The sequence below is a fragment of the Sciurus vulgaris genome (genome assembly GCF_902686455.1).
Source record: "Sciurus vulgaris genome assembly, chromosome: 16".
Taxonomy (NCBI): domain Eukaryota; kingdom Metazoa; phylum Chordata; class Mammalia; order Rodentia; family Sciuridae; genus Sciurus; species Sciurus vulgaris.
Window position 1 is genome coordinate 53909032 of NC_136477.1, and position 141622 is coordinate 54050653.

Genomic DNA, 141622 nt, shown 5'->3' on the forward strand with positions numbered 1-141622 from the left:
GCATTGGCTTGGTCAAATGATGATAGATTTACATCTCTCTGATTCTCTTGGCCTTTCTTTCATGCAGCAAAAATGGCTGCTGTAGCTCCCGGTATCCTAGCCTCAATCAAGGCAGGAAAAAGAGAAGGGCAAGGGGAAGGAATCTGCTATGCCTCTTTTGATCAGAAAAGCATAAGCTTTCCCAGAAGCCCCTGCAGACTTCCATTTAAATGTTATTAGCCATACTTGGTCACAAGGGCACCCCAAGCTGCAAAGACGACTAGAACAGTGAGAATCTGGATTTATGCCCTTGTTGGTGGGAGGTGACTAGAGAGAAGGAGTTGGGACTGACCAGTGGAGAGTACAACAAGGGCATCTGCTGTGGCTCCCCTGAATGACATGGTACTTGAGGTTCCTTCTGCTTCTGGGGCTTCCTCTTCCAGAAGCACCTCTGGGGACCATGGGGTGGAACCTCAGGCATTCCCTTGGGTGATCCTATTCAATCTTTGCATGTTTGAATATCATGTAGACCCCTGAGGGTGACTTCTTGGGGGAACTGACGGTCTTATGCAGGAATCGACGCTTGAAATAACTTGATCACATTCTCGTCAAGACAGTCACATTCAGGGACATTTTTAGAGCTTGGCTTATGCACAGGCACGCACACAGGCAGCACAGCTATCCTTACGCCCCTCTGCCGGCCTCCCCCATAGAAGAAGGACAGCATCTTCAGTCACCTCAAGCCATCCAGTTAGGGTTAAGACCCGGATGAGGGGGGAAGGGAGGGGGACAGGAATGGGAAAGACAGTGGGATGAATGGGACGTCACTTTCCCATGTTCATATATGAAACACGACCCGTGAAACTCCACACCAGGTACAATCACAAGAATGGGAAGTTGTCCTCCACGTGTGTAGGATGTGTCAGAATGTGTTCTACTGTCCTAAACGTGTTCTACTGTAACTAAAAGAACAAATTAAAAAAAGGAAAAAAAAAAAAAAAAAAGACCAGGATGAACCCTTCCCTCCGTGGGTCCCACCTTGCTTCCAGCTCTCAGAGGGTGTCCCGAGGCAGCTTTGGGAGGAGGGAGAGGAGGTATTTTCTAACACAGCTCTGTCACTTTAAATGAAGGGCTTAGGAAGCCCGAGGCAGGGATTTTATTCTTTAGGGGGAAAGAAACAAGCCTGTGTTTAGTCTCTAAATCTTTAAAACTTCATAGGAACAAAAGGTTGAAATATTTGGGTCTCACGCAGGCAGTGAGAATGGGGGAATTCAGTGGAGCGGCTGCAGCTGGGGGGGGGTGGTCTCTTCACAGGACGGGCTGGACAGGGACGCTGGACAGGCCAGGCCGTACACGTGGCAGCAGGGTCTTCAAGCTACCATTTGTGCTTTGACAGGCCTGTTGGAAATCATGGCGTAGCTGCTTTCCACAAGGTCGTAGAGAAGGTGGGATTATGCTTTTTGGCGAGAACTGGGTAACGGTGTGGTCACACCAGTAAGGAACACAGTTGGCAGTTACATGCAACTCTGGCGAAAACAGCAGGCCTGTGACTAACATGACTGCTCTACCAGGCTTCCAGGGCCAGGAGTCCCAGCAGGTGGGGTGGATAAGGGACCGAGAGTCCTTGGGCTGCACAGGTGGCACTGGGAACCCCAGGGCAGAGGTCCATGGGAGCTGAATGACATTTCCAATCTGTGCACCCACCACCTCCCTGCACCTTCCAGCGTAGCTCAGGGTGGTCCTTAAACCAGCCGCCACAGCCTCACCTGGGAGCCTGTTATGTATGCAGAATCTCAGCTCCTGCCCCAGATCTACTGAATCGACTGCTTTTTATTTTTTGACGGGGGATTGAACCCAGAGGCACTTAACCACTGAGCCACATCCCCAGCCCTTTTTTGCATTTTATTTAGAGACAGGCTCTCACTAAGTTGCTGAGGCTGGCTTTGAACTCTCGGATCCTCCCGCCTCAGATTCCAGAGCCGCTGGGATGACAGGCGTGGGCCACCATGCTCAGCCCTGGAAACTGGTTTTTAAGGAGATCCCCAGTGATTAGTACGCACGGCAGTTTGTGAAGCGCTTTTCTAAACTGGGAGCAGGGACTGCTGCATCCCTGCTAGGGTTGGTCCTGAGGCCCAGGCAGGGTGGGCTGGGGAGGGGAGGAGAAGCACGGGCCTGGGCGGAGCTGGCAAACCCTAAGAGGCCGCCTCGGTTGGAACCCTTCCCTCACCACGCTGACCTCCTGGGGCTGTCCTGTCCAGCTCACCACGGGCTGGATCAGCCTTTCTCCGCCAGTGGCTTTTCAAACAGGTGTTCCCCAAGCTAAGCTCTGCTTAGCTGCTGCTCACCTGACCTCAGGTGAAACCGCAGGCAGAACTGTTCTACACCTAGGAGGAGCTGGGCTGCTCCCCGTGGGGCCTTCGGGTCTCCGGGTGAGAAGTCCTGGGTGGAGTGAAGGACCTGTTAGGACACAGGGGTCCTGTCCTTCCTTTCCAATTCGGCCAGGATGGTTTCTGGTGCGGGGCTCAGACACAGGGAGGGCTGCCTTGGAGGTTTCCTGGCCGTGGATTCCTCCTGGGGCAGGAGGCAAGGATGCTCAGAAGGAAAAGTGTGGGAGCTCAGGGCCCCTAGCTTCCCAGGTGAGCCAGGCCCCTGGGGGGATTCACTTCTATGGGAGCAGGTGTGACAGTCCCGAGTAGCCAGGTGCAGAGGGCTGGAGGAGCGATCTGGGCCAGGGGTGCAGGGCGGGCCCGGCCGCCATCTCTACAGCGCCCTCTAGTCACTGCCCAGGGTGGCAATTCTCCGCAGGTTTTCCCGGACTTTGATAAACTCAGGGGCATGCTCCTCTTCCTTTTCTGGCGGCTTCTCCAGCTGAAGGAAACAGAAGAGGTGGTATGAGGTAGGTAGGGTCAGGGACTCCTGTTCTCAACAGCCATGGGGTTTGTGCCAATGGTCCTCTCCACAGAAACAACCTGCGGATTGCTTTTGCCACCAGTCTGGTCATGTGGGGGGCAGCAAGAGATTTATTTCTCCTCGTTAAGGCAGATCAAATCACTTGCCTCTGGGCCTCCTCTAAATTGGTAATATCACCTGACTCAGAGGGCAGTTTTGATCCTCAGAACTTAGCTTGTAGTATACTGGGCTGACCAAGAGGTTCAGAAAGGGAAGCCATTTATCCAAAGTCACACAGCAAGGTGGCAGAGTGAAGGCTGGGGCCATTGCCAGATTTCTGGTCCAATGTCCTTTCTGCTGACCCTCCTCCCAGGCCCAGGAGACAGCCTTGGAGAAGGCTGGGGCTGGGACTGGGTGCCCCCTACCCACCTGGTTCAGCCTCTGCTGCCGTCTCAGCAGCTCCTGTTCAAAGGGACATTGTAGCCGCTTGGCCTCCAGCTCCTCCTTCTTCTTCTTGATGAGCTGGTTCCGGCGGCGATGCTCCAGGACACGCTGCAGCTCTGGTTTACTGTCCACACCGAGGCCCCTGGGATGGGGGAAGCCGTTAGGAGAACCCCTCTCCTTCCCACCTCCCCAGTCTCAGGGCTACACCTGGTGGTGACATCAATCCCACCATGATCTCCTGCAGTTCTCCTGGCACTGAATGAAGACACCAACACAAGTGGCCGCCCCGAAGGGCCCGAGTGAGGATCTGACCCCGGCCTGCCTGACCGCAGAGCCCAGGTTTGGCATTCTTTCTTATTTTCTTAGGACAAGTTTCTAAAGGTGGAATAGCTGGGTCAGGCTTCAAAGACGGCGGGCACATATTTCCATTTGCCTCTAGAAAGGTTGTCCAGTGTCTACTTCCATCGAAAGTGTCTGAGGGCATCTCTTTCTCCCCACCATCACCAGCCAATCCTTTTTTATTTGAGAATCTGAGACACACAACATAATATCTGGTTTCATTTGCTTCCTTGATTATTAGTTACATGGAACAGCTTTGGATAGATTTACCAGCCAGCATTTCTCCTTTTGTGAATTAACTGAGCCTATTTTTGTTCATCTTTTTCTTGTGGATTATGAGATGTGAAGATATTAGTATTTTTCTGTATATATATATATACTTTTCAATATAACATATTTATATTACAAATATTTTCCCTGGTTTGTTTTTATTTTATTTTTGATTGTGGTGATGTTTGTTGACATTTAAAAGGGATGATCATGGGCTGAGGTTTTAGCTTGGTGGTAGAGAACTTGTCTAGCATGTGTGAGGTACTGGGTTCAATTCTCAGCACTGCATATAAATAAATAAAAGTCCATCAACAACTAAAAAAAAAATAAAAAGGATGATCATTCTAAAAATCAATCATAGAAAAAAGTCTCATGTTTCAATAATATGCAAAAACAAAACCAGCCCAGTATACAAAAGATTATATTTGCTAGAGTGCAGGGTTCCCACAGCTGAAACCCAGAATGGTAATCACGAGCGGCTCCAATACCAGAGCTGGCCAGCAGAGGGAGCTATGAAGACACGCTTGCCTCCGTTCTGGGACTGGAGAGTCTGGAAGTGTTTCCCAGGCCTCAGAGGGGAGCCTCAGTCTCCCTCTCCCCCACATCACATCCTTCCATTGCTGATACCTCCCAACGTCCATAGAGACACTGCATCCTCTGGGCATCGCTGTGGAAGAGACACGGGTTCTCCCACCTCCTCGGAGGGGCCTTTCTGAGGCACTGATCAGACCATGAGACCCCCCCAGAAGGTACCGCACCTCACAGTGTCTGCCCCAGCGGCACTGAGCTACCTGTTTCCTATCAGTATGCACCTGCTGTTCTTTCTGCCATCGCCCACCTCCTTGACGTCTGTTCCCGCCTGGCTTGAGCGGAGGCATCACCTCTTCCACGAAGTTATCTTGGACCCTTCTAAGGTCCCTTCCCTAGGGTCCCAGACCCTCTGCCCCTGTGGAAGCCGCATTGCCTGGTTATGTGTCCATCCTCTTCTGCCAGGGCAGGAACTGAGTCCCCTTCCTTCTTGTACCTTAGATCTGGGCACAGCGCCTGGCACACAGTATGTGTTCAGCAAATATATCTGGAGTGCCGGCATGAAGCAGGTGGCTGAGAGGGAAAATGGGGCTTTTCTTTTTTTTTTTTTTTTGGTACAGGGGATTGAACCCAGGGGCACTTAACCTCTGTGCCACATCCCCAACCCTTTTTTTTTTTGTATTTTATTTTAGAGACAAGGTCTCACTGAGTTGCTTGGGGCCTCGCTAAGTTGCTGAGGCTGGCTTTGAACTTGTGATCTTCCTGCCTCAGCCTCCCAAGTTGCTGGGGTTATGGGCGTGCATCACCGAGCTTGGTTAGAATGGGGCTTTCTGAGGTTCTTTGCTTCTCAGGGACCCACAGGGCGTTTGGACCTTCACAGTTTCTTCTGGTGAGCAACCCTCAGCCCTCCTCAGCCTCCAGGAGCCCCAGGATGCCTGCTTTCCATGAGGGGTACCTCTCAAGGGCCAGCAGGCCTGGGGAGGTGCTTGCTTGCTGGGCGCAGGCAGCCAGGCTCCATCCCCACCTTCTATGGTTCATGAGCAGCTCGCGGTGCAGCTCCTGGTGACTCCGGGAGGCCTTCACAGGGTTCAGCAGCTTCTTGGGCTTGATGAGCTCCGGGTTCCACTCTCTGTACTCTGGCCGGGCCATTAGGCCCCCGATGTCTGCCCGCTCCCTCTGGATCTCTGAGTACATCGAGGCTGTAGAGATGGACGGAGGAATTGTCAGAGTTGGGTTCATGACCCCCCATCCCTGTGGGGCATAGCCCAAGGGGCAGGATTTTTTCTCAGGTGGGTCTTGTCCACTTACCGTGAAACCCTGACCAAGCTACCTGACTTTCTTTCCCTCCCTCCCTTCCTTCCTTCCTTCCTTCCTTCCTTCCTTCCTTCCTTCCTTCCTTCCTTCCTTTTTCTTTTTTCTCGAGATCAGGAATGGAACCCAGGGGCACTTAACCACTGAGTCACATCCCCAGTCTTTTTGTATATATTATTTAGAGACAGGGTCTCACTGAGTTGCTTAGGGCCTCACTAAGTTGCTGAGGCTGGCTTTGAACTCTAAATCCTCCTGCCTCAGTCTCTTGAGCTGCTGGGATTACAGGCCTGCACAGTCATAGGATTTCTCTTCTCGTGATGCCTACTTTTATTACCAAGTTCCACTGATCCTTTAACTGAACTGTTCTCAGCTATGCCCTTTCTTCCCCATGTCCTCAGCTCTCCTCATTGGCAAACCACATTCTAATAACTACTCTGACTTCCTGGCTATTCACCCTTCCCCTAGTCCCTCTGTGTCCCAGACCCTCCAGAGCTGCATGCTTCCTCAATCACGCCATATTTAAAAGAACTAACTGTATGTTGCCAAAGTGATAAGGCAGGAAATAGAAATAAACAGTACAACTTTAGAGAAGGAGATGTCAGAATGAACGTTTGAAAAAAACATACCTTCGTACCTAGCAAAGCATTGGAAGAGGGAATTCAGTCATGTGGCCAGATATGAAATGGGAACACAAAACCAAGAGTTCCTCCATAATAGAACGACCAGTGAGAAAGTTCATAATAATTAAGAAGTTGTGGATTCCATTAATGTTTGACCTCCTATAATCTTCTGGGTTCTGTGGCAGACACTGGACATGCAGAGGGGCACTGGGCAAGCAAGGTCCCCACTCTCACAGAGCCAGCACCATGAGGGAGACGGGGAACAGCACTCACATGCAAACCAATGAGAACTGTTATAGATGCTGAAACAGGCAGGCTCCATAGAGTTCAGTGAAGGCCTATCTCTAGCCAGGTGCAGGGGAGGGCCTCTCTGAGGAGGTGACATTTAAAATCTGACAGTTGAAATGGAAGGGGGAGGCTGTCTGGGGCCTGGTGAATAGTGTGTGTGACTCATGCACCTTGAACAAGCCGGGTCTGTTCAGGGAGCACAAAGACACTGTGTCTGGGGTGGGGTGAGCGCGGCAGAGAGTTTCGAGAGAGGGTGGACGGGTGGGTTTAAGTCTGGGAGAAATCGTGCATCTAATTCGATTTTTAAAAGGTCATTCTGGCTGCTCTGTGGAGAAAACTGTCAGCAGGTTTTGGGGATTTTTTTTTTTTTTTTTTCTTTATGACTTTGGTTTCCTTCATTTCCAGTGGGCAGTCTCTGTCCCTCTCTGTCCTCTGACTGGCCATAGGTCACCAGAAGTCAGGGTGGGGTGACTGCTGCAGGATCAGGTCTCAAGCTGGCAGGAAAGCTCAGTGTACAGGGTCACCCTTCAAAGAGGGGCCTTGTCAGGAGGATCGTGAGTTCAAAGCCAGCCTCAGCAACTTAGCGGGGCCCTAAGAAACTCAGTGAGACTCTGTCTCTAAATAAAATGTAAAAAAGGGCTGGGAATGTGGCTCAGTGGTTAAGCACCTCTGGGTTTGATCCTTAGTACCAAAAAAAGCAGGAACTTTGTTTGGTCTAGCCTGTTGTAGCTCCCTTGAGATTCCTAAGACATCTCAAACAAGTGGCCCTGCATTTTTATTTGACACTGGGTCCTGCAAATGATGTAGTCACTCCTACACCCAAGGTCCCATCGGTGGCCATCCCTGGCTCAAGGATCTGCTCCAGACCCTCTCCCCTCTTCAGATTAAATCACTGGTGTGGTAGGTAAGCAGGGGCCCCCAAGGATGTGGCTGGTTCTTTAGCCCAGAGCTGCAGCTGGGGAAATCTGCCTTTGCCTCTCAGATTGCCGAATCAGGCAAAGAAAATGGGGAGAGCTGTGTACACAGCAGTGTCAGGGGTGGGAAGGGGTATGCTAGGAACCCCTGGGTTTAAGAGCCGCAGAGCCAGCCTTCTCACCTTTTAATTTAATTAAATGAGACCTCTATGAAAAAGAGGCTTACACAGATCTGTCAGTAAAGAGGCCTCTCTCCCAGGGGTGCTTTACCACTGAGCCACATCTCTAGCCCTTTCTATATTTTATTTAGAAACAGGATCTCAATAAGTTGCTTAGGGCCTCACTATGTTGCTGAGACTGATTTTGAACTTGTGATCCTCCTGCCTCAGCCTCCAAACCTTGGGATTATAAGCAAACGCCACCACACCCGGCTAAAAGAGGCCTTCTGGAAAGAAGCCTTGGGGTCTTGTCGTGTACCACCTTGACTTACTGTAAGGGCAGACTTGGGACCAACACTGAGTCCTCATCGCTGTGCTATGTTTTTGCCACGCGCTGTACAAGGACAAAGCACAAGAAAGTGTAGACTGTCCTGGGAGTCAATTGGGCCTCTTGAGATCTGGGGTCATTCCCAAAGTTGCCGGGGTCTCTGGAGAGATTGGACACCAGGGGGTCAGTGGCATGATGGGACAAAGGGCTGAGGTCATCTCTAAAGAGCAAAAGGTGAAGGAGCCATTCAGACCCGGATTGGAATCTCAGCTCTGTCCGTTCTTAGTCTAGGGCAAGTTTACCTACCTACCCTCTGGATCTGCGGTCTGAAAACTATACCCTTTGGCCCAAAACCCACCATCGGGGAACACGGCCACATCCACTCAGCACTTACAGCCAATGGCTGCTTTCCTGCTACAACAGCAGAGTCAAGGTGGGACAGTTGCTCTGACTTTAATTGACTTGGGACCAACTTGGCCTTTGAGATTTTTGGGGGGGGGGGTGGCCGTAATGGGGATTGAATGCAGCGTCACTGAGCCACATCCCCAGCCCTATTTTGTATTTTATTTAGAGACGAGGTCTCACTGAGTTGCTTAGCACCTCACTTTTGCTGGGGCTGGCTTTGAACTTGTGATCCTCCTGCCTCAGTCTCCTGAGCCGCTGGTATGACAGGTGTGAGCCACCGAGCCGGGTGGCCTTTGAGATTTTTTTTTTAATCCCCAGGTGATTCCAATAGTCAGCCATCTTTGCAAATCATGAAGTTGAACAAAGAAACCAAAGCAACCAAGCTTCTCCGTGTTGGCCCGAGTCCTTGAGAGCAGGTCTGATGAGAGCACATTTCTGAGCAGTGGTGTGAAATGGTCTGCAGAGGTCTTCAACCTCTGGGGACCATCCTCTGTAGAATCGTGCTGGCTGTACATTGATGAACTCAAGGGCTGGGCAAGGGAGCCAGTAGGTGACAGCTTAACGGAGTGTCTTGCATGAGTATAAAATGGGCAAATAATTGTCACTTAATATGCAGAGTGTGCCGCTGACCTCGTCTTGGAAGAGGTGGGTCAGAGGAGAGACAGGAGCACCTGGCTTGCTTCTTTCCTGGTTCTGCTGATGTCCCAAGAGGTCCACGCAGCTCTTTGCTGAGGCTCTGCGGTACATCAGCCCTATACCAGGCAGGGCTCATCCAGGAACCCTAACTCCCAGGGAGAGCTCACCAGGCTGCTGGGGTGGGCACGTTAATGTTAGGGTGGCAGCTTTGAAGCCAGACACTGGTGCCCTCCTGGGCACCATTAAAGAGAGGGACAGAAGGGGGCTGTACTGATGGGATTCCAGGTCCTCGAGGCCCCAGGCTCCCTAAGGTCTTGCTGTCCCCTCTATCTGCCTCTCCTCTCCCCTGAGGTTCTGTTATGTCTCTGATGGCATCAGTTATAACAAATGACATATAGACCGGTAAATCAACATGGTTAAAGCAGAAGTTTCAGAAGAGACAGGTTTGAATCATGCTGGCAAACTTTCCTGGCTGAGTGACCTCAGGCAAATGGCTTGACCTCTCTGGGCCTCTATACAGGGGGGATAATGGCAATACCTACTCACAGGGCTGTTTGGAGGGTGAAATGATATAATGTGCATGTTGTGTGTAGCCCAGTGCTTTCCTGAAGGGGTCTTGTGATGGACATTTAGTTTGGTTCTTATAATCAGCCTGCATCCTAGGCGAGAAAAATCAAGGCTCAGTGAGGCAAATAAATGGTGGAGGCAGGATCTTTGGGCTCCAAACTCTGACTTCCAGGTGCAAAAGATTTTCCAGTTGAGAAAGCAGGTTTGGGTGTAGCCTAAGAAACCCCAATGCAGAAGTAATGTGAGCCCATTTTTTAGATGCTAAGGGGAGGACCGTTAGCCCACATGAAATGCAATTTTGGCTGAGGCACATCAGCTGGCCCTGGTAGCTTTTGGCTAAAGCCAGAACCCACAGGGAGGAAGGAGATGACCAGCTGGTGGCCTTCCCTCCTCGGGCTGCTGGCCAGTCTTCACTCCTCCCACCTCACACTCAGGACCTTCCTGGCTCAGCATTTAACAGGGTGGCAGGGCAGAAGAGAAGAGAGGTTTTTAAAATAACGGCTGGCAAGGGAAAAAGAAGCATTCAGTCTGAGTGACAAGCGTGGCCAAGGGATTTCCTGAGCCTTCTTGCTTCCCCCCCTTACCCCCCACAATGGACCAAGGGACCATTTTAATTTTGTCAGCCAGCAACTGAAGCCCAGTGTATCTGGAGGCACCTCCAGATTTCCTAGCAGCCTCCAGCTGACACCCAGAAGCCGTTCACCCCACTTCAGGATCTCTTGTCCATTTGGATGCAATGACTCAAGACAGACTCAAGACAGACTTCCCTTGGCCTCGGTCCATCGTAACTTCCTGATTTGTGAGGAGGTAGTCTGGTGGGCATTGGAATCCATTCTATAGCAGAGTCCTGGGCCAGACAGGGAGGGTTCTGAGTGAGAGTGGTGCACTGTGTTACCAGGCTGAGCAGGGAACAAGTACCGGCAGACCAGGTGTCCTGTCCTGCTGGCCCCGCAGTGGCCAGAGGCCAGCCACTCCACCTGGCAGGTACTTCCCACCTGCAGAGCTAAGAGAGTCACCCAAGATCTAAGCCACACAGAGACATGGGTGCTGACGCTGCTGCCAGGTCAGAAGCCACCCAGTTGGGTAGCAGTTTCAAAATGTGACATACATACAAAATCCTCTAGCACCTGACTTCTGGCCCAATCTCAGACTTGCCTTCTACTGCAACACGCTGAAGCCAAATTCACCAGAAAGGCAGGCTGGCACCATGTAAGTGACCTCTTGCCACGTGCCCTCCACCGGGCTTGGGCCCCTAGCAGCCAGATCTCATGAAATTCCCCTGACAGATGGAGGAGGGGGGATATCATGACTCCTTTGGAGACAAGACACTGGTGCTCAGAGAGGTCATCTGATTTCCCAGCTCACACAGCCAGTGAATGAAGGAACTAGAATCGGAGCCGAGCTGTCTGATGCCCCAAACTGGGTTCTCTCAATGGTGGCATCCAGCGCTCAAGCAAATCAACCCGCGTCCCCCGCCATCGCCATGCTCTGCTCTGCCCTGCCGGAGTTAGGTGAGGTTGTCCCGCGCGTTAATTCAGATTCCTCCGAGTATTCAGAAGCAAAAGGTCAACGGGAACACAGTGGCATCTGGGAGTCTATTTGTCTCCTATCCTTTCCCCAAAGAGGCTCTCCTGGCCCCCTGCCCCGACCCCACATCATTTCACCCGTGTGGGGACCCAGCCCAGGTACCTGAACTCCCAAAGCTCAGCCTCAGGGCCACCGCCGTCTCCACCTCCCCTTTCACCTCCTCCACGGACAGCACCCGCCGGACAGCAGGGCAAACAGAACAGAAGCCTCTTACTTCTGGCTCTCGGGGTCTCCCTCCGAGAAGGGAGGTCAGGAGTGGTGGCGCCGGGCTCCAGGCTCCGCCACGGGGACTGGGGAGGAGGGCCGCCTCCAAAGGGCGGTTCTTAAACCCCTGGGGATGGGAGGCGGCTGAAATGTGCCAACAAGTGAGGCAGCGCCGCATTCCTGTTTATTCTGCTATCAATAAAAAGGAACTGTCGCCGTAGCAACCCGTATTGCACTTGGTGCACGGCCACTTCCACCGCCACCCGTGTGGAACACCGTGTCCGAGCCACCCGCCGGAGAGGCACAAATAAAGGCCCATTTTGTGGGAGCGACGAGGAATAAGAAACATGCCAAGCTTTGTTCTGAAGAAGGCCGGAGGAATTTCCCCTGTTACCAGGGGGAGGGTCAGGCCCCAGTGGAGTCCAGCTCTTCGGATGGAAGGGGAAGCCAGGCTTCCTGCAGCCCTGATGGGTTTCTCAGGAGAAAAGGGCCCTTGGGGTGTCAGGGGCCAAGGGAGCGGAAAGGACACAGCACTGCGTCAGCGCTTGGTCACTCACCAAAATTTCATGCACATTCTTTACTTGAGACCCTGAACTTTTTCCAAACTTCACAGAGGAGCCAGTGGGAGAGTGTTGGGAAGGATAGATGATAGTGTCTGAGCCCAAGCAGGCTCCTGGGTCAGTCCTGGTAATCAGTGCCCCTGGGCCTTGGGGAGGGGGTGGTCCAAGTTTGTCAAAGTGGAGAATCACACAGGTGTTGGGAGATGACAGAGGAGTTGACAGGGGAGGCAGGCAGGCAGAGTTTGGCAAGTAGGGACTTCTGCAGAAAGAACTGGACTCTGTACCCTCTGAGGGCAGGGCCCCAGCCTGGAGCTCCGTGCCTGGTGGAATCTGAGCCGTGAGTATTGGCCCAAGGAGAACACGTGAGTGTGAAAATAAAGCACAACAGCCAGGCACGGTGGCGCACACCTGTCATCCCAGTAGCCCAGGAGGCTGAGGCAGGAGGATCATATGTTCAAAGCCAGCCTCAGCAACTTAGTGAGGCCCTAAGCAACTCAGTGAGACTCTGTCTCTAAATAAAACATAAAAAGGGCTGTGGATGTGGTTCAGTGGTTAAGCATCTGTGAGTTCAATCCCTAGTACCAGAAAAAAAAGCACTCTGCAGGGCCCAAGTTCAACCTGAGTGCTCACAGATAATGGAGGCCTTCTCCTCATTTCACAATTGGCTTTCACTTGAAAATCTGGAATTTTTCAAGCCTTTGGCACTGTCCTCGGTCCCCCAGTGAGGTAACTGGCATCCACCGGTTAAACTGGGCCTTCGCCCCAGCCTTATTTTCTCAATCTTGGTTGGCTGGAAGGCAATGAGGCACAGACACACATCAAAAAATTGAATAGAGGCATTTGAAATGCAGTTTTGTGTTCTCTCTGGCTTGTATTTTTTTGTTTATTTAACAAACACCAAACACTTTTTTTTTTTTTGGTGCCAGGGATTGAACCTAGGGGCACTTAACCACTGAGCCACATCCTCAGCCTGTTTTTGTGTTTTATTTAGAGACAGGGTCTCGCTGAGTTGCTTAGGGCTTACTAAGTTGCTGAGGCTGGCTTCGAACTTACAGTTCTGCCTCAGCCTCCTGAGCCCCTGGGATCACAGGTGTGCACCACTGCTCTGGGCTAACGAACACTCTTGAGTTCCTGTTGTATCCCTGTTACCGTTCCAAGTGCTGGGAATACAGTGTGAAGGAGACAGTCAGTATTCCTGTCCTCGGGGAACCCACATTCAAGGGGAGACATGGATAATAACCAGAGTCTCTCAAGAGGACTTCCACGGTGACGCATGCTCTGTTGAGAATAACACCAGGTGAGGGAACTGCGGAGGGTGGAGGCTGAGGGAGGCTGCATCACAAGGAGTGAACCACGTGACTGTCACATGGAGGAGCCTTCCAGGGTGTGGGGACAGCTCAAGGCAAAGCCCCAGAGTGGAGTGATAGGAGAAGGCCAGTGTGGCCGCAGTGTTGGTGCAGAGGGCATGGGAGGCTGGGTCAAGGCAGGGAGGCCAGGTCGAGGCAGGGAGGCCACGGCAGGTCATGCCCAGCCGACCATTCTGGGGCCACCGAAACTTAGAGGGTCCTAACTCCTCAGGCATAAAACAATATGTGGTCCTTTATTCTTTCTAAATTCAGCTTTTCTACAAATCCTTTGACTGACAGGCTCTCCTCACTTACCACCCTGCCCTGGTTTAACGTCACTAAATTCTCGTGGGACTTTCCCTGAGTTGTGCTGCTTTGCAAATCAGTGACTGGGGATTACAGTGGCTTTCCTGAATCAATCCCAGTACCTTGGACACTTGGGGAACTAAGAGGGGTCCTGGGCCAGGGGGGACTTCTGATAGCTTCCTGTCACCGCCCAGAGAAGACAGACTCCCATAACCCAGCTCTCTCTAGGGGAGGGCACTCTGAGAGTCCCCGTGCCAGCTATGACCTCTGTGTCCAGGATGCTCGTTCCCTTTACTGGAAGATCCTGACAGCAGCCCCCGAATAAGGGAGAACCAGGGAGATTTGAGCAGGAATCCCCCAGGGCCAGGCGCCATGTTTCCTAGGCAGATGGGGCTCCTGTCCTCCTTCCGCTAAAACTCTTCTCACCATCCAGCTTGGGTGCAAACACATCAGACCTCCCCACCAGACTGCCAGCTCCAGGGCAGGGGCCTCACCTTATCCGTCTTAGAATTCCTGGCCTAGTCCCAAGGTGCTCCATAATTTCTGTTGACCCGGGGACATTGATGTCTCTGAGCCTGCGGGACACCACCCTGCTGCGTGTCTGCAAGCCTGGGTAACAGTAGGGAGATGGCAGTCCATGACCACCATTCCCAAGCTGCTCCACCAATAAGAGATGTGGCAGCATCCCACGATAGGGCTGTCAATAAGATGTCTGTTTATTGACTTGAAAGAGATGTCCCCTACATTGGTAGGAGAAAATCAAACTGCCAAATCACACGTAGTATGATCCCCCGCAACCTTTTTTTTCAGTACCAGGGATTGAACTCTGGGGTGCTCAACCCCTAAGTCGCATCCCCAGTCTTTTTATTTTATTTTTTTAAATTTTATTTTGAGACAGGGCCTCACTAAATTGCTGAGGCTAGCTTTGAACTTGTGATCCCCCTGCCTCAGCCTCCAGAGCTACTGGGATCACAGGCATGCGCCACCACACCTGGTCCCCTTTTTTTATAAGACAAAAAATTACTATGTACAAAGAGAACAAATCTAGAGGCATCTGATACTAATCTGTTAGCCAAGGTCAGTTTTAGATTCATGTGTCTCAAATATCATCACTAGATGTCATTAAAGAGGTGTGTTAAAAATGGAATTACTGGGGCATGCTCTCAGGTCGCCGTATCAGAAGCTTTGAGGGGTGGCCTAGGAATGTGGGTTTTAACATACTCCCCTGGGCACTTGTTGGTGTCAAAGAATTTGAGAACAACTCTTCTGTGGCATAAAATCACAGACCCTTATTTATTACTATATTTCTGAAATGTTTAAGGCTGATCCCCCCACAAGGGTGTATTGCTTTTGTTATGAGAAAGGAGTTATAAAGATTGAAAAATATGAGAAAAAGCAAACTTTCTCCAACAACCTCTAGCTAGTTTCAGATCCCATCTGATTCAGTTAATGTCCTTTTTTTTTTTAACCAGAGATTGATCCCAGGGGTTCTTAACCACTGAGCCACACTCCCAGCCCTTTTTTTTTGTATTTTATTTAGAGACAGGGTCTCACTGAGTTGCTTAGGGCCTTGCTAAGTTGCTGAGGCTGGCTTTGAACATATCCTCCTGGGATTACTGTGATGGGCTGACAGATCTGGCTCCATGAGAATGTTCTGGGCCAGACTCTAAGGGAAATGACTCCATTTTGCTCTGAGACTCCATGTTAGGTAGGAAATAAGCTTCTCCCATGGGAACACCCCGCCTCTGTACCCATCATCAGTTACTTAGTGCGACATGTTTAACAACACAGAATGATAATTCCTATGTAAAGAAAAATTGCTCTCTTTTGATCCCTATTGCTCCTAAACAATGCACCATGTGAACAGTGATTGTGTGGATGTTAGCAAACATTCTTTAGTTTGTACCTAGGTAAGGGTCATTTTGACCCACTTCCCCCTCTCATGAGTCGATGATCTCATGATGTTAGTTTGTAATTTTGAATCATAGCAACAGACACTTATGATTGATGTGACTTTTGGTGTAAGAACCCCTACAACCCTGTGGTTGGGGCTGTTCTCCCAATAGCCATTTTTGGGGGCCTTGTGTGAGACAGTCAGCCGGCCGGCTTAACAAAGACTCTCAAATTTGGACTTCTCAGTGGTGATCGGTCTGTTCTTAAGTTGCGCCCCATAACAATTACAGGTGTGTGCCACCACATCCGGCCATTTATGTCCATTTACAATATGGGAAAATAGAGACTTTGGAGAGAATGAGTCCACTCCAGGAAATGACGGAATCCAAGCCCCGGGTGCTGCCTCTTGCCTCTCCTTGGCCTTCCCATTCTTCTAGAAGGAAAGTATGGGGAGCCTGGGATCAGAACTCTTGCTCAGCCCACCATAAGCTGGAGAACCTAGATGACGACCTCTCTTCTTGTCCCTTTAAAGTCTGATTTCTCAGGGACCAGATAGGCCAAAAAGAGGGGGGGACAGTGAAAAACAGAGATGTGGATGGACCTTTATTTTATTCGTTTATTTTTATGTGGTGCTGAGAATCGAACCCAGGGCCTCACACGTGCTAGGCAAGCGCTCTACCACTGAACCACAATCCCAGCCCCAGAGGTGGCAATTGTGAGGGGCAGCAGGGACATTTCCTGCATTTAGTGTGGGCTAGGGCTGCGTATTGCTGGAAAAATATTCCTTAAATGGCTTTTCTTTCCTTTCTGCCCTCTTTTCTCCTAACTGAGAGGTGCTGCGAGCAGCTTACAGGGACCCACCAGCCTTGGACGAGAAGTTTCCATAGCAACTCAAAATTTCCTGTATTCAATCTAAATGTCCAATGAAGTCTCTCAGAAGCCATCCACAAAACAGAGCCCCTTACCTCCCCCACCACCCCAAACATGCTCTGCAGAAAGGACATGGGGGAGAAGAAGTTGTACTGGCAGAAAAACTCGTCATGAGATCCATGGAGAGATTATAAACGGACCTGCAGTTGCCTGTACAACAAGTTTGAACTGGGAAGCATTTAACCCGGGGCAGGGATTTCAAGCGTGAACACAGGGAAGTGGGAGGGGGTTGGGAAGAGCCAAGAGCCCTTTTTCAGAAAGCTGGTTCTCAACCCAGCTGGGATTAGGCACAACTAATTTGATTTCTAAGGAGCAAAAGGACCCTGGAGTGTTCCCCACCCATGTATATTTTAATTTGCTTGTAGCCAGACAGAAACAGGATAGTGGATCTAGGGATAGGCAGAGGGATATGTGTTGGAGCGTGTGTGTGTGTAGAGAGGAACCTGGGCTGACCACAGCTTGTCAAACCAAGCAAACTTCCAGAACGCCTGACTGTGCTTACCAGATGTAGCAGATAAAACAGCAATACTCTAGTTAAATCTGAATTTTGGATAAGCAATGAATAATCTTTTAGTATAACTGTTATTCCATGCAATATTTGGAACATACTTACATGAAAATGTTATTCCAACTGGGCCTATACCCAAAGGACTTAAAAACAGCATACTACAGTGATACAGCCACATCAATGTTCATAGCAGCTTAATTCACAATAGCCAAGCTATGGAACCAACCTGGGTGTCCTTCAACAGAAGAATGGATAAAGAAACACACACACACACACACACACACACACACACACACACACGAATATTACTCAGTCATAAAAAAGAATAAAATTAGGGCATTTGCCAATAAATGGATGAAACTGGAGACTATCAGGCTAAGTGAAATAAGTCAATCCCAAAAAACCAAAGGCCAAATATTCTCTCTGATATGTGGATGCTAACACACAACAAGCGGGTAAGAGGGAAGAATAGAAGTCCATTGGATTAGACAAATGGGAATAAAGGGCAGGAAGGAGGAATGGGAATGGGAAAGAAAGTAGAATAAATGGGACGTCACTTCCTGTGTTCAAATATGAACACACGACAGTGAAACTCCACATCATGTACAACCACACGAATGGGAAGTTATACTCCATGTCTGTATGAGATGTCAAAATTCACTCTACTGTCAAGTATAACTAAAAAGAACAAATAAAAATTTTTTTAAGAAAAGCAACTAGGAAACATTAATGGCAAAAAAAAAAAAGTGCTATTCTAAGATTCAAATTTAATTGGGTGCTCTGTGTCTTATCTGACAGCTCCACCTGGCAGGGGTAGGGCTGGAGACTGTGCCTGTAACGGGCTTCAAAGGAGAGGCGTAGGTACCTGGGGAGGAACCTTTTGGTCCATGGTGCAGAGAGATGCCTTCTTCCCAGCAGGACCCTGGCCTGAGTTCCAGGTGGGATGTAGGTAGCACACCTCAGATGGACTTTTACTAAAAAGGACTGTGTAGCTTTCCAGGCATGACTTATACCACAGAGGTGACCCTTCCAGTTCAGTGTGACCCTTCAGTTCAGAGCATGGGTCTTGGTGTCAACCCAGATCCTGGCTCCATGGCTGGATGGTTAGGAGACCTTGTTTCTTCATCTCTGAACTGGGGCGGGTATTCTTTGAGGAACAACGCAGAGTATGGAAAGTCCTTTGTACCATGCCTGCCCAGGCTCAGGCAGTTATGTTGATAACCACATAAGAGCATTAGAGATTTTTGTTCAAGTGAAAAAAAAATAGGATTATAGACTAGAGTCCGAACAAGCTGAACAGTGTCCAACAAACATAGGGACAAACGATGATTAGCAAAGAATGGAAGGAGACATCCCCAAATGACACCTGGGACTGCTTGTGGGTAGTGGGATTATGGGTTAGATGTCTCCCTTCCCGATTTCCCCAGATGGAGATGGAAGCATGTGTTAAATTAATAATGAGAAGCTATTTTGAAATTATTTGGGATGAACATTTTTCTAAAAGTGCAATGTCATTTGATGCTTGAATTGAGGCCACTGTAATTGGAGATGGCCACCCTCTTGGGTATATGATTCTGTTCTCTCCTCCTTGGGGACTTCACAAAGGGAAGAGAGGGGCTCACCCCTCCACTAAATGGCCACGTTGGCCCCATACTTCCATGTAAGATACCCAGGGAAATGGTTCTAGAGGTGCCCAGCCCTAGCTGTGGATTTTTTTTTTTTTTTTTTTTTGATACTGGGACTTGAACTCAGGGGTGCTTAACCACTGAGCCACATCCCCAGCGTTTTTTAGTTCTGATTTAGAGACAAGGTCTCAATAAGTTACTTAGGGCCAATAATTTGCTGAGCCTGGCTTTGAACTCACAATCCTCCTGCCTCAACCTCCTGAGTCATTGGGATTACAGGTGTGGGCCACAGCCCTCGCTTTGAATCTCAGCTTTACCCCAATTAGCTATGAGACCTTGGACAAGTCATGTCCCCCTCTCAGCCCCCATTTCCTTGTATGTCCAATACAGCTTAACGTGACTTACCTCCCTACGCTGACAGACATGCCTGTTTTATTGATGTTTATATCCCTGTGCCTTGCATACGACCTAGTGCGAACAGAGGTTGCTAAATCTTAGTGGAATGAATAAATGAATGAACAGAGTTGGTGAGATAGTAGGTGTAAGGCATTGGGTAGAGATAGTGGCAATAACAAGTGACCATCATTGTTACTATTCTCTGAAGATGTGTGGGCTTTGGTGCAGATGAACCTAAGTAGAAAGTGTTGCAGTCAGTGGCACACGCCTGTAATCCCAGCCACTTGGGAGGCTGAGGCAGGAGGATTGCCAGTTCAAAGCCAGCCTCAGCAACTCAGTGAGGTCCTAAGCAACTCAGCGAGACCTTGTCTCTCAATAAAATATAAAAGGGCTGGCGATGTGGCTCAGTGGTTAAAGGTCCCTGGGTTCAGTTCCCAGTGTGAGACACAGAGTTTTCTACCCTTTCCTGCGCGTGGTAAGGTCCCTTTGTAGATTATGAGCAAGCCATTCAAGCTCTGGCCTCAGTCTCCTGATCTACTAAATGAAAATGACAACCAGCAGCGCCCTTGCAGGGTTGTGAAGATTGAATGCCACAGTGCACAGTTCCTTCAGTAAGTGTCCAGTAATGAGGTGCTCACTCCTTCAAGGACGTCCCTGACCGGGTCCTGGCTTGCAACTGTGTGGGTCAGCTAGGGGACACACCTGTGGCCCCCGAATGGACTCCAACTTGTTTGCTCTTCTAAATGGTTCGAAAGCTAAAAAGAGGCTGGTCCCTGGAGCTCAGTCCAGAGGAAGCCCAAGGTCTTCAGATTGGGACCCTCCACCTCCGCAACTTTGTAAAACGATAAGAACTGGGTGGGGACACTCAGGCAGCCGAGCTTTGTGTAGCCATCACCCGAGCCCAGATTTGAAATCAGATTCGTCTGATTACAGGGCTCCTCCCTTTCGGCCTGCCAGGCTCAGACAGTCAAGACCTTCCCCCAGGAAGGCGCCGCCAGGCCTCGAATCGTGGCCAGTTCTTGTTTTCGGACTTAAGAGAACCGTTGTTCCAAGGTTTCCAACCAGTACTGGGCGGGCGGCATGCCCCGCCCCCGGGGCAGGGCGGATCTTGGTAAGAAATGCAAGAAGTCCCAGAGCGCTGGGCGCAGGGGACCCAGGCTGGCTGATGCGCCACCTCCCGCCTTTGCCTCCAGGCTCCGCGGTCGGGCAAGACTACGTGTGAGGTGGGCTCTTTGCCCAACGCAGAGTGTAGCTGGCCGGTGAGCCCAGGTCCCCTGACACTTTGCAATCTCTTAACCCCAGTGGCGGGGACTCCATCCGGAAGCCAATTTCCATCTTCCCCAATGTTTCTCCAAGCCCAGTTTTGGAAGGAAACGCCCCCAGGTCTTACTGAGCCCCCATTCCCCAGCTTTTTTATATCCCTGTGTTTTTCTAAATTATTTTTACACTGAGCATGCATTGGTTTACTTCATTTTCCGAATTAAAACAACGACAACTACAACTCTTACTGTCCCAAGTAGAAAAATAATACGTGCTTCCCGCAAAGACAAACCACCTGTTATGCAATTCCCATCCTCTGCAAAATAAAACCACCGTGTGCTTCCTTCCAAATCGTTGCACGCGTACGTATAAAAAAAATCCGGTTCCTCACCGGCCTGGGACTTGCGCTCCTCCTCCGCCGCGTGCAATGGCCCACTGGCCATTAGAAGTCCTTCGCCCGAGCGCTCGGCTGCTGGCGTTACGCCCCGCTGCCGGCTGCTCCGGAGGTGCCCATTTTCCGCATCCCTGCCCCACATCTCCCACGCGGACTGACGCCTCAGTGCGCTGGCCCGGGTCTGTCGCAAGATCAGCCAGCAGCAGAACCTCGCAGGACTTTTGCAGTCAAGAAACTGAGAGTGAGTACGCGCGTGTGCGGGCACGTGCGTGTTCTCACGTATTGGAAAAAAAGCAACATATCTAAGGCTAGATCCCCAAAAGGATGAATGTAGGAAGAAAAGCGGAAAAGGGAAGGACAGACAGTAGTTGAACAGAATGACGGAAGGCAAGCGGCAGGGGCCGCAGAGCAAGGATCAAGGACAGAGGCGCTCAGCGGCGAGCTGCCCAGGGGCTGCGCGCCACATGCCTGTCGCTAGCTCCTAGAGCTTTGGAAAGTAGGGGCGGGGGGGGGCGAGGCGTCGTCCCCACTTACCGGACCTGAGAAGCACCGCCCGGTAGAGCCCGGTGGCCTCTGTGGGCCCTCGTGCCCATTCGCCCCGCTTCTGCGCCATGCCCCGCGCCTCCCGCTGCAGAGCCTGCACCGCCGCAGCGCAGCCTGGAGCGCGAGCGTCTCCGAGCCGGCAGCCCAAACCCCGCCGAGGATCTGGTTACGGCGGTGGCCCAAGGGGCAGGCGTGGAGACGCCGACGAGGAGGGAGGAGACAGGGACAAAAACAGGTATCCTTGCCCAGGAATCAGGTGGCTTACGTGTGAGCATCAGGAGTGAGGGCTCCCAGTCCCGGGGTTCCAGCGGCATCACTAGGAAAACATCACGTCCCGGCCTGCCACCTACTCTTTCCGCTCCTTTTTTTTTTTTTTTTTTTAAATTGATTTCTTTTGGTACTGGGGATTGAACCAGGGCGCTTACCACTGAGCCACATCCCCAGTCCGTTTTAATTTTGATTTAGAGATAGGGTCTCACTGAGTTGCTTAGGGCCTCGCTAGGTTGATGAGGCTGGCTTTGAAATCAAGATCCTCCTGCCTCAGCCTCCAGAGCCTCTGGGATTACAGGCATGTGCCACCGACCCCGGCTTCTTTTCCACTCTTCATGGCCGCTGGCCTCATTGAAAGCTATGTGCAGGGTGTGCGATTCTGAAACTGCCATACCTGGGCTTAGATCCCAGCCCTGCTAGTTAATACCTGTGCGGCCTCACCATTTAGTAACCTCCCCGCACAGAGCCTCAGTTTCTTCATCTGGAAAATGGGGTTAACCACATTACTTCTGTCCCAGGGTTGTAAGTTTCACTGGTACAATGTGGGTACATATAAAGGACTTAGAAGAGTGACTGGCTCAGAACCAACTGGCATTAAAAAAAAAAAAAAAAAAAAAAAATGCCCCAAAGCATCCCTGTGGCAGGAAGCACTGAGCATAGGGGACTTTTCTTGGGGGAAAAGGTTGTGGGTGAAGGCCTGTGGAGTTCCATAGACTGGTGTCTCTGGCTTTGTGGAGTCGTGTGTGTGTGTGTGTGTGTGTGTGTGTGTAGTCCTTTAACAGTCAGAGATGGAGGACTCATCAAGAGTCTGAGGGTGGGGAGGTGAGGTCAACCACTCTGCTCTGCGGTCTGTTATGTCATGAACTCTTCTCGACAGTCTTGACGGGTAGGCATTACCTCCAGCTTAGAGAGGAGGAAACAGAGAGGTGAGGTGGCTTGACCAGGCTTGCCCTTCCAAGAACCCTGAAGCTTGTGCCCCTGGAAGCTACAGCCCCCTATGGAGCTGTCCAGGGTGCTGATGGCCTCAGTTCAAAGCTGTGCCTGGGTGGGGTGGGGTGGGGGGAGCAAGAAATTGGGACCTGGCTTTTGGGGTCTCAGGCACACGGTTCCGGCTCCCTCTGCCTCTGTGCCCTCTCCAGCCTTGGTGCCTGCCAGCTGATCACCTGCTGACCAAGTCCTCTTTGGCTGGTCCTTGGTCACTGTCCAGGCCCAACTTCTTTAATGGAAAGGTCCGTGTATTTCTCTGCTCCTCAGACATCATCCAGGATCCCAAGGTGACACTTGACCATTGAAGTTCTCATGACTGGTGGCACTGGTCATTGACCAGCTGTCAGGGATGCCAGGCCTGTCTGGCATGTCCCATAGCCTATCATCAGGGGATGAAATTATATCCATTTTTCAGTTCATCTCATGTAATCCCTCCTTTAATGGCTCTTGGGTCCCCTTACAGAGATGAGGAGCACCAAGATCGCATCACTAGTCTGTAGTGGAGCTGGATTCGAATCTAGATGGTGACAGAACTGACTGCAAGGGGGAAACCAAGCCGGCTGTTGAGCCAAGTGGGATTGTACACAGCTGTGGCGAAGAGATGTGGGGCAGGAGGAAAGGGCGAGGCTGGTGCCCCGGGGCGGGGCGGGGGGCGGGGCGGGGGGCGGGGAAACCTAGGTGGGTCTGACTCACCTGAGCCGCTTCGTCTCTGCTTCTCATTTTCTCTGTGAAATCTGGCCTGCGGAGAGTATCCCTTCTGTGAATGGAAAGAAAGGCCGAGTGAGGACCCTCTGCTCCTGGGTGGGGGAGGGGCGATGAGGTGTTCAGAGAGTCTCTGAGTCTTTTGATCAGAAAGAGGACTGGCCAGAGTCAAAGTCCTCTCCAGTGAAGCAAATCACGACAACCTTTGGAGTGTGTGTATGTGTGTGTGCCCGTGCGCGTGTGCTCTTTTTTTTTTAAGACTTTAGTTTTTAGAATTATTTTACATTTAAAGAAAAAGTAAGGGATAGGAATGTAGCTCAGTGGTAGAATGCTTGTCTAGCATGCACGAGGCCCTGGGTTCAGTCCCAGAACTCCCCCTGCAACCTCACACACAAAGAAAAAAGGAAAAATTTAAAAAGTTAGTATAGAGAGTTCCTTATAATCCACACTCAATTTCCTTATTATTAACATCATAGATAGATAAAGATAGATAGATGTACATACATATACTGTGGTGCCTTTGTTAATGCACCAATATTGATGAACCAATATTCAATTAATGAACCCATATTGATACATTTTCACTAATTAAAGTTACTTCATACTTTATTCAGATTTCCTCAGTTTCTATTTTTTAATTTTTATTTATTTAGGTACTGGAGATTGAACCCCACGGGCACTCTGCTACTGATCTCCGTCCCCAGTTTTTTTTTTTTTTTTTTTTTTTTTTTTAATTTTGACACACAGTCTTACATAACTTGCTGAGACTGGGCCTTGAACTTGCCATCCTCCTGCCTTGGCCTCCCGAGACGTTAGGATTGCAGACGTGTGTTTCTGTGCCTGGCAAGATTTCCTTAGTTTTTAACCAATGTTTTTTTTCTGTTCCAGATTCTCATCCAGGCTACAGCATCACACTGAGTCGTTCTGTCCTTCAGGGCTTTCTATGGCTGTGACAGTTTTTCAGATTTCCTTTCTTTTTTATGACCTTCACAGTTTTGAAGGCTACTGAGACCCATGTGTTTTTATGGTGAGCTCACGCCCTGGAGAAAGTGGGTAGTTCTGGAATAAGCCAGGGCCAGAACCAAGGGAGGCCTCTGTCCAGTGACTACCCTGGCATTATCCCAGAGGACAGAAGGACCTAGGGTCTTGGAGCCCTGCCAATGAGGAGGACAGAAGGGGAAGATTATATGGGGCTGGCTAAGCCTCTTTTGTCTTTTTTAAGAAAAGGACAGGTAACCTTATCTGTTGAAGAAAATTCCAGAACATAGATAAAGGACCTACTTGGGAGGGTTTGAAGGAGATCCAAGCTCCTTCTCACATCTCCCTTTACAGACCTGGGAGGCAGGCCTAGAGGGCAATATTAGCATCACAAAGCCAGAATTTCATAAGGAGTAGCTCTCAGACCTGAGAAATGTCAAAGAAATGTCCCTTGTATGCTGGGCACCCTCCTTTGCATGAAAGACTTGTCGAAAATGAGACCAAGCTGGGGGCCTTGGGGCCTGCCTATAATCTCAGCGACTCAGGAGGCTGAGGCTGGAGGATCACAAGTGTGAGGCCAGCCTCAGCAACTTAGTGAAGCCCTAAGCAACTCAGTGAGACCCAGTCTCTAAATAAAAAGGTAAAAAGGGGCTGGGGATGTGGCTCAGAGACCAACCTGTGTCTGGTGAAACCTCAGTGCCTCCCTCATTCAGTGAGCAGGGTTTAGTGAGCAAGAAAACTCTCCACTTGCACAGAACCACTTGTGAACACCAGGCTGGTTTGAAAGCCACCTGGATCTTTGCTGACGTATTACTGGTAACTGATAGTCTTTTCCAAGGTCTATGCTGATAAAAACAGCTACTTCTCATTTGTTCACACCATTTAAGATTGGCAGGTATGAGCCTAGTTATAATTAATGAAAGTTCCTGCATACAATTTTCAGAGGAAAAACTATTGTATATTATGCAAAATACCCGAATATGGCTGACCACCAGTCAGTGATGGAAGCCAAAGGTATGTGCATTTTTCTGTCCTTCCCAAGGTCACCACTTCATGACCTGATTATTGAGAAAAATCTCTTGGGGTTGGTCACTGGTGACTTCAGCTGATCCCATCTCCAAGGCCTCCCCTTTTCCATCTGACCCCATGGTTTCCCCTCGAGACTGATGCTTTAGTTTGAAAATTGTCAAGGATACTAGGGATCAGATGCGCATCCCATAGTCTACCTACACACCTAGTAGCACTTAGGAACCTTGTTGTATATTTTTGTTCTAGGAATTGAACCCAGGGGTGCTTAACCACTGAGCCACATCCCAGCCCTATTTTGTATTTTATTTAGAGACAGGGTCTCACTGAGTTGCTTAGGGCTTTGCTAAGTTGCTGAGGCTGACTTTGAACTTGTGATCTTCCTGCCTCAGCCTCCAAGTGAACTGCTGAAATTACAGGCATGCACCATTGCTCCCAGCCTGTGTTTGTTCTTAAACATTTTAAAATTTGAGGTATAGCAAGCATTCATAAAGCACACTAATCTTTTTCTTTTTTTTCTTTCAGCACTTGGGATTGAACTGATAAGGTTTTGCTAAGTTGCTGAAGCTGGCCTCCAACTTTCAATCCTCCTGTCTCAGCCTCCACAATTGCTGCACCCAGACAGGCACACTAATCTTAAAGGCACAGCTCAATAAAGTTTTCTGCATGCATTCTACTCACATAACTACTTCCAAGACTTAAATGTAAAACAGTCCTGGCTCCTTATGTCCCTTCCCAGTCAATACACACATCCTCCCAGAGTAACTCCTCTGACCTCTGACATCATGAAGTCATTTCTCTTGTTCCACAACTTCATGTAAATGGAATCTACTCTTCTGGGTTGAGTTTTTCTCACTCAGCAGTATGTTTGAGACTCATTGATGTTGTTTTCTGTCTCAGTAATTCATTTCTTTTACCACTGAATCATTTTCTGGTTGATGGCTCTGTTACAGTTTGGTGATACCTTGTATGAATGGACATCTTGGTGCTTTGCAGTTTTGGGCTATTGCTAATAAAATTGCTAAAAACATCCTTCTATGACTGTGTGCAGTGGTGCACACCTATAATCCCAGCGACTCAGGAGGCTGAGGCAGGAGGATTGCAAGATCAAAACCAGCCTCTGCAACTTAGTGAGGCCGTAAGCAACTCAGCAAGACCCTGACTCTAAATAAGATATAAAAAAGGGCTGGGGATGTAGCTCAGTGGTAAAGCACCCTAATCCCTGGTACCCCCCCCAAATCCTTCTATGAATTTTTGGGGTGGGCATGGCTGCTCATTTCTGTTGGGCAGACACTTGGCAGTGGCATTGCTGGGTTGTAACGCAGGCGAGTGTTCAACTGTAGACGATTTGCCAACAACGGTTGTATTAATTTGTATGTTGCACTTTTTTTTTCTTTTGGCACATTGAGGTCACTTCCATGCTTAAGGCTTTAGATTGTGGAGGGGAGAGAGGAGGTATTAGTGAGACTGCATCTTAGAGAAACAGATGGGCCTAGACTTTGAACTTGGAAGAAATGAGGGTAGCACTTTGGGGTATTTGTCATTGAAACCTGGATCGCATCAGAGGGAGCTGTTTCCCCGGGTCTATTTGTTTACTACCTCCGGCCTCATTAGGATGGACAGACCACAGGAACAGGGACTGTGACTTTTCAGGGAGTGTCTTCAGTGGCTGGCCTAGTTCTTGGTAGCTAAGTGCATAGTGAATAAAAATTTACGTATAAATTGTAGCAAATGTTTATTGAGCACATACTCATGCCAGGTTCCGCAGTGAGACCCTCCTGGTGTGGTCTCATTTAAGCCTTGTCATGTTCGTTTGAGATTCTGCAAAAGTGAGGATCCTGTTTTACAGATAAGGAAGGAAGCTGAGGTCTCAGACAGGTTGGGGTACATGTTGGCCAGTGGCAAGGGGCAGCTCTGAGTGGACTCAAGGGGCCTGCATGCGTGCGTGCGTGCGTGCATGCGGTAAGAGCCATCATCCCATTTTATGGGGAGGAAACCCAGGTTCAGAGAGGTTAAGGAACACTTCTCTTTGGGATCAACTGCTATTTCTTTTTGCATGAGGAGGGCCAGAGAATTGAACCCAGGGGTGCTTAACCCCTGAGCCACATCCCCAGCCCTTTTTGTATTTTATTTAGAGACAGGGTCTCGCTGAGTTGCTTAGGGCCTCACTAAGTTGCTGAGGCTGGCTTTGAACTTGGATCCTCCCGCCTCAGCCTCCCGAGCCGCTGGGGTTTCAGGAGTGGACCACCACACCTGGCCCAAGCTATTTCTTAAAGGGCCAATATTTCAAATGCAGATCCCTGGCTGTTCCCCTCCCCTATTAACCTGCCATCCCCTGAAGCCACAGCAACTGGATGTCACTAGGCCCACCCCAAGCCTCTGCCTTAGCACCTTACTTTCACAAAGCCGCCCTGTCGTGTGAGATGTCACCTGCCACCTCTCTCCCCTCCATCTCCAGGGGTGGAGGGCATCACACCCAGCAATTCTTCCCTAGCCTGCTGGGCACTGTTGGGAAGCGTTCCTTTCCAGAGGTCTGCGTACATCACACTGGTGTTGAGTTCTCAGCTGGGACAGAAACCAAGACACTGTCTTCCATCAAAGGAAGCCTTCACGATTCTGGTCTCTAGGGTCTTCTCCCTGCTTCGTTCATTCAACCTTCAGGTCTTAGAGGCCCAGAAAACTGCCCTCCTGGAACCTGAGCCAAGGTGGCGGGTGAGGAGCCGCTAGCCTAGGCAGGAGGCCAAGGGCCTTTCTCTCCACACCTGGACTTGGTGAGCCAGCTGTTTCATTCCCCTTAAAATCTAGCAAAATATTTCACATAGGTGATATATAAATGCATTGCTGGTTTAAACAATTGGACCAATCCAGTTGCATACACAATTCTAAAAGTGACATGGCTGCTTACTGTCCAAGCTGAGTCCCAGTCTCACCCTGTTCCCAACATCATCCCTGTTTTTGAGGCTGCACTTGTGCTTTGATTTTTCTGCAGTTTGCTTTTTAAATGCTACAATACCTCCTGATAGAATTTCCCTACCAATATGCGGTGCTATATTGATCTGTTGATCTGTTGCAGTATGTACCCTACATTTTAAATTTTAAAAATCCCCTTTAGTTGGACATTGAGGTTATTTCTAATTTTTCACTATTACAAATAATTTGACTCCAAACATCCTTGTGCTTGCCTCTCTGCCCACAGGTACCAGTTTTTCTCTGGAGTGGATGCTGAAGGGCAAATGGCAGACCAAGAAGTCTGTTTTAAGTTATAGCAGATGTTGTCAGATTACCTTCCAGAATGGCATATTGACCTTTACACACCCAAGAGGGTCTGACATTACTGGATTTTTTTTACACCACTCACACTGGGTGCTATGAATTTGTTTGTTTACTGACAACTAATTGATGGTGTTAGAAGTCGGGGTAGTGGTTCCCCTGTGGGGGAGATCGTGGATGGGAAGAGACCAGGAGGAAGGCTTCAAGGATGTTCTTTTTTTTGATCTGAGTGGTGGTTACACAGGTATTTTCAGTTTCTCAAAATAAATTAAGTAGTGTGCTCAAAGAATGTTAGTCTTTGATAAAGTTCAAGCTCTCCTCTCCTCCACAATCCAACAGGTGACAGAACAGCATCCATGAGCACTTTGTTTTGGAGGCTGAGCCTTCTTTTGTCAGTACATTGGCCTTCTGGATTCCTTCTGGAATGTCTTACTTCTGGGTCTTGCCGAGTCCTTTGCCTGAGAGAGGAAAACCCTTCTGGAAAGGGGACTGGCCAGTTCCTGAGCATCGGCTCTGCTTTCTAATCCTTACAACAGCCTCGTCGGGTAGGTATCATTCACCCTGTTTTATAAACAAGGAAGCAGTGAGGCAACCTGCCCAAGTTCCCAAATGGTCCAACTGCAGAGTCCTACCGCCTCTCCACCCTTTAAGTGACAGCTGTTCACGTGACAGGCTTTGGGCAGGAGTCCAGTGAGGTGACTTCTCGTCTTCCCATATTGCAGATGGGAACACCGAGCCTCAGAAAGTTTAGACGACTTGCTCTGATCCCCCCGGTTAGTAAGTGGTGGAGCAGCGTTTGAAGGCGGGCTGTCAGCCTCTCCATCTGTGGCGAGGCTGTGCTGCTTGGCGGAAGTTCTGCAGCGATGGAGACGCGCTTTAGGCGGCAAGATAGTGTGGCCATTTAGCACTTAGAATGTGACTAGTGCTTCTGAGGGTCTGAAGTTTTAGTTTTATTTAATTTTAGTTGATTAAAGTGGGCTATATTGGGCAGCACAGCTCTGAGGAGTCAGGTCAGAGGAGAAAAGCTGCAGGCTCAGGTGGCAGAGCGGCCACCAGATGGGACGCCCTTCCGGCCACCATGACGGACCCGCACACTTCTTGTTTCAGGCACCGGAAACCATCCCTTGTGGAAGGACCCAGGCTTTTGTAATCAGATGCCGCCCTAATAAGCTTCTTCACCTAAGACAGTTTCCTGGTTGTTTAAACGGATATAAAGACTGAGCTGATTTGCCAGGCGCTGTGGCGCAGGCCTGCAATTCCAGCAGCCCAGGAGGCTGAGGCAGGAGGATCACTAAGTCAAAGCCAGCCTCAGCAACTGAGGTCCTAAGCAACTTAGCGAGGTCCTAAGCAACTCAGTGAGACCCTGTCTTTAAATAAAATATTGAAAAGGATTGGGGATGTAGCTCAGTGGTTGAGTGACCCTAGTTTCAATCCCTGTTACCAAAAAACAAACAACCAAAAAAGACCTCCATAAAACAGAGCTGGCTTTAAGATGAAATGAGAAACTGGGTGCAATGGAGCATGTCTGTAATCCCAGTGGCTTGGGAGGCTGAGGCAGGAGGATCACATGTTCAAAGCCAGCCTCAGCAACTTGAGAGGCCCTAAGTGACTCCGTGAGACCCTGTCTCTAAATAAAATATAAAAACCAGCTGGGGATGTGGCTCAGTGGTTAGGCACTCTGGGTTCAATCCCTGCTTCCAAAAAGACAAAAGACAAATGAGAAAGTATGTGTCGCCTGGGTTGTAATCAGCCTTCACTAAGCTACTTGATGCGCTGCTATGACCTCAGTTATTATTACTATTGACCAGAGGCTCTTGTGGTTTTGGGGCAGATGATACAATGGCCAATAGTTTAAATGGCGCAGATGCGTGTCCAGTGCAGCCTAAAGCGTCCCACGTTCTCCCAGCACAGGTCTCCTCCCAGGTGAAGCCCTGGACGTTCATTTATGTAACCATACCCAGGAATCATCTCCATGTCCGCACACATCGAGAACAATTCCCATCTTCCCTTTGGAAAAGTGCCAACAGGATCACATGGCTTTTATGGCACATCAAGGACAGGGTTCCACCCTCTCACGTTTGGATCCTCCATTCGTTTACTGTCCCACGCGGTGTTTGGTGGGTAGGTCATTCATAACCTATTTTGTGGGTTCTGCCTGATGGTCTGCTATCATTCATTCATTTCTTCATTCAGGTTTAGCTGTGACTCCAGACAGGTTCCAGAAAGGAGTTTTATGTTTCCTTGTGTTTTTTCTGGAGACTTGCTTTACCCTTCTGTGTTGGCCTCTTTTTTTTTTGCTTTTCTTTTTCTTTTTTTTTTTGGCACCAGGGATAGAACCCAGGGGCACTTAACCACTGAGCCACATCCTCAGCCCTTTTTTGTATTTTATTCAGAGACAGGGTCTCACTGAGTTGCTTAGGGCCTCACTAAGTTGCTGAGGCTGGCTTTGAACTTGAGATCCTCCTGCCTCAGCCTCCAGAGCCGCTGAGATTACAGGCATGTGCCACTGACTTCTTAAAGCACCGGGTCAAGAGTCAACCTTATAAGGACACAGGACGTGGTCACTGGGATTTTTTTACCCCCCACCCCACAAGGTTCTCTACTATTTTCTGCAACTTCTCTCTGGTCAATTCCTTGTAGATCTCAGCAGTTCATTTGTTAAGTTTGAAAACTCACAAGAAGCAGTTACTCTGCTGGGTGAGTCTAGGAATAGAAATTCCTTTCTGTTAAGGGGGTGCCCGATGCAGACTTTGGCACCAGACAAGCCCCTGGTCACCTCTGGCCCTGTGCCTGGGCCTAAATTGTTCCATTTCACTGAAGGACAGAGTTCCACCCATGCTTAGAGGCCATTGTACCTTTGTAGACATTGGAGACAGATTCCTGGAGACTGCCGGTGGGCTCTTGCCGCTCAGTGGGGCCTGCCACATGTTTTTCTCTGTGGGCAACTGTGCCCAACGATCCACCAGTGGAATCCCTTAGGAGCACTGGACTTTAAAGGAATGTTTTGGTAAGTTCTTCTGAAAAGATTCCTCAAGTCACGCTAATAATCACTCCCGGAATGTATTTGCTGGGTGGGTTGGAATTTTGGAGAAAACATTTTTTTTTTTTTCCTTTAAGCGGATCTGGTTTCTAAGTCTCTGTGGGGAGGCCTGTGGATGGGGCCAGGAGAGGGGCCTTGGGTGAAGGGCCCCTGGAGGTCAGGGACTGACTCCCCACGAATCCCAGCTCAGGCTGACTTCAGGGGCAGGTGGTGGAAACTTTGCCTTCTGGGGGTGCCTGTCCTGCAGGAAGCAGAGCTTCCAGAGTTCATGAAATCACCCTCCAGGGGAGCTACCGAGGGCTGGGGAGTGGGGAGAGAGGAGACATCCAGAAGGGCCTTTCCGGGCACAGGACAAAGGCAGCTCTCAGTGGCTGAAATCTAAAACAGCCTATGAATGTAAGAAAAGATGCTTGGCCTGCCCAGAAACCCAACCCAGCCCAGCCCAACCAAAACAGAGCGAAGCAAACTAACCAAAGCAAAGCAAAAATGAAGACACCACCAAAACCAAAACCCAAAGCCAACAACAACCACGAAAAAACAAAAAACAAAAATACCAAAAAAAAAAAAAAAAAACCCAAAAAAACCCCACCCCAATAAAACCCTCCCAAACACTCTAGAAACAATAGAATATTATCTTCTGCCTATCAGATCTACAAAAATAAAAACATGATGATCGCTGGTGTCAGAGAGGCTGTGGAGAAATCAACCCTGGGCTACTCTTGGAGGGAGTGTCAGCAGAATCGTCATCCTGCAGGGGAAAGGGGAATGTGCTCTGAAGCCATGGCACACACCTGGAATCCCAGTGGCTCAGGAGGCTGAGGCAGGAGGATCCAAGTTCAAAACCAGCCTCAGCCACTTAGCGAGGCCCTAAGCAACTCAGTGAGACCCTGTCTCTAAATAAAATATAAAAAAGGGCTGGGGATGTGGCTCAGTGGTTAAGTGCCCCTGAGTTCAATTCCTGGTATGTATAAATAAATAAATAAACAAACAAACAAAATAAACAGTCCTGTGAACTATGCCCTCCAATGTCCAAGCTATTCCAATCCTAGGAATTTGCTTCAAGAAATAGTTGAACGTACCCACAAGGATCTGTGGTCAAGGATGCGTATTACCTCGCATTCTTCATAATAATAAAACAACTGGCAATAAGGGAAGTGTCCAGAGGTTGGGGATTGGTTACATGCACCGTGTCATCTCTGTAGAACGTGAGCTGTTTGTGGCTGACACTGATGTTACAGGCCTGTGTTTCCTAACAGGGGAAATGTTGACTGCCTATATTTACAAATTTAGTGGGAAGCAAGGTGACAGAATTTGTTGTATACATTATGACATATACCATGTTATGCTGTGTATTTAGGGTTACTTACACATCTCTACACACAGATATATAACTATAGTACCACATGTATCAATTACATATATAAGCTGATGTGTGGAGATGTGTCTATTTTTGTGTATTATGTAAATTTATGTGGAAAATATTTGGAAGGATGTAATGTCCTTGGTGGTCACACTCAAGTAATCTCATTCATTCATTTTTATAGTTCTCTGTACTTCTTGAGTTTTTTCCTTTCTGCAATAAACGTATGGTTACTATCATCATCAGAAAAATAATCTGTTACTCTTGGTTTAGGGAAGCAAAGGAGGCTGGATAAGTCTGCTTCCACTGTGTCAGCCAGTCTAAATGCAATTATTCCCTCATTCCAAGACTGTCCCCAGCTCTTGTGCACATTAGAAGGCCCCTCTGATCTAAGGTCCATCTTCAGTTATGACAATAATATTGGGGAGAAGGGTGATAATGATGTCCATTTATTTAGCACCTACTATGTCCCCGGCATTGGCTGAGTACTTCCTGTGCATTCTTTTGTTAGATTCCTACCACGGCACAGTAGTTACTATTGTGTCTTTGGATTTCCCAGAAGGACGCTGGCATGGGGACTTCATGCACTGACTTATGAAGGAGAGAGCTCATGGGAAATCAGTAAAGGAGCAAGGGAGGGAACCAGATGGGGCAGGAGAAGTTAAACAGAGGTGTGAGGTTGTTCGAGTCCAGCCTCAGCCAGATCCCCTGGGGAGTCAGCGTGTTAGTGGCAGTACAGCATTGTTCTCCGCTGGTGCAAGGGGGCCGGCCATGCTGCCGTCATATTGGTTGGTTGTTGGGTATAGGGCATTGGGAAGAGGAGACTCCTGGAGATGACTCAGCCTCGCAAGTGTCTCTGGGTGAGGCATGTCCCGTCAGCCGTGGGCTCCTCTGAGAAGGGAGCAGCTGTGTGTAGTCAACACTCCTAGCAACCAGGCCATGGGTGTGCTGAGCTAGTATAAAGGGGACTTGGGTGGAGCACCCACTCATACGATTGGTATCCCCATTTTTTGAAAAAAATTTGTACCAGGGATTGAACTCAGGAGTGCTTAACCACTGAGCCACATCCCCAGCCCTTTGCTTAGGGCCGAGTTGCTTAGGGCCTCAATAATTTGCTAGGGCTGGCTTTGAACTTGCGATCCTCCTGCCTCAGCCTCCTCAGCTGTTGAGGTTACAGGTGTTGAGGCCACTGTGCCTGGCAGTATCCCCATTTCTAAAACTATGGCTCAGAGAGGCTGAGAAACGGATCTAGGGCTACCCAGCTAGTAAAAACTAGGTTTTGAGATGGGGTCTGAAGCCCATGCCATCAGCCCTGAAGCTAAGCTGCTTGCAATTCCACAGAAGGGAAGGAGGTTGTCCTGTGGGTGGAGACCCTCCTGCGTCCTCTGCCCGACCAGGCGCCCACGACAACCTGTTCGCTGCTTCTCAGCTGATCAGCAATTTCGACTTGGTCTTTTGAAGAAGGGAACTACAGATAGCCTTTGTATTTCTGCAGAGGTGCCTGAAGGTTTATTGTCAGCTGAGCTGGTCACTAGGAGACATTTTTCAAGAAAGACTCCTTTGGAAAATGAGCTCAGACTCTGTCCACAGTTGACAGACAATTACGTCCCAATGCCTGTTCCTCCCAAAGGAAGAGTAGGTCCAGCTGGGCGAGGTGGCACACGGCTGGGGAGGCTGAGGCAGGAGGATCGAGAGTTCAAAGTCAGCCTCAGCAAATGAGTGAGACCCTGTCTCTAAATAAAAATATAAAAAAAGGACTGAGGATGTGGCTCAGTGGTAGAGCGCCCCTGGGTTCAATCCACAGTACCAACCAACAAACAAATAAGTAGAGTAGGTTCCAACTGGTTCTTCTAGGTGCCAGTTCAGAGCATATCTTGGGCTGAAAACAATTTCTGTCCTCCAGACAGACTCAGAATCCTAGAAGGGGCCCTTTAAGACAATCTGCCTGCGTTTCCCCATCCTACAAATGGAGAGAAGGAGGCACAGAGAGTTCCGCCTGTCTGTGACAGCTTTATGACTTCTCTCTCTCTCGTCAATGCCCACGGCAGCCTCCCCTGGGGTTCTGCCCAGTCAATCAGCAGGACTCAGTATGTGAAGACTGGGGACATTTTCCCGGGTTATTCCCGTGTTCCAAAGCCTTTGGCGGCAGAGGTGGGGGCGATCGTTACTGTGCTTGAGTGGAGATGAGCCACTGGCATTTATTGGGCATCTACTATGTACCAAACACTGGGTGAGGAGCGGCAGGATCCTCATGCGCTAACTCTGACCGCCGGATCTTGTTGGATGAGTTTGTGTTGGCTTTTTTTCTTTTCTTGATGGAGGATCACATTTTTCCTTTTTTTTTTGGGGGGGGGGGTGCATACCTAGAAAATTTTGCATGTATCCTGCACGTCATGTGCGTGGTGTGTTGTGGAGGCTCTGGATTCTGTTATCTTCTTCAGAAGAGTGTTTGTCATTTTGTTTTAGCTGGCAGTACAGTTACTTTTGAAATTCCATGAAATCGGTTTTGCATTTTGTTAAGAGGATTCATGCAAAGCCTGCGTCACTTTCCAAGTCCCCTGCCTCAGCAGGCTCATCTCCAAACTTTCTCCTCTGAGGATTTTGAGGGGGGAGGTACTGGGAATTGAACCCAGGGGTACTCAACCAGTGAGCCACATCCCCAGCCCTTTTTTGTATTTTATTTAGAGACAGGGTCTCACTGAGTTACTTAGTGCCTTACTTTTGCTGAGACTGAGTTACTTAGTGCCTCACTTTTGCTGAGGCTGGCTTTGAACTCACGATCCTCCTGCCTCAGCCTCCAGAACCACTGGGATTATAGGTGTGCTCCGCTGTGCCTGGCTCCTCTGACAATCTTGAAGGGCTTGGTTTCGGGCTTAGCCAGGTCACAAGGGTTGGCCTTTCTGGAGTCTCTGCTTGATGCTGGGATGAAGGTCTCTCCAGTGTCTCTCAGCACCACTCGACATGTAATTTCGACCCCAGAACCGCTGTTCTCTGGCGGGTCTCGGATTGTAAGGACGTGTGAGCCATGGCCAACCTCCATGCAGACTTTCAGGACCCCCATCTTTGCAGCTTCCAGCACCTCGTCCCATAGATCCCTCTGCTTTAGTGGCTCCAAAGCCTGGCTGCTGCCTCCTGAGCTCAGAGGGACTCCAGGCTCTGTTACGGGCTCCGTCATCCTGCCATTGTTAAGGGGCTCCCTCAGAGATCACAGTGCATGTTGACCACTGTCTGCCCTCCATGGCCAGGGGACAGTTGTCCCTCATTAAAAAAAAAAAAATTGTTCTTTTTAGATATATGTGAGAGTAGAGTGCATTCTGACACATCACACAGACATGGAGTGTGACTTCCCATTCTTGTGGTTGGACATGGTGTGGAGTTTCACTGGTTGTGTGTTCATATGTGAGCATAGGAAAGTGACGTCCCCTTCACCCCACTGTCTTTCCCATTCCCGTCCCCCTCCCTTCTTTCCCCTTTGTCTAATCCAGTGAACTTCTCTTCTTCCCTCCCACCACCTTATTGTGTGTTAGCGTCCACATATCAGAGAGAACATTTGGCCTTTGGTTTTTAGGGATTGGCTTATTTCACTTGCCACAATAGTCTCCACTTCCATTCATTTTCTGGACTGGCAAATGCCATCATTTCATTCTTCTTCCTGGCAAAGTAATATTCCCTTGTGTATATGTACCACATTTTCTTTATCCATTCATCTGTTGAGGGGCACCTAGGTGGGTTTGTCTCTTCTTTTGCCCAGTGTCCTACTGTGTTGGTGGTAGCTCCCATCTGTTATCAGGTCCTCCCTCTTGGATAGAAATGGAAGTGCTGCTCACAGCAAGGTATCCTCTCTCTCCCTCCATATAAAACCTTGGAACGCTCGCAAGGACCGTGAGAGACAGGGCTTAGCGTCCTCATTTAACAAGGAGGCCAAGGCTTTGCAGGGATGCAGTAACCTGCCCAAATGGCGTAGCATTGGAGCCAAGAGCCAGGCTTGCTTGGTGCCACTTTGTGCCGCCTCTGCTGTTGGCTAACGTTGAAGTTAAATTTCGTTCACGCCATCATCCAAAGGAGCGGCGTTTTCTGAGCCAGTTTGGGTATTTTCCTACATCTCATCTCCAGGGCATCTTTTCTCCTGTTTCTGCCACTGAGCTGTCATCTGGGTGTTGCTCTGTTCACGGAGGACTCTGCAGCCCCCTTCTGTGGAGCCCCACGAGCCTCTTTGTGAGCACTTTTACTCCTTTACTCTCTTCCTCTATTACCCTCAATGGCTCCCTATGGCTCACCGTCACTTCAAGGTGAGAGCTGCTCCTTAGGGAATGTTGTGGCCCCAGCTCTGCCCCGGAGAGTCCCAGCAGGATGCGTGGACCCAGCGCCTCTGCGGGAATCTGTTGGACCCAGCCTGTTGGACCGGAAACTCTTGGCTTATCTAATACCTACTGAAGTCACATGGAACATACTGGAAAAGTTGGGACCACAGAATGAAGGTTAAACTTCTCTCTCTGCACGCCAGCCCTCCCCCAGTTTAATCTGCTCTTCCAGGTGCACGTCCCATGGCTTCTTGTCGACAAGCTCCCCCCACACCTATTTGTTCCTCCAGACTTCCTGCTCCTCTAGCTCTAAGAATCCAGAAGGAAATGATTCTATAGCTGCCACGAGTTTTCGTGAGGGGAGGGGGCTGACCCGATTCAACCAGAGGACAGAGGAACATGACAAAAAGAAGGACCGAGTCCTGAAACCTTCAGTTAAGACCCTGGATCCAGCCTTGCCTGAAGCCATTACTCCTAGACTTTCAGGTATAAGAGTTAATAAATTGTCCCCACCACCCCCAGCTCAGGGCTCCTGCAACTAAAAGAGCACATGACCAGTGCAGCTCTCTAACCTCCTGTTAAGTTTTCTGAGGTTAAGCATGAAATCCTGCACATTCCTGTCCTCCTCTGCTCTTTACACGGTGCAGAACCAAGGGCTGGGGTTCACATGTCTCTCTCTTTCTCTATTTTTGGTACTGGGGATTGAACTCAGGGGCACTTGACCACCGAGCCACATCCCCAGCCCTATTTTGTATTTTATTTAGAGACAGGATCTCACTGAGTTGCTTAGGGCCTCACTTTTGCTGAGGCTGACTTTGGTCTTGCAATCCTCCTGCCTTAGCCTCCCTAGTCCTTGAGTGACAGGCATGTGCCATCACGCCTGGCTCAAATGTCTCTGAAATGTCATGAGTCACTATCCTCTGCGTGTCACTTTCGTGGGTCCAGGATATGACTGGATGTTTGCAATCCTGCGGCTGCCAGCCTCCTCCTGGAGGGTCAGGGAGGATATGGGTGGGCACAGACAACGTGGGCGTGGTGGACAGGGCCTCAGGTACCTTCCTGATGTGCCCGCCTTGGGGAGGTCCCTCCTCCGAGTGCGGGTGGGACCCAGTCTAATGCTGGAGAATGGCAGAGGCGAAGCTGGGGGTTTCTTTTGGTTCTGCCAATGTGTGTTGCGTGTATGTACACCTACTGTGTGTCCGTGTCCTGCTGGCCTGCACTAGCGAGAGATTCTCCCTGCCGGCTCAGTGATAATAGCAGCGACCCTGAGGAAACCCACATAGCAGGGATCTGCGGGCGGCCTCTGATTGACAACCAGCAAATATGGGGAGGGGTCTCCTGTCCTATGCCCGCTGGCCTCGTGCCTCAGCCTCCTCGAGCGAGGAAGTGGGTTCTTTCTCAGTTGAGTCTCCATATGACAATGCCCACTGACCAGGTCCTTCCTGATGGTAGCCCATGAGGCTGCGGAGGACCCAGCTCCACCTGTGGAGACTCCTGTCCATGGACACTGGATTCGTGTGGCAACTAGTTATGCAGTGAGAGAAAACAGGAGCCGGGCGTGGTGACTCAGGCCTGTCATCCCGGCGTCTGGGGAGGCTGAGGCAGGAGGATCACAAGTTCAAAGCCAGCCTCAGCAAATTATTGAGGCCCTAAGCAACTCAGCGAGACCCTGTCTTTAAATAAAATATAAAAAGGGCTGGGGAGGTGGCTCAGTGGTTAAGTGCCCCTGGGTTGAATCCCCAGTACCAAAAACCAAACCAACCAACAAACAAAAACCCTCAAACACCCAAAACCAAAACCAAGAACCTGGAATGGTGGACTTTGGGACGGGATGAGAGACCTGGTTTGCTCTCTGTCACACCTACTGGCTGTGTGACTTTGCGTGGGTGAGGCAACCTCTCTGAGCCCCCATTTTCTCATCTGCAAAGTGAGTGCTGACCTGGGAGACCCTGAGGTAATGAACACGAGGCCTGACCTGGAGAGGGTGCTCAAGACAGAGTGGAGTTCAGAGTCTTCGTGGTTTTTAATTTTCTTCATCCCCAAAATAATTTCGCTTAAAGTGATTCAGGGGAGGATGAGTCACGCACGGGAGCCCCAGCCTCCTGGGCCAGGGTACTTTGCAGAACAGCTCCCTCCTCACACCAGCTTCCATGGTGGCAGAAGCAACAGAACCATCATCCAGAGAACCAGACCCGCCCTGCAGCAAAGCTTGCAGGTGGCCTAAGTACCCCCATTTTACAGAGGAAGAAACCGGGCTCAGAGAGGTTGAGTCATTTCCCCAGAGTCCCACAGCTGGCAGAACCGGATTTGCCTCCTGCACCTGGAAGGGACCACCTGGTTGGTGGCAGCCAGACCTGGCCTGGGTTCCTGCATCCCCAGGTGGCCGGGGCGGGGGCGCACCTGGGTTTTCTGGAATGGGGCAAAGCCAAGGAAACTGGCAATGACGACGGGCCCAGATCCCGTTACGCCAGGCGAGATCACCTTCCCCCGTTCTGGCGCCACGCGAGCCGGGCAGAGGACTGGGCAGCGGCCACTTCCCTGGTTATTCAGGTAGAAAATTACAGGTGCCCAGAATAGCCCGGGCCTTCTTTTATTAATGAACACGCGGCGAGTGGAACGGGGGTCACGGGGCTCTCTTTCCGCCAGTCCCTTCCCCAGACCTGCAGGGCTCCAGGGCTCTCTGAGGGGACCTCGCAGGAGCTGGGGCAGCGGGCGGCCTGGGTGCCCGGCAGGAGCGATGGCTGAGTCCATTCCAGCCATCCCCGTCCAGCCAGGTGGCCTGGGGCAAGTGGCTGAACCCATCTGGGCATTCATTTCCTTTTCTGGAAAGTGGGATAAGGGCTAAGCTCACACCGAAGTTTATTTTCTCCTGACCGTAACGGTGATTCCTGCTCATTGCAGACAACGTGGAAAGAATAGACTAGAATAAAATAAAAAGAACACAAAACGACCATCCTGTCCCCCTGTGGCCTTGGCTCCCTCCTGGGTTGAGATGACCTGGATTAGTCTTGGAGTACATCCTCCTGTCTGCTTCCTGAGCCTGGGCGAAGGACTGACTGGTGCTCTAGTGGGGAGTGCCCCTCACAGACACCCAGCGTTTCCCACGCTCCAACGGGTCCTGAGCACAGCCTAAGGCCCTGTGGCCACCTGGAGTCAGTTCCCCCCGCATCCTCTGCCTCCCCCTCATTTTTCCAACTCTCCCCACGACCCTGGCTTCACTCAGAGACACTTAGAGGATTAGGGAAGGGGGAAAGCCATTTGTGGGTCCCTGACATGGCTGTGGGAACCAGAGATGGGACTTGGCATCTCCTCACGGAGCCATCTGTGACCTTTCCCTCCAGCAGGCCTGACAGACATGGGCCCACCTGGGTGTGGCTTGTTGACCTCTGTGTCTTCTCCCTAGAGGGTCAGGGCAGGAACAGCTGCCCTCTTCCAGGGACATTTCCTGACTGACTCATATCTCAAGTGCTTAGAACGAGTGCCTGGCAGACAGCACGCAGCAGGACACACCAGCTGCTAGGACGACCATGACATCATTATTGTCACCAGTGGGGAATGGATAGCTGGAGGCCACTACCTCCAGTGATTTGGTTTTTTTTTTTGGTGCCAGGGATTGAACCCAGGGGCGCTTAACCACTGAGCCACACCCCCAGCCCTGTTTTGTATCTTATTTAGAGACAGGGTCTCACTGAGTTGCTTAGGGCCTCACTAAGTTGCTGAGGCTGGCTTTGAACTCACGATCCTCCTGCCTCAGCCTCCTAAGCCACTGGGATTCCAGACATGAACCACGGCACCCAGCCCAAATAGTCTTTTGTAGTTACTTAATCATTAATAAAATAATTTAAACATTTAACACTTATAAAAACAATTTGCAGTTTTACCCATCCAAAATCACCTTTGAGGAAGAACGTGGCAAATACTATGCAAGGGTTAGTTCGTGTGTGTTCTGGGTCCAGGAAGTCCTGAATGTATTTATGTAAAAGGACCCCAGTGGGGATTTTGGAGGAAAGAAAATAAGGAACCTCAGGCATGACCTCACCTGGGGCCTCCGAGGGGCGAGGGCCTAGGCTGGGGGCTCAGCCAGAGTGGCGTGGGATTTCTGGTGTCTTAGATGGCGCTCCCTGCTGGGGGTGGGCATGCACACTTGTAATCCCAGCAGCTCAGGAGGCTGAGGCAGGAGGATCACAAGTTCAAAGCCAGCCTCAGCAGCCTAGTGAGGCCCTAAGCAACTCAGTGAGACTCTGTCTCTAAATAAAATATTAAAAAGGGCTGGGGATGTGACTCAGTGGTTAAGCACCTTGGGTTCAATCCCCAGTACCAAAAAAAAAAAAAAAGAAGAAGCCTACCCACTAAGCCCAGAGGCCTAGTGGGCCAGTTGAAGTCCTGCCCCTTGTATGTGTGAATGTGACCTTGTTTGGAACTAAGGGTCTTTGCAGTTGTGATCAAGCTGAGATGACGTCAGTAGGTAGTGACTTTGTAAGAGGGGAGACACAGACATACAGGGACGAAGCCAGGTGGGGACGGGCTGGGGGGCGGTTACTGGAGTGAGCCAAGGATGGCCGGCCGGGGATTGCCCACATGACCAGGAGCTAGAGAAAGGCCTGGATCAGACCCCCAGCATCTTCAGGGGATCGTGGCCCAGCCGACACCTGGATTTCACCTCCTAGCCTCCAGAAGTGTGAGAGAGCAAGTTTCTATTGTTTCTAGTCTCTGGCAGTTTGTGATGCGTCACCACCCGGTGCCTGGCTGTGGTCACAGAGTCACCACGAGGCTGGTGCAAAGGCTGATGGCTTCAGGGCCCACGGGGTCCAGGGGCCGGGCTCTCCACCCACACTTGTTGCCTGGTACATCCCAGGACGCCCCCAGGTGTTCCCAGGGGCTCTGGTGGGTACAGACAAACTTTAGATGATCCCTCGAAACGGCAGGTGTGGCAGTGAGTGGCGCACACTTGTAATCCCAGCCACTCGGGAGGCTGAGGCAGGAGGATGGTGAGTTCAAAGTCAGCCTCAGCAACTTAGCGAGGCCCTCAGCAACTCAGTGAGACCCTGTGTCTAAATAAGATACAAAAAGGGCTGGGGATGTGGCTCAGTGGTGAAGTGCCCCTGGGTTCAATCCCTGATACCCCCCAAAAAAACACAAACAACCCCCCCCAAAACCCAGCAGATGTGGCCTCATTTCTGGCCGCGTTCCTGCCCCTCTGGGGTTGCTGTTCCCAGGGGATACCTCTGTCTCTATCCCCAGCTACCTTAGGGGCAAGATGTCATCGAGACCAAGCCAGGTGCTTCCAGCTTCTCTGCATGGTCTGGGTGGACTTAAATTTTAGAGAGCAAAAGAAAGTTCCAGTGCCTCGCCCTTTCCCTCCACCTCAGCCTCTGGGATCTGATCTCCCCTTTGAACAAAGCCCCTGGTTCAGGGCGGTTTGGGACACAATGTTCTGAAAGCTGATCCCTGGGGCCCAGGGAGGCAGCTGGTTTTTGGGTGCCTGCCTGCAGGAAAGCCGGCTTTGATTTAGCTCCTCCTGCCTCACCTCCTGGTCCTTTCAAGAGAGAAATTAAATCCTTCTGAACGCGAAGGCTGCTCTTCAGCAAGGTTCCCGGGGGCCTATGAACCCGACCCAGCGGAGTGAAGGTTTACTCTGGCTTGAGATGAACAGCTTCAGTTGCCATGCTTGGAAAACAAGTTGGTGGGCACGTGGGCTGCGGGGCCAGATGTATCCAGGATGAAGTCCTGGTTCTGGCCTTGCTGGCTGTGTGGTCTTGAGGAGATAACTCAACCTCTCTGAGTCTGGGTTTTTCCCTTGACGAAATGCAGACACTGATACCTTTATGGTTAGGTGGGTGGAGAGGATTCTGCATAACCCAAGTATTAGAAGGTGTTCTTATTTTTATCTGCAGGATAAAAATCCATTTTATCCATTTTCCAGCTGAGAAAGATGGTGTCTGGTGGGAAGGGATGGGGCCAGGTTGGGCTGTGCTGTGCTAGGTTTCTGGGGGACCTTGGCTTTTGGTGCTGGTGGGAAGAATCTGAACCCTGACTTGCTTCTACATAGCGTGATCCTGTCTGGTCACTTCCGGGCTGTGAAATAGGGAAAATATTGTGTTCCCAGTGGAAACTGATGACTGGTTTTAAAGTTCCTGGCTTTGCATCTGGGCAGGATTGGCCCTGGGGGATTGATGGCGCCCACCCTCTCTTCTCCCCTGCCTCATTTTACCCTTACACCAGTGGCTGGCACAGCTACCACACCTGCTTTGATGTGGGTAGAAACTTGGAGCCCAGAGAGGGAGACTATGTTGCCCGGGGTCACTCAGGGCCTCTGAGGCGAAGATGTTTTTCATGTGAGTGGACAGTGGACTAAGAGGAGGCAGATGAAGTAAGAAAAAAGAATGAAGACAAGCTGCTTCTGTCCACCATCTGGGAGATGAGATTCGCCTCCACAGCCTGAGGTGGGCGTGAGGGCGGCCATCTTGGCCCCTTCTGCCCATTTCCTCTCTGGAGCGGATAAAACATCTGGGAGTAGAAAGAGGCCCCACTGGGTGGGAGCAGGAGCCAGGGAAGGGAGGATGGGCTTGGGGATTCTTCCTTCTCCTTTTCCGGGGCATTCTCTTTGCATCTTTTCTTTCCCCTCAGTCTTTTCTTCTTTCAGCTCTATTTTGAATAAGTGAGCAAAAGAAAGGGAGGGGGATGTTCTCCTTGGCTGAAGAGTCTGAGGCAGACCCAGAGTTGTTGGGGGGGGGGCTCTGGCAGGGTGAGGGAGGGACGGTGCTGTCCCTGGGGAGCTAAGGTGTCAGGGAAGCCATCCGGTGCAGCCCCATTTCAGAACCAGGGAGGGAGGCCCCAGAAGGTTCCTGCAGAGAAGCCGGAGTGTGGAGAAGTCCTTCTGAGTCAGGGACAGGCCGCCCCAGCCTCTTGCCCCTCCAGGCCTGGCAGATGCCGCTCCTCTGTGCGGAAACCTCGCTGCCGCTGACCTGGACAGCCTCCTTCGTCATTCAGGTGAAGCCTGCTCGCCCTGGGCCCTTGCTCACCTGCTCCTCTTGCCTGGTGCCTGGGTCCCTGGCTCCCTCATCACAGCAGCCGACCCTGCCCTGTGCTTGCCAGGGCGGATTTCTCTGGCCGAGCTCTGCACTCCGAGGGCAGGGCTGAGGACCCACCTGCTGGCCTGTCTTCAGCGTCTGGGACCCTGGGACCCAGCCAACATGTGCTGGATGCATGATGAACAAGCAACGAGGCTTTTGCACTCAGCAGGAAGTTATTTATACAGGTAGAAAGTGTGTGTGTGTGTGTGTGTGTGTACGCATGTGCAGGTGGAGGCAGGGTGGGGAGTGTAGAATGTGCGTCTAGGGCCATTGGAGTGAAAGGAGGTGATAGGAGAAACTGAGGGACACAGTCCCCAGGCCGAGGTTCTGTACGATCCCTCCATAAGCTTGGTCTTCAACCCTACCCTCGAGTTACTGCAAAGGAATTCAACCTCCCTCTCCCCTCTCTTCCTTCCTCCACGTATTAAGCACCTACTGTGTGCCCTGGGGATGCAATGGTAACCAAAAACGCAACAGTCTCCAATTATTGAGCACCTATTGTGTGCTCTGGGGATGCAATGGTAAATCAAAAACAACACGGTCTCCATTTACTGAGCACCTACTCTGTGCCCTGGGGACACAATGGTAAACCAAAAACTCAACATGGTCTCCATTTATTCACCTACTATGTGCTCGGGGACACAATGGTAAAACAAAAACCAAACATAGTCTCCCTTCCGTAATGGATAAATCAAGAACTGAAGACGAATCACAACAGAGCTCTTTGGCAGTGAGAGACCAGCAAGCTCAGAGTGTGAGGGTTATTTGTCCTGAGCTAGCAAAGTCAGGACGGCAGGGATGCCTGAGCAACTTGACCCTGTTCTGTTATCTCCATTCCCCTCTCAGCTGCCCCCACAAGCCTACAGCTTCAACAACACCCGTGGGCCTAATTATGCAAATGCATTTGCAAGACAAGCTTGGCTCCCTCCAGGCTTATCTTCTAAGCCTCTCTCCCTGGTGGACATTTGAGATCCATCCCATCAGGGAAGCCTCTCTGAAGAGTGTGAGCTTCTGTCTTTCTTCCTTTCTTTCTCCTCCCTCCCAAGCTGGGCTTCTAGTCATAAAGATGGACAGAAGTTTTAGTTTGGGAAGAGTGATGACAAGGCTGTTTGTGAGGACATTGCTGAATTACAAAGCAGCATCCATTCCTCTGGACAGATGAAGCCAGACCCTGGGCACCAGCTCCACCAGCAGAGGGTGTTTGAATTTCTATCCCCACCAACCCCTCTGCCTTTGTGCAGTGCCCAACTTGTACATCTGTTCAAGGCATCCCTGGGCATTCAGCTCCTGAATCCAGTTAGAAGAAAGTTTGAGGCAGAGTAGAATAAAAACCCCACTGGGAAGTCTTGAGGGACAGGAAAAGGGTCCTTCTCAGGCCACGCTGCCTTGCCCCACCCTCTGTCCCTAGGGAAGAAATTGAAACTCTTAACTTTTTCCAAGTTTCTACCCAGGCCGTTCAGAGGGTGGGGGTGGATGAGCAGGGACAGTGACGGGAGGACAGATTTGTTCAGGCCGGGGAGGAAAACACACAGGGACTGTCAGACGCGGGGGGCCGACAGAGGGAGTAACAGAGGGAGGCTGGGGCTGAGGGAGGAAGTCCAGGATCTGGAAAATCCTGCTCCCAGCCCCACATGCATGCTCGTGCCTGATCCCACAGCCCTCAGGAATGCAGCCTTCCATGCATAGATGTCCCCTTGGATGGCACCGAGGACAGGGCCAGCTCTCTGCGCAAGCAACTCACACAGTAGCACAGGGCTCTGAGCTCGGCAGGACACAGGCTGGTCAGATGCTCTACCCTTGCTGACTCGAGGTTCTTAGACATCTCTCTCTTTTTCTTCCTTTTTCTATCAGGGATTGAACCCAGGGGTGCTTAACCTCTGAGCCACATCCCCAGCCCATTTTTTATGTTTTATTTAGAGACAGGGTCTCACTGAGTTGCTTAGGGACTTGCTAAGTTGCGGAGGCTGGCCTTGAACTTGCGATCCTCTTGCCTCAGCCCTCCCCCCCCCCAACTGCTGGGATGACAGGTGTGAGCCACCACGCCCAGTCAATTCTTAAACGTTTTTGAATAAGGAGTCCTGCATTTCTGCTTTATACTGGGTCCTCATAAGATCAAAGGGAGATGGTTAGTGCCATGAACCTCATCTCTGGGTTCCATCTGGCCCAGAAAGGTGCCAACCCTCTTCTAAAAGAGAACTGGAGTTTGTCATTTTTAGCATAGTTGGGGAGGGGTGTGGGGAAATTGTTTAATCCAGTCTCTTCAGTTCCCAGATGGGGAAACTGAGACTCAAAGGGGAAGAATGTCTCCAAGGCACTGCGTGCAGCCCTCTGTCCAGTGCTGGAGTGGAATCCAGCGCCTGTGCTTTAGGCAAGTTACACCCCCAGTCTGAGTTACACCCCCAGACTTTTTTTTTTTTTTTTTTTTTCTTGTTGCTGGGATTGAACCCAGAGGCAATTAACCACTGAGCAACATCCCCAGCACTTTTTTGTATTTTATTTAGAGACAGGGTCTCACTGAGTTGCTTAGGGCCTCACTAAGTTGCTGAGGCTGGCTTTGAACTCACAATCCTCCTGCCTCAGCCTCCCAAGCTGGCGGGATGACAGGTGTGTGCCACCGTGCCTGGCTCTGGTATCTTTGTTCCTCTCTTGTTTCAATCAAGGAAACTTTCTTTAAATGAAGGTGAATGCTAACCAATGAGAGTCTTGTGAACATCAGCAGGGCCAGGACTCTTTGGGGGCAGTGAGCAACCCGGGTGAGTGGGGTTAGTGTTTGAGAGACATCATGTGTGCCAGCCTGCAGGGGCTGCCCCCACTACAGCTGTGTTCTGCCCGCTACAGCTTCTCCTGCAGCATCCTGAGCAGCAGCAGCACCATCCGCCATTCCCTGGGTACTGACTGTGCACCAGACCCACCTCCCGTGGAAGGTAAAACCATCATCCTGTTGAACTGATGAGGAAGACTGAGGTCCGGGAGGTGAAGCCATTGGGCCCAGCAGAGCCCAGGTGGAGTTGGACTCGGTACCTGCTTAGGAGTTCTCCCTCAGAAGCTGGGCTGTGGAGCTTGTCACTGGAGGCCAAGCTGTTCAGACTGCCTAATTCAAAGTTCAGTTCCACCCATTACTGGCTGGGTGACCGTGAACCTTTCAGAACCTCTCCACGCCTCTGGTTTTGGGGTAACAGAACTATCCACTTCCCAGATCTGTTTGAAGATTGAAGGTGTGTCTATTGGTGTAAAAACGGCAACACTCGTGAACTGTCGTTAGTGATGTTTTCTTCTGAGTAGCAGGGTAATATCTTTGAGTATCTTTTCTTTAGTATCAGCCCTTTGAAAGGTGGAATTAGGGTTACAGCCTGGGGATTTGTACAGGGCCAGCTCTTGGGAGCTTGTGGTGCTGTCCCCTGGTGGGGGTGGAGGATGCCATGCCCAGACTGTGCTTGGTGTCTCTCCCTCTTTTGTTTTTTGGAACCAGGTATTTAACCCAGGAGCGCTTAACCACGGAGCCACATCCCCAGCCCTATTTATATCTTATTTAGAGACAGGGGCTTGTTGAGTTGCTGAGGGCCTCGCTCAGTTGCTGAGGCTGGCTTTGAACTGGCGATCCTCCTGCCCCAGCCTCCCGTGCCGCTGCACCGGCGTGTCTCACCGCGCCCGGCACTGTTTGCGTTTGGAGTCCTGGTCCAGGGCACTTTCTGTCACACTCTTAACCTGCTCAGTGTCTTTCCGTTTTCCCTGCCCACACCATGCCTGGAGAGACCGTCCCTCGTCCCCACGGTGGGCCAAGGCCTTGGAATGTCCAGCACCCGTCTTGGAGCAGCAGCCTCGCGCAGGGAGACTGCTCTTGGGCTCAGGGTGGACTCTGATTGGTCTACACTGACCGTCCACCTCCGCCCTTTGCAGGGACCTGGTGCAGGACTCCAGGCAGAGCCCTTGCCCTTGGCCTTGCCTGGGGAACAACGTGGCTTCACCTAAAGCACAGGTCTGACCTGTCACCCCCGCTGCCACCGCTCCCTGCCCACCTCTCCCTATTTCCCAGCCTGCGGTGACCCCAGCCGACCAGGAAACCCTTGAGGGCAAGGACCCCGTGACTCGGTGCCCACTTCCCACGCAGGGCCTGGCACGGGGCAGCGGGTACCCAGTGGATAGTTTTCCGTGGGCATCCAGGGTGGGAGCGGATGGAGATGTGGGGGACGCAGTCACGGAGCAGCAAAAAGTGAGGTGGGCTTTGAGGTTATGTCCCGTCCTCTCCCCACTAGCGACAGGACGCCGGCTGAGAAATGCCTTCAGGCCCCGGAGCCTGAGTTCCTTCATCTATAAGGATGAGGTCGTCACAGGCTATTTGGGGTTCAGAGCGCCTCCCACCCGGTTTATCAGGGACCATGTGGGTGTCTGGCATCATCTCGTGAATCTCCCATCTGACAGAAAAGGAGCCGAGGTCCTGAGCGGTTCAGTTCCTCCCCGCGGCTGGTAGGCGGAGGCTGCGACCTGGCAGCCAGAACTGCAGACCCCTCGCCGGGCGTGCAGCCCTGGGGCCATGTGGGCATGCGCAGTGAGCCTATTGCTGGCTGAGAGCCGGGGCAGGAACGCAGATTCCCCGCCCCCAGAGACTGATCAGGCAGGTCTGGGTGGTCTCCGGAAGTGACTGTCTAATGGGCTCCCTCCTCCCCATCCCATAATACTGATGCAGGAACCCTCGGGCCACATTTTCAGACATGCTGCGCTGTCTGCAAACCCCCAGCCGTGAGCCCAGACTTAGAGGGTGAAGGATAATAATATGAATATACTTCTAATAATAGAGCAGAGCTTAAATACGCCGCACCACGAGCCGTCACTCTTCTGATCCCTTTACATGTTTCAATGCATCGAATGCTCACGACGAGCCTCGTAGGTAGTGACTGCTATTCTTGTTTTCCAGAAGAGGACACGACCTGGCACACACACTTAACTCCAGCAACGTGGGAAGCTGAGGCAGGAGGATCGCAAGTTCAAAGCCAGCCTCAGCAGCTTAGCAAGGCCCTCAGCAACTCAGTGAGATCCTGTCTCTAAATAAAATACAAAAAAGGGCTGGGGATGTGGCTCAGTGGTTGAGTGCCCCTGGGTCCAATCCCTGGCACAAAAATAAAATATAAAATTAAAAAAGTAAAATAAAATATAAAATAAAGTAAATAAAATAAAATAAGCAAGCTTAAATTACATACCCACGACCCTGCATCTGAAAACAGCTGATTAGCTAACGTACTATAATTATCATTTTTTTATCTTGCCCCTGTGTCCACCTGAGCCACACACTCCCCTGGGGGCCCTGGAGCGGGTGCCCAGGGAGCCTGTTTTCCGGGAATTAGAGATGTGTGTGCTTAAATCCAGAGAGGGAGCCAGAGAGACTGGGCCACCCGGGGTCTGCCCTAGAAGTGGAGAGAGCGGAAGTGGGTGGTTTCTCCCCAACCCTAGCCAGGTGTGCAGAGGTGACTTTCAGCTGTGCGCTGGGGGAGGGGCTGGTGGCAGCGCTGGCGGAGGCTCAGAGGTGGCCGGCTCCCACCTGGTAGGCCCAGCCTCCCTCTCACAGCCAGGCCACCACAGGATGCACAGGGCACCTACCTTCTTCCCCTGCACTGCTCCCATTCTGTGGAGTGGCGCCAAGCCTGGGTGGGCCACGGGGGTGGAGCCAGGTCTCCCTGCTGGTGGCGATCTCAGGAGCCAGGGCCCGAGGGGCTTCTGGGGCCAGGGTCCCCCATCTTCTCGTGACTCATTCTTCCAGGCAGGAAGGCAGCTTCCGCAGCTGCTGCTAAGCCTGGAGCTCCTCAGACGGGCTTAGGGCGATTGATCCTGACACAGGGGCCGCCAGGCCCCAGGTGGCCCACGTGCCCTTCTGGGGGCTCTGTGGCTCCCACCTCCCAGGCCTCTGCTTCTCTCAGGCGGGGAAACTGAGGCAGCTGGGAAAGCAGAGGAGAAGAAGGCCGGCCCTCTCCTCTCATGCCCCGGCTCAGTTGTGGCGGCTGACCTCTGGCTGGCCCCGCCGGCAGGACTGGGCCTTCTCGCCTGGCTGGTCACTACGCAGCAGACAGGGCCAGACAGTGGAGGCTGCCTGGGGTGCCGGGGGTGCAGGGCTCAGGGCGGGCTTGTGTGCAGCTGTCAAGGCTGGGCTAAGCAGGCCCCTTACTAATGGACCCTAGGAGGCACTTGTGGCCCTGGGCTCTCCCTGAGGGAAGCTCTGAGCGCAGATTCTTCCTTTCAGCAGGCAGCAGGCAGGAGGGCAGGAGATCTGGGCTCAGGCCAGGAAGAATATCTGGAGGCTGGATTCCAGCCCTGAGGCCAAGGTCTCAAAGTACCCCTTCCCCTCCCTTTTTTTTTTTTTTGGTACCGAGGAGAGGATTAAACTCACTTAACCACTGAGCCACATCCCCAGCCCTTTTATTATATATTTTTTTACTTAGGGACAGGGTCTCACTGAGTTGCTTAGGGCCTTGCTAAGTTGCTGAGGCTGGCTTTGAACTTGTGATCCTCCTGCCTCAGCCTCCCGACACCTCTTCCTTCTTGACACCAGGCTGCATCACAGGTTAAGACCAGGGTTGCTTTGGGCTTGAATTGTAGCTCTGCCCCTCATGGCTGTGTGGCCTTAGGACATGGTTGGACCTCTCTGAGCCTTAGTCCTGTGTGTGTGTGTGTGTGTGTGTGTGTGTGTGTGTGTGTGTGAAAGAGAGAGAGAGAGAGAGAGAGAGAGAGAGAGAGAGAGAGGATATCATTCACTCGTATAGGATTAAGAAGAGCCAGGTATGTGCAGTTGAAGCCATCACTCTATTAAGGCATAAATCAGATCCTGTCCCTTGCTGTGTTGTGATCTCATGATGGACCAAAGGAGGTTAACCAAGATCCTACCCCATGTGCAGTGAGGTCGAAATGAAGTCATTCCCTGGAAGCTCCATGCAGAGCATTTATAAAACAGCGATTCTCCATAGCAGCGGGGAGCTGCTGTTAATGCCCTGTTAATAATACCGTGATTGAGCGAACAAGACTTTCTCCTGGAGTGAGGGTGGGGAGAACTCGCCATCCTTCTCTGTCCCCTAGCATAGGGCCTGCCTGGTATGAAGCAGGTCCTGGAAATACATACCCAGAGGACTGATGACATGGCAGCAGCTGGTGGAGGGCCAACGGAACAGAGCCCCCTGTCCACAGGGCTGATCTAGCAAGTCTGGTCAGCTTCTAGAACTTCATTCTGCTCTCCTCTCTCCCTAACAGGACAGCACCTCTCTCCCCGCCCCCCCCCCCCACCACAGGGCCTTTGCACTTGCTGCCTAAATGTCCTTCCCTCCCACCCTCATTTTTGATCTTGTGTGATTCTTTCCTTTTTCTCCTTCGGGCTCAAATCAGAGAAGCCTTCGCTGACTTCCCTTGCAAAGGAGCCACCGGGGCTTTCTATTTATTTATTTATTTATTTATTTATTTATTTCTCATCACTTAGCAATTGAAATATTATTTCTGGGCTTATGGTCTCTCTTCCCTGCCTGGAATGGCAGCCCCACAAAAGCTGAGATCTGGTCTGTCGGTCTGTCTGGTTCATCAGTTTACCAGTTGGGTCTAGAACAGCTCTTGACACAAAGTAACCATTCAACAAATAAGAATAAAAGATGGAGGATTAAATGAAATAGCCCAAGTATGTAAAATGCTAAACACAGCCCCGACCTACGATAGGAGCTCAGCGCAAGGCAGTTATTACCTTTATTTTTATTGTTGTTACTATATTTCTTCCTACCCCCTGGGACTACCCCTGGCCAAGCAAACACGTGGCTTCTTCCTCCGCCCCTTTTCTGGCTCACCCCGTGCCTCTCCCGGCCCCACCCCCTGCCTCGCCTGGCCCCGCCCCTGCCTCGCCTGGCCCCGCCCCTGCCTCCCTGGCCCCGCCCTTGCCTCACCTGGTTCCCCCCTTTGCTCTCCCTGCAGTCCTGGCGGGGGCTGGGTCTCTCCCCTGCAATAAGGCAAGAACTAGAAAGATCTTAAAGGTCAATGACTGAACTGGCAGTCAGCTGGAGTCGTAAAAATGCTCCCAGTCAACCCTGAAGATCCAACTCCTTGGGCAGCCATCCCATAATTATCCACCCGCTTGGCCCCTGGTGGGGTGGGAGGAGAGAAGGGGGGTTTACACATTTATAATGTTTTCCCATCTGCTTGGAGTCCTGCGGAAACATGACTTACGAGCTGCACGGAAATCCTGGTCCCTCAAGTGGCTCTGAAGCCCAGCTCTCGGTAGGATTAGGGTCCCAAGGCGACCTCCAGACCCCGCGGTGCGGCAGGAGGGGTGGGCGTGGCCCTTGAGCCTAGCGCAATACCCAGCACAGAAGAGGTTTTTGAAACGCATGCACGGTGAGCTATGGGATGTGGTTTGGTGGTGGATGGGCCAGGAGTTCTCCGTGCTTCTCTGCCCTATCTCACTGGGTGGTCTGGGCACATCACTTATCCTCTCTCCTTCTGCAAAATGGGGATAAGCACCCACTCCTTCCTGACCCACAACCCGGTGGAAAGAAGCAAGGCTTACAGTGTGAGAGGGTCTTAAAGCCCCTCTAGCCACTCCCGGTCCATCTCTCCCAAAGCTATCCTGTGCAGGCTGAGCACGTGGACCCGAGGGTCTCTGCAATCGTCAGATAACTTCGGGTGCCTTCAGGAGGAGCAGGATTGTGGAGTGAGCCGGGAAGGGAAAGGGCAGGGGAGGAGAGAAGAGGAAGAAACATTGTTTATCTCAGAGTACTTTTAGGGCAAGGTAGATTTGAAGGGCAAGTTTCAAGTAGTGATGGAGGCAAACTGAGATTCCGATCCTTATTCCAAGACATCTGTGTGACATTGGACAAGTCAGTTGACCTCTCTGAACCTCATTTTCTTATCCCGTGATGCTGAGGTTGAAATGAGGTAATTCATGCAAAGCTCTGGGCAGAGCCTCTGGAAAACAGGGCTTCTCCATGCTAGTGAGGTACTGCTGACACTATTAATAATACCAGGAAGCCGGGCGTGCTGAATCCCAGCGGCACTGGAGGCTCAGGCAGGAGGATCGCAAGTTCAAAGCCAGCCTCAGCAACTTAGTGAGGCCCTAAGCAATTCAGTGAGGATGTGGCTCAGTGGTTAAGCGCCCCTGGGTTCATCCTCCGTACCAAAACCAAAAAAATCCCCCAAACAGTGGTACACCCACTGCCCGCTGTGAAGCCCAGATACCCAGCTGGTTCAGCCCAGTTCTTCCTGCAGAGCCCAGTGTCGGGTAACCTTGCCGCCCTTCCCTTTCTATCTTGGGCTGCCACCTGCTGTTGAGGAACAGAATTACAGTTTTGGAAAAGTCTGGTGATGGCCCAGGGAACCGAACAGGCCCCCTTCCTTACTGCCTCCAGGACAGAGCTGAACCCAAGTTTCAAAGGCCGAGGCCACGAAACCGCAATTAGCTTGCAGAAATTCCTGAAGGCTCGTCCATCCCAGTGAGAACAATGTCTCAAATCTGACCTGTTTTCCCTTCTGAATATTCCTGGCCTGGGCCCCTTTTTTTCTCATGCCCTTGTCTTCGGCTCTAGACCTTCTGTCCCTGGAGGATACAGAAGCTTCCTCCCTGGCCTCCCTGCCTCCACTCCATTTTCCATGGGGTTGCCAGGAGTTTTTGTAAAATGTGGATCTGGTCATATGACCTCCCCACCAGCTTCAATCTCTGTGTCCCCGCTGTTTAGGACCAAGCCCAAGCCCCTCTGCCTGGCCCCGAAGGCCGGTCTGTGCTGACCCAGTCCACTTGGTGGGTACACCCTCTGCTCCTTCCTGGCCTCTCCGGCTTCCTTCCTCCGTCCTGTGGTTCCACGGTGGGCTACGTACGTCTAGGCATCCCCAAGGGCTCGGTGTGCACGCAGCCTCTTCTGGGACCCCTTCCCTGACACCCCTAGCTGGCCTGCAGCTCCCTCCCTCTGGCCATTTCCTCCGGGACAGCTGATCCCTTTAATGACCATTCCTGCAGACTCCCCGCCCAGGATCGCCCAGTCCCCTCCAGCCGGCACACCCAGCAGACCCCAGACACCCACCTGAGGATGCAGGTGGTCTGTGAAGGATGGACCCCCTTCCTTGGGAACACCTAGGAAGGGAGAGGAGGAGCGGGTGGGAGAAGGGAGGCGGCTGAGCCAAGAGACCCCGGCAGGCAAAGTCCCAGCTTCAGCCAGATCCCCCCAGGGAACTCTGAAGTTGTCACCCCACCCACCCAGTCATTAGCTGAGGGATGTGTGATGCCAACTCCAGGTCTCTCTTCCCAGAAGTAGTGAAGGTTCGGCCTGAGGGTGATTCTCCACGGAGGAGCTCAGGCCGAGCCTCCGTCCGGATTTGGGAGAGGCCACCTGGCAGAGAGTCCAACAGGGATCCCATGGGGCTGCCTCTTCAAGTTCCTCCGGGAGACCCTTTCCTCAACTCTGACTGGGCCAGTTACACGTCCTCAATCGCCTTTAAAGTGCCGTCAATGTGGCTGCCCCCATGTCTTCTCTTCACCCAGGTGCCCACCTGGTTCCTTTTTTTTTTCTTCTTCTGGGTACCAGGGATGGAACCCAGGGCCGCTTAACCCCTGAGCCACATCCCCAGCCATGTCTTGTAATTTATTTAGAGACGGGATCTCACAGAGTCACTTAGGGCCTCACTAAGTGGCTCAGGCTGGCTTGGAACTCACGCTCCTCCTGCCTCAGCCTCCCGAGCCACTGGGATTACCGGGGTCTGCCTGCCACCGAGCCGGGCTCCACTTCCTTTTAAAATGGGGCCACCACCGAGACTTCTCTGTGTAGCCCTGCCTCTGGCGGTGAGCTCACTTTGTAAATCTTCACTGGTTCCTCTTACATTTTGTAAAGTGTTCTTGCTTGTTGTAAAGAAAACTTTCCAAGCAGACACGTCATGATGGAAATTATGGTCATGATGGAAATTATGGTCATGATGGAAATTTCCGGGCACGTTCATTCCCAGGGTGGGTTTCTAGCCAGAAGTTTTTCTAAGCCTAGATTGATGTGGGTGCAAATGGTCATTTGGGGTTGCCGGAAGACCCCCTGCTGAGTCCCCAAGGACGTTCTGGCGTGGGCTGGGAAGGCCAGAGTGGAGGGTTGGCTGATGGTGCCTGATTTGGACTTCTTCAGCTGGGCCTGCTACCCCACCAGACTCTGGTCACTGTCCTTGATCACGCTGCCACCGTAGCCCTGGCCCCAGCCTGCTGAGGCCCCTGGTTGAGGGTTCCCCTCCATTCTGCTTTCCTCTCTACCCCATGTCCTTTGGGCACATTTGAGGCCCGTTCTGTTCCCAGGACTCAGAAACGGAGCCCCACAGCCCCCACGCTGCGGCCTTCTCCCCCCACGCTGCGGTCTCCTAGCACAGCTCTGGGTGGCTCTGCTCCGCACCAAGCCTTCTGCTCCCACCACCCCCTCCAGAGCCTGGGAACGGGGATCTTCTGAGACCGCAGGCACGTCTTCCTAATGTGTCCCTTGGGCCTTTCCCTGCAGTGTTCTCCAGGGGCCTCCCGGCACCTGGCATGACAGCTCTTGTCTAGGGGCTCACTGTGAAGCCACGCTGGTCCCCACATGGGGTAGACAAGAAGTGCCTAGGAACTGACGTCACCCCAACACCAGCAGCCCTCCACAAATGGTTGGCGGGAGCTGGTGTATCAACAACAGTTCCTTCCCTGCAGAGTAGGCGTCTCTGAGGCGCGTGTCCTGCAGGATTCAGAGGGTCCTGGGATAGAGCTCGGCTCACCCACAGTGGGAGCTGGGTTGACAACACAATATTTATTGGCCACTGTCTCTCCTCTGTCTCCCTTCTCTAAGTCCCTCTGGTTAGCCTGGAATCATCCCCCGAATAAACCATCTGCACTTGAATTCTTGTCTTGGGGTTGGTTTTGGGGGACCCCAAACCAAGGCCAGGCAAGATGTCTCCCCTGAAGTCTGTTCTTCCTACTCTGTCCCAGATCTTCCCCTTTTACCTACCTCTCTAGCTCTGGATCTCCTCCAGCTGTTGTCCAAAGAAGCGGGAAGGAAAGAAAGAAAGAAACTTGGATAAAAGCCAGACACCCGGTGGTGCCCACCTGTAATCCCAGCAGCTCGGGAGGCTGAGGCAGGAGGATGGCGAGTTCAAAGCCAGCCTCAGCAACTTAGCGAGGCCCTGAGCAACTCAGTGAGGCCCTGAGCAACTCAGTGAGACCCTGTCTCTACATAAATATAAACAAGGGGTAGGGGATGTGGCTCAGTGGTGAAGCGTCCCTGGGTTAATCCCAGGTGCCAAAAGACAAAATAAAAACAAAACAAAACAAACTTTAAGTAAACAAACAAGACGGATCTCCATCCTGTCCTCTCCATCTTCCACAATACCCTGGGCACCGCGGATTCTCTCATGACTAAAGGAATCCCTGTGAAGCCCAGCTCCACTCCAGCTGCCTATTGGTGAGCCCCGAGCTGTCACCAAGCTGTCCAAACCCATGGCCCCAGAGAGCTGGACCGGACCCATCCAATCCCGGGGAGAAACCAGGCAACTTGAGCCGTCAGAAAGTCCATTGGAAACCAGCAAAAATCAAATTTAATTTTGCTCCCGTGGGGTGGGCGGCCGGTCCTTCCTTGGGACCGACCACTGGCCGTTCTTGAAGGGAGCACCCTCGGCTCTCTCCACAGACAGCTGGTTCCAGAAGGACCCCGGGCATGGGCGCTTCTCCAGGTGGACCTCGCAGGGCGGCGGGAGGGTCTGGACGCCCGGCAGGAGGGGCGCGGGGCGTGAGGATGGCGGGCTTTCCGCAGGGCTCGCTCCCTCCTCTTGCCCGGTCCGCTCCTGGCAGCCCGGCCCCCGCTTCGCTGGGCTCCGGACCCGAGTCAGGAAGAAGCGACGTCAGGCCCCTGGCCCAGGCAGAGCCGCGGTCCTCCTAAAACACCTTGCGGGGCACGCAGCCCTCCAGTTCCAGCAGCTCCGGCCAGCCGTCGTATTTGTTGGTTTCTGGGTTACTCTTTAAGAACTAGAGAGAGGGAGAGACGGGGTCGGCACGGGGCCCACACGGGTGCTGGTGCTCGTCTCCTCCCCGCGGCCCATTTCACAGATGGGGAAACAGAGGCTCAGAGAGGACAACAAGCTGCCCAAGGTCTCAGAGCCCAGTAACTGCCCGCCGTGTCCTGTGGGGACACCAAGGGCTGAGGGGGTGTCTTGAAGAGCTTTATCCTCCTCTCCCCCCTTCCCAGATTCTCCATTACCCTTTCTAGGACTCCTCAAAGGAGAATAATAAGAATATGAATCCTAGCCATTCTTGAGCACTTGCTGTATGCCAGGCACCATTCTGAAGCACATTTTAGATTTGCTCTGCACAGGAGCCCAAGGAAGTGCCTGTGGTTACCAACCCAGTTCACAGATGGGGAAATGGAGGCACAGAGGCCTCAAGTCCCTGCCTCTGGCCACCCGGTTGGTGAATGGTGGCAGCCCTGTGAGATATTAATGCCTACTCATAAATATATAAAGAGTATAAAATCAGTTGAGATTGTGTTTAAAGCGCTCAGCCTTTAGCTTAGGGAAGAAAAATGCTAAGTGCAAAAATCTACCTTTGATGGAATTGAAACAGTTATTTTGAAAGAACAAGAAGAAATTCTTCTTATTTTTTATTTTGGTACTGGGGATGGAACCCAGGGGCACTTAACCACTGAGCCACATCCCCAGCCCCCTTTTTATATTTTATTTGGAGACAGGGCCTCGCTAAGTTGCTGAGGTTGGCTTTGAACGCGCCATCCTCCTGCCTCAGCCTCCCGAGTTGCTGGGATTACAGGCGTGAGCCAGCGCACCTGGTCAGGCCTCTGGTTTCTTGTCTGTGAGTTGAGATAACAATCACCCCAACTTCACCATAAGTATTAAATCAGAGCCTGTGTGTAACTTGCTTAGCATGTGTCTGAGCAGGGCAAGCCCTTCCTGGCTGCTAGTTCTTCTCATTATCAGCCTGATCTTGCCACTCTCTTCCTTAAGCCCCCCTTTGCTCCCTATTGCTCTCGGGTCAGAGTCTGCCCTCCTCAGGGTCCTGAATCTCAGAATCATTGACCCTTAGCCTCGGGATCTGGGCTGCACTGCATGTCCTCACTTCATGCCAGGGAAGGCCCAGCCAGTTCTTGGGGGTTTCTGGAATCCCTCCCAGCTGGGGATGCAGGGGGGGGGGCTCTGGCAGTGGGGAGAAGGCCTTTCCCTGGGCGGCCCTGACCTCTGTCTGCTCCCTCCCTCCTCCTGTGAGTGCTCCTCCAACTCCACCCCTGGGGACCACCTAGACGTCACCACTCAAGCCTTCCTTCTGGTGGTGACACAGCGCTCCACTTTGGGGACTCTTCCTGACTCATTCCACATGCTGGAGTGGGGGCCCTGCTGTGGGGAGCCTGAGGCCAGGGTCACAGCTGGAGCCAGAAGGCCCGGCTCTGGGCTCCCCCTGCCCCATGCCGCAGGCTTCGCGCGTCTGTATTTCTTTCTCCTTTCCCCTCATGTCCCCTTCATCCTCTGTCCTCCTTTCCCTTCCCTTTTTGGGTACATTTCTAGACGCCTTTGCATTTGCACGTGACCTACCTTTTACAAAATGGCAGAGGCAGCTGGGGTTTGGCCAGTTGGATCGCCGTGATTTGGAGCGAATGGAGTCTCCCCTGCATGGAGACTCCTCCCAACAACGAAGTCCACGGAGAGCGGCTGTGCTTGCCACCCCCGCCCCGCTGTCTGTCCGTCCCTCCCCGGCATCCGGGAACCCACCTGTTCAAAGGGGCTTTTATTCTTGAGGTCTCTGGCTCCTAAGAAGACCCAGCTGTCCCGGAAGCCCAGCTGCTTCACGTAGGAACTCCCCAGGTTGGAGAAGAGTTTCCTGATGTCGTCGTTCATTCTGCAGAGGACCAGAGAGGACCATCAGGAGGGTGGGCTGGGTTGAAAAGCACCAGGAGCTGGGCCTGGTGGCGCACACCTGTCATCCCAGCCGCTTGGGAGGCTGAGGCAGGAGGATTGAGAGTTCAAAGCCAGCCTCAGCAACTTAGCGAGGCCCCGAGCAACTTAGCGAGACCCTGTCTCTAAATAAAATACAGAAAAGGGCTGTGGATGTGGCTCAGTGGTTAAGCGCCCCTGGGTTCCATCCCTGGTACACACACACACGGCACCAGGAGAAGGGCAAAGTCCTCAGCAGCTCCTTCATGAGGCACCTGCTCTGGGTGGTACCCAGAGAACATGGGAAGGACAGGTTGCAGGGAGCCCAGACTTTCTCTCCAAAAAGGCTGGGGATTGCCGAGAGGTGTTGAAACGGTGCTGCTCTATTTGCAAATGTAATGCGTGTTCATCTAAAAAATATGGGGAGGTCACAAAGAAGTGACTGAATGGAGGAGCACCTGTCCCCTGACGTCACCATCATCAAGCAGTCGGGCTGGGTACCCATGGATACGTTCTGAGAAATGCCTAGTCTGGTGACGTCGACCCCGTGTGAACATCACAGAGGGTACTCCCACTGACTAAGGTGGCCGCGATGTCACTCAGGGACCTAATTGTATGGGACCATACAATTTTTTTTTTTTTTTTTTTTTTTCAGTACTGGGGACTGAACTCAGGGGCACTCGACCCCTGAGCCATGTCCCCAGCCCTATTTTGTATTTTATTTAGAGACAGGGTCTGAGCCAGTTGCTTAGCGCCTTGCTTTTGCTGAGTCTGGCTTGGAACTTGCAATCCTCCTGCCTCAGCCTCCCGAGACCCTGGGGTGACAGGCGTGCTCTACCATTTTTGATGTCGTGTATCTTCCTATAAGAACATATCATATGTCACCCTGTTATTATTTCTGTAACCAGTCAGCTGTTCCTGGGGGGTGGGGACCATTTCCCGTTTCTCCCCGACCCTCCCAGGACCTCTCTGCACCTGCCTGCTGATTTCCTTAGGGAAGGTCGCCAGCAGGTGCAGCTGGCAGCTGGGTGGGCGGGGGTGGGGGGGTGGTTTGCAACACCTGGCGGCCAGGCAGGCGGCGTTTCTCACTTACTTGGTCCCCGGGTCATCATAGGAGGCCACCAGCACCAGGGTGTCCCGTGGAATTTCCTTCAGGAAGTTCACCAGGAGCTTGGCATCTGCAGGCAGGAAGAAAAGCGGGTGCCGTTCACCCAGGGGCAGCGACTGCCCATCACTCCCATTTTCTCCTAGGGACCTAATGACTCAGGACTGGGAGTCAGCGCAAGGCGGTGTCCTCGGGCGGAGCTTGCTGCGGCCCTTGTCGTGGGCAGTGAGGGCCTTCACTCAGGGATCTGGGGTGGATGCTGGCATTTAAAATCCCCAGGGTACTATGTGACATGCAGCCACATCACAGCCACTGGTTAAAGGTCTCCTCCAGGGGGCCGAGGACCCCATCTCTCAGGACTTCTGGGCTCTTTGGCACATCTCTGACCCCGTCTCTGTCGGCTGACACTTGGACTGTCTGTGCTGAGTTGGATGGTACCCTGGGTGGCCTCTGACAACTGAGACCGGGTAGGTGTCCCTTTCGCTCTCTTGCTGCACCAGGGAGCCAGGCTCAGCTGTGTCCGAAACACCACCTTGAACTTGTCCATCTCTCTGCTGAACAGGCCTAGCTTTAGTATGTGGGGAGACCCGTGAGCTCTGAAATCCGCTGATTGGTTGCCATTATATTTTTTAATTTTTATGGTTCCCTTCCCTATGTAGCAAGTGATGATGGCTTTCTACTTAGGACAATGATAGAGTTCCCATTTAAGATATTATTTATTTAGGTTTAAAAAAAAAAAAGAGAGAAAGAGGGAAATCCAGGTCTGGTGGTGTACACCTGTAATCCCAGCAGCTCGGGAGGCTGAGAGAGGAGGATTGTGAGTTCAGCCTCAGCAACTTATGGAGTGAGGCCCTAAGCAACTCAGTGAGACCCCGTGTCTAAATAAAATACAAAATAATGCTGGGGATGGGGCTCAGTCGTTGAGTGCCCCTGAGTTCAATCCCTGGTACCCACTGCCCCAAGAAAAAGAGGAAAAACATGAGCCACTTTAAAGGAAAGTACCAGCAATATAGGTGGTATTCTGGATACAGTACAAATTGAGAAAGAGGCCCTTGAACTGCTGATGTCTGGGAAAAAGGGGCCTAGAGGTTAAGGCATGGGCTACATCTGTCAAACGAGGATGAGTGATAGCCCTGGTCAGAGCATCTTTGTAAAAGGTAAGTGTGGCAATAACTTGGACCTACAGTAAATGCTCTTTAATGGAATCACAGATTGTTAGCAGAATTAGCTACATAACTTGTTAAGTTTAGGGCAAAATGAAAACAGGGCTTTTATTTAAAAAATATTAAGAATTTGAAGACTGTGCCGGGTGTGGTGGTGCACACCTGTCACCCCAGCAGCTTGGGAGGCTGAGGCAGGAGGATCGAGAGTGCAAAGTACCAAAATAATAATAATATTAATAATAATAATAATAATTTGAAGATCATGATGGCAGAGGAACTTAGATGTCTGGGATTCTAGTTTGGGGCTGGGGGAGCAGTGCCTTGTCCTACCTAGCCATGCTAAGGTAAGAGGGTCAGTGACTTCCTAAGGGGCAGCCACGTGCACAGAGAAGTCAAAAAGCACGTCCGTGCAGACAGAGAAGAAAGGACCTCTGCAGAAGGATGCAGAGTGTGAGCCTCAGAGAGGTCCTTTCTGGATCCTGTTGTTGGGTCCCCTGGAGATTCCTCCCTGTGACCTTGAACTCGAGTATGTTTTCCTGGCAGAGGTCAAGTGGGTACAGACAGAGGGCCCGCTGCCCTCGTCCTTTCAAGTGCATGTGTGTCTGGCCCCAGCTGCCAGCCTGGGCATTTCTTTGAGCCCTCTGAGCACAGGCCGGAAGTTCTGGGAACCAGGGCTATGAGCACCCAGCTCCCGGCCCCCATCGGGCTGTCTCTGAGGGGTACTGGACACTGGCTTCTTAACTGACCCGATAACACTCTGTGTTGGCTTCCTTCTCTCCCCGTTTCTCTTCCCCACCCTGCTATGGATGTTTCCTGGGATCACCTGTCAAGGAAACCATTGCGCTTGAGTCCTTGTCTTAGGATCTGTGCCTGGGGGATCCCAACGAAGACCACAGGACAGCAGCAGGAATAGCCTCAACCCCACCGTGCCTGCGACCACGGCTCCCCAGGCACGGGAAAGGGCTCAGCCCACCCCAGGATACCAGTGCCGACAGAGGCGCCTACCTCCGGAGTACATGTCGAATGAGTTCTTCCTCAGCACCTTTCCCGTCGTTCCTAGAGGGTAAGAGGAGCAGAACTGTCACTTCCTGTAATGTGAACCGTTCTGCCTGCTCACTTTGCTCAAAGTTGGTACTGGGTAGCCTAAAGCCTAAAAATAGAATAAGAATCAAATAAAATCAGGACCTGGGAAGAGCATGGAGGACCACATTAGGTGCTCAATAATTGCTGGACTGAAGCCTGATGCAGTGGTGCAGACCTGTCACCCCAGCAGCTCGGGAAGCTGAGGTAGGAGGATCGCAAGTTCAAAGCCAGCCTTAGCAACTTAGCGAGGCCCTAGGCAACTCAGTGAGACCCTGTCTCTAAATAAAATATGAAGAAGGGCTGGGGATGGGGCTCAGTGGTTGGGCGTCCCTGGGTTCAATCCCTGGTACCAAAAACTAAAAAAAATAAAAATTGCTGGGCTGAGCTGAGAGGTACAAAAACAGAATGGATGGGCGTCTCTGGAAGAAAACAACGTGAGTCTGTGTTTTGTCCTGCCCCTTGCTAACACAGGGCTTGGCATCGTGTACAGTTTTTGCATGTGTACAATGGGAACTAAGTGAGAGTTTTAAAATAGCAGATGCACAAGGTACATTTTAGCTGTAAGACAATAATAATAAAAAAAAAGACGATCGTCAACGTTATTCCCACCTACATAGAAAACCCGTAACTCGAGTCTTCCAGCTTCTGAAGGCAAAGGGCTTTGCAGTGGGGCTGACTGGTGCTGTTCCCCAGAGTCCGGGATCCTGAATTGCTCTTGTGGGTTTTGTGATGGGCGGGGGCAAAAGCCCCAGTTCTCCCCGGAACCCGGTGTTCCGGAGGGAAGTCGCAGTTCTCACTCTTCACCACTAGATGGGGGTGTTGCAGAGGAGATGGCGGCTCTGTGGCTTGCTGAAGCCGTCGGTAGCCGCAGGTGCCGCCGGGCTGGCTAAGCAGCCCCAACATTCTCAGAGCCTCGCAGTATCCACCCAGGGCTTTCCCTAGGGGGTGGAGGGGGGTGTCCCTGGAAGGTGGCGGGTCTACGGACTCCTGAAACTCCTTTTGAGATCGTGTACGTTTGTGGATTGTTCTGGAATTGGGGTGGGGGATGCAGAGCATCATCGGCACCATTCTCAGAGGAATCTCCGCCCACTGAAAGGTTCAGAACTATTGATCTTATGCTTCTGGCTCATGATATGGACCAGGATCCTGAGGCCCTGAGATGATCAGTTGCACTTTCCCACAGCGATCCTGCCTGGGGACATTTCGAGTGGAAGGAGGTAGTGGAGCTGAGTGATGAAGATCTGTGAGTCGGCCAGCTCTGGAGAGTGCTGTGTGACCTTGGGCAAGTCGCTTACCCTTCCTGAGCCTATTTCCTACCTGGTAAATGGAGCTATGGAGCACTGCTGGATTCTAGTGTAGGGAGGAGGCCGATGAAGTAGCTAGCATGCAGGAAGGGATGGGTCCATGTTAGCTCTAATTGTCCTTGATGGTTATTTTTTGTCTTTCTGGCTTTGTGAGTGTCAGGGAAGGTCTCCCTGTGGGGAGTGCACAAAGAGGTTTTCTCAGATGGGATCCCATTGAGGGGAAGAGAAATTCAGGTTCCTGGACTCCACAGGCCTCACCAGCTCACCCGCAGCAGGAGCCACATTGGGGCGATGGCAGTTGAGGTCCCCCACAGTCTTCTGGGGTCTGGCATGTGTGGAGAGGGCTTGGCGGCTGACCTGAGCTGCCATCCTGACACTTCCCCCTTTTGTTTGTTCTTTTTAGTTACTCACGACAGTAGAGTGCATCTGACACATCCTACATACATGGAGTGCGACTTCCCATTCTCATGGTTGGACATGGTGTGGAGTTTCACTGGTCGTGTGTTCACATAGGAACATGGGAAAGTGACGACCATTCATTCCACTGTCTTTCCTATTCCCATCCCCCTCCCTTCCCTTCATTCCCCTTTGTCTAATCCAATGGACTTCTATTCTTCCCTCCCCCACCGTAGTGTGTGTTAGCATCAGCATATGAGAGAACATTCAGCCTTGGTTTCTTGGGATTGGCTTATTTCACTTAGCACGATAGTCTCCAGTTCCATCCATTTATTGGCTAATGCCATCATTTCATTCTTCTTTATGGCTGAGTAATATGCCATTGCATATCTGCACCACATTTTCTTTATCCATTCCTCTGTTGAAGGACACCTAGGTTGGTTCCACAGCTTAGCTATTGTGAATTGAGCTGCTATAGATGTTGAGGAGGCTCTGGCAACCCCTGTGCTGAGGCCAAGGCTGTGAGAATGGATGGGTAGTCTCTTAGTCATCCTACTCCAGGCCCTGATCTTAGGTCTGACCCAGCAGGGTTTTTTTTTTTTTTTTTTTTTGGGGCAGAGGGAAAAATGGTTACCTCCAAGAATAAAGTGCAGGCCCATCCTATCCTGCCACTTCCTCTGTGTGGTCACATCACACACAAATTTGGCATTATTCTTCCTGCGCATCCCTTACACTCTGCTATAGTTTCCATGTGGTGTCCCCCAAAATCTCACACGTGAGACAATGCAAGAAGGTTTGGAGGAGAAATGGTTGGGTTGCAGCCTTAGCCTAATCGGCGAATTAATCCCCAATGGGATTAACTGGGTGGTAACTGGAGGCAGGTGGGGTGTGGTTGGAGGAGGTGGGCATTGGGGGCGTGACTTGGGGCGTGGCTTTGGGGGCGAGGCTTTGGGGCGTGGCTTTGGGGTCTATATTTGTATCTGGAGAGTGGAGTCCCTCTCTGCTTCCTGATCACCATGTGAGCTGCTTCCCTCCACCACACTCTTCCTCCATGATGTTCAGCCTCACCTCGAGCCCCGAGGAATGGAGCCTGCTGTCTATGGACTGAGACCTCTGAAACCGTGAGCCCCCAAATAAACTTTTCCTCCCCTAAAATTGTTCTGGTTGGGTCTTTTAATCACAGCAGTGAAAGAGCTGACTAAAACACACCTATGTCCCCATTTGCCCAGACCTTGGTCCCAGGAAGTGGCCCTTAAAAAGAAATGACCCCTATTCCCTGACTGAGAGCTGAAGGCAGAGAGGAGGGCTTGGGTGGGGCCAGACCACCCGGTCCTTACTTGACTTTATAAATCCAGTGTGGCTGCAATTTGGCCTCCTGCTCCTCCCTTGCTGGAGATGATTGGTTATGGAGACCATGGGGCTCCCCCAGGGCCTCCCTGCCTCCAGCTTCCCCATTCCAGGCTGAAAGGAGATTCCTGGAATGGAAGCCTGGCCCCTCAGGCCCTGCTCAAAGCCTTTGCATGACTCCTTCGTGCCTTCAGCTTCCAGTTCACACTAGGCAGGGTGCTGAGCTCCTCATTCCCCTGCTGGCCTGCTTCCAGGTTTTAGCCAGAAAGACCCGGTGTCAATCACAGGCCCCGCCCCTCCCTCGCCCCTTCCCCAATCCGGGCAGGGCCAGGTTGCCTCTGCCTGAGGAGCCACGCCCACGTTTCTCTGGGCCAACCTCTGACCACGTGGCTCTTACCCCTGCCGGGCCCCACACCCCATTCCTGCTTCCTAGCCGGGACACCCACAGGGAAGGTGCAGCCAGGGACTGTCCTAGTTGACAGCTGTCTCCAGCCCCTGGGCAGGGCCTGGCCCACCGTAGCTGCCGTCCATATTTGTTGATTAGAACGAATGAAGGCGTGCACTCTGTGTGTGACCTCATATCATCCTTGGTTGTCCCCTAAGGCTGCGTGTGTGGCTGTTGGACTGGGGTGGCTTTGAGATTGGGTTCCATTTCCTAGGAGAAATGAATCCTCCTGGGATGGAAGCATATGGCAAGACTCTGAGACCCTCTGTCCCCCAGGCCAGCTGTGCAGCCCTCCTGAGCTCTACAGGACGGCTCCGATGGTGGCAGGGGCTGAGCCAATGTCTTTTCAAGGAAGAGGCGGCGGCCACCTGCCCTCCTGGGCGCTAAGAGAGTGGTGGGGACTTTCTGGCAACTCACCGTTCACCAGGGCGATGTTTAGGCCTCTGCCCACGTTGTTCTTCACAGGACTCATGATACTAAAGACAAAGAACAAAACCAAAATCCATTTGGTCCTGAGCGAGGAACACACCTTGCTGCTGCCCAGGGGTTGTGCTGTAGAAGCATCGGGAAACACACGGACCAACTGACCTGGGCCATCTGTTTTCTCCAGGAAGCTAGAGCTGGGCTGGACTCTGAGGAGTTGCTCATGACAGGTTGAGCCTAGAACGGCCTGCTCAGGGAAGAGGTGGGGTCCTTGTCTGGGACTCTGGTCCCCCACAGGTAGCACAGCTAGCCACACCCCTGTCTCCTGGTATTCCCTGGGAGAGCTGTTCCTCTCAGACCAGGCAGTGTCTGGGACTGATCTCTCTCCCCGGCCTGGACCAGCAGTGATTGGGCCAGGCATGGTCATGGGACCCAGGGCCAGCAATGAGACCCAGTCTCGGTCTTTGGCAGGGGTGATTCAGACAGGGAAGCTCTCTCCCACAGGGGTGCTAGGCTGGGTTAACCTGTCAATTAGGATGGTGGCTTCTCTTTTCAACCACACAGAGAAGTGCATTTACAGTAGAGAAAAAAAAAGTTGAAGCTAAGAGATAGGAAAACAGTTGCAGATGGTCTAAGAGGGAGTCCCGGTGAGATAGTTTGAACACCTGGATCTAGCTATTCCTGAAGCCTGCTAACTCTGGTCTTTTAGATACATGAACCAGTATCTAAACAGTAAGTTCCTTGTTTTGTCTAGCCAAATTCTGTTTAGGTTCAGAATCCTGAGCCATGTGACTATCTGTCTTTCAGAGGATGAACTTCTTGTCGCAGGACTTTACTATCCTGGATAAACGGTGCAGTCTCTTTCCTGTACCTGGTGGACGCTCCCAGTGATGCTACATCTAGCCTTGTTCTTGAACCCTTCCTGCAGGCATCCTCTTTCAGAGGAAGCCCAGCAACTTGGCCATTAGTCCTGACTTCTAATCCTGCTCTGCCTTTGGGGCTTTCGGAGACTTGGCAGTGAAGTTCAAAGCCAGGTGTGTGGGGCCAGGAAATTCTCTGGATGACTGTTCCCTGTGATTTCCACACCAGGAGTGAAGTGCAGCCTGGGGAAAGGTGGGCTGGCCTGGCAGGCCTGTTCACCCGGACCCCGGTTTTCTCAGGAAGGAAGGAAATGCAGGAAAGGACGCACAGGCGCCCTTTGGGTACTTACATTTGGTTTTCGAAACACATGGAGGGGCCCACGACGTTGGCAGCCCCGCTGCAGATTCTAAACGCAAAGTAGTTGAAGGGGCAGGGCTTGCTGAGACCACACTTGGTCTTCTTGATTTCTGGGGAGGGAACAGATCAGGCTTGGTGGGCGGTGGTTTGGGGAGAGGTCCCGGGAAGAGAGTCCGGCAGCCTCAAGAACAAGCTTGGAGGCTGCGGAGCCTTGAGTCTGGGAGATCTGCTCCGTCCTGAGCTCTGCGCTGTCTCTACTGACCCGCGTCAAGGTGCACAGGACGCTGGCTGTGTGTCTGGCCACCCCAGGGTAAATTTCCCAACTTCCCATCCTAGCCCCAGCCCTGTTATTGTGTGGAACAGTGAGAGGTGGCTGATAACCAGAGTCACCATGCAGAAGGGATTCCCTTGAGAAACCCGGGACCGCAGCAGCCTCATGAGGCACCTGAGGCCTCCTGCGAGGGGTGGGGGGTGGTCAGCCTGCAGGGAGGGGTGCCCCTCTCTAGCTGGGTTCCTTTGGGGAAGTCTTGAAACTCCTGCACCTCAACTTTCTCATCCGTAAAATGGGTAACCGTGGTGGTGCCTTCTCTCCGGTTCCTCAAGAGGAACCATAAATACAACTTAATAGTACAGATTGTCCCCAGCACCACAAAAAGAATAGTACAGATTAGTTCTTCCCCTCACGGTTCATGCACTCATGACTCATTTACTGAGCACCTACTAAGTGCCAGACCCTGGGAGACAACAGGGAATCACAGGTAGGCGGTGCAGCCCTCCCTCTGGGTGCTTGGAACCTGCTGGGCACCCACTGTGTGGCGCCTCTGTTGATTGTGCCTCTTACTGAGACCCTGGTGGGGGCACATCTGGGGAGCAGGAGTCGCACCTGGCAGGAGATGTGGACCCCATGCTGCAGATGCTGAGGCTCGATCAATGGGCTCACTGCGAACCGGATGTCATGTTTTCTGCCTGGCGGGTTCAGGGTTACCCTGACACGTACCTCTAAGCACCACAGGACAGTTGGGAAGGCGGCCATCAGGAGGACTGGGCGAACATGGCCACCGTCAAAGGGAGCTCAGGGGCGGGGCTGCCACTCTCCCTGGCCCTCTGCCAGTGTGTGCTTTGGAGCAAACCCATGGCTTCCTGAAGGACCCTGGCACATTCCGAGGGCTTGCTGGGAGCAGGCGTGGTGCGAGCACTTTGTTTATGATCTTGTTAAATCATCCCAGTCACTCCTGGGCCTGACCTAGAGTAACACAATAAATCTTCACTGGGTGAACACACCTGCCTTTTAGATTGGGCTGAGCTCAGGCCTCGAGGGACAGAGCAGTCAGCAGAGGTAGGGTCCCCTGGGCCCTTGCTGTCCTCGAGGGAGCCTTTCAATGAATCTGGAGAATGTACCCCTTTATTGGGTCATGACTCACTGGCACAAGGCGAGTGAGCTTATGGGAAGGACTGGAGCCCACGCTGGGGCTCCCTGCTGGGCTTGGGGTCCCTCCGCTAAGTGGGGAGCCCTGGCGATTGAAGAGAAATGCCTTTCCTAGATGCCCCCTCCCCTGGTTTCAGCACATGCACCTGCTGGGTGTACCTGAGGGCAAGGCAGGTGATATCATTCAGAGAGCCAGGGCAGGGAGCGGGGACACCCAGGAAGGGCTGTCCTGGGAAGCCATGTAGGGGACAGGGTGTTATGGTTTGATGTGAGGGGTCCCCCAGAAGCTCACATGGGAGACAACATAAGAAGGTGCAGAGGAGAAATGACTGGGTTGTGAGAACCTTAACCCAGTCAGTGCATGAATCCCTGATGGGATTAACTGAGTGGTGACTGGAGGCAGGTGGGTGTGGCTGGAGGAGGTGGGCATTGGGGGCGTGGCTTTGGGGGGCGTGGCTTGGGGGCGTGGCTTTGGGGTATACATCTGTATCTGGAGAGTGGAGTCTCTCTCTGCTTCCTGATCACCATGTGAGCTGCTTCCCTCCACCACACTCTTCCTCCATGATGTTCTGCCTCACCTGGAGCCCTGAGGAATGGAGCCTGCAGTCTATGGACTGAGACCTCTGAAACTGTGAACCCCCAAATAAACTTTTCCTCCCCTAAAATTGTTCTGGTCAGATCCTTTAGTCGCAGCAGTGAAAAAGTTAACTAAAACATAGGGCCTCCGCCAGGGTGTGGCTCCTCTTTTCTCTGAACCTTAGGGTCCCCACCTCCAGCTACCTGAGAGGCTACTTTGCTCTTGGTGAGACCAGAGGTCCTCACCTGTGCAGGGAGTGGGGGTTGACTCTGGGCCCTGGAGACGACCCCTGGAGTTTGCTCAGAGCCTCATCAACTGCAGCTAAGTCTGATAAACCCGCTGTCAACAGCCCTGCTTCAGTAGGCTTTTCCAGAATTGATTTTCTGACCACCTAGCCTTCACAGTCAGGCAGCTGGATGGAGGGAGGTGGTGCCTGGGGGTCTCAGCCATTGGGAGCTGGATGCGCTTCCTGGATTTTGGCTACTCCAAACCCTGAGGCCCAAGCCCTCTGGGGACCTTGGCTTATTGTTCAGGGCCTGGAGCTGGTGTGTTTTGGGGGAGCTCTGGCTGGGTGGGAAGGTGGGTCAGGAATCTGGAGTTGCTCTTCTAACCTGATGTGTGACTTGCCAGAAATCTTCCTACCTCTCTTTGCCAATTAGGAGAGCAGGGAATTAGTTTAGATCAGGGTGGTCCAATAGGTTTTCTCCTAAGTGTGAATTGGGCCTACTGATAGAAGTTTAACCATGAAGGTCTTGAGGCTGCCTGTGGGCCTGGAGGGAAAGGATGCAGGTGCAGGGATGGATTAGTGATGTCTGTCCTGGCAGCTGGCAGGGTGGGAGGATGCACGTGAGCTTGACTTTGCCATTCCCCCAGCAGACCATGTCTAAGCGTTTCTTCTGAGGTGCTGCAAGTCTCTGTGTCTGCTTCAGAATCTGATTGAGGAGACTTTGGGGAGATGGGTTAAGGGTGTAGGGTGAGTGGTTTGTGTTCCTTCTTATCATTTTTGTTCTCTGTAATCCCCACAGTGCCCTGGGCTTCTCCGTCTGGGGAAAGTCCCTCTTCAGAGTCACCACCATGTTGGGAAGGGAGACAGAGGACCTGGGGGTATGGCCTCATGCAAAGAGCTATTGAGGACCTGTGCCAGACGGGGTGGGTGGGGGGGTGTTTGACTCCCACTCCCCACCAGAGCTACGTGGCCTTGACTGGGATGTCTCAACTCTCTAAGCCTCAGTTTTCTCCCCTCTAGAAAGGAGATAATTAAGCCTGGCATGGTGGCTCACACCTGTAATCCCAGCAGTTTGGGAGGCTGAGGCAGGAGGATTGAAAGTATAAGGCCAGCCTCAGCAACTTGGTGAGCATCTCGGGGAGACCCTGTCTCTAAATAAAATATAAAAGTGGGCTGGGGATGTGGCTCAGTGGCTAAGCACCCCTGGGTTCAATCCCTGGCACCAAAAAAAAAAAAAAAGGAGATAATCACAGCACCCGTGTGCAGTGTTTGCACGATGCAGAGTCTGGGACCCAGGAAACACTTTGTTGTCCTTCTGACTATCATTATCCCTCCCTTTCACCTCCTCTGCCTCCGGGGAGCCCAGGGCCTTGCTGAATGCCTATCCAGTGCCCGCAGTGGCTGGCATCCAAGGCTCTCAGGGCATCTGCCTGCCTTGAGCTCTCTTCCCGCTGTGCACGTGGGCTGGGCCTCCGTTGGAGTCCCATGCATCCCTTGGCATAGGCCATTGTCATCTAGGAGACCCCGCAGAGAGGCCACCTCTTCCCTGAAGCCTCCCTTGCATCTTCTGGTGGAGGGGTGCCCTGCCTGGAGCCCAGAGTGCTTTCCCCTCCTGTAGGGGCGCATTGGGCATTTCTACCCCAGCAGACCGTTGCACCCTCCTGTTCGGAGGGTGGCAGCACCAAACCTGTGGTGCCCACGTGGCTGCTGGTGCTGTGCAGAGCTGAGCTAAGCCCGGGGTCATTGAGAGTGTGATAAAGAGCACAGCGCCCGCCTCGGGCTCCCAGGCAGCTGTGAGTGAGGTGTGGCCAGGGCCCACCAGGAAGAATGGAGGAGTGAGACGGCTGAGCCTGTCCCTTCTGTGGCTGAGTGAGGGCCACCCTGCCCCAGGGCGTGCAGGGTTTCAGAAGGCCCCGCCGGGCGGCCCTAGAGGGGCAGGCTGGCTGGACTCTGGGCGCCTAGATTTCTCTGGGACCTGCAGCGCTGGGAATACAGACCCAGGGAACACCTGCCGGCGGCAGACGGGGCATTCTGGGTACTCACCGATGTCCTTGGGCGCCATGTCTGCTGGAGAGAAGAGAGCCTGGTTAGAGAGGGCACTTTTGCTTCCTGCATTGGGGAGGTTGGGGGCTGGGCACATGAGAAGGGATTGTCGCTGGGCGTGGTGGTGCACGCCTGTCATCCCAGCAGCTCAGGAGGCTGGAGGCAGGAGGACGGCGAGTTCAAAACCAGCCTCAGCAACTTAGCGAGGCCCTAAGCAACTGTCTCTGAATAAAATACAAAAAAGAGCTGGGGATGTGGCTCAGTGGTTAAGTGCCCCTGAGTTCAGTGCTTGGTACCAAAAGAATAAAATAAATAAAATGGCTCTGTCGACATAGTCTAGCAGTCCCCCTGGTCTGAACACTCTCACTTGCTGCTGTCACCTCTTCACGCGTGGACACACACGTACGTGGACACATGCGCACACACGTGCACACACTCATGCACACGCTTGAGCACCCCCCACCCCCCGCCCCACACACAGGTACATGATTCGCGTGTTTATAGAAAAGCTGGGCTGGGCCCTGAGAGTCCTGCCGGCTGAACCCTAGCGCCTACTGTGTGACCGTGGGTGACTTTGACCTCTCTGAGCCCCGGGTTCCTCAGCTGTGGGGAGGGTTCAGTGAGGTCGTCTGTAAGGGGCCGGCCCTGCCCCTGGGGACCACTGTGTTGGTTTGGCCCTGCTGCAGCCTCTCTCCTGACTGTGGCCACTGGCTGCACTGGACCTCGGGGCCCTCGGTTACCTCCCGACATCTTTTACTGCATCTCGACTCTCGCTGCAGTTCTAGGTCGGGTCTCTGGTCATGCTGGGACTAAGTCCTAGAGGACAGGGCTCCTGGGTCCCCCATCGTGCTCCAGGGGACACAGGAATGCCAGGAGAGGGAGCACTCTTGTTTTAGGGGGTCCAACGCGGTCCACATGCTTTCCGCCTGGGCCTTAGGGGGCTTTTTGTTCACCTTAGCGTGTCCCTAGCTCCTGCCTCCCCTATCCCAGGAGTAGCAACTGACCCAGGCTGGGCCAGGGTCAGTTATCACATTTCTCTAGAGTCAGAGTCCTTCCCTCGGTCAATGTCTTCCCTGGGTCCTTAGAGAGAAAGAGTGAGGCTGAGGCTTTTTCAGCTAGGTTAGAAGATGTCCCCCTGGAGAGCTGGTAGGCATAGTGCCTGCATTGGAGAGGAGGCCCACAGAAGAAGTCTCTAACCTGTTGAGGTTAAATATCAATGAACAGAGCCCAAGGACATGGGGAGACAGATGTGGGAGGCTTTGTGGGAGCGGCTGGATTCAGCCACACCTGAAGCCAGTGCCTGTGGACTTCCCAATTATGTGTCTCAAGACATTCTTGACATCCTTGAATCACATAGGATTGTTCAAGGGTCCTTGAAACTAGTTTTATTGAAACTAGTTAGAATTGAGTTGGTTTCTTCCATCAGGAAAAGACTGCCTAATTTTCCAGGTAAATCAAGAGTTCTTAATTACATAATTTCTATGCCATGGATCCCTTTGCTGGTTTGGAAGCCTATGAACTCTCCCTCAGAATAGAGTTATCCCTATTTGCCTTGAGACAATTGGCATTTCCTTCTCCAACAGAAGGCAAGTTATTAAATGCATAAAATAAAATAGATTGGATTACAAAGGAAACCAATTATCTGTCAACATCATAATAACAAAAATAATTTGTGCTATAGTAATATATGTACTTCAATATTAATGCATTAAATAATAAAACGGGGCTATTTGCACCCAGAGTAGGAGCTACTAATGCAAATGAAAGTCATCCTTCCAGTGTGCAGCACTGTGTTTTTTTAGGGGGTGGGTACCAAGGATCAAACCCAGGGGTGCTTAACCACTGAGCCACATCCCAGACCTTTTTAATATTTTATTTAGAGACAGGTCCTCTCTGAGTTGCTTAAGGACTCGCTAAGATGCTGAGGTTGGCTTTGAACTCGTGACCCTCTTGCCTTGACCTCCCGAGGCGCTGTGATTCCACGCCTGTGCTAGCGCAGCCGCACCACCGGGGGTTCTTATTGGCTGTCTTTCCTGCTGTGTCTATTGCCTGCCACAGAGATCAGTTCTGGAGACTTCGAATCACATCAAGACGCTTGTTTTCGTGGGTTCTGCAATGGCGCCTGTTCAGTTCTCTGACTCAGACCATGAGCAGGGGCCACATATATCTCATTTTGGGGGTCCCTGGGGCCTTACCCAGAGCTTGACACCTGGCGACTGTTGGTTGGGGGTGTTGATTCTTAAAGCCCCACTAGTTGAGAAAGTCTTGAGGGGCACCCTTTCTCCTCTGCTCCTCCCCTCTTGGGCTGAGACGCTCTCCTGTGGGGTCACCCTGAGCTCCACACGCGATCTGAGCTTCTGCACCAACCTGGGTCCATCTCTCTGGGCCCACAGGCAACTGAGTCCATCTCATTCTATGAAGATCTTGTCCCCAGGGCTGGGGACGTGTGGCCAGCAAGCATTTTCTAAACTTCTCAATCATCCCAACATGGGCCATAGGTCATGGTTGAAAAAACAAAAAAAATTGAATGACTGGGTGCGGTGGCGGATGCCTGTAATCCCAGCAGCTTGGGAGGCTGAGGCAGGAGGATCACCAGTTCAAAGCCAGCCTCAGCAACTTAGCGAGGCCCTAAGCAACTCGGTGAGATCCTGTTTCTAAATAAAATATCAAAAGGGCTGGGGATGTGGCTCAGTGGTTAAGCACCCGTGGGTTCAATCCTCAGTGCAAAAAAAAAAAAAAAAAATTGGATGAGATGAAGGACCTCAGACCTTCCTGGTTATGCTAGTTGGAGTGACTGCTTTCTTGCTGTCTTGGGAAGCCGTGAGCTGTCCTGGGTCATCGCTATGGATGATGTTGGACTTGACAGTGGAGGTAGTTCTTGGTGGTTCTGACTTTCTCAGAATGCATGTGAAACCACACCACAGAGCTTGCAGAAGGCAGGTGCATGCGGTCACCCGAGTCACCCAGGATGCAGGGAAACCTCTGTCCCCGGCCCCTGCCCTGGTCTGCAGAGCCTGTCTCGGGCCCTGAGACACTCACCCATCCAGCGGGGCAGACGGATGGTTCTCGTGCTGAAGCTATCGGAAGTGCGAAGGAAGATCCACGTGGCCACCAGGGCAAAGGCGAGGGCCAGGAGGCGAATCAGACCTGCAGAAGCAAGGGGACTCTGCCAGGACATGAGAGCATCGCGCCCCGTGCAAGGCCACAGGTGAGTTCTTCCCAAATCCCCATAGTGAGACCGAGTCTGGAGACCCCTGCTGCGGGTGTAGACTGCATCTACACTGCAGACCACACCATGGGCCAGGGGTGACTCCGTACTGTGGTCAGATGGCGAGACAATGCTGCCAGATTTTGTGATCCCTGAGAGGACTTTTGACCTCCAGAGACAGTCTGTAGGGATGAGGCCCGGGAGTCTGCATTTTATATAGAACTAATGCAGGAGAGCAGGAGGCATGCTCTTGGAGATGGAAAGTTGGGAAGGAGGCATCCAGGGCTCGGGGTGGCCATGGTGCTGGGTAACCCTGGGTAGGAGCTCAGCCTCTGTGCTGGAGTCTTGTCAGTCACAGAGTGGACACAGTAATAATGCCCTTGCCACAGAGGTCGTGGTTTATTGGCAGGGACGTTATAGTCATCAAGAATAGATAGGCTCAGCTGGGTGTGGTGGCATATACCTATAATCCTAGTAGCTCGGGAGGCTGAAGCAGGAGGATTAAAAGTTTGAGGCTAGCCTCAGCAATTTAGAGAGGCCCTAAGTGACATAGAACGTCTCTCAAAATTAAAAAAAAAAAAAAAAGGACTGGGGATGTGGCTCGGTGGTTAAGCACCCCTGGGTTCAATTGCTGTTACCGAAAAAAAAAAAAAAAAGAGTAAGTAGGTTTTAGGGTGAGTTGAGGGGTGGTTCTGGCCCCCCACATTCTCTGTCAACTGCCACCACAAATAGCCACGCTTGGACATGCTCAGTAGCTCCAAGAGAAGTCAAAGCTCCTGGCCTCCCCTGCCCACAGCCAGACTGCCCCTGACCTTCCTTCCCGCCAGTCACTGGGAAACCATCCCACACATGGGGACAGGCCACCCAGAATTCCCTGTCCCACCCCCTTGCCTTACGGGGACTAGAAAGCAGGTTTCATTTCAGCTGCTGCCACCTTCTGAATCAAATCCCTTGAGGCTTAGTCTGTCCGGGCCCCTCCTCTGCCCTCCCTGTTGGCTTCTTGACCCTGAACTCAGCTCCGTGGCCTTGTAGTAGCCTGTGGGTACTTGGTGTGGGGGTGGAGGCCGCCTGAATCCTGTGGGGTGGGGATTAGGGCTGGGGCTTCTTTGTCTTCTTGGCCACAGTGTGTCTCTGGACACTAATCCCCTGGGGCATCAGCTCACCCCTGATGAGAGCAAATGCTGTATACACAGCTTTCAGATACTTCATCTCAACTCATTCTCACACTAACCCCTGATCCTGTTGATTATCCTCATTTTACAGATGAGGAGACTGAGGGTCAGAGAGGCCATTGCTTCCCGAGGTCATTTGGCCAGGAAATGACAGAAGTGGGGTTTGAACCCAGAGAAGCAAACTGACTTCAATACTAGTACTCCTCGCTCCTCAGAGTTGCTTGGGGGATATAAGTGGGGTAGGTGCAGTTTGGTGCCTCAGTTTCCCTGTCTGTACAAAGGGCGGATAAGGCTGGCATGAGGGTGTGGACTAGAAGGCTCTCACCTTACTTGCGTCCAGCCCTGTGGTCTGAGGATCCCAGACTAGTTCTCCTGGAGGTAGTTATGGCACCCTTGTTTCTAACCAGGGCCAGGTGTTTCCAGGATGGGGTCAGGCCCTTTGATCCCAGCCAGCGGGGCACGTGTGGGGACGTTTTCCAGCTTGGAGGCAGGAAGTTGTCTCTTCACCCTCCCAGGCGCCCCGCCTGGATTGGTTTCCTCCTGGATTTCTAACTGGACCATTTGAGAACAGAGTCACCACACCACTTTTGAACCCAGGATGGGCAGACACTGATGTCAGAAAAATGACTCACCTGACACTCTCATTCTGTCCAGGGGCCAGGTGGCTTGGGGTCAGCCTTTACCTGTGGAGAGAGGAAGATCAAATTGGAAGCTGCCATCGGGGCCCTGACAATGACCAAAGGTTAGGGAAGGGGCCTCTAGTCAAGGGAATCTTGGTCCTTTCAGGCAATTCCTTGCCACCTGCCATGTGATCAGGGCAGCAAATTTTCTCCTTTCTTCTCCGCTTCCACCTTTCTCCCACTTGTGCCCTTGGAATTTTATATCCAAATCACTGTATTTTTTTTAAGAGCAGAGGTTGGAAAGTCGAGGAAAGATAGGCACTGATCCTTGGAGGATTTGATTTATTCATTCATCCATCCACCCATTTATCGTTCCTTCCCTCCATCCATCCCTCCATCCATCCATCTCTCCATCCCTCCATTTGTCCATCCATCCCTCCACCCATCCATCCCTCCACCCATCCATCCCTCCATCCATTTATCCTTCCTTCCTTCTCTCCATCCATCCATCCATCCCTCCATCCCCCATCCCCCCATCCCCCCATCCGTTCATCCATTTGTCCATCCTTGCATCCATCCATCCCATCACCTATTTATCCTTCCTTCCTTTCTCCCATCCATCCATTCATTTCACCTATCATTCATTCCTTTCTTCCTTTCTCCCGTCCATTCTCCCTTCCTGCCCTCCATGCTTCCCTCCCAGTCAGCTGGCCCAGAGGTATTGAAGTGACCAGCACAGTAAAACCATCAGGCAGTAGTTGCTCTAGAGAGCTCGGCTGATGTACCAAAATGAAGACACTCCAGACTCACATTTGACGGATGAGTCTGTGCCTGGTGCTGTGGACCTGTCACCTCCTCCTAGGGAGGGGTAAGGAAGACTCGTCGTGGCCAAGTCCATGTTTACCTGGCTTGCAAAGGTGAGAGCCAGAAGGTGGACACAGGGCTCCTGCTACTGAATCGCCAGCGTTCCCCACAGGGTCCCACGGCTGGTACTGTCTGTCTCAGGGGGGGTTCAAAACTGAACTTGGGCCGTTTCCTGAGTCTGGGTAGGGGCTGGGGCATACTTCTCCCGCCTGGGTGCTGGGCTCTTACCAGTGAATGATTCAACAGCTTTGGAAGCTTCTGGGGAATCTGTGGAGACTTAAGAGCTGGTGGGGCAGGGCTGGTGGCAACTGTGCTGGGATCTGACTTTGTACAGACAGCTCAGGGGCTCAGGCCCCAGGCCTCTGGCAGCAGGTGACTTTCTCCATCTGCTGTGACTCTACTCCACTCTCCCTGCCCCTCCCCGCCCAGAATCTTCTTTATCTTAAGAATCCATCTTAACAGCCATGTCCTCCAAAGTCCAACCGCCAAGGACTCCCGTCAGAGACAGGAGATCTGAGCTTAGCCCTGGCCCTGCCCCAACCGCTCTTTCCCCTGGTCACCTACTTCTGTCAACCTCCCTGGGCTTCCCCATGTGTATGCTCAACACTCAGCTGAGCTGGCCCTTCATATTCAAATGACAGCACTTCTTTTGTAAGTTATAAAAGCACCCCTCTCTGCCTGACCCTCTTCCTTTAAGGTCTTGCAGGTTACAAGTCTGATCTGTCACCTGGCTCTACCCACAAACAGGTTGTTGTAGAACTTCCTGAAATCCAAATTACCAACATTTTTTCTTCTTCTCAGATACAAAAGTATATTATGATTTTTGGATGTGCTTGGGATGTGACCTATAGCTCAGGAACCCCAGGCCCCCTGGATGACCCTTAAAGGCCATTCTTTGGAGTCCCTCATACATAAAGGTGCCAAAATAGCTGTGAGAACAGATAGGAAGGGTAGGTCCAGGCTGAGACAGATGTGGGTACTCACATCCTGTGTTCAAAGAGACAGAGTTGATCCAGTCAGGGAGTGGGTGGAGTGGGCTGGGGAAAGGGAGGTCTGGAGAGAGGTAGGGACAGAGGGAGAGAACAACACAGAAGCAGAGAGAAAGGAGGAGACAGAGGGTTACAGAATGAAATCGAGACCAAAGTAAAGAACGAATAGTCTTGCTGGGGCACAGTGGTGCGCGCCTATCATCTCAGCAGCTTGGGAGGCTGAGGCAGGAGGATCGTGATTTCAAAGCCAGCCTCAGCAACTTAAGGAGACCCTAAGCAACTCAGTGAGACCCTAAATAAAATATTAAAAAAAGAACTGGGGATGAGGCTTAGTGGTTAAATGCCCCTGGGTTCAAAAAAAGAACAAGGAGTCTTGATAGATGCACATATACATATAGAGAGAGATTGAAATGAAGACTGAGGGACAGAGTGGGTCAGAGCACGTACCTGGGCAGGGGCTAGCCTCTTGCTGGCACACCCATGCTAAGCAGGGATTGTGGCTTCAGGTTGGGGGTGGGGAGGAGCTGTGGCAGGTCCTGGCTAGACTTCCAGGGCTTCCCTCCTGGCTGAGTCCCCAGCCGCCCACTTAGCTCCTGAGGGTTTCCCGGTCTGTCGACCTGCTCCCTCTGGCAGCCTGTGGGTGCTCTGCAGCTGGGGCCCAGGACTGGCCTGCTGGGGGTGGGCCGGGGAAGGACACCTGGGAAAGGTACACAGGGTGGGGCAGGAATTCCCGCCGAAGCCACCAAAGCCTGAAAAAATGTCTCTCCTTGTTCTAGCCAGAGATTGTCACAACCTGTTATTCAGGTTGTAAAGTTCCAGGAGAAAGGTCCTACTGCTCTTGGCTGGCCAGACACAAACCAGAGAGCCCCAGGGTGGCGGGCGCTCCCAGGATGGGAGGGAGGAGGGGGTGGGTTGTGGGGGTGGGGAGGCACCAACTGCCGAGCGCTGTCCCTTCCTGACTGGAGAGCCACTGTCCCCCTGGCTGTCTGTGGGCCTCTACTCCGTGTTCCTCCTCCGCTGGCCCCTTTCTGCTGTCTGGCTGCAGGTCAGCCGTGTGCATAAGCCCCAAGCACTTTCTCTTCCACAGGAGGCCTGGCATCCGTCCTGCAGTCCTAGGTTTATTCTGAGGCTTGAGGAAGTACAGCATCAATATTTGGAGACTGAAGGAATTAAGATTCTTACAAAGCCTTGGATGGTCAGGAGGATTGACCACCCGACAGAGATAGAAGTTCAGAGAGGGCAAGCAACTTGTCTCAGGCCACACAACCAGCTGTGGATTTCACTCCCGAAGCTTCCTCTGAGCATGTGCGGGGAGCAGTTGGGGCACCAGGCACAGGGGATATGACTGGGAGGGGGTCACACTCTGGAGCATCCCTGGGTCTTTTTCACTTGCCAGTCCCTGTCCCTTGTCCTCTGTTTATGGGCCTGGATCACTCCTACTCATCCTTCAGGTCTCAGTGTAGATACCACTTCCTCTGGGAAGCCTCTCCTGACCCTCGGCGTCAAGGTTAAATGCCTACCTGTGGTCCCGGATGGAGACTCATCCATCATGGTCTTCTGCCCTGTCCTGAGGGGCTGACCAATCAGAGCTCTGGGCTTTCCTTGTAATGGGTTCAGAAGTGAACATGTGACCCGAGCAAGGCCAATCTGAGTTCCCCCTGGTATGGACCTAGGGAAACCGGGAGAAAGAAGCCTTTCCCCCTGGAAACGCTAAGTGTGCTGTAAGTCTGGCCTGCTGGGGGCCTTTGGTTAGCCATTGTGTATCTCCCCTCCCGTGCAGATATGACCTGCTAGAATGACTGAGCTGCTGGGCCAGTGCCAGTAGTCCTGCTCTGAAAAGAATCAGGATAGCCAGGCGCCAGTGCACACCTGTAATCCTAGCGACTCCGGAGGCTGGGACAGGATCATGGGTTCAGAGCCAGCCTCAGCCAAAGAGAGGCCCCAAGCAACTCAGTGAGACCCTGTCTCTAAATAAAATACAAAATAGGGCTGGGGATGTGGCTCAGTGATGGGGTGCCCCTGAGTGCAATCCCAGTACCCACCTCCCCTACCAAAAAAAAAATAGGATCAGGATAGCAAAAAGCCTACGATGTTGGGAAAGAGGATGCCTTTGGGGACCAGACAGACCAGGCTTGAGCTTTAGGAGTGGTGTGTTATTGGGCACACCTCTTGGGCCTCGATTTCTCCCTTTATCAAACAGGGGTGATTCTGCCTGCCTGTCCTGGAAGGGGTGCCAGGCAGCCAGGGGACCCGTCTAGCAGAGGTCTGCAGGCACGCCGTGCCTGCCTGTCTCCTCCCATCTGTGGGTCCCACTCACTCCCGCTGCTTCTCCACGGCAGGATTCCCACAGGGTGCCAAGCCGCAGAGTTCTCGCAGAACGTCTTCCCGCTCGGTTGTGACTTCCTCCGTCGTCCCTGCCTTCTTTCTTCCTGTGCTGGGGATCGATCCCAGGGCTCCGGGCACGCTCATCACATGCTTCACCACAGAACTGCAGCCTGGCCTCCGTGCTTGTCATGTTTCTTCACGGTTCTCTAGGAGCCAGGATGTCTGCTTCTTCCTGCTTCCTGGATCCTTCTGTACACAGCTGCCTTTCGGCTCAGCCACAACCTGTCCCGGAGCCAAGACAGACAAGAGTTGACTTTCTCTCCTTCTCTAGACCAGGAAGGGTGGGGCTGAGAGCCCTGTAAAGTCCTGGCATTGCAAGGACCTCCCCATGAAGAGAGGGGGGTCCTGCTTGGGGGGTCAGCTCCGATTTGGGGGCCAGCTCCCCCTCCCGGCAGTGGCTTTCAAGGATTTTCTTCTTTCATATCCTGGTGCTGCCGTTGAGGATGGCATTGGAAGGACGTGGGGTGCTTTCTGTTTGGAATGAGCCTGGAAGGAGGAGACCAGGGGCTGCTTCATCCATCTGAATGGCTTCTTCCATTTCACTGTATTCACCACCCACCCCCAAACTGCCCAGGGGACCTGCCCAGACTTCCGAATCTAACTAGCCTCTTCTGGAAATTCAAGCACTGACCATTTTCCTGGACATTCTGCACATGGAACAGGGTCACCAAAGCAGGGACCCACTCACTGTCTGTCCTTCCAGGGGCTTCTTTCTGTTCTACACATCTCCGCCAGCAGCCCGGTGTGGACAGGGATTCATTGCAAGGGATGAATTCTGTGTTGTGTGGTTGAGGGAGACAGAAACCCAATGAGGGGGGACAGGGTATGCGGGAGAAGACTCAGAAGCAGAAATGCGCTCTAAGAGACTGAAAGTGACCATGTATGGACAGATACACACCTGCGCGCACAGATCGGATACCACTGAAGGTCCTGCCTGGAGCCAGGGATCATGGGCAGCCCTGCCCAGACTCAGTCACCCCATGTCCTGAGTTTCCAGTCATCCCCCAAAGCCAACCTGAATACCCATGATCATGGGTCAGGCCTGTGTGAAGTCATTGAAGGAACCAGAGGTCATCTTTCATTCCCTAAATGGTCCTTCTTATAAACCCCTGGTATTTACAGGCAACTATTGATCATGTCACCAATACAGGGGGAGATAAACAGCAAATAAATCCACAAATGATAAGGCTGGCAGTGTGAACAGTTTGTTCTAGTGACATTTATTTTGGAAGGAAATAAGCCCATTATTTCTGTTATGCCCTGTTCTAATTTATTTATTGGTCTGAATGGTTTTTTCCAGCTCTGACCAATGGTAGCATTATTGGGCCACGCAGAGCTGTGTAGCAGGAAATGAAAGAAGAGATGAAGAAGTGCAAGAGTCTCAGGAGTTTCAATTCCCAAGTTCCTGGGGCGTTTCCCAGAATAAGGTGATAATTGCTCTGTGCCAGGTCCTACTCTGGGATTCTTCCTTATTTTAACCAATGTAATCAGTGAAGCAGCTCAGTGAGGAGGCCAGGGAAACGAGTCCCAGAGTGGTCCATTCATGTAACAGCAGAAGACAGGACCTCAGAACTAAGCCCAGACAGTCTGTCTTAGCTCACATTTTTTTTTTTTTGAACCCAGCCCTTTTTTATTTTTTATTTTGAGACAAGATTTCTGTAAGTTGCAGAGGCTGAACATGCAATCCTCCTGCTTCAGCCTCCCGAGCCTCTGGGATTACAGGCGGGCCTGGCTTAGCTCACATTCTTAATTGCTTTACTCAATTCTTCTCAAGCCTGGGATGGCAGTTTTCTGTGAAGAACCAAGTAGTAAATATTTTGGGCTCCGCAGACCATTTGGGAAACCATCTGTAGGTAGCATGTAAATGTATGTGGGTGTGTCTCAATAAAACTTTATTAGAAACAGATATTGGGCTGCATCTGGCCTGTGGACTGCAGTTTGCCAGCCCTGCTCTAGGTGTATGTCCCCTTTTTAGCTGTGGCACTTGAGTCCTGGGTGCTGCCTGTGCTGAGCTTTGGCATGCCTAGGTTTGCCTCAGCCACTGTGATGGAGAGGGGGCTTTCATGGGAGAAGAGCGAGGTCCTCAAGTTCTATGTCCCCACCCTCATCCTCCTCACCATCTAGTGCCCTCCTCAGGGGGCAGATCCAAGGGCCTCCTGTTCTCTTTGCAAGGTCAACTGGCTTGTCCTCTGTCCTCACATGGGTTGTGAGGAGGACTTTCTGACAGATCTCATTATTACCTGAAGGTGATTTGCTCAACGCCAGCACCCAGGTCCCTTGGGAAATGACAGCTGAAGTCCTGTTCATATCTTTCAGTCTCCCAGAGGCCTCATCTGGCCTGGGAACTGGGAGTCTATATGACAGGGTGGTGAAGCGTTGGGGAGCTTGGAGCCCCTGTGGGTTTTGTCATGGGACTGCAAGGCACAGTCCTCTCTCAGCCTCGGTTTCCTTTTCTGTACCTGCCCACCCTAATTTAGTGAACATAATCCCTAATTTAGTGAACACTGCATGCAAGAATGCACCCCAAACCCAGTGCGTGGAACAGAGGAAGAGCGCCATCAATGACGGATGGCAGTATCTCCCTATGGGATGCCCCTGTGTCCTCAGCTTTCCCAAATCCCTCGAGCTAAGAGAAGACGACGTTCTCCAAATGGGGGAATGGGTGACTCTAAGTCCTAATAGAGCTGCTGGAGAAAAGGGGAAGCCATCTGTCCAGACACCTGGTCCTTTCCATTCCCCTCCATTGTCTGAGGGGATGGGGACAATCTCAGGGTGCTGGACATCTTCTGGTCCATCTGCCTTGGAGGCCAGTTTGCATCGCTGGAGTTCTGTTTGCTGAGAACCTGGCTGCACATCACTAGAGTACTCAGTGGATCAAGGTGGGTCTGCCCAGGGCATCTGGGATCATCCCCTGGCCACAGCAGACCTGCTGCTGGCCTCTCTGCAGTCACGCATGAAGAAACGAACCTGCCCAGTGGGAAATTCCATCCCTTTCCATCAGAGACATCTTAGATCTTGGCCTCTTGGATTAATAAAGATGGTGGCCCTCACAGTGAAGTTAGTGGGGTCTTGGGAATGCTTTAGGAAGTAATTTTTTGTTGTCTTGTTTTTGGTACCAGGGATTGAACTCAGGGGCATGTAACCACTGAGCCACATCCCCAGCCTTTTTTTGTATTTTATTTAGAGACAGGGTCTCTCTGAGTTGCTCAGGCCTCAATAAGTTGCCGAGTTGGCTTTGAACTCTCAATCCTCCTGCCTCAGCCTCCCAAGCCACTGGGGTTACAGGCGTGAGCCACCATCCCTAGATAAGAGGTAAGTTTTCAATAGGAAGGTATAAGATCCAGAGATCTCACTGAAGAAGAAATAATCTTAAAAATACTCATAATATGATAGTGATTATTTTAATAAACATTATTATTTGGACAACGTTGAGCCCTATGTCCTTGAATTTTATTTTTCCAATAATCTTGTCAGGCAGATTCTTTTTATTAGCCATGAGACCGAGGCCAATGGAGATTGAGTGACTTGTCCTGGGTCACAAGAATAGGCAATAGGGCCGTTTGCAACTTTTATGACTAGTTCAGTGAAGTAGGAATGTGGGAATCAGTGTGTGATGGACGCATATGTTGTTCTGGCCATCGGTCCATCATCCAGCAACCATCCCCCATCTTCTGTGACCACTCTGATTTTCCTTTGGGAATCCACCCCTTCCTCTTTTGCACTTGAGTAGGGTTGATTGACCCCAACCTCTGGCTCTAGAGGTGCCCGCGTGGCCCAGGCCTTGCCTTGAAACACAGAGGTGGGACCATGGGTAGGTGATCAAAGTCAAGAAGATGAGGGACCTCCCGAGGCTTTGGTGGCCTTGCCAGGGGAGAGGAGCTGCCTTTCTGCTGGGTTGCTGACTCAAGACGACTCAGAACTAGAAACGTTGATGGGAATCTCCGCGGCCATGCGTGCACAGCCCAGCTGAGATAAAGCACCCTGGAGGGGAGGCTGCCAGAGAAGGAGCCAGAGACCTGGGGTGTTGCTGGAGCCTCAAGACTCAGCCTTGCTTGAAATCAGAATGATCTCGGGATTTTTCTGTTCTACCTGCCGGCACGTGGTCTTCTTTCGGGGCTAGTTCGAATTGGTTTTCTTTCACTTGTACCCAAGTCCTACCGGAGACACGAGGATTTTCCATTTCAAACCACGGCTATATCTGCGAGAAAGCCTCAGATTAGACTCCCACTCGCTCGCGTCCCTGAGGTTTGAACGTGGTAGACGTTAGTTAAGGGGACCTCAAAACTCAGGGCAACTCTTGACTCTTTCTCTGTGTGTTCAGCAACAGTCTCCCTCCTGCTGGCGTCCCACACCAGAAACCGCACCGCTCTTGACATTTTTACTAGAATATTCTTCCAACAGAACCAATCATGCCAGCACAAAGATCCAGGTCTCTGTCCCTGTGCTCTGTCCGGCTTCCCTCTCGCCTTGTGAGTTGACGCGGGCGCCTACCTCCACGCCCCTGCTCATGTGGTGCTCTCTACCAGGGGTGCCCTCCCTCTGCTCTCTGCCCTGTGGAGTGCAGCCTGGAACTGGAATGGTTGGCCACAAAGACTCTGTACCGTTCCCCACCCCACCACCTGGGGCGAGTTACCTCACCGAGGGCTCAGTAGTCCATCTGTAAAATGGGGACAAGATCTACCATGGAAAGTTGTTGTATTCAAATGAGCTGATCCAGGTAAAGTACTCGACACCATTCAAGACACAGAGTCAACCCTCTGAATGGGTCACCTGTCATTGTGATCACATGGAGCATGCACACCTGACTCATGCTGTTCCCCCACCCCCTTCCTCTTAGCCCTCCATCTGACTTTTTCTTTTCTCTCTCTCTCTCTCTCTCTTTTTTGGTACCAGGGATTGAACCCAGGGGTGCTTAAACCACTGAGCCACACCCCCAGAACTTTTTTGTATTTTATTTAGAGACAGGGTCTCACTGAGTTGCTTTAGGGTGTCAGTAAGTTGCTGAGGCTGGCCGAACTCGCCATCCTCCTGCCTCAGCCTCCTGAGCTGCTGGGATGACAGGCGTGTGCCACCGTGCCTGACCTCCACTGGACTTTTTCAACTGATAGACTGCACGCTTCCCGAGGTGCCATCTCATCATTTCTAAAAGCCTGGTACCTTGCCTAGTGCCTGCACACAGTAGGCACTCTGCTTTGACAACAGCACCATCCCGTATTCTGCACCTACTATGTGCGAGATTTCATGGTAGGTCCTTTCTGCACGTTTTTTTTCAAAATCCACATTAGTCAAAACCTCGAGGAACTGATGAATGCCACCATTCTTTCGAGATAACGGGGGAGGCTCAGACAAGTCCAGAAGATGAGGCAAGTGGCCGGAGGAGTCACAGCCAAGCTGGAATTCAGAGGTCAAAGGTCATGGTGCTCTTCCCCATCCCCCTCCCTGAACTTCTTTCTCCATCTTTGTCTCTCTGGGCCGCTTTTTAGAGCCTCCAAAAGCGAGGGATTGGCAGCAGCCATAGGAAGCCCTGGCCCTCTCTCCAGGACTCCAGGCCATGACGGGCTGCCAGCTGCCCCCAGCCTGTCCACTCCAGGCCTGCCCACATGAGGTGGGCCGGTCTCACCCTAGGAGGAGCAGTCATTCCTAGTCCCCCAAAAGGTGGACAAACCATGTCTTGGCGTATCCTCCATCCCATGGAGGCAGCCGGGCCTAGGCACAGAAAGCGCTATCGAAATCATGACCACAAGTCAGAGACGCCCCGAAACCTTCAGATGTGCAGGAGCAACCCAGGTGGGTAGACTGGAGTCGAGGAGGGCAAAACCAATCTGCTCCCCATACCTGTGCTTGGCCTGGGGACTGTCCCCTCTGACCTCACTCCTGCCCTCAATGGGCCTGAACTTCCCCTCTTTCTTCCCTCCTCCCTCTCCTCTTTGGGGGAGGGGGACATTGTGAACAACTTATCCCCCCCCCCTTTTTTTTTTTTTTTTTTTTTTTGTGGTGCTGGGGATTGAACCCAGGGCCTTGTGCATGCAAGGCAAGCACTCTACCAACTGAGCTAGATCCCTAGGCTGTCAAAACTGTTGAAAATGACTCTCTGTTGCTTTTTGCTTTCTGCTTTCTGGCTGGAACAATATATGTTACCCTGTCTTGTTCATCATGGAATGTTTATTACCTGATATGCAGGAAATGCTCAATTAATGCTTGCTGAATGAGTCATCTGGAAGGACCATCCAGTAACCAGGCCAGCTGGTTCCAGCCATGGACTTGGAATCAGCTGCCTCCTGGAGGCAGTGTGGCCTGTGGTCAGGGCATAGATTTTTCAGCCAGATTTCTTGAGAAAGTTATGAAATCTCTTAGTGTCTTGGTGTTCCATTTGCAGAGTGGGAATGATTATGGATTCTATCCCCAGAGAAATGATAAGCAGATTAAGTACATTATTAAATAAGAGGAACTTAGCACGTAATAGGTGCTAGTCCGTGAGTTTTGATTATTATCACAGAGGCTGAGACACAACTAGAGGGATTCACAGTGGATGTTCAGATCATTGCTCCCATTTTACAGATGAGAAAGTTGAGTCTTAGTGAAAGGAAGAGACTAGCCTGACATTATCCAGCTAAGAAAACCTCTCAAGACCATGCACCTTGGTCATAACTTTTCAGAGAAAAATGAGATTTGTAGCCAAAGAACAACATTCTTTCCTTCTTTAATGTATTCTTCACTTATTTGTGTGACTCATACTGGATGCTCAGAATGTGTGTTTTTGATTCAATAAGTGAATACATATGAAGGGGTCCTGTGGTTAGGGAGGAAACCCCACAATGTGAGTTATCAAATCTCTGGCTTATGTACCCCATATCTCCTTCCTGTGTCCATGGCAGACATAACTAATCCATGACAGCACACCTTTGCACTGAGCTCAGGATCCTTGTCACAGCCCACTGTCCATTGATGGGCTTGGCCTCCCCAGATGAAATCTATTTGCCTTTCTCAGTCTGATCTGAGAAATCTTCTCGATTATGTGGTTTTCCTCTTCCTGTTCTTTTACCCTTCTCTCTTGGGCTCTTAAACACACCATTCCCCACCCTCTCTACCTCCTTTATTCTTTCAATCATGTGGAACAAGAGGTACAGCCCTTTCCACTTGGGCAGAGTCATACCTGAGGGCCCAGGAATCCTACTCTTCTGTGTTTGTGGAGAAAGTGAGAAGGTCCACTTGCTGCTTTGGGTCCTGACCCAGCTGATGGCCGCCCTGGCCCGTGGCTCAGAGGGGCTGGGGCCGTCTGGCGCCTTCCTCTAGATGCAGAGGCCCAGAGGGAGCGAGCGAGTTGCTCGTGGACAGCTTGAGTGGATGGGCGGCTGCTGGCCCTGCCCAGGCTCTGCCCTTCTTGGAGGAGGTTTGCCATAAAATCTCCAGGCTTTGTGAAACAGTCTCACCAGGAAGGAGGAAGTTTAGTTTAAGTGCTCACTTGGGAGGAAATGAGTCTCAAGTCTTGCCCCAAGTCTGGAAGAGGGCTGCGCCTGTCCTCTTGCGCACACAGCTGCTCTGGCTTTTGCAGGGAGGCTGGTCTGTGTGTGTGTGTGTGTGTGTGTGTGTGTGTGTGCATGTGCACATGAGTGTGTGTGTGTGTTTGTGCATGTGGGCAACTTAGGAGTGAAATACCACAACCTGCCTTACAAAAAGAAATAACCCCTCCTCCCAAGCAGTCAACCCCATGCTGACGACCTTCCCAGGTCGCAGGGCGGAGATGGGGCAGGTGGAGCAAGATGGTTAAGGTACAGGTCACTGGCTCTGAGGCTCTGGACTGAAGAGGGGCTGCTGGAGGCCCTGCTGGGTGGGATGGAGCCTGGGACCCAAACAAGGTCGAGTGCAGGGGAGGGGGACAGCAAAGAAGGAGGGGCGTCAAAAGTGGCTCCTAGATACCAAGCCTGATGGGGCAGAGTGGCGCACGCCTGTGATCCCGGCCACTCTGGAGGCTGAGGCAGGAGCATCGCAAGTTCAAAGCCAGCCTCAGCTGCTTAGCAAGGCCCTGAATGACTCAGTGAAACCCTGGCTCTAAATAAAATAAATAAGTTAAAAGGACTGGGGATGCGGCGCAGTAGTAGAGCGCCTCTGGGTTCAATCCCCAGTACTGAATTAGAAAAAAAAAGAAAAAACACATTGAGTCTGGGTAGGAATAAAGGGGATCCCCTTGATCAAGAGCAAGAACAGTGGGGAGTGGAAGTGGTTTAGGGAAAAGATTCTGGATCTGGGTTGGAGCTTGTTGAATGAGCAGCAGGAGAGAGAGGCCTGTGGTGGCAGACGGTCAACGGTTAACCGATCGGGTTTGTTCCCTCCCCTGGTGTTGCCGTCCAGGGCGCTGGATTCCTTGTCCCTGTTCAGCAAAGGACTGAAGGACGGGACACAGAGATGGCAAGCAGGAAGGGGACTGACTGCAAAAGTGACAGAGCAGACTTCTCTGAAGAGGAGGGCCCCAGAGCTGGGAACCTGGTGGGGGAGTTTTGGCCTGTTCTTTCATGGCCTCTGGAACTTCCTCCTTTCCTTATCTCCTCCCCTGTCCAGCGCTCCTCACTCTTATTGATTCGTGCCCCTCTGTCCGCATTTCTATTGGGTCCCCCTCTTAGAAGCACAAGTATGGAGCGTGTGTCTCCTTAGGTCCCTGCTTGTGTCCTGAGCGCTTTCGTCAAGCAGGAAGTTGACCTCAGCAGAAGACCCTCTCCGTGCTCCTGAGTTCTGGCCCTGTCCCTGACCTCCTCACTCGCCATCTTGCCCTGGCCACCTAGGCCTTCCACATCTCCCTCAGGAGGACCCAAATCGCATCTGGAGGGGCTCAGTGTCCCCTCTCCCTGACCTGCCACCCCAGGCATTGTCACTAATCATGACTCTTACTCCCCGCCCTTTCCCCTTGGGATGAGTAGGAAGCACCTTGGTCTCCATGCATATGGGTTCCTGTTGTCTAACCCTGACTTCTTCCTAAAAGGACATGTGACAATGGGGGGTGGGTCACAGGTCCAACGGTCAGTCAGGAAATAGACACGTGCTCAGGAGCTAGGGCCAGGGAAGGGCAGGGAGAGGTCCCTGCTGGACAGGTGCCTGGTGCACCGGCCACCCCTTGGTGAGGCTCACATAGGAAGGGTCCCGGGGAAGGGGGCTGCAGCCCTGGGGCCCTTCCCCTTTCCGCCAGAGGCCAGGCCTTCTTACCATTCAGACCTGCTCCTCAGGGGCACTTCCTCAGGGAGGCCACGCCCCTTCCCCTTCCCAGAGTAAACAGGCAGGTCATGTGAAACCGTGACCGGTCTGAACTCCACGAAGGGAAATCCCTGGAGAACCTTCCTCAGCAGCGGTCAGCCCGGGAGGGGAGTGGGAGGAGCCGGAGAGTCTCCCAGGCTGCTGGAACCAACGACTGCCCACCGAAGGCTTAAAGCCACCCACACTGGGCTGGGGATGTAGCTCAGTTGGTAGATCCTTGCCTCGAATGCACAAGGCCCTGGGTGCAATCCCCAGCACCGCAAAAAAAAAAAAAAAAAAAAAAAAAAAAAAGCCACCCACATTTATTATTTTATAGTTCTGCAAGTCAGGAGTCTGACACAGGCCTCGCTGAACTGAAATCAAGGTCACAGCAGGCTGTGCCTCTTTCTGGAGACTCCAGGGAAAACCATTTCATTGCCTTGGCCAGCTTCTAGAAGTTCCCCCGCATCCACATCTGGTGATCCCTTCTCTTGATGGCAGACAAGGGGATCCAAAATGCATTTGGAGGGGCTCAGTGTCCCCTCTCCCTGACCTGCCACCAGTATTGCCAGTATCGTGGCCTCCCTGACCGTTCTTCATTCCTCACCTTCCCTCCTAATCCCATCTGAGACCTTAATTCCCCTTTGCCCCAAAACATCACAAACCCACAGGCTGGGGATTAGGCTGTGGACATCTCTGGTGCTATTATTCAGCTACTCACAGGCGTGATCCTGATTTCCTTTGGTGATCATGCTTGTGACAAGAGAGGACATCCCCTTCGCACCCATCAGAATAGTTCGCAGCAGACCCTCCTATAACAGAAGGCAGGTCAGCAGGGGGAGACCAGTATAACACATTTATTGATATAGCTGGGCACGATGGTGCATGCCTGTCATCCCAGCAGCTCGGGAGGCTGAGGCAGAAGGATCTCAAAGCCAGCCTCAGCAACTTAGTGAGGGCCTAAGCAACTCAGGGAGACACTGTCTCTAAATAGAATATAAAACAGGGCTGGGGATGTGGCTCAGTGGTTAAGCACTCCTGGGTTCAATATATATATTGACATACACACGTGCTCTGGAGCCATACGAAATATGAAGACTCAAAGAAGACTCAGAAGGTCCGAGTTTAAATCCCCTCTTGATAGGAGAGAGGGAAGTGTATGTGTGTGGGTGGAGGGGGGAGTTAACAAATTCCAGCAAGCTGTGGAACCTCACTGAGAAAGAACACAGTATCTCGCCAGGCAGATTAAAGAAGAATCCATGAAAACCTGTCTGGGCGTGGTGAGGACATTTGTTAAGTCTCCTCTCCCAGGGGTTAATTGTTCCTGGTTATTTGCTGGCCTTCCTCAGGAGTTTAAAACAACTGCATTTCTTTTGGAAGATGTCTTAGTGAGACTAAGGGGACTTCAGAGAGAGGGCCTTGCATGTGGGAGAGGGTCAGAGACCTGGATTCCCAAGCAGCTCTCCAGTTCAGCAGAGCAAGGTGCTGGGCTTTGGGGTGTGTGTGATTTTCTGGGCCCTGATGCTTTTTCTTTTCTCTGTGTGTGATTCTGACCCCATGATGGCAGGCACCCTGCTGTTTCTGTTCACTAGGACAGCAGGTGCCCCGTACAGATCTGCTGAGTAAGGAAAGAACACACCAACATGGCAGGCTCATCCGGGTATCTGTGGGAGCCGGGAGCTGTGCTGTCCATGGGACCCTCTGAAGTTTCGAGGTCTGGGCCTCTGTCCTTCCCTCTGGGTCTCAAGTATTCTTCCAACAGCCCTGGGATGAAGGGGGGACACCATGGTGTCCCAGAGGGCTTTGCACTTTAGAGAAGTTCCTTGCTGTCAGCAAGTCATCTCGTTTTCCTTGTTACCTGTTGGTGTTTTTTTTTTTTTTTTTTTTTTTTAATGCTTTTTAAATTTGGGATGATATTTTTCCCTTTGGAGAAAAGAGATTAATGTAGGTTAATTCTTTTGTTGTTCTTTTTAGGGATACAAATACACCTCAGTGAATCTCCACATCACGTACAAACAGAAGACTGGGACCCTAATTAGAATAAGATGTACCCATGTTTGCTGGTGGGTTTTTGTGTTCTGCATTGGAGGAATCAGATCAGGGTACCAGGGTAACCAGCACAAGACTATTTAATAGAACTTCTTGGTCCAGCAGAGGGGAGACAGAGCATTGAATAAGCAAATGCTGAGCTGACTATCTGGACAAAGGAAAGCCCTATTTGTTGTTGTTGTTTTTTCCCAGGAATTGAACCGGGGCACTCAACCACGGAGCCACACCCCAGCCCTTTTTTGTATCTTATTTAGAGACAGGGTCTCACTGAGTTGCTTAGGGCCTCACTGGTTGCTGAGGCTGGCTTTGAACTCCTGATCCTCCTGCCTCAGCCTCCTGAGCCGCTGGGATTACAGGCATGCACCACCACGCAGGGTGGAAAGAGCTAGTTTTATTCATGTGGAAGGCGGTAGGGGCAGGCTAGAGTTCAGGACTGATAATCGCTTTAGGTGCATTGGAAAGGGTTTTTCTCCCCCGTCCTCTCCACTGTGGGCACTTCACCCTGGGTGGGGGTTGTCAGCCTGACGTCCTGCAGCCATATGCTCCCTCTCTCACGTCAGTGCCGCACCCTGTATAAACGTCGTCCCTATCTTGTGATAGGATGGCTTGCTGCAGCTGGTAAGAAAGAAAGGAGTGGGAAGTGGAAATCGATTTCCTTGATTATTTTATCCTTTATGGTGTTTGGAGAGTCTTGATGAGAGCATCCTGGCCCTAGTGGTGCACCTGGCCTCTGAGGTTGGTGAGGGGGATGGCTAAGGCACACCCCAAACCTCTAATAGTCATTAAGATTGGAGTTAAGTTTCCCTGGTTTGTATTGACTTTTTTTTTTTTTTTTTTTTTTTTGATACCAGGGATTGAACCCAAGGGTGCTTAACCACTGAGCCACATCCCCAGCCCCTTTTATAGTTTATTTAGAGACAGGGTCTCACTGAATTGCTTAGGGCCTTGCTAAGTTACTGAGGCTGGCTTTGAATTCATGATTCTCTTACCTCAGCCTCCCGAGCCACTGGGATGACAGGCATGCACAACCTGGCCCTCCTGCATTTATACTTTTTAGGGGGGACCCAATTGCCCTTGACTGTCCTGTTATTCTCCCTTCAAAGCGTTTGCTCCATTAATCTTAAGGGGTGCTATTTTTCTTGGGGATCCCTGTCTCAACTTCCAGTGGCAAAGGTCTCACTGAGGTACTGGCTGAAGGGACATTTGCCCCAGGGTTCACTCAGAGAGGAATCAGCTGACTTGGAATTGGCACTAGTTCCTGTGTGCCAGGAGCTCCCCAGTGCCCAGCCTGCCACACAGGGGCAAGACATGAGCCTGGCTCAGACCAGCCTGAGTGTGTGTCCTGATTCTGCTACTGATCAGTTGGGTTGCCTTGGAAAGCGGTTGTCTGTTCTCAAACTTTTTTTCCTCTCTCTTGTGAAGTGAGATAATCCTGCATTTACAGGGTACTTATGCTTATGAGGATAAAGTAAGAGAGTGCTTTGGAAGTGCCTTGCCCATAGTAGATGCTCAATAAACTCTGTGACCATCATTATATTTTCTCTTCTTCCTCCTCCTTTCTTCTCCTCCTCCTCTTCCTTCTTTGTTCTTTTTCTCCTTTTTTTTGTGTGTGGGGGGATTGAACTCAGGGGAGCTTTATCACGGAACTCCATCCCCAGTCCTTTTTATTTTTTTTATTTTCAGATGACATCGTGCTAAGTTGCTGAGGTTGGCCTCAAGTTTGTGAACCTCCTGCCTCAGCCTCTGAAATCACAGGTATATGTTATCAGTCCTTACTACATGGTCACTGAGAGCATGTTGGAGGTTCTAGCAGGGAAGCGCAGCTACTCATATACCTTTGACTGAAGAATGGTCCTCCTCTGTTGGGGAAGGTCATCCTCTTCAACCCAGCTCCCAGCTTGGGGAGGGACGCACATGGAGCGCCAAGGGAGGAAGGGGACACCCGCCCAGACAGCCAGATCAGCCCAATCAACCCTGGCGATCAGTGGGGTGACAGATGTCGCAGTCTGATCTTCCTTACAGCCAGCCCATCATTGCTTATTGGTGAAATGTCGCCTGGAATTTGGCTTTCCTAGTGACAGGGGCCAGTGTGTCCTTAAGAGAGGCGTTGGTTTGTTTCATTGAGCACAGACCAGGACCTGGCAGACAGACAAACTAGTCTGAAAATTGCTTCCCCAGAGCTGGGTCACTTCTGAATCACTGGGTTTCATTCAACAGAACCCTTCTCTGGCGTGCCTGAGACCAAATGGCCAAGCGCTGCGCGCCTCTGAGTTGCCGGTCACCGGAGCGTGTGTGCGTGTGTGTGCATATCTAATTACAGGTACCCTCAGGCCGCCTAGGGGTCCACAGGCTGCAGTTGACCTTCTACCTGCCTGAAGGCAGAAGCCTTAGCTCCCCAAAGAAACGAATGTCATGCAGATTTTTCTTCCTAGTTGTAATCTTTGAGAGGAAACTGGACCAGGACCTGGGTGGAGAGTTCTCTGTGCTCCCTCCGGCCTCAGATCGGCAGCATTTTCCGCAGCACCCTTGGGCCTCGATGGCAGAGGGAGGTCAGGTGTGCTCTGCAGCCAAGGGAGGAAAGGTACAAAGCACTACTTTGCCAAGAGCCGCCATCAATAAACTACCACCAACTTACAGTTTTCCTCACCCTGTTAATTGACCAAATCCGGCGTGGCCACGGGTGCCTGGTGCTCCGATCGGCTTTGTAATCAAATCGGTGCTTTGGCGCGAGAGTCACAGTTAGGGACTGAATGCTAATGGAGTCAGAAATGGATCTCCGAGCATTAATAATCCATCCATCCGTTCGCTTCCGCTCTCGCTGCCTCTGTTACTCTGACGCATCATTCAGCCATGGGGACGGGAGCCTTTTACCGGTGCCAGGCTTGGGTAGAGGCTCTGGGGCTCAGAAGCTTGGGTAGCGAAGGGATAGGGAGACTGGATAGTGTCCAAGGTCTGACATGGTCTCACTGGGCCCCAGGCTGCTTTCCTTTCTGGAGGTTCCAGGGAAAACCATTTCTTTGCCTTCCCCAGCTGCTCATGGCCTCCGTTCTCCTCTGCTCTGCCCCCTTCCCCATCTTCAGATCAGCACACTGCCTCTCATGACCCTTTGTCCTTCCTCCCCGTGCCTCCAATTCTCCCTTCTGCTTCCCTCTTCCTCTCTGAAGGACCCTGTGAGTGCACTGAGCCCACCTGGAGAGTGCAGACTGCTCTCCCCGTCTTAAGATCAGCTGACCAACAAGCTTAATTCCCCTTTGCTTTACTCATGATATTTGAAGTGGCAGGTGTTTTAAGAATTATAGAAGCCAGGCGTGGTGGTGCACATCTGTAATCCCAGCAGCTAAGGAGGCTGAGGCAGGAGGATTGCAACTTCAAAGTCAGCCTCAGCCATTTAGTGAGACCTGAGCAACTCAGCAAGACCCTGTCTCTAAATAAAATATAAAAAGGGCTGGGGATGTGGCCCAGCGGTTAAGCACCCCTGGGTTCAATCCCTGCTACCAAAAGGAGAAAGAAAGAAAGAAAGAAAGAATTATAGAAATATAGAAATAATTCTTGTTCATGATAAAACGTTCAGAAGAATGCAGAGATAGAGGAAATATCTAGCTAAATGCTTATCTTCCCCCACTTTCCAAGATGAAACCATGGTTCACAATTTCTAAGTACCCTTCTAGAATTTTCTATGCACATACAAACATATGTGCATATATATGCCTCTCTCTTGTCTGTCTTCTGTTTTTCTGTTCCTTTTTCTCAACTTCTTGCCCAGCATCCACCCAACCATCCACCCATCCATTCGGCTCATGTGACTTTTACTCCACATCATGGGTATAAGAAATGTCATAGTTTTAAATTTTTCTAAGTCAAGCTAATTTTCACTTCAAAATTCTATGTGTGCAGGTGGCAAGAACGGCAGTGTTCACCATAGTTTTAACTTTAGTGCCACTATGATTCCAGAACCCTCTCTATCCATCCTGGAGTTGCTAAAAAGGGGGGGTGGGCGGGGCTTAGCCATGTGGCGGGAACTGGATCTCACATCACCTTTTCTTTTCACAGGTCACAGATTTCTAAATAATACCTGGGAATGGTTCCGATTAAAACAATGTGAATGCTCTGGAGGCTGAGGCAGGAGGATCCCGAGTTCAAAGCCAGCCTCAGCAACTAAGCGTGACCCTAAGCAACTCAGTGAGACCCTGTCTCACAATAAAATATTTTTTTAAAAAGGGCTGGGACCGTGGCTCAGTGGTAGAGCACTCGCCTAGCATGTGTGAGGCCCTGGGTTTGATTTTCAGAACCGCATATAAATAAATAAATAAATAAATAAGAAAGGTCCATCAACACCTAAAACACATATTTTAATAAAAAAAGGGGCTGGGGATGTGGCTCAGTAGTTAAGTGCTCCTGGGTTCAATCCCCAGTACCTAAAACAAAACAAAACAAACAAACAAACAAACAAAAAAAAACAACTAAAAAACCCAAAAAACCCAAACCCCACCAAAAAGTGAACAACACAGTTCATTTTGCAGCAAGTACCAGCGATGGCGCTCTTGGAAGCCAGACTATGGAGATGTGATTTTCTTGACGCTCTTCTTCCTTTTGCTACAATTAACAGATATTACTTCCTAACCTCACGAGAAAGTTCAATATAAAAATGCCACTTGACCTGCCTCTCCCTTCAGCTGAGGGTTTGCCAGGCGTCCCCTGGGCCCGGCCCTCCTGGGTGTGGGCACAGGTTTAACAACGAAGAGAAGTTCTTGGACTATGAATGGGACGTGGCTCTTCCTCTCATCTCCCCACAGCTTTTCTAGGCTCTGGGGAGAGGCTGGGTGAGGACCTGGAAGGAAGTAGTTAGCCTTTCTGGTTACCTCGTAGCTTTTTCAAAGAATGGAGTTTATGGCTGTTGTCCAATGGACAGTCCTCACCCTTCTGGGCTTGTAGGCAGGTGGACTGTGTGGAATCTGACCTGCAATGGCGTCTGATTTAAGGTAGGCAGAGGTTCAGGGTGGGTGACCCACTGTACCCCGACTCTAGCAGTGGGGCTCTGAGTAGGGGGCTGGTCAGGGATGGGCTGCTGTGTCTTCTCCCAGGGGCAGCCTGAAGGTGGGGGCAGCCCAGGGCAGGCCCACAGGCAGAACATCTGGGGGCTTCCTATCCTGGTTGTCTGCAGACATCTTCGGCATGGGGAAGGGAGGCCGGTACCAGGGTCTGACCGACATTTATGGTGTTCACCCTTCAGCTGTTCAACAACGACTACGTACGGACGCCTTCTCTGGGCCAGAAATCAGGCCGGGGCCTGTGAAAACAATAAAAGTAACATCAGACCTGCTTCCAGACACAGTCTCTGATGGACACCGTCCCAGAGGTTCTGTCATCTATTTGTTCTCGTCCACCTAGTGTTCTCTGTGTCCCTCATGCCTGGACTAAGAGTAATTTCTCCGTACATGTGGTTTCGTTCCAAGATTTGAGGTACCCACTGTCAATCCTGGTCTGAGAATATTAAATGGAAGCAGATATTATGAAAGAGGGGAAAGAGAGACAAGAGAGAAAGAAGGAAAATTCATATAACCTTTATTACTGTATATTGTTTCAATTGTATTATTATTAGTATTATTATTAATTAATTTATTTTTTGGGTACTGGGGTTTGAACCCAGGAGCGCTTAACCACTGAGCCACACCCCCAGCCCTATTTTGTATTTTATTTAGAGACAGGGTCTCTCTGAGTTGCTTAACACCCTGCTTTTTCTGAGGCTGGCTTTGAACTTGGCGATCCTCCTGCCTCAGCCTCCCCAGTCACTGGAATTACAGGCATGTGCCACTATACCAGGCTTTGTATCTACTCTTGAGGTTGGCTTGGGAGTAGTCTTCAATGGCTGTCTCCCCCAGGGGTGGGCGCTGATAATTGTTCAATAGCCAACTCTTCATACAGAAAAACATGTGCACACATACAGTTACATAAGTGTGTAATAGTGTACCTGCATCAAGGATGTGTAGCAAACACATGTGTATTTAAATAAAAATAAAATGGACTCTTCTAAGTTGTGCATAGTCAAGTGACTCATACAAGCACACCGTCACCCGTTTTGATGACTCCTTGTACAAACCAGTCATGGTTGTGTTCATCCATGATTTGATGAAATTAGGAGGTCACACTTGATTGGTTTCTGACTCAGCAGACAAGTCTCTCAGATATATTTATTCCCATTATATATCTCAGGTTATATATAATCATCAAATGAGTCAGTGAAGTGCCATCGTCATGAATGCTGGTTGATATTTTCATATATATGAACGAGAGAGGTGATGGGAAACAAGAAGGATATATGTCCCAACCTCACTCCATTGCCCATGGTTAGTGGCTCTGCTGAATCAGGTAAGGGTTTTTGAAGACTGGAAAAAATTTCCTTGAATTTTTTGTTCTTTTCACAGTATGCAAGCTATAGACATGAGGCATTTTAATGTTCCATTTGCATTATCAACATTTTCTCCACCACTTTCTTAACAAGGTGTAGGCAACCAATAAAGCAAAAACAAACAAAACAACAACAACAACAACAACAACAAAAACGAGCTCGGAGTTGCAGTGTGTTGCCAATTTCTGTGGTGTAAATGCACACTCTCTGACTGGTTTCAAGTTACTATTGAGAAATCACTCAATGGACAAATTAGGAAGACAAATATGGTTACATCCCAGCATATGATATTGCACCATGCAGGTACAATGTACTTAGATAACTTCAAGAGCATCAAAATGTAGACAAATAGGAATTGATGGACCTTTTGTATTTATTACTTTTTCTTTTTTTTCGGTACTGGGGATTGAATCCAAGGGTACTTAACCCCTGAGCCACATTCCCAGACCTTTTAATTTTTCATATAGAGACAGGGTCTCCCTAAGTTGCTTAGGGCCTCACTATGTTGCTGAGGCTGGCTTTGAACTTGCAATCCTCCTGCCTCAGCCTCCTGAGTTGCTGGGATTATAGGCCTGTACCACCATGTCAGGATTACCCTTATATTTATCATAATTTGTTTACTTGTAAAGCCAAACTAATCTAACTTTTACTGATGGCTGTTTTTAACAACTGGAGCACAAGATTCCTGAAAATATAAGGATTGGCTTTTGTGAGCTGGTATGAGCCTGCTTCAGCACTCTGCTGAACCTCTTCCCAATTTGATTGACACCTCAGGCTGAGCAGGTCTTTATTCTTCTCTGGTCACAGTGTTTAGCACAGGGCCTGCCATGCTGGCAGCCTTCGGTAAATATATTTTAATGAGGGAGTGACTTGCGTTATTTGTGTGCTCTCTTTCCCACTAGTCCATAAACTAGTTACAGTAAGGGCCACGGTTATATATAATCACCTTATGTGCCACCTGGCACATAATAACTGTCCAGTAAATGAATGACATAGTTAATCCCTAGGGAGTACCTTAAATGCTCTGTCTGGGAGCAGAGTAGGGCATTAGCAAGAGGGTGTGTTTGTGAATCTGTGCTTACTCCTTCTTTCCCTCTTCCCCACTCTTCCCTGGGATCAGCTCAGGGCCATTGCATTAATTGTTTATTGCTGCATAACAAATGTCCACGGGGGCTCTACCACCAAGCTATACCCCTAGTCCTTTTTAGTTTATTTTGAGACAGTGTCTTGCCAAGTTGCTGAGGCTGGCCTCAAACTTGCGATCCTCCTGCCTCAGCCTCCCAAGTAGCTGGGATCACAGGCGTGCATCACCGCACCCAGCTCCTACCTGGGGTCTTTTGCTCAGTGTCCCTGAAGCTTGCAATTGAGGCATTAGTTGGTTTGCATTTTTACTGGAGATTCAGCTGGGGAAGAACTCACTTCCAAGTTCATTCACATATGTTACTGTGTGATTGAGTCTGTCACACAGATCCCTGTAACTGTATCCTGGAGGACACAGATGTGTCCTCGACTGGAGGCCGCTGTCAGGCCTTGGAAGCTATAGCCTTCATTCCTCGGGAGAGAGGCCTCTTCAGCCTGGCTGCTCCATCCGTCAATCCAGCAAGAACACTCTCCTCTCTCTTGCCTCAGGGAAGGTGCTCTTATTTTAAGGGCATCTGCCAAGTCAGTCATGCCCACAGAGAATCATCTTTGTTCCGTGAAATCTGGATGAACCAACTGGGGAAATGCCCTTCCTCTTTGCGGTGTTCTGTTGGCTAGAAGCAGGCGGCGGTTTCTGCCTGAATTCAGGGGAGGGGATGATAGTAACTGTGCACACCAGGTGGTGGCGGTCACTGGTGGTCACTCTGGGATCTGCCCCAGCCCTGCCCTGCAGTGTCTACAGCTTAGCTCTTGAGCAGACTCAGCCAGGGACCCCTGCCTGTCCTCACCTTAGGCCAGTTTGCTTTCCCTCATTGGGATGATGCGTGTACATGATTTTGGTATTTATCTAATGCTGATGTTGTACATGTGGGAGAGCCAAGTGGCTTCCTTGGTACCGAAATGCCTAAATATCTATAAATGCAAATCCTTTTGTACCTCTGGGGCAGGTCCTGAGTGTCCTAAGACATCTGGAGGCCTCAGAGAAAAGAAGAGATCACAGAAGACAAACACCCCAGGGTTAGGAGTGAAGGTCAGAGGGAAAGGTGATTCTTCCCCTTGATTTTATCTGGGGTTGCCATGGGAAGAAGCTGTGGATTCTTAATAGAAGAAGCCAGCTCAGTAACTTAGGTAGATCTCCTTTGAAATACACACCATCTCAGAATGGCAGGGGTCCCTTGGACGTCTGTAGGTATCCTTTATACCTGGAAGCCCTCAGAGTATTAGTGAAATCATTCAACTGTGGCTTCAATTTGCTTGAGGTTTTTTTTTTTTTTTGGTACTTAGGATTGAACCTGCAGGGGCACTTAACCACTGAGCACCATCCCCAGCCCCTTTTTTCGCATTTTATTCAGAGATAGGATCTCACTGAGTTGCTTAGGGCCTCACTAAGTTGCTGAGGCTGGCTTTGAACTCTTGATCCTCCTGCCTCAGCCTCTCCAGCCACTGGGATGACAGGTGTGCACCACCACGCCTGACTTCATTTGCTTTTTTTTTTTTTTCATGTGATTCTTGACTTTAAGTCTATTAATATGGTGAATTACGTTTATTGATTTCCTGATGTTGAACCAACCTTGCATCCCTGGGATGAAGCCCACTTGATCATGGTGCACTATCTTTTTAATATGTTTTTGTATGCGATTTGCTAAAATTTTGTTGAGAATTTTTGCGTCGATGTTCATTAAGGATGTTGGTCTGAAATTTTCTTTCCTTGATGAGTCTCTGTCTGGTTTAGGTATCAGTGTGATATTGGCTTCATAGAATGAGTTTGGGAGGGTTCCCTCCTCTTCTATTTTATGAAATACTTTGAGAAGTATTGGAATGAGCTCTTCTTTAAAGGTTTTGTAGAACTCGGCTGAGAACCCATCTGGTCCCGGACTTTTCTTTGTTGGTAGGCTTTTGATGACTTCTTCTATTTCAGTACTTGAAATTGGTCTATTTAAATTGTTTATGTCCTCCTCGTTCAGTTTAGGCAATTCATATGTCTCTAGAAACCTGTTGATGTCTTCGAAATTTTCTATTTTGTTGGAGTATAGATTTTCAAAATAGCTTCTAATTATGTTTTGTATTTCAATCCTGTCTGTTGTGATATTTCCTTGTTCATTCCGAATTTTAGTGATTTGGGTTTTCTCTCGTCTTCTCTTTGTTAGTGTGGCTAAAGGTTTATCAATTTTGTTTATTTTTTCGAAGAACCAACTATTTATTTCGTCAATTTTTTGTATTGTTTCTTTTGTTTCAATTTCATTGATTTCAGCTCTGAGTTTAACTATTTCCTGTCTTCTACTACTTTTGGTGTTGGTCTGTTCTTCTTTTTCTAGGGCTTTGAGCTGTAGCATTAGGTCGTTTATTTGTTGAGTTTTACTTCTTTTATTGAATGCGCTCCATGAAATAAATTTCCCTCTAAGTACTGCTTTCATAGTGTCCCAAAGATTTTGATATGATGTTTCTTTGTTCTCATTTACCTCTAGGAATTTTTTAATTTCCTTCCTAATATCTTCTGTTATCCATTCATCATGTAATAGCATATTGTTGAATCTCCAGGTGTTGGAGTAGCTTCTGTTTTTTACTCTTTCATTTATTTCTAACTTCAAACCATTATGATCTGATAGAATACAAGGTAGTGTCTCTATCTTCTTGTATTTGCTTACATTAGCTTTGTGGCATAATATATGGTCTATTTTAGAGAAGGATCCATGTGCTGCTGAGAAGAAAGTGTATTCGCTCTTGGTTGGATGGTATATTCTATAAATGTCCGTTAAGTCTAAATTATTGATTGTGTTATTGAGATCTATGGTTTCTTTGTTCAATTTTTGTTTGGAAGATCTGTCCAGTGGTGAGAGAGGCGTGTTAAAATCACCTAGTATTATTGTGTTATGGTCTATTTGGTTTCTGAAATTGAGAAGGATTTGTTTGACATACATGGATGAGCCACTGTTTGGGGCATAGATGTTTATGATTGTTATATCTTGCTGATTTATGCTTCCCTTAAGCAGTATGAAATGACCTTCTTTATCCCTTCTGACTAACTTTGGCTTGAAGTCCACACTATCGGAAATGAGGATGGATACTCCAGCTTTTTTGCTGAGTCCATGCGCATGGTATGTTTTTCCCCATCCTTTCACCTTTAGTCTATGGGTATCTTTTTCTATGAGGTGAGTCTCTTGCAGGCAACATATTGTTGGATCTTTCTTTTTAATCCAATCTGCCAGTCTATGTCTTTTGATTGATGAATTCAGGCCATTAACATTCAGGGTTATTATAGAGATATGATTTGGTTTCCCGGTCATTTGGTTCATTTTTTAAATTTTATTTATTTATTTCTTTGACACAACTTGTTTCCTCCTTTATTTGACAATTCCTTTAGGATAATTCCTCCCTTTGCTGATTTGCTGCTTTGTTTTTCATCTCTTCCTCATGGAATATTTTGCTGAGAATGTTTTGTAATGCTGGCTTTCTTTTTGTAAATTCTTTTAGCTTTTGTTTATCATGGAAGGATTTTATTTCATCGTCAAATTTGAAGGTAAGTTTTGCTGGGTATAAGATTCTTGGTTGGCATCCATTTTCTTTCAGGGCTTGAAAAATGTTGTTCCAGGCCCTTCTAGCTTTTAGGGTCTGGATTGAAAAGTCTGCTGATATCCGTATTGGTTTCCCCCTGAATGTAATTTGGTTCTTTTCTCTCACAGCTTTTAAAATTCTGTCTTTATTTTGTATGTTAGGTATTTTCATTATAATGTGCCTTGGTGTGGGTCTGTTGTAATTTTGTGTGTTTGGAGTCCTATAAGCCTCTTGAACTTGATTTTCCATTTCATTCTTCAGATTTGGGAAATTTTCTGATATTATTTCATTGAATAAATTGTTCATTCCTTTGGCTTGTTTCTCTAGGCCTTCCTCAATCCCAATAATTCTTAAATTTGGCCTTTTCATGATATCCCATAGTTCTTGTAGATTCTGTTCATGATTTCTTACCATCTTCTGTGTTTGTTCAACTTTGTTTTCAAGGTTAAATATTTTGTCTTCAATGTCTGAGGTTCTGTCTTCCAGGTGTTCTATCCTATTGGATATGCTTTCTATGGAGTTCTTAATTTGGTTTATTGTTTCTTTCATGTCAAGGATTTCTGTTTGGTTTTTTTTCAATATCTCTAACTCTTTATTGAAATGATCTTTTGCTTCCTGTATTTGCTCTTTTAACTGTCGATTGGTGCGATCATTCAATGCTTGCATTTGCTCTTTCATCTCATCGTTTGCTTCTCTGATCATTTTAATTATGTACATTCTGAACTCCTTTTCTGTCATTTCTTCTGCCATGCTGTCATTGGGTTTTATTGATGTAACATCTAGATTTGTTTGCAGCATTTTCTTTCCTTGTTTTCTCATATTGTTCAGGTATCAGTTGACCGCTGAGATATTGCAGATTTCCTCTATTGACTTACAATGTCCCTGAAGATTTCTATATATATCCCCCCTTAGCCTTCAGTAGGCTGAAGTCTTGGAGGAAGTTGATAATGCGGAGCTCCACAAGGAAGCTGCCTCTCTAGGAGTGGTGGCCTTCAGGAGGGGTATAATCCCTGCTAGTGGGCAGAGGTGCCTCCACTTGTTGACCAATGGTCATCCAAAGGGGACCTAGGCTGCGGGCTGAGGCAAGGCCTGTTTGGGCCTGAGTCTCTAGTTTTACCGTCCTTGTGGGGAAACCTCACCCGGCAGGGAAGACTCACCCAGTGGGGAGGTCTCACTGGTCAGTACCCTCCTAGAGGTTCCCCTCAATTACAGCTACCGCCTGGGCTGGGCTGCCTTCCTCTGCAAAGTTCTCAGGGGCCCGGCCCTACCTCCTGGGCCTGGGAGCCTCACCCTTCGCAGATGAATCTCCTTAGGCTGCCCCTCCTCAGAGAATCTCTCATTTGCTTTTAATTAATCTAAAAGTCACTAATTTTGGCAGTCACACAGCTGGCAATACATTCTTGTCTCTCTCTAGCTTGGCTGTAGATCATGCCTCTGACCTGTGAGTTAGGATGATGACAATTGCCTAGGTTACTCTTTGGGGACCTGAAGGTCACTTTTGCTGAAAACGGTGATTCTCCACTTGGGTCTGCAGGTGTCTGATGGACGACTGGGATGGATGAAAAGGTTCTGCCGCTCTGTCTTCACTAATATGAATATGTCTACCTCTGGGTCAGAGTCTATTTAGCAGTGCATATAGACATGTTGATCATTTGAGAAATGTTTTGTCTAAAACTATAATACAGAGTTCATTTGTCCTAGACTTTCCTAGGCACCCCGCACCCCCACTCAGGGCTAAAAACACCTACCAGCCACCACATCCAGAAACACCAGATCAGGAAAAAAGGGAAAAGAGGTGGCATCTGTGTTCCAGAAAGTTCTCTGCCTATTTCTAGAAAAGTTCTCCTGTTTATTAGCCTGCCTCTCTCCCTTACTACTCCTATCCTTCATCTGGAATGCCTTAACTTCCTAGAGTTGAGAAGTTGGTTTATGAACACAGCTCCCTCCCTCTTCTCCATTCCTTGGCCCCTGGACGGAGCCTTTCTTTTACCCCAACACTAATCTCTCAGAAGTTGGCTATTCTGTGGGATGAGCTTCCAAACCTGTCATGAGCAGTGAGTAAGAAAAGAATCAAGTTTGGTTCCAACAAGTGGATTTATTCATACAATGCACACTCAACTTAACATTCCTAATAATAGCAAGTCACGAATACATTGAAGATTCACTCCCTTGTTCACCTAGAGTCCAATCCCCATGGACTTACTCAATGCAACATTTCTTAGCCAAGAAGTCAGTCAATAAGACCGAGGGGATTCTTCTCAGCCGCAGCTTCTCTCAGCTCCTCGGATGTCTTCGGATGTCCTCGGATGTCCTTGGGTGTCATATGAGTCAGAGGCTGGATGGCAGTTGTCATCACAGCAGCCATGGTTAGTCGTCTGGCCTCGGTGACAATCGTCGATCAGCAATCAGCGGTAGTGTGGACTGCAGCCAGGGTAGTCAAGAGACAGAGCGACATGGAGTCACGACGTGGAGTCCTCTGGTCACGGTGCTGCTGACAGTTTGCTCCAAAAGTCCAGGGGTTTAAGTAGTGATTTTTCAGCCCAGTCATGCTCTGGTCTTCATTGATAAAGACCAGAACAGGACTAGACTAGGAACCCCCACCCAAATCATAGATAAAGGTTCATATCGGCATTGTTCAGGAGTGTCATCCTGCCATTCAGCATGTTTGCCACCAGGCGCCTATATTTTAGTTTTACAAGTCCAGGCAAATACCAAATACAGTTTATTATTATTGCATAACACACAACTATAGCAATTCCTATTATTTCCTTGTCTCATTACAAAACCTGGGTTTGGTAATGCTTCCCCATGAAGTATTCCCATGAAGCCAGCTTTGTAGCATTTGTTGATTTCTGGGCTGTCAACACCCTTGCATTGGCCACCTTTGAGCTATCAATCCGTTCTCACACATTCTGAGTAGTCTCCGATCAGTGAGCCGCGAGGGACAGTGCCCGCACCACCAATCACACCAAGGCCTCAGCCCGTTCCTCTCTTGGGAACCCTGGCCAGTTGGTGGCTTCGAGGTCAGAGGCAGTTCCTTCTCCACCCATGACCTCTCTGCCTGTTGCTTTGCATTTTCCCAAAGCCACCTTAGGTGGCAGCCATCAAGGAAAACAGCATCTCACTGCTGACTGCTCTCAGGGAGAGCTTCCAAGGGTTTAATGATAATTGTCTAATTATGCCTTAGGAGCTCATTCCAGAAAAAACGGAGAGACAAATTAGTGCAATTAATCAGTCTTTATGAACCATTTAGGAATCCCAGCCTGTCACACGAAGCCTTCATTGGAGAGCCTGTCTAGCAGGAGAGGTGGTGAGTGCAGAGAAGCAGGAAGGAGTGGTGGCCCAGGAACAGCTGAGGGTATCTCTGCCCTGTTCTCTGGATTCCCTTGGAAGATGCGCCTTTAGAACCTTAGCCTCAGTCAGAACCATCCCCCTCAAATCAGTGTCTCTGGATCTTTCCATTCCCATTGAGGATACTATCATTACCCTGATGGCTCAAGCTCAAGATCTTGGAGGTGACTTGGATCCAGCCTTCTCTCTTCTGTCTGTCACAAATTAGTAACTTTGAATATTCCAAATACCGAATAGATTCAGTATTTCTCATACCGATTTTTTTTTTTTTTTTTTTGGTACTAGGGATTTGAACCCCAGGCCGCTTAACCACTGAGCCACATCCCCAGCCCTTTTTAAAAAAATATGTTATTTAGAGACAGGGTTTGCTGAATGGCTTAGGGCCTTGCTAAGTTGCTGAGGCTGGCTTTGAACTCTCGATCCTCCTGCCTCAGCCTCCCGACTGGTGCGCCAATGCCCGGGCTCCATGCTCCTTCCTATTAGCCAGAATTGGTCACATGGCTCCAAGTTAACTTCAAGGGGGGCAGGAGCACGTAAATGCTTGGAGAGTTTTGCATCTTGACGCCACGTGGCTTTCCTTTTCTGATCCATTCTTCCGTCCAGGTGAGAAGTCACTTACTTTGATGAGCAACCCCCCCCCCCCCACCCCAGCCCGTGGTCCAAGTTCCCTCCCACTGGGCCCTATGCACGCCTTCTCTCTGAATGGTCCGACTGGCTGTCAATCACCCTCTCAGTCCCGAGCTCTGCAAAGGCAGGAACAGGGTCTGTCTCCTGACCCTGCCATACTGCACGGCTGGGGAAGCCTTCCTTGGATGCATGACCATTCTTCACCCTGGCATGCAGTACAATCTACAATTTCAGACAAACTCTCCCATACCTCTCCCTGTCCCTCTTCATCCAGCGGCTTTGTATTTTTGGTGCATTGTATATAACATGGTGACAAAGTCCTTGGACTTTGGTCAGGAGGCTCCAAATCTGATCGCTAGTGTTCATTTGCAAATTATTTCATTGCTTGATGTCTCAGTTCATCCATCTATGAAGTGGATTCCATTATACCTATTTAATTGTGCAACTTCAATGGAAAATAACTTTTAGTATGCATTGTTACAGAACAAGGCAAATACCAAACTTTGTTGATTCTCCGATGCCCATTTTTTTTCACCTTGTAACATCTGAAATCAGGGTGCATCTTATAATCGCTATTAAGAAAGCACTGTTTGCCAGGCCCGGTGGTGCGCACCTGTAATTCCAGGGGCTCCGGAGGCTGAGGCAGGAGGATCAAGAGTTCAAAGCTACCCAGCCTCAGCAAAAGCTAGGCGCTAAGCAACTCAGTGAAACCCGAAACTCGAAATAAAATAAAAATACAAAATAGGGCTGGGGATGTGGCTCAGTGGTCTAGTGCCCCTGAGTTCAATCCCCGGGATACCCAACCCCCCAAAAAAAAAAAAAAAAAAAAAAAAAAAGAAAGTACCATGTTACTGTTAAATGAGTGCCTTTTTTTTGGCAATACATTAATACATTTTTGGCACACATTAAATAATGGTGTGTCTTGAATTCCATGACGTATGAGAATAAACAATCATTAGTAACTATTCTTTTTTCCTCCTAAAAAGATTTTTACTTCTAGGGGCTGGAGTTGTAGCTCTGTGGAGGGCTCGCCTAGCATGCATGAGGCACTGGGTTCAATTCTCGGCACCAAATAAAACTAAAATAAAGGAACTGTGTCCACCTACAACTAAAAAAAAAAAAAAAAATATATATATATATATATATATATATATATACATATATATATATAAATATATTTTTAAAAAAACCCTACTTTTGATAATTTTTTATCTGCAGGCACTTTTCCTGTCTTCCCAAGCCTTTCAATTAAAATGAATGTGAAAATTCAAGACCTCTTTGTGAATTTCCCCTGCTGTAAGCACTACCGGAGTCTATCTTGACATTATTAGAAGGTAACGTCCTAAAATTAATCACATCTAATTTTGGAATGCTGACACTGTGCTAAGTGTGGGCAAGGCCCTTTGTGTGAATTCCCTTAACCTATGAGAAAGGTACTGTTTCTAAGATGAGAAAACTGAGGCACAGAGAGGTTAACAAACAGACACACAGCCCTGGATGGAGGAGCGGGGATTTAACTGGGTTTTGTCTGCTGGGAGATTGTTCTAGATAGCTTTTTCTATATTTGTCTTTTCTATATTTGTCTTTTTCTATATTTGTCTTTTCTATAATTTGTCTTTGGGTTGTTCATACAGCATAACAGAGGGGACCCGCCCATATCCGTTGCTCACACCCTCTTATCCTCCCCATATCAAATGCTTTATTAGATTCTTCTCACCTTTGCCTAAAGAGAAATGTCCTACTGTTTTATTTGCAGACCTTGCCCTTCCCAAAGCCATCCTGCTGAGATGTTCCCACTGTCCTCATTTGAATGAATCCCCACCTGCAGCTCATGGACAATCACATTAGATCTGCGAGGCAGCCCATTCAGCTGTTTGAGCCTCAGTTCTGGGAAGGCAGCTGGTGCTCTTGGATGGGTGCCCAGTCAAGAAGAGCGCACTTGAGAGTTTCTGGAAGCGCTAGATCGTGTCATGTGCTCCCAACTCCAGACGCCATTGCTGCCCCTGAGAGGCAGACTGTTGTAGCTCCCAGGGCTGCTGAGAAGGTGGATGTTCTTGTCTGTGACTTCTTGACAGGCCCATGTGAGCATGGAAAATTCCCCATTGGCTGTGAGCAGAAAGAGGGTGCTTACAGAGCTGGGAAGAGGGTGCTGGATTGTTTTTGTGAGTGGTGGTGTGCGTGCACTTGTTAAAATATGGCTTCCCTGTTGGGTCTAAGGTGAGGGGTTCCTTCAGTGGAGCCCATTCTCCAACAAAAAGCATGGATGAAGTCTCAGGGGAAGAAGGAAACAGAATGAGCATTTGAAGATAACTTTCTCTTTAATGGTGGGAGCAAATGGGCAAAGGAAGCAAAAGGTACAATTTCAGGGTGGCAGTGTGTCCTGGGTCTGGGGACCTGGATGATTTGTTGGTCAAACGTGCTGTGGAATCCAGTCTGTGCCCCCACTTGCCCCCAAGCACAGGCACCATTTAGGTCCTGTGTATTTAGAGTTTGTGGGATTAGCTTTGGCTCTAGACTGAGTCTCATGAGTCCTTTGTGATTTAAAGCTCAGAATGGAATGTTCCTAGTCTCTGGTGATTCTTAGAGGCCTCCCTGTGGAGATTGGATCAGCTCTGAATGACACACAGACTGTGCCTGATGCTGCTGGGGGTTTGGGAGGGAGTGTGGTCAGCTCTGGGCGCCTGTGCAGTTGAAATTTTGTATCTCCACCTGCTCATCAATCCACCCAGGAATGGATTTGCATCAAACTCTCCTGGAGATGAGAATTTCTCATCTTTCCTTTCTTACTAAATATCGTCCCTGACCGGATTTGCCTCCTTTGCATTTGATACCCTTCTCAACTATCCAAGGTGCGTTCTTGCAGTTGCCGGCCCCGTTCTCAGAACATAGGCAATCTGGAGAAAAGACAGAGAGATGGATGGAGAAGAAAGGGAGAAAGACTTACCTGGAAAGGCCAAGTTGGAATAAGGTTTAAAGAGCTCGAGATGAGGGTGGGAGGGAGAGGGGAAGACAGTTCTGGGTTGAGAGGTAGAGGGAATCAGGGAGGTATTGTCCAAGTATTGGTTTGGAGAAGAGCAGATTCTTCTTGAGGACTATTAACTTGCTCCCCTTGAGAAACATAAAGAAACTGGAATTCTTTACAAATGCTATCTCTGAGGCTGGACCACATTCATTGGGACATGACTCTGCAGAGTCAAGTGCTGGGGAGTGGGTGCTCCTGATTGCATTAGGATTACAGAACTGCAACAGAAGTTTTTAAAGAAGGTGGACTGTATCTCTGCTTCTCTCTCTTTGGAAGAGTTCAGACTCTGGATAGATCTTTGGCTCAAAGTCCAGCTGCTTTTTGGAGGCTTCCAATCCACCAGCTCAGAGGATATATTTTCCTAGCACAAAAAACTCCGGGGTAGATCCAACTTTCTGGCTCCATCTCTGGTCTTTTGGATTCCACCCTTTCTACACCCTTGGTCACTGGAAACCTGGTCACTTAAAACCTGTTGCAGCAGTTCATCTTGGCCTAAATTCGTAGTGGATGTAAATTCATTGACTAGGGTCAATATTTAGAGTCTCTGTTAAAGGATAATGGCTTGTTAGCTTAACTAAGCCCTTGTACCTTGATGCAAAATGATATTCAGACAAAATATTGATTGAGGCTCTGTCTTTATCAGGAGGTTTATGCCCTATACAGTTTATCCACGTTCACCTGTGAGTCTTTCTCTCTTAGGGACCAGCAGAAGTGACTGAGATCTCAGCAGATGGGTAAACAGGGCCTAATTGAATGGATGTGCGTGTGTTCTCTTTGCTTAACATGGATCCCTTTTATTTAGCTTTCACTCATCTGTCAATATTTGGCTTTGCATTTCCTCCTCTTATCTATATATTATAAACAGGTATATCTAACACTGATATTATTTGGACTGTCACTTACTGGAAGCTATGATCTTATTCTCTTAACTGTTACAGTAATAATAATAATAACCAGCCCTGATATCTGATTAGCACTTAATGGTTAATATAGTGGTCTCATTTGCATTAATTACTTTGATCCCTGTGAGGCATGAGGTAGTGCAGTCCAATGGTTAGTGGTGTAAGTTTTTGAGGTCAGAGACCCGGAACTAAATCCCAGCCTGATTTTTGACTAGCTGTGAGATCCAGGGCAAGTTGTTTAACTTTCTTATCAGCTCTCAGGGCTGTGGGAATTAAATAAACTATGTTTAGCTTACCGCCTGGTACATGGTCAGTATAGAGCAACTTATTGTATAAAGATTATTGTTCTGATTTTACAGATAAGGTACAGAGAAGTTAAAGGAGTTGCTGGTAGTTCTTTCCTGGGCTCTTCCCTCCATGTGAGGCTGTCTGGCAATCCTCCATGAGAACAGGCCCCAATGTATCCTGAGATCTGAAATCTTTTCTCCATGGAAGAGATAAGTATTTGTCAGTGCAGTGGGGGCTTCACGTTCCCCAAAGGATGAGGTTCAGTGCCATTAGTTGTACCTCTGCTCAGTAGTTAGAGATTTCCCTGTCACTTGCCTCGCTGAACAAGGCAAACCCATCTTTTCATGGGGGGGAGGGTACCAGGGATTGAACCCAGGAATGCTCCACCACTGAGCCACATCCCCAGCCTTATTTTGCATTTTATTTAGAAACAGGGTCTCACTGAGTTGCTTCGCTTTTGCTGAGGCTGGTTTTGGACTCTCCATCCTCCTGCCTCAACTTCTGAGCCTGAGGTGACAGGCGTGCGCCACCGCATGCGGTGGAAACCCATCCTAAACACAAGGACTGGAAACCAGTTCTCTTGCCTTCTCTTATGCCTCTTCCTGTCTCTGCCCACGAAACATACACATTGAGAACCAGTGTTTACCAGGACGCTTGTGTTCCAAGAGCTGAAAGGGGTTCAAGTTTATAGGGAGTAGTCATTGCCAAATACCTTTCTGACCCAATTTCCTTATGGCAAACACGTTTTATTGCTGGGTGCGCTTTCTTCACACATAACCCACTTTTGTCTGGACCAGGGGTTATCCAGGTTTTCACGAGGGCTTAGCTTTCCACCCTGGGTGCCAGCGTGTTTTCCTTTGTTCAAGGAGCCGGAGTAGAACTAGGTGGGAAGGATCAGAGGTGTTTGGACAGGGGAGGGTTTCAGTGTGGGGAGCTTCAAAGGCCAGCTGTTCTGGCTGAAAGCAGAGGGAGAAACTTCCAGGGCTGCATGCTGCCTGGTGAGAGAGTGCCAGTGCACTTGGGCTGTTCCTGCGTCACCCTTCCTCCCTTGGCTCCTCGTTATCTCAGGGACCCCACACTGGGTCCAAGGTGCCTGATGCAAATTCATTTTATTGGACATTTTGGAATCTAACCACTAGGAGGCGCAGAAGGAAAGTACCCAACGTTTGCAATACTCAAACTTTAGATTTGGTATTATTGGCCTTTTCTGCAATCAGCTCAGTCACTTTCTGTGATGAGGAGTTAGGCACATGGTGAGGATGAAGGGGTATAAGGTGTATGATGTGCTCATTTTCTCTCCTGGACAGTTTTAGCACCGGGTCATTTGGTAACTCAGGTTTGATGTATTAGTTACCTATTGCTGCGTAACAAAGTACCCTAAAACTGAGCAGCTTCAAAAGACAATAAATATTTATGATCTCTCACAATGCCTATGGGTCAGGCATTTAGGAGCAGCTTAATTGATATGCTTCCAGTTTCCTTAGGACCTCTGCAGTGGGAGACCTGCTAGGGAAGATATCCCAGGAGCACAGTCAGGGGCCAGAGGGATGAGATCAGGAAGACTTACTGCCTTGATTGACAAACAGGCTCTCAGAATCATTAGGTCTTAAATGAGGGTGTAGTTCAAATGTTGGTTGGGCCTGTAGTCATCAGAAGATTTGGTTAGGGTTGGATGATTTTATCTAAGAGAGCCTAGTCACATGCCTGGCCAATCTGAGTTTGTTCTTAGCTGGAAGCCATAGTTTTGCATCACTGAGGTCTCCCTAGGGGGCTGCTTGGGTGTCCCCAAGACATGCAACAGGCTTCTGCAGAGAGAATGATCCAAGAGAGAGCAATGTGCAAGCCACAGTGTCTTTCAGGACCCAGCCTCAGCAATTACACTGCATCATTTCTGTAATGCCTTAAATGGTGACGGTTATGGTTTGGATATGAGATGTGTTCCCAAAGCTAATGCAGGAATGTTTGGAGGTAAGATGATTCGGTTATGAGAGCTGTACCCTCGTCGGTCTGTCCTAGTTTGAATAGACTGGGCGGTAACTGTAGGCGGGTGGGGGTGTGGCTGGAGGAGGTGGGTTGCTGGGGGTGTGCCCTGGAAGGCTGCATCTTCCCTGTGGCCCTCTCCTCCCTCCCTGCTTTCTAACTCTGCCATGAGTTGAGTTGCTTTCTTGCACTGGGTCCTTCCCCCATGGTGTGCTGCCTCATTTTGGGCCAAGAGCAATGGAGCAAGCTTTCTATGGACTGAGACCTCTGAAACCATGAGCCCAATAAACTTTTCTATGTTTTTTTTTTTTTTTTTGAACCCCAGGAGAGTTAACCATTAAACCACACCCCCAATAATCACTCACCCCCTACTACTTAAATTTTGAGACAGGTTCTTGATAAGTTGCTTAGGGCCTCACTAAGTTGACCTCAAACTTGCAATCCTCCTGCCTCGGCCTCCGGAGCCACTGGGATTACAGCTGTGCACCATTGTGCACGGCTCTGAGTTGTTCTTGTCATGTGTTTTGGTCATAGTGACACCAAAACTAACTGAAACAGTGACACAGGTCAGCTCTAGTAAGTGAGGGGACCATACCAGGGTGTGGTACCAGTAGGTGGAAGACAATGGAGACCACCTTGAACTTTTGCTGTCATACTTGGTCTATGCATTTGAACAACTTCTCCACTTTTTCACTATTTTACTGAGGAGTGTGGGACTCAGACTCGAATGTAGTTGCACAGAGACCTTCCTACAGGAACTTCCACCTAGTTTGGAGCTGTGGGGGGACAAAGGATTCTCCTGGCACCATGGAAATAGAGAAGAAGTAAAAACGTGTCTGCTGTCATGTTTATCCTGGGTTAAGCAGGTTTCCTGGCTGAGGGTCCTGCTTGCAGGATATTTGTGCATAGAGTCTTTTGCTGTTCTCCTCCGGGTATACCAAGAGTTGAGGGATCTATGTGCTCAAGAAACACTGAACTGAAACATTCATCAGACAAGAGAAATGTGAGCAGGCATCCAATCGTTTTCATGTTGGAACCAGGGGTTGGACTTCAGATACGGGAAGGGCTCAGCCTTTTGTAGTATTGTACTAACAACTTATGGAAGACATGTTGGGAAGAAAGTAGGTCCAATTTCATTGTATGAAAGACCTGCTTTTTTTTTTTTCATTTTGAGGCATGGACTTTGGGGAAAGTTCTTCCTTCTCCTGCATTCTTAGGGTTGGAGTTTCGGTTGATTGGGAATGAGGGAGTGGCTTAGCAGAGGGACTCTGGGTTGTGCTTTCTCTTGAGGCTGAAATCTTCTGAAGGTTTCTTAGGGGGCTGGAAGATCCCAAAATGGCTGACCCACATGGATGGCATGTTCATGGCAGGTGTTGGCAAAAACCCTGAGCTCCTCACAATGCCAACCTCATATAAAGTCTACTACGTGGCAGCTGGCTTCTTTCGGTTCAGGTGATCTGAGAGAGGAAGGTGGAAGCTGTAATGGCTAATCTGCATTATCAACTTAATTGGACTAAGAGATGCTGAAGATGAAGAGGGTGTGTCTAGGAATGATTGGCATGTGGGATGGCAAACTGGAGTGGAGCTCCTCCCTAAGCATGGACAGCACCACCCAATAGGATGGTGGCTTGGATGAAATCAAAGTTGAAAGGACAAGGAAGCAGTAGCAGATGAAAGCTGGACTCTCCTTCAACGGGTTCTTGATTGCTGCTGTGATCTCCTGAGGACATTAGACTCTCCATCTTTCACTCTTCCAAGCAGACTCTGCCGGTGATTCTCCAGAGAGTTTCCAGAAGCCTTTGGTTTCCAACTAGGGTAGCACCATTGATCCCTCTTGTTCTGGGGCTTGTACCTCTTGGACTGTGCAGCTACTGGGTCCTCCAGCTCTCCAGCCTGCAGGTGGCCATGGTGGACTATCCAGCTTCTGGTTGTGTAAGTCAATCTAATAGATCCCCTTTTTACAATCATACTTCCTATTGATTCTGTTCCTCTAGAGAACCTGACTAATACAGAAGCTGACGTATCTTTTGTTGTAGTCTTGGAAATCATACTTGTCATTTCTTCAGTATCCTATTGGTCACACTAGTCAGCCCTATTCATCCCCAATCAGGGTGGGAGGGGGCTATACGATGGCATAGATTCCCGGATGTAAGAATCGCTAGGACCATCTTGGAGGTTAGCATCTACAACTAACCTACAAAAGAATGCAATGATTGAATGGACCTCCTTTAGTGGGTGATATACATTCTCAAATGGCTAGAAGCTTGGCTGTTTGCTAGAGATTTTTATCGCTCTTCCTTTCCACAAGAAGAAACATATGGCTGGGTCATAATTTGTCCATTCTTTCCACAAATGTGTACTGAGCACCTGTGATGAGCCTCCAGTTGCCTTAGGACCTCTGCAGTGGGAACCTTGTAGGGGAAGGAGCACAGTCAGGGACCATGCAGACAAGACCAGGAAGAGCTATTGTCTTGATTCATAACCAGCCCTGAATATTAATCATCCATCCTAATAATTCTTTGAAGTAGGGGCCTCGAGTAATTGCACCAGCCTGTACAGCTCTTCTGCCCTTTGTTTGTTTGTTGGGTAATGACTTCATTTCACGTGTTCTGGTAAATGGATCGACTGCCCTCTCCCACCTCTCTCTCTGGTCATAATTCTCTCTGTTCCCATTTCAGTTGGAGACAGGTGCCCTCCAAACCACACGCCCCACATTTATCAAAGCTAAATAGCTTCCTGCTGCCTTCCCCCATATTTCTAAAAGCAGGCTCCTCTTACCTTCCACAGAGAGCCTGACCTGAATGGGAAACTTGATTAATACACAATTTATCTCTTCTCTCCTATTATTTATGTCTCAGTCAAAATTCTTAGAAATTCAAGAAATGGACCCTGGCCATCCTCAGCATAAGGAAATTTAGTTTTTGGCAGGACACAAGAGTTCTCAGAATTGGTGGATGGCTTGGAAATGAATGAGGACCAAGGGCTTTCTCTAGGACCAGGCAGCCATTGTGACCAGGGTGATAAGGTGCCTTCAACTGTTCCTTCTGGCCTTATTTGACTCCCTTAAGATTCAAAGTCCTGCCAGGTGTGGTGGCACATGCCTGTAGGCAGGAGGATTGTGAGTTCAAAGCCGGCCTCAGCAAATTAGTGAGCCCTAAGCAACTCAGCGAGACCCTGTCTCTACATAATACATAAAAAGGGCTGGGGATGTGGCTCAGTGGTTAAGCACCCCTGCGTTCAATCCCCAGTACTGGGGGGAAAAAAAAAAAGATTCAAAGTCCTGGGAAAATAGGCTTGGCTGAGATCAGTTCTGAGTTGAGACTCCATGGGTGGTAAGAAGCAAGATCGGATCTATTTTTTTTTTTTTTTTGCAGTGCTGGGATTGAACCCAGGGTCTATTTTTTTTTTTTTTAAAGGCAAATATTTCTCACATTTCCTAATTCCCTAAGTGCTTCATGTTGTTGTTTTCATCATGCCATCCAAACTGAACATTTCCATTCCTCGGTTACATCCCAGCACCCCAGATGCCCCTGAGACTTGTATTTTCCATAAACAAGCCCCATCAGTTGGCACATGCACACATACAAGAACACCTTCAATTGGATCTTCTGTTAATTTAGCAATAATCAGCTTCAAATGCAGCATATTATAGAAAATTAGTTGAATTTACTACAAGCAGAAAAATATTGATTGCCACCCTCTGAATTTTTAATTCAGCATTTGATTTATAAATGAAGGCTTCATTTTGTTAATAAGAGCAATGAGGCCATCTCCCAACCCAAGCCATGGGGCTAAGTATTATGCTGTCTTTCCCATCAGCAAGTCGAGACCTTAATTCGTTAAAATGGATTTCTTCTCGGGTCCAGTTTTCTGTCTTGCCCTGGCTGGTAGCCATATGCATTCTGGGTTTGTGGTTACCTTTTTAGGGTCGTTCCTCAGTCCCTCATTCGCATCCTACCCGCCATCTTGGGTGGCTTTGTTACTGGGCATTTTCCATAGGGAGTTAGGGCCTGGATCTGCCTTGTTACAGGATCCTAGAATTTCTTTCAGAAGAGCAGTGAGTTCTCATTGTCCCAAGAAGGCTCTCGTTGTTCAAATGTCTGTCCCTAAGACCTAGCTCCTGCATGGTAAGTAGCAAGAGCATAACGATTACCTGTTTAATGATTGACAGAGAATATAGTGAATAAATGCTTTTAACAATATATCATAACTGGGTAGCTTATTTGCAATAGAAAATTGTGTCTTACAGTTCTGGAGGCCCGAAATCAGTGGTTCTTAATAGGAGTGATTTTCTTTTTTCTTTTGGGTACCAGGTGCACTTAACCGCTGAGCCACATCCCTAGCCCTTTTTTATTTTCCAGTTTGAGACAGGGTCTCACTAGGTTGCATACAGCCTCACTAAATTGCTGAGGTTGGTTTCATACTTCAGTCCTCCTGCCTCAGCCTCCTGAGCTGCTGGGATTATAGGCATGTGTCAGTAGGGGTGATTTTTTTCACGCTGAGAACATGTGACAATATTTGCAGACATTTTTGATTGTCACAATTGTGAGGTGGGTGGAGGTCAGGGATGCTGCTATCCATCCTATGGCACACAGGACAACCCACCTACCACCACCACCCTGGAAATGAAGATTTATCTGGCTCCTGTGTCAATAGGGCCAAGATTGAAAGACCTAATCTAGGTCATTAACTAAGAAAGAAAACAGGCTTTCTTTCCATTCCTTACCTCTTAGGAAATGCACACACTCTGTCTCTCTTTTCCTCTCTCTCTCTTACTCTTTTTTTTTTTTTCCAGTGTCACTTTATAAACAGAGAAATTTATGACAGAGGCTGAGGAGACAGCATTTTATTTCACTGTATCTCTGTTTTCTAACACCTTGGTGCTCACAGCCGATGGCCTCTTGTGCCCCAGCATAAAGTCTGTGAGATTTAAACATATACTATGAGGTGCCTTGTAAAACATACAGAATATGATCTGACAAGGTCCTTTTCCAATGTCCTCTTCCACACGAAATCTTGTAGTAATTCAATTTCAGGCCTTTTCTCCAATTAAAACAGGTGCCTGCTGCCACCCAGGCCCTGGACTGAAACAGAACCTTGTGGTTTGCACCTGGCCTTTCCTTCTTTGGGCGATGGATTTTTATTTCACTGAAAATGAACATTAAAGAGCTTCTAAAGAGACACTTCGTACTTAATGATAGTTTTGTTTGCCTTGGAAAATGTGAGCTGTTGCTGCAAGATGATAATAACCGTTAACTCTGGGTTTATTCTGGGGTTAATGGATTATTATAGTGCTGTGGAAAATTATTTCCCAATAAATGTGGAATTTCATTTTTTTTTTGAACCCTCTCTCACTCTGCCACATGCTTATTTTCATCTTCTCGACAAATGACCCAACGAAGTTGGCTGTGTTTCTTTACCATGTGTGACTCTAAAAACAATCATTCTGGGTTAAAATCATGAAGCCACATGGGGGGAAAGCAATGGTGTCGGGTAGCTCTAGTCCTAGTGGGAGCAGCTTCATGAGCTGTGTGGAAACTCCTTTCTCTGGGGCTTCCAGGCTTCCAGAACTGGCTGTTTCTACAAGATTCTCAAGTTCAACTTGCTGGGTTGTAATGGCGTTAGTCCTTTTTGATTCATGGATTATGGAGGACAATGGCAGGGGACGAATATTTGGAGCTCATGGGACTGCTTCAGAAGGGAGTTGGGCACCGACCAGTTGGTTCCGCCATCTTGGCAGCAGAGCCTGGATAGGGTTAGTGATTTCAGCATGGGTCTGAGGAAACCTGGAGCCTGCAGTGGCCTCCTCTGCCCTACTTCTGCCTGCCCTCCTATCTGCTGAGCTGTCACTGAAGGCTTCTGTTGAGCAGCCAGGAGCCTGTTCCTTGGGGGGAACAGCCTGTCCAGACAGTATTTTCAGAGCACCACCATGGGTGAGGTCCAGTGTGAGGAGATGTGATGGGGGCCCTGCCCCACGCGATTGTCCATGAAAGCCCCCAGGGTGCTGCTGTAACACAAAGGCTGGATGCCCACATCAGACTTGTGAGGACCGACATCTCACCTGTGCCACGTTCCACTGACAATTTTAAGCAGACCAGACCATGAATTAACAGAGAGAGGCTGGGGGCAGCTAATGTAGTTCCCTGGGTGGTCCCACCCGCCCCCCAACAGGTGAAGTCCCTGCCAGTAGGAGCCACACTTCCACGAAAGAGAGCTCTGTCCATCACAAGGCATCTCCATTTTAAATTCTGATAATTGCAAAAGTTACATGGCATCTTCCCGGGAGATGAATCCATGAATGCCAGATTCGTTTGCCACATGCAACCCAGATACCAGGGTGTATCTGACAGAAAGCATTCTATGGGTAGGGACTCTCACCTTACTTTTGTTTTCCAAAGCATCTCTCATCAGCGTGTTTACCGTGACATAGGGCAGGAGAGGCTAGATACCTGAGGAATATTCAGGAAGCAGGCTTATTGGCTGCAGGGTCCAGAGAGGCTATCACCTAGAAAAGTTCTCTGGACCATGAGTCTGGAAACTCTTCCAACTTTACACCCAGTGGGGGTTGGAGGTGGACATGATGAGTGCTTTTTGTTCCATTTTTTAAAGACTAGACAGAGGTTTTACAACTTTTTTTTCCCCCTGCGAACCAGGCATTTACCAAAAAGAGGACGCTACAGACCACAATGTCCTCTGCAGAAGTTTTTGCTGATATCCTGTGTCAAAAGCTTCCTGACAAGAAGAGAAACTTCCATGTTACAAATACAGTGGGGGGGTTTCTGCTTAATTATGATAAGGGTCTTCTGGTGGGGCGTTTCTGATCTGCTTCAAAGAGGAAATCGGATTGGGCACTGCCTTTTATTTCTCAGGGCATTCCTGAGGGAGAGAATGGACTGCAGGATTCTACTCACTCTATCCTCCCTGTGTGCTGAGATGGACTAGTAATGTCTGCCTTGAGCAGCCATGGAGCGGCATCGGAAGGTAGGGCAACAAGCATCTCTGAGCAAGCCTGAACTGCTCATTTGAGTTCCTAGGGATCATACCTTGATGTACTTAGAAGAGACTCAAATCTAGGAACCTGAACTCCAGGGCTTTTAACTGATGTTCTTGTATATTGCAATAGTTAAAAATAGGGCTGGGGTTGTGGCTCAGTGGTAGAGTGCTTGCTTGGCCTGTGTGAGGCACTGGGTTTGATTCTCAGCACCACATATAAACAAATAAAGGTTGATCACAACTAAAAAAATATCTAAAAATATAGACTCTGGAGTTTAAAAATCTTGTATTCTTTACTTCTCACTAGCTATAATCTTATCCAAGCTTCTTAGTCTTTAGAAATTCTGAAGAGGAAAGGATACGGCCAAGTCCCTGTTTTTCCAGGATTTAACTCTGGGACAGATGCTGGACTAAGTGCTTTGTATCTAATGTTTGATTTAATGACCCCTGAAGCCTTATGTGGTGAGTCCTGTTTTTATTCCAACTTTACAGATGAGGATACTGAGACCCCGGGAGGTTAATCTACTCAAAGTCCCATGTCTTAAGTGTGCAGAGGGGATACTAAAAAAACAGATGTGTTCCTTCCTGGGACATTTCAGTCACACCCTGTTCCATTAGACAGGCTGCTTTTGCAAAAGTGGTTTCATCAAGGGGGCCAGCAATCATCTCTAGCCCAGTTCTCTCTTTTTTTGTTTGTATGTTTTAGTCAGCTTTTTCACTGCTGTGACTTAAAGACCAAACCAGAACAATTGTAGAGGAGGGAAAGTTTATTTGGGGGCTCACGGTTTCATGGGTCTCAGTCCATAGACAGCAGGCTCCATTCCTCAGGGCTCGAGGTGAGGCTGAACATCACGGTGGAAGAGTGTGGTGGAGGGAAGCAGCTCACATGCTGATCAGGAAGCAGAGAGAGACTCCACTCTCCAGATACAGATATATACCCAAAGCCACGCCCCAAGCCACGCCCCAAATGACCCACCTCCTCCAGCCACACCCACCTGCGACCAGTTACCACTCAGTTAATCCCATCCGGGATTAATGCACTGATTGGGTTAAGGCTCTCACCATCCTGTTGTTTCTCACCCAAACCTTCTGGCATTGTCTCACAGGTGAGCTTTGGGGGAAACCACACATCCAAACCATAAAAATATGAGTTCTTAAGTGGTTGCTTATTCATCTTCTGTCCTGGGGATGGTGACCAATGTTTTCAGTAGAAAGCAAGGATTTTCAAGCAAATGAAAGGAAAAAAATATATATATTAGTGGTAAAAGGAAGGAGCTAAGTGGATGCTACCCATCAGGACATTGTGTTGAAGAAATATTTACACTACTTTGCTGACAAGGGTCCATGTTTCGGGATACCCTCTAAGACACCGGTGCTGCTCCTTACTGAGCTCATGCAGCCATGAAAAGCACCCGGTAGAAACAGAACAAGCTCTGGCCTCTAAGCCTCTCAGGACACCCGTGACCCTGGGCCAGGGCTTTACCTCCCCTGCTCCTCTCCCCAGGCCTCTGCTTCTCTACCTGTTGGACGAGATGGCCTCAGAGCAGGCCACTCCGTCCTGCCATCTCCCAGCTGCTGTGTGGTTGGCCGTTTCCTCTCTTTGTCCTCTGATGCCATCTGAGAGCATATTGGGAACACAGGCAGATGTCTCTCAAGCATTTTGAGGAGTGGTTCTTTACCTTTGTAGAGTCTTGAGACCATTTGGGAGTTTAGTGAAAGTTCCAGATCCTCTCCCCAGAAATATCCACTTAAGACCAATATTTGGCTCATAACCTTAAGAGAGTCCTAAAACCAAGTACCTGTGGATCTCAGGCTGGGACTGTCTGCTATTGGGCAACAATATTCGATTATCCCTTGGTATCCCTGGGGAATTGGTCCCAGGATCCTTTGTGGACACCAAAATCTGTGGATGCCCATAGTACCTTATATAAAAGGTATAGTATTTGCATGTACCCCATATATCCTCCTTTATGTCATCTCTAGATTGCTTATCAAAACTAATGCAGTAGTTGCTATGGAAATAGTTGTGCTGTATGGTTTAAGGAAGCACAACAAGACAGATTTTCACTCTGGAGTGGATTGAATCCTTGCTGTGGAATCCATGGACACAGAAGGCTACAGTACTTGTAATTTGGAGATAGACGCCCAAGAGATCCGAAATGCAATGCCTGCATAAAGTCTGAATAAAGTTTCATGACACTACCAGGGTAGTGGGCAGTTTCTGGGACCACCCCTGAGGATCCTCACCTCTGCGTACTCATATTCTTATACAGTCCCTTTGCCTCGAGAGTGAGCTGGGCCCCATGACTTCTTTCTAACACACACACCGACAAAAATGAAAGGGTGTCACTTCTTTTGTGATCAGGTCATGAGAAGACTCTGCCTTCCAGCTTGCTCATGATTCCTCTCTCACTTGCAATCTCCAATGGAAGGCAGTCGCCATATGTGAGCTACTCTGTGGGAGGACCACACGGCCACAAACCCAGGAAGGCGTCTGCCCAGCAGCCAGTGGAGAACTGAGGTCCTAAGTCAAATGGCTCACTCGGAAATAAATCCTGCCAACAACTACGTCAGTGAACTTAGAAGCTGATGCTCCCTCAGTTGACCCTTCAGATGAGACCGTGGTTCCAGCCGACAACTTGATTGCATCCTATAAGAGATCTTGAGGCAGAGGACCTTAGCTAAGCAGTGCTTGATTTCTTTAATTTTAAGTTTTGAAATTATCTTTTTAAATTTTGTATTTTTTCTTTTTTATACATGACTGTCGAGTGTATTTTGACATATCATACATGCATGGCATATAGCTTCCTATTCTTTGGTTGTACTTAATGTGGCATTACACTGGTCATGTATTTATATATGAACATAAGAAAGTGACGTCCCATTCATTCCACTCTTTCCTATTGCTATCCCCTTCCCTTCATTTCCTTTTGTCTAATCCAATGAACTTCTGTTCCCCAACCCCCATTGTGTGTTATCATCTGCCTATCAGAGAGAATAGCTGGCCTTTGGTTTTTTGGGATTGTCTAATTTCACTTAGTATGACAGTCTCCAGTTCCATCCATTTACCAGCAAATATCATCATTTCATTCTTCTTTATCACTGAGTAATATTCCATTGTGTATATATGCCACATTTTCTTTATCTATTCATCTGTTGAGGGGCACCTAGGTTGGTTCCATGGTTGAGCTATTGTGAATTGAGCTGCTATAAACATTGATGTGGCTGTGTCACTATAGTATGCTGATTTTAGGACTTTTGGGTATATACTGAGGGGTGGAATAACTGGGCCAAATGGAGGTTACCTTCCAAGTTTCCCAAGGAATCCCCATACTGCTCTCCAGAGTGGCTGCACCAATTTTCAGTGATATAGGAGTGTACCTTTTCCCCCACGTCCTTGTGAACAATTTATTCTTACTTGTGGTTCTTGAAAATTGCCATTTTGGCTGGAGTGAGATGAAATCTCAGTGTAGTTTTAATTGACATCTCTCTAATTAGTGCCTTGATTTCAAATCACAGGAATCCTTTTACGTTATCAAATAGTGGGGTCATTTGTTACAGAGCAGTATGCTAATACACTCATAGTTTAATACCTTCAGGTGTAAATATCACACAAAAGCTCAGGAAGCATCACTGCAAGTTTCCTGGAAGGAATTCTCTGAATTCAATATTCTTAAGAAACTTGAAAGCAGCACATGTCTTGAGATCCCAGGCTGGGGATAGTGGACACCCTCAACTCTGCAGGAGTCTCCTGCCACCCAGTCACTGCCAACATGAGGCCTCCCGGGAGCGTCTGAAACCTCGGGTCTTTCCTTCTCAGGCTCTGGCGACACTCTATGTCCAAACACAATAGGAAAAGAAAATTGACTGGCTTTCATCACCATAAATGATGAAATGGTCGTCAATTCATCTCCCCAGGGCAGATGTTCTGTTGCCAGAGAGAAAGGGTGACCTTTGCTTGCGCCATGGAGGTGACATATTACTTCTTTCAGCTCCCCAGAGGGCGTATGGGAGTCATGGCACTAGGAGCCAAGAGGCTGCAGGCTGGACAAATGGCTCCAGGAAAACTGGCGGCCTTGATAAAGGGCAGGTGGAGCAAAGGTTGGTCAGGCCAAGCTGGATAACGGAGAGAGAGCAAATCATTCCACTCAGCAGGAAGATATAACATCAGCCGCCATAAAGTGACCCAGAAACCACCGGCATGGCTCCATGTCAGCACAGGTGGGGTATAGCCTGCACTAACTTGAAAAGTTTCAGGTCCTAGGGGACCACATGTTCTCAGGGGGGAAGCCATTTTCCTTCTCATAGCTGAATCTCATCCTGGAAGTGGTAGGTAGGCCCAGCCCAAGGAAGAATCGTGAAGGAGGCCAAGATACTGTGGTCCACCTTCCTTCAGTATCTTCCAGTATCAACCAGGGGCTCCAGGAAGAGTCAGGATTGAAAGGGGGGATGAGCTGCTACGGTGGTTCTTGATTCATCGGCACCTCTGCTCCCGGTTCCGGAAATGACCAGCCCCTCGGTATTACCTGTGCCTCAGCCGGGGAAGCAGGAGGATCAGTTATGCGTCCTGTTGATTATGGTGCTTAACTCAGTGGGACAGAGGTTCTGAACCTTTTATTGTACATGGCCTCGTTTGGCAGTCTGGAAAAACCTGTGGATCCCTTCTCAGAAGAATTTTTTTACATGCATAAAATAAAATACATAGAATTACAAAGGAGATCATTTGTATTAAAACAATTATCAATTTTTTTTTTTTTTTTTGGTACTGGGGATTGAACCCAGAGGCACTTAACCACTGAGCCACATCCCCAGCCCTTTTAAATATTTTATTTAGAGACAGGGTCTCACTGAGTTGCTTTGTGCCTTGCTAAGTTGCTGAGGCTGGCTTTGAACTCATGATCCTCCTGCCTCAGCTTCCTGAGCTGTTGGGATTATAGGCATGCACCACCATGCCCGGCTCAAAATATTTTTAAAAACCCAAGATTGAGATATAGTAGTACATGTGTTTTTTAAATTAACACTCTAAATAACTAGATCAAGTAGTGGGTCTAATAACCAACTACCAGAATTTCAAAATAAATGATAACTATAAGTGATAAATTGGAATTCAGGCAATGACTATAGTATTAAAGGAAAATATCTGTGATTTCTATTGACAAAGTCAGAGTTCTCCAGAGAGACGGACCAGTAGAGAATATGAAGGAATTTTTTTTTATGGTAATTGAGTCATGTCATTGTGGAGGTCAAGACATCCCAAACATGCCATCGGCAAGCTGAGAACCAGGGAAACTGGTGTGGTAATTTAGCCTGAGTCCAAAGGCCTAAAAACCAGGGAAGCCAACGGTGTAACTCTTAGGCCACTGCTGACATCCTGAGAATCTGGGGGCCACTGGTGTAAAGTCCCCAAGTCCAAAGAACACTGGAAGTTCTGATGTCCGAGGGTTGGAGGGAATTGAGATGTTCTAGACCCAGAGGAGAGAGCATGCATTTGCCCTTCCTCTGCCTCCTCTCACCCCCACTGAGACCCTCAATGGGGTAGATGAGGCTCCCACCCAACCAAACCCAGAAATACGTTACTGGCTATCTGTATAGCTCTTGACATAGTCATCTGTCTTGGTCAGCTTTTTCCTTGCTGTGACTCAAAGGATCTGAACAGAAAAACTTTAGGAGAAAAAGTTTATTTGAGGTGAGGCTCACGGTTTAAGAGGTCTTAGTCCATGGAAGACCAGCTCCATTCCTTGGGGCTCCAGGTGAGGCTGAACATCATGGCAGAAGAGTGGCAGAGGGAAGCAGCTCACATGGTGATCAGGAAGCAGACAGATTCCACTCTCCAGATATAAAATATAGACCACGTAGCCCCGCCCCAAATTAACCACCTCCTCCAGCCACACCCACCTGCCTCCAGCCACACCCACCTGCCTCCAGTCACCACTCAGTTAATCCCATCAGGGATTCATTCACTGATTGGGTTAAGGCTCTCACAACCCAGTCATTTCTCCTCTGAACCTTCCTGCATTGTCTCACATGTGAGCTTTTGAGGGACACCTCACATCTAAACCCTAACAAGTTCAGTGAGACCCTTGTCGCCTGGTGACAGACAGCCAGACTTCCTCTGGGACTAAGACTTCTGGGTAAGCAGAGCATAAAGTCATGGGAAGAAGAAACACAAATTGTGCTCGTGGGCCTCAGGGGCAATGGTGAGTGGTGCCACTCCCATTTCTACACCTCGATTCCCGGACCGTGAATCCTGGTTACGGAGGAAATGCTAATTCGGAGCATGCGTAGCTTTCTGAAGACCCTTGCTGCAGCCCTGCAAGGGATGATCACCTAGGTGCTGCTGCGACTGAGCCTTCAAGGACGATGCCACCATTCTGTCAAGCCGGCTTCTTCAGGACGGCAGGGCTGAGGAAAGACCAGTGATTTCCAGGAGGATGGGCCCCCGTGCTGTACTTCTGTGGCTGCAAAGTGACTTCCTTTGTCAGAAGCCCGTGCTGTGTGGGACACCACAACAATGACAAGGCCTTCTGTAGGTGTACAGATGGTGGTTCTGGCAGAGGTGTTACCTGCAGGGAAAATGCATCCATCTCCAGTGTACGTGTCCTTTTTAAGGACAAAATATTGCCCCTCCGTGGTACAAGTGGTCCAGGGTAATCAACCTGCTTCCAGGCACCCAGCGGGTCATTGGGAGGAAAGGTGCCGCATCAGAGGCTCAGTGTGGGTCACTGTGTCTGGAGGATTGGACCCTCAGTGGTGGGTGTAGCCGAACTGGCCTTCGTAAATGGAAGTCCACGTTGCTGAGTCCCTGTGTGACCTTCATTCTGCCCCCATGGCTACTTTGTTCATCAGCCCAAAGGGTGAGGACAGGGGGTGACTGCAAGTCACAAAACAGGTCATTGTAGCTCCTCGATTATCAAAATCCTCCTCTGCTAAGATTACCTTGTGGTAATCATTCACAGGGGACACAAATATTTTCCAATTGTTTTCTCATTCAGAGAGCTCCCTCCACCTACCTCTTCCTCCAGATGTCTTTGCCATCAATTTTCCAGTCATATTCCTTCAAAGTCCCTGACCATCCAGCCAAATCATTGACTGCAGCCCATGAAATCAGTGTATAATTGCATGTCTGGCTATTTCTCCTTCTAAGCAGAGTGCACACAGGTGCATTGCCCGAAGTTCTGCCTACGGGGACGATTTCCCATCACCACTATCCTTCAGGGACATCCTAGAGAGGGGGTCTGCAGCCACCCACTTTCAGACGGTACCTGCATGTCATGCAGAACTATCTGTAAATTAAGTGTGAGTCTTCTCTTCCTCGATAAACCGACCTCAGGGAACACTCGGTGAGTCCGTAGGAGCAGGTTGGGAGAGAGAAGGTAGTGTAGCAGGAGTGGGGACCACAGGCAGCTAATAAGTGCCTTTGGGGCCTTCCTGGATCTGTTCACGTACGTACCGCTTCCATTCGATGATGGAATGCTGCTGTCTATGCCCGACTTTATGGCTTGCTAGTTCGACTTTAAGGCGGCTCCGGTTGCGTGGTCATATGGTGGGCCATGATCAAGAGTTCAGTTTCTACTAAGGTCTAGCTGCAGACCAAGAGCTGTCTTTCAAAAAGAGACATCCATTAACTGAGGATGAGAGCAGGGCTTTCTTCTGGAATCCTAACGGTCTGTGCTGTGATTCACCTGTGGGGGCCTGCCAAAAGCTTCAGACAGAAGCCTTGTCTGCTATTCCTTTGCAGCTACCATCAGATCTTCTGGACCACATGGCCCAAGTGGCAGAGCAGCCTGCCTAGACCAGTTGTGTGTCTTTTCTTGTTCTAGGCCCCACTCAAAACTAGTTCCTTCTGAGTGTGGTGGTGCATGCCTATAATCCCAGCAGCTAGGGAGGCTGGGGCAGGAGGATTGCCAGTTTGAGACCAGCCTCAGCAACTAAGCGAGGCCCTAAGCAACTTAGCAAGACCCTGTCGCTAATTAAAATACAAAAAAGGGCAGGGAATGTGGCTCAGTGGTTAAGGGCCCCTGGGTTCAATTCCCAGTATCATTTTGAGACAGGGTCTTACTAAGTTGCTTAGGGCCTTGCTAAGTTGCTGAGGTTGGCCTTGAACTCCTTCTGCCTCAGCCTCCTCAGTCACTGAGATCACCTAGTCCCTATGTCTCCTCTTAATCATCTGGACTCCGCTTCTTTTCTGCCACCTCCACAGGTCTCAGTGTGCTAGGGAAGACCTTGTTAGGAAGTCAATCTCCTCTAGACTCAAAAGCAAGCCAGGAGGCTCATTGCCCTGGGAAGCAAGAGCTTGTAGAACACAAGGTTCAGATCGGTTTTAGCATATTCTCAGCAAGAGGACAGAATTGAAATTTTGGATCTTAAAAACAAAACGAAACAAACTTCTACCTGAATTCAAGCTTATTTATTCTGTCCCGTGCCCCTCTTTCTCAAGGTAGGGAGACAGAACTGTGTTCTGAGTAGCATTGGAGTTAATCTGGGTCTTCTAACACTGCCAACTCCCTTCAGGTGAGGGTAGAATGAAGCCGATGCTCCAGCTTCAGCCTCCCTGTCACCTGGTAGAAGTTTTAGGATATTATTTAAATGAATGAATGAATGAATGAATGAGATATATAATGACTCTTGGCAGCAAATGGTTCATTGTGCAGGTATGGAAGACCTTGTATTCTACCTGGCATTTTGAGTGACCATCCTTCAGGTGTCCTTTGGCTCTGTCTGATACAATGGAGTCTCTCTCCCCTGATGGGGGCTGGACTTGAAGAACCTGTTTCTTCCCAATCTTGGAATGACTTCATTACTTTTCTGGTTGGATGGCTGTATCTCCCCAGTAGAAAGGAATGTTCTGCTTGGCTTCTCCCTTCTCCAAGAACCAACTCCAGCGTCCCTGTGTTAATTCTTCTGGGTACGGCATTTTAAAGCACAGTGGTTAAGATCATGGCCTCTGGAACCAGACAGGACTGGCTGGAGTCCACCTGTCAGTCGACATCTCAGTAGCACTGTCCCCCTGAAAACCACTCTGGCCTTGGATGTGCCAAGCACAGCCCGTCTCCAGGTCTTGTCTCAATTATTTTCTGTATCTGGAAACTTCTTCCTAGAGCCACCCCCTCCTCAGTATTTAAATCCAGTCAACGGTCTCCTTGCAGGGTTTTTTCCTGACCTTACCCACTCAAGTGGTGGCCCTCTCTCTGTGAGTTTCTCTCGAGCTTGTTTCCTGTTTGACTCTCTTCAAGCACATTTCATCTTGTGTTTATCCACGCGTTCATGTGGAGTCCCCCCTGGACTGTAGGTGCCTTGGGGAACAGGGACGTTCTGTCTTATTGCCTGTGGAGTTCCCAAGCATTCAGAACAGGGCCTGACAGAAAGCAGGCATTCGAAGCCTACTGGTTGCAATGAATAAGGAATGAATAAAGTTGTTTACATTCTCCAGGACTCGGTTTCCTCATCTATCGAATGGCCGTGACATACCTTAGAGAGTTGTCATGAAGATAAATTGGGTTCATGCATGGAATTGATGGGCTTGATATGGGCTCATGATACAAGCTGGTGATTTTGAAGACTTCCTTGCCCACCTAGTACTCTTTGGGCTCTAAGGGTCAGTAAGATAACTCCAGAATCTTATTAACTGCTCTGAATTTTGGCTCTGCTGGGTGGACAGGCAGAAGAAATCTCCTGCCAACAATTAAATTGCTGAAAGGACAGTATTGCCACTTACGCATTATTGTTATTTCAAAGCTGGTGCTTGGAGGTATTTGGAAACAGATCTACTTGGAGGCATTCCTCTGGCTAGGCATTACAACCCGGACTATAATTTTGCTATAAAAATGTCTTTAAGCAGAGGGTCACATTAAGTTTAACCATGTCAAAACAACTTAATTAGTGCATAAGTAATATGGAATATCCCATTCACACTGAGAAATATATTTATACTTTTCTTTCCTTGGCTTTTACTGATTTATCCTGCAACAAACAGAAGTGCAAATTAGAAAGAGAATAATTATTTGCTCCTAAAAGTAAAAGGGAAATTGAGACCTTTTAAAAATTGTAACCAGGGGCTGAGGATGTGGCTCAGTGGTAGAGGGCTTGGCTGGCATGTATGGGATGCTGGGTTCGATTCTCAGCACCACCTATAAAGAAATGAGTGAAATAAAGGCCCATTAACAACTAAAAAATATTTAAAAAATCATAACCATGATCAGGTACTTAGCACTATGAATATCTCTTTGACCTAATTGGGAAGGTCAGGAAAGTTTTCCACAAAGAAATGATGTTTAAGCTGAGATCTGAAGGATGTGAGAGCATTAACACACTGAAGAGGGAAGGGAGCAAGCAGGAGCAAAGGTCCTGGGGTAGAGAAATCCAGGGATGAATAAGAAAAATCTCAAGCTCAGTGTGACTGGAGAGGGGTCATTTGGTTCAGAGGAGGCTGGAGGGAGGGAAAGGACTGTGTCACATAAGACTGGCCTGGCCATGATACATGGCATCTCATTTGTTGTCTGAATGAAAGCCTTTTCCCAAAGATGTCCCTCTGATAACTCTATTCTTTGTTTGGCACTTTCCTTTTAGAGAACCAGGGCAGGAATCCAAAGTAGAGATCACCAAGCTCCGGTCATGTTGTACCTTATTTTATTTCCCTAAGATTATGGCCACCATAGCTTCCATCCCTTATGCTCCTTCTGCAATGTGACCTTGCCACAGCCCCCTTGAATCTGGGCCCGTCTCAACTGTAACCAATAGAATGCAGAGGAAGAGGAGCTGTGTGGGTTCTGAGACTCATTAAGGAAAGGTCATGCAGCATCCCCCTGGTCCTCTTGGAATATTTTCTTTCTGGATGTTCCCTCTTGGGATCCAGCTGCCATGTTGGTAGAGGCCCAAGTCACGTTTGGAGGCCACATGCATATCCTCCAGTCTCTAGTGCCAGCTAAAGCCTAGTCTTCAAGTCTTCCCAGTTTGGGTGCCAGACATATGAGAGGAAGTCTCTGGATAGTTCCAGTGGCCTATGTTCTGTCATACCCACCCATCGGAGTCTTTCCAGTTGAGACCCTGTTTTAGTCAGTTCTGTCACCACTGTGACTGAAAGACCCCACCAGAACAGAGGGAAAGTTTATCTGAGGGCTCACGATTTCAGAGGTCTCAATCCACAGAAGGCAGGCTCCATTCCTTGGGGCTTAAGATTGAACATCATGGGGGAAGAGTGTGGTGGAGGGAAGCAGCTCACGTGGTGATCAGGAAACAGAGAGAGACTCCACTCTCCAGATACAGATATGTACCCCAATGCCACGCCCCAATGCCACGCCCCCAATGCCCACCTCCTCCAGCCACACCCCACCCGCCTCCAGTTACCATGAAGTTAATCATATTAGGTGGTTAAGGCTCTCACAACCCAATTGGTTCTCCTCTGAACCTTCTTGCATGTCTCACACGTGAGCTTTTGGGGGACACCTCACATCCAAACCATAACAGGTCCCATATGTCATGAAGCTGAGTTCAGCCATCGGCTGCCTCCTTGAGCATCATACAGTAGTTGTGGTCTTCCGTCACTTGAGGTGTTGGGTGTACAGCACAGGTAACCAGAACACACGTTATAGGAGTCACAAGAAACAGATTTGCCAGGGACAGCAGGTGGCAGCCTAGTCAGCTACCATCAGCCAGACTCCCATGGTCGCATGAGAACTGAGGCTCTGCTTAGGGGACTCCCGTTCTCCTTTATGTGGGATAGAAGACCTGAGAGGTACTGTCTTCGCCTTGAAGATCCACCTCTCCCCTCTCAGGTAGGGCAAGGCACGGGCGGAACAGAGCAGATGGCCACTTTCTCATCAGCTACCTTTCCCAGGTGTGAGCGTCATACTCCGGCTGTGGTTTTCTGTGCGAGTCCTTATTTAACTGTTATTTTGGGATCGGTTGTTTTTGAAAGAGTCCCCGGGCTGATGCACACTGTTGGTGTTTTGCCAAGACAGATAAACAGTCTCAGCTTGCACTGCAATTGAATTTGGTGTTAGCAAAAATAAAGCAGCTGTGTCCCAGCAGAGCCGTCTGCCCTGGAAATACCTGGGCGGTCTGCTCCAAATTCACCTTTCCAAACTTTACCTTGTCAGTTTTGATAATGTGCAGCTGCCTGTGTTGGTGACCACGTAATCCAGGTTTCTAGAACCTTATGCAGTTGAAATCCCTGAAAAAACGTGCTGTTGAGCAACCTTTCTGGACCACGCCCCGATTCCAGGGATTAGTCTTTTTTTTTAACCACAATATGGAAACAAAACCGGGTGCTAAGCAAGAGTCACTTCTGAGGTCTTTAAAAAAGAAATGTTATGAATTAAATTGAAAATTGAAATTACTCAGCACAATAATAAATGCTTACCAAGTGTTGTTATTTTGCACATCAGGTGGTAAAACTGTAACTGTGAATAAATTGCTTATAGTAAGATTCCTCCCCTCCCTTAATGCTGTAGCAGCAGATGGGCTAATAAATATGCAACACTTGTTAACGACGTTTGCAATTTCCGAGAGGTAAAGGTTCCCTCTCCTTCACACAAACAAAATGCACAATCATCCGATATGATACTTTTTAATGGAAAAAACTTAAGCCATGTAATGTAAGTAGCAATCCACGTTCAAGAATTTTAGTACCTTAGCAGCAGTTATTATGTAAAAGAACACATCAGCCTCTATTTGTTTTATCTTGGCATTAACATTTTCTTTCTTAGAAACTTCTCCAACTTTGAGCATAGGGAGCATTCTTGCACCTTATCAGCAGTGAAATGGGCATTGATAACGAACCCTTTGTTCTGTGGTCCTATTTGCTTCTAGCTGACAGTGAGACAATGCAGGTAATAGTTTGGAGCAGGTCCTGGGGACAGGCAGGTCCCTGCGCCTCATTGGCTTGGTGACCTCAGCTGGATCTCATTCTCTCCCTGCTCCTCAGTTTCTGCATTTTTTTTTTTTTTTTTTTTTTGGTTGGGGGGATTACCAGGGATTGAACTCAGGGGCACTTTATCACTAAGCCACATCCCCAGCCGCCCCCCCCCCCCCTTTTTTAATAGTTTATTTAGAAATAGGATCTCACTGAGTTGCTTAGGGCCTTGATAAGTTGCTGAGGCTGGCTTTGAACTCTCGATCCTCCTGCCTCAGCCTCCCGAGCCGCTGGGCTTAACAGGCGTGCACCGCCACGCTCAGCTTGATTGACTTCTTATACCTAATTGATTCCATCAGCTTCAGGTGCCCATAGTTACACTCAGTTTCTTTCAAGACGTGCCTCACTCTCTTGACTGGAGACTTTTTGGGGTCAACAGAAAAGTCATGTTCTTAACTCCTTTCCCCGGGACCATTTTGTTCTCCTCATTACATACCCTCGACTGATTGATAGCCAGTGCCTTGACCACTGCAGTTGCCAGAGGGAAGGCAAAAATCAAGTAGCAAAATCTGCCGGCTCTTAAATCTCCCACCTGGAAGTGTGGCTTCCACTCACATTTTATTGGTTAAAGCAAGCAGTGCAGCTATACTTCATTTTAAGTGGACATCAGCCTGGACAGCAGAAAGCAGAGTGCAGAAGAGAACTAGAATATTTGTGAAGAGCGCTAGTGACCACAACAAGCAATAGCAATTTTTGGGGGGTACCGGGGATTGAACCCAGGAGCACTTAACCACTAAGCTGCATCCCCAGCCCCCTTTTTATGTTTTATTTGAAGACAGGGTCTCACTGAGTTGCTTAGGGCCTTGCTAAGTTGCTGAGGCTGGCTTTGAACTTTCAATCCTCCTGCCTCAGCCTCCTGAAGCGACTGCATTTGGATAAGCATGTAGTTGCAAAACCAGAAAGCAAGACGTGAGATTAATCTATAAAACCTACTAGGATTGTGAAGAGTCAGTTCACTCCAAAGCTGCATGTTTATAAAACAATGGAACTAGTGCCAAGAGCCAGCCTTGAAGGCTGTTACACAGAATACTTTGGGCTTTTTCCTTGGGGAGGTAGTTGAAGAAAATTTGAATCTTTGTGATAGAGAAACTGCTGGCTAGATGGAAGAGTTCTTGAAAATTGGTTGTTCCCTGGGTTTTGTGACAAAGACCATGGAATTTTGGTTTCTTTGTGTCATTCAGACCCTTTCTAGATGGATCATAAAGACTTGTTCACATGATGTGACAGAAGATGCCCTCTCAGATATAATGATAATAATAATAATATTTATTATAATTTTGATGATGATGCTGGAGATCGAACTCAGGACCTTAAGCAAACCAGGCAATCACTTTACTGCTGCCATGTCTCCAGTCCCCTCTCAGAGAGTGTTTAGATTAATGAGGAAATTGGACATGACATTGGGAAGAAATGAAAGACAAGTACATCTGAGGTCATTTTTGGTTATTGCTGAGTAAACACAGAACTACACCAGTAATTTTAAAAATATTAATGAAAGAATAAATGGGGGGTCGGAGGGGGGCAAGAATGGAGAAAGGAGGGACTATATAGAGGGAAAAGAGGGGTGGGAGGGGTGGGGGGAAGGAAAAAATAACAGAATGAATCAAACACCATTGCCTTATGTAAATGTATGATTATGCGAATGGTATGCTGTTACTCCATGTACAAACAAACAACATGTATCCCATTTGTTTATAATAAAAAAAAAGAATAAATGGAATGGGGAAAAGTTACACTCATACATTGCTGGCGGGACTGCAAATTGGTATAACCACTCTGGTAAGCCACATGGAGTTTCCTCAGGAGACTTGGAATGGAACCACCATTTGACCCAGTTATCTCATTCCTCAGTATATACCCAAAGGACTTAAAATCAGCATACTATAGTGATACAGCCACATCAATGTTTATAGCAGCTCAATTCACAATAGCTAAGCTATGGAGCAACCTAGGTGTCCTTCAACAGATGAATGGATAAAGAAAATGTGGCATATATACACAATGGAATATTACTCAGCTTTAAAGAAGATGAAATGATGGCATTTGCTGGTAAATGGGTGGAACTGGAGATTATCATGCTAAGTGAAATAAGCCAATCCCCAAAAACCAAAGGCTGAATGTTCTTTCTGATATGTGGATGCTAACACACAGTAAGGGTGGGGGAGGGAAGAACAGAAGTTCATTGGATTAGACAAAGGGGAATGGAGGGATGGGGGGGGATGGGAATAGGAAAGACAGTGGAATGAAGGGGACATCACTTTCCTACGTTCATATATGAACACACGACCAGTGAAACTCCACACCATGTCCAACCATAAGAATGGGAAGTTATACTCCATGTATGTATAATATGTCAAAATACATTCTACTCTCATGTGTAACTAAAAAGAACAAATTAAAAAAAAAGAATGAAGGGAAGACAGTTCCACTGGTTCTCCTGGCTCTTAGTGGTAGAGGGAATCACATGCCAGAGCTTTGGTGTTTTACACATTGTGTTGGGAAGAACTGACATTTTTACAAGATTGACTATTCTCATCCAGAAATCTTTTCAGTTATTTAGGTCTTTGTTGAAGTCAGTCTCCAAGGAGAAGCTGGACAACCAACACTTGCCTCCTAAAATTTACACTCCTGTATAGTGTGCCTGCTATGGTTTCTATGTGGTGTCCCCCAAAAGCTCATGTGTGAGACAGTGCAAGAAGGTTTGGAGGGGAAATGATTGGGTTGTGAGAGTCTTAACCCAATCAGTGAATTGATCCCTGATGGGATTAACTGAGTGGTGACTGGAGGCAGGTGGGTGTGGCTCGAGGAGGTGGACATTGGGGGCGTGGCTTTGGGGCGGGGCTTTGGGGTCTATATTTATTTATTTATTTTTGCGGTACTGGGGATGGAACCCAGGGCCTCGTGCTTGCAAAGCAAGCACTCTACCAACTGAGCTATCTCCCCAGCCCCTCGGGTCTATATTTATATCTGGAGAGTGGAGTCCCTCTCTGCTTTCTGATCACCATGTGAGCTGCTTCCCTCCACCACACTCTTCCGCCACTGATGTTCAGCCTCACCTCGAGCCCCAGGAATGGAGCCTGCTGCCTATGGACTGAGACCTCTGAAATTGTGAGCCCCCAAATAAACTTTTCCTTTTCTAAAATTGTTCTGGTCAGATTTTTGGTCAACAGCAGTGAAAAAACTGACTAAATTAGTGCCTATACTGACTGACTGGTGTGCCCTAACAGGGTGTGGAAGATAGTGGTGTGTAGCTTCTGAGACTTGGTCATAAAAGGCAATTTGGCCTTTGCCTTGGCTGCTTGGATTACTTCTCTGACCACCATGTTTGGAGGTCATTCAAATAGTCATATAAAAAGACTCATCTCCCAGTCCAAGCAAACCTTCAGATCACTGCAGCCTTATAAAAAATTCCCAGGCAGAAACACTCGGTAAAATTGCTCCTGAATTTCTGACCTATTTATTCTTGTTTTAGGCAACTAAGTTTTAGTGTAATTTGTTACACAGCCATGGGTAACTAATATAGTTTCTAACTAAGATCAATCCATTTTTAATGCTTTCCTATGTAGAGAACATTTTTATCAGATTTAAAAAGTAGATTTATTCCTAGATTATTTGATATTTTTTGATGCTTATATAAATGGGAGTACAGATGGCCCCAGAATCACAGTGGTTCGACTTGTGAATTTTAGACTTTATAATGGTAGGAAAGCATAAAATCATTCTGTTTTTAGATTTTAGTACAGTATTCTATAAATTACATGAGCTGGTCAACATTTAATTATAAATAAAGCTTGTGTGACATTAGCCAACCCACTTGTAGGCCAAGGCAAGTGTTCAGACGTGTTTAAGATAGGCCAGGCTAAATTGTGGTGTTCAGTGGTTCAGTGTATTAAATGTGCTTTCTACTTACCACATGTTTTACTTACAATTGGTTTATCAAGACATAACCACACTGTTGAGGAGCAGGTGTGTACTCTAAAGTTTCATTTTCTCCTTTTTTATGTCTGGTCTATAGAAAAACAATTGATTTTTGCCTGTTGATTCTGTATCCAAAACCAATAGTAATTAATTCTCATAACTTTAATGATCTATAGATAAAATGTTGTTCTAAGAGGCTGTAGGTAAATTTGTTCATGTGAGTAATTTATCGGTAGGTTCTCTTGGTTTTCTATGAACACAGTAATGTCATCTGCCAGTAATGACAGTGCTGTGTCTTCCTTTCAAACTCAAATGTCTTTGTCTTTCTTTCTTTCTTTTTTTTTTTTTTTTGCCTCATTTTACTGAGTACAGTATAGTGTTGAATATAAGGGGCAATGGTGGGTTTCCTTGTGACATTCTTAATCTCAAGGGGAAAACATCTAGGGTTTTAACATTAAGTTTGAGGTTTTATATATATATATATATATATATATATATATATATATATATATACCAAACACACACCACACACACACCACACACACACACACACACACACACACACACACACACACACATATCTTTTTGGTAGATAATATCTATCAAATTCAGAAAGTTCTCTTCCTGATTCCTAGGACTGTTTATCATGAAAGATGTTAACTTCTATAAAATAATTTTTTTATTGTTTGTTCTATTGAGTTATACATGACAGCAGAATGCATTTTGATTGGTTGTACACAAATGGAATACAGCTTTTCATTTCTCTGGATGTGTACCATGTAGACTCACAGCATTCCTGTAATCATACATGTACATAGGGTGATGATGTCTGTCTCATTCCACCATCTTTCCTTCTCCTTCCCTCATTTCCCTCTGCACCATGCAACGTTCCTCCGTTCTTCCCTTACCCCCACTCCCACCTCCCATTATGTATCATCATCCATTTCTTAGAGAAAACATTTGGCCTTTGGTTCTTTGGGATTGGCTTATTTCACTTAGCATGATATTCTTCAACTCCATCCATTTACCTGCAAATGCCATAATTTTATTCTTCTTTATAACTAAGTAATATTCCATTGTGTATATATACCACAGTTTCTTCATCCATTCATCTACTGAAGGACATCTAGGTCGGTTCCACAATCTAGCTATTGTGAATTGAGCTGCTATAAATGATGATGTACCTGAGTCACTGTAGTAAGTTGATTTTAAATCCTTTCGGTATAAACGGAGGAGTGGGACAGATGGGTCAAATGGTGGGTCCATTCCAAGTTAAAATAATCTCTTTTACAATGAAATGGTCATGCAAGTCCCTGACATTATTGTTGTTTGTGTCGAGAGTTAAATTGATTTTCAAATGTGAAATGAAACTCGTATTCCTCAAATAAACCTGACTTCATCGCAGGGTTAGACTTTTTCCGATTTATAGATTGCTGAATTGGTTTCCTATGTTGTTTAGCTTTCTGCATCTATATTCATGCAAAAGAATGCCATGCTATTTTTATGGTAGTGCTCTTGTGAAGGTTCAGTATCAGGCTAATGCCGGCCTCAGGGTAGAAGTTTTTAGAGTGTGTTCTCTCTCTTTTTTTATTTCCCAAAAGAGTACCTGTAGGAGTAATATTAATTCACCCTTTTAAGTACTTGGAAGAAATTACTAGTGACCCAGTTTGGTCTGGAGTTTTTAATTTATGTTTTCATTGTGCATTATTGTTTTATGTAACTGTGGGGTTCTTTCGGACACAGTCATGAATGGTAATTTTCCCTAGTCCCACCACACCCTTTTCCTCCTCTTTCCCTCTGATCCCTTACCTTTACTCTGCTGGTTTTTCTTTTATTTATTTTTAAAAAAATCGATGCGTTGTGGTTCACGCGAAGGTGGAATTCACTGTGATGCATTCATACGTGCACGTAGCGCAATTGGGTCAATTTCACTCTGTGCTTCCTCCCTTCCCACCCCTCCTCCTTCCCCTCAATCCCTTTTCTCAACTCCTACTCCGCTGTTCTCCCCCCGATTTTCCTGAGATCCTCTTTTAAAAAAGAATTTCCTTATTTCTCTCTGACCTCTGCATCTGAGAGAAGACATTCGGCCCTTGACTTTCTGAGTGGGGCTTATTTCACTTAGCGTGATGTTCAGGCCCAGAGTTTTCTTTATCAAAAAGTTTTAAATTAACATTGATTTCAAATCAATAAGAACAATTAATAATTCAATAACAATTATTACATGATAATTAAATTGTTATTAAATAGATATTGAATTATTAAATAACATTATTAAATCAATAGGTATTAGCTAATACTTATTTAAAATATTGCTCTTAGTTGGAATGGGGTGCCTGGGTTTGGAAAAGGACCGAATGGAGCAGGTTTGGTGAATTTTGAATGTTTACATTTGAAAAGTTAATTACTTTAATCTTCCCAAATGACAACTACATTGTAATTGGGCTGTTTATACCATCGATAGGATAACTACAGATTTTTAAAAGTAATTCGTCTTACACTAATGACCAGTGTGGCTCAGCAAGAGGACTTAAGTGCAGAGTTGAGTGGTGATCATCTTTTTTGCTGGGAGCTCCCGGGCATCCCTGTGGGTGGACCTCAGAGAAAATGTGAATGCCTTTGTGGTGGTAAGAGCCAGCTTGAACCATCTTCTGCCTCTGCCATGGTAGGTCCTGAACTCAGTTTGATTATTGGACTTGAAGAAAAAGCCTGCTGGCCAGCAGCCCAAGCCTGTAATTCCAGCGGCTTGGGAGGCTGAGGCAGAAGGATCATGATTTGGAGGCCAGCCTCAGCCACTTAGCAAGGCCCTAAGCAACTCAATGAGACCCTGTCCCTAAATAAAATATAAAACAGGACTGGGGATGTGGCTCAGTGCTTAAGCATCCCTGGGTTCAATCCCCAGTACCAAAAAAAAAAAAAAAAAAAAAAAAAAAAGCCTGCTCATATCCCATTCTGTAGACAGAGGAGCTAGAGGCCCTTCAGGGGAGATGACACTGAGCTTAGGTAGAAAAGAGAAGTTTCAGGCACTTTCCTTTCTGCATCCCTGGTCAGCTGCGGTCTTCATCGGTAAACAGTAGGAGGTGGTAGCAGGCTTGAGGGGGCATGGGCTGACTCCCCAGATCGCAGAAACCAGCGTGGTTCTTCTCATTAGTGGTGAGAGCTGAATCCTGCACGCCAGGGTTCTTGATATTTTTACTCCTCTGAACTTGTGAGTTTAACTCAAGGTAAGAAATGCTCCGGGTCCTGTTAAGCTTACACGCTAGCTGTTGTGTCATGAAGCGAAGGGTGCCGTTTCAGAACAAGTGGAGGGCCGATTATAAGTGATCCTTCAGTGCCAACAAAAAGGTGGCTGCCCAGGGTGCCAGGTTACTATGGAAACACCAGGGGAGGGAAGCACACCGAAGCTGCCATGCGGAGCAGCAGTGGAGTTTTGAAATGAGCCCTGTGTGCAGTGTCTGCTCTTTTCCTTTTATTAAATTTGTAGATAATGGGAAGTATGTGTCTCATAGACGAAAATATCAACAACCTGAAAAGTATTTAGGTACATGCATAGGTAAATTGCTTATGTTCTTTTTTTTTTTGTTTTCTTTTTGTACCAGGGATTGAACCCAGGGGTGCTTAACCACTGAGCCACATCCCCAGCCCTATTTTATATTTTATTTAGGGACAGGGTCTCATTGAGTTGCTTAGGGCCTTGCTAAGTGGCTGAGGCTGGCCTCCAACTCATGATCCTCCTGCCTCAGTCTCCTGAGCTGCTGGAATTACAGACATGCACCACCGTGCCCCACCACCTCTTTTTGTTTTTAATGTAGACTCTAATTATGTATAAGTTGCAACCGATAAACAGAAAAAATATTTTTCAACCAGCAACTATGGAGCTAACAACCCAGCAGGAGGAAGATGCCTGATTGTCCTCTCCTCTTATTAAGCAACATGGATTTTGGCCATCCATCACAAGAGCAATTGCGGGTCAATAGGGTTGTTGACAGTTTAAGTCATGAGGTTTGACATCGCTCATGCCTGAATAGCTTCTGCACCACCACTCAGAAAGATCTTGAACCTGTTTGTGGCTCAATTTCCTACTTCAAAGTGGATTAATGCTGATTTTAGAGTTGTTAATGTATACATACAGCTTAGTGTGATGCTTGGGAATGCAGGG

At 49.3% G+C, this 141622-nt stretch overlaps 2 protein-coding genes and 1 long non-coding RNA gene across 9 annotated transcripts; 1 reads left to right on the plus strand and 2 right to left on the minus strand.

Moving 5' to 3' along the window:
• Positions 1-2230: 2230 nt before the first annotated feature.
• On the minus strand, positions 2231-71171 carry FAM107A (family with sequence similarity 107 member A). Of its 4 annotated transcripts, XM_079114446.1 has the most exons (5): positions 71156-71171; positions 11366-11407; positions 5474-5648; positions 3298-3454; positions 2235-2847 (listed from the first exon to the last, which is right to left on the minus strand). In XM_079114446.1, exons 3-5 carry the CDS (start codon positions 5641-5643, stop codon positions 2752-2754), a joined length of 423 nt encoding a protein of 140 aa, XP_078970572.1. In that variant the 5' UTR covers positions 5644-5648; positions 11366-11407; positions 71156-71171; the 3' UTR covers positions 2235-2751. The 4 variants fall into 4 exon arrangements, with proteins under 4 accessions (XP_078970574.1, XP_078970573.1, XP_078970572.1 ...); XM_079114448.1 differs by lacking the exons at positions 11366-11407; positions 71156-71171 and adding an exon at positions 21220-21355 and having other exon boundaries at positions 2231-2847; XM_079114447.1 differs by lacking the exons at positions 11366-11407; positions 71156-71171 and adding an exon at positions 23179-23236 and having other exon boundaries at positions 2234-2847.
• On the plus strand, positions 28807-32456 carry LOC306646058. Its single transcript, XR_013759809.1, has 2 exons — positions 28807-29006; positions 32150-32456. It is a non-coding gene; the product is annotated as an uncharacterized lncRNA (long non-coding RNA).
• Positions 57026-88368, minus strand: FAM3D (FAM3 metabolism regulating signaling molecule D). Of its 4 annotated transcripts, none has more exons than XM_079114451.1 (10): positions 88260-88368; positions 76881-76931; positions 74908-75015; positions 71869-71889; positions 67589-67706; positions 66373-66431; positions 62386-62436; positions 60206-60290; positions 58951-59077; positions 57026-57202 (listed from the first exon to the last, which is right to left on the minus strand). In XM_079114451.1, the coding sequence occupies exons 2-10, from the start codon at positions 76891-76893 to the stop codon at positions 57113-57115; spliced, it is 672 nt and encodes a 223-aa protein (XP_078970577.1). In that variant the 5' UTR covers positions 76894-76931; positions 88260-88368; the 3' UTR covers positions 57026-57112. The 4 variants fall into 4 exon arrangements, with proteins under 4 accessions (XP_078970577.1, XP_078970576.1, XP_078970575.1 ...); XM_079114450.1 differs by lacking the exon at positions 88260-88368 and adding an exon at positions 81039-81265; XM_079114449.1 differs by lacking the exon at positions 88260-88368 and adding an exon at positions 79169-79591.
• Positions 88369-141622: the final 53254 nt, after the last annotated feature.

What these genes read in the sequence shown, in the direction of transcription:
- FAM107A (XM_079114448.1), bottom strand. Translation starts at nt 21,298, where the DNA reads ATGGCGCAGAAGCGGGGCGAATGGGCACGAGGGCCCACAGAGGCCACC. An exon ending in GGCGGTGCTTCTCAGGTCCG is followed by an intron (nt 5,649 to 21,219) that starts GTAAGTGGGGAC and finishes CCATCTCTACAG; the next exon opens with CCTCGATGTACTCAGAGATC. An exon ending in CTGCTCATGAACCATAGAAG is followed by an intron (nt 3,455 to 5,473) that starts GTGGGGATGGAG and finishes CCCCCATCCCAG; the next exon opens with GGGCCTCGGTGTGGACAGTA.
- FAM3D (XM_079114451.1), bottom strand. An exon ending in CATGGCGCCCAAGGACATCG is followed by an intron (nt 67,707 to 71,868) that starts GTGAGTACCCAG and finishes TTCCCTCCCCAG; the next exon opens with AAATCAAGAAGACCAAGTGT. An exon ending in ATGTGTTTCGAAAACCAAAT is followed by an intron (nt 66,432 to 67,588) that starts GTAAGTACCCAA and finishes CTTTGTCTTTAG; the next exon opens with TATCATGAGTCCTGTGAAGA.